Genomic DNA, 141,708 nt, shown 5'->3' with positions numbered 1-141,708 from the left:
GGCTTTGAAGCTCGAAGTTGAGCGTTCAGAATGTTTTCCTGTGTTCATTAAACTGCAAACCAAGGTCATTGGGAGTTAGTTTAGCGTCCCCGGGACTTTAAGTTATTCGCCAACTTCCCGGAAATCGAGCAAAAGTGGCACAAAATCCCAATGCGCGTTAGGCGGTCTCGGCTACTCTTTCAGTCTTGAAATTAAGGGGGGCTATATTTCGACCTATAAGCTCGAGACCGGGCGTGCGCTAATTTTACCTGTGTCCATTTCACTGACATCTTAGGCCATCAGGAGTTAGTTTAGAGTTCTTGGGACTGGAAAATATTTCCCAAATTCTGGCAGATCGAGCCAAAGTTGCTCAAAATCACGATGCGCGTAAGGCGGTCTCGGCTACTCTTTCAGTCTGAAAATGAAGTGGGGCTATATTTCGGCCGACAAGCTCAACACCGAGCGTGCGCTCCTTTTGCCTGTGTACATATCACTGAAAGCTAAGTTCATCAGGAGTTAGCATAGAGTCCTCGGGACTGGAAAATATTTCCCGAATTCCGGCAAATCGAGCCAAAGATGCTTAAAATCACGATGCGCGTAAGGCGGTCTCGGCTACTCGTTTACTCCGAAAATGAAGTGGGGCTATATTTCGGTTCTACAAGCTCGACACCGAGCGTGCTCTCCTTTTACCTGTGTCCATTTCACTAAGAACTAAGTCCATCAGGAGATAGTTTAGAGTCCTCGAGACTGGAAGCTATCCTCCAAGTTTCGGCAAATTGAGCCATACTTTCTTAAAATTACGATAAGCGTACGGCAGTTTCGTTTACTCTTTCAGTCTTAAAATGAACTGGGGCTACATTTCGGCCTAGAAGCTCGACACCGAGCGTGCGCTCCTGTTACCTGTGACCATTTGACTGAAAACTAAGGCCATCAAGAGTTAGGGTAGAGTCCCCGGGACTGGAAAACATCCCCCAAGTTTTGGCAGATCGAGCCATAGTGGCTAAAAATTTCGATGCGCTTAAGGCGGTTTCGTGTACACTTTCAGTCTTAAAATAAAGTGGGGCTATATTTCGGCCTACAACCTGGAAACCTAGCGTGCGCCCCTTTTACCTGTGTCCGTTTCACTAAAAACCAAGACATTCAGGAGTTAGTTTAGAGCTTGCGGGAGTGGAAAATATCCCCCAAGTCCCAGGAAATCAAGCCGAAGTTCGACAAAATTACCATGCGCGTAAGGCGGTCCCGGCTACTCTTTCAGTCTTAAAGTGAAGTGGGGCTATATTTCGGCCGAGAAGCTCGGAAGTGAACGTTCAAAGAGTTTGGCTGTGTCCATTTCACTGAAAACCAAGGCCATCAGGAATTAGTTTAGAGTACCCGGCACTGGGAATTATCTCCCAAGCTCCGGGAAATCGAGCCGAAGTAGCCCAAAATCACGATGCGCGTAAGGCGGTCTCGGCTAGTCTTTCAGTCTTAAAGTGAAGTAGGGCTATGCCTCGGCCCAGAAGCTCAAAAGTGAGCGTTCAAAAAGTTGCGCTGTGTCCATTTCACTCCAGAGCAAGGCCATCAGGAGTTACTTTAGAGTCCGCGGGACTGGAAAATATCCCCCAAGTTCCGGGAAATCGAGCCGAAGTTGGTCAACACTACGATGGACGTAAGGCGGTCTCGGCTACTCTTTCACTCTGAAAGTGAAGTGGGGCAATATTTCGGCCCAGAAGCTCGAAACTGAGTGTTTAAAAAGTTTTGCTGTGTCCATTTCACTGCAAAACAAGGCCATCACGACTTAGTTTAGCGTCCAAAGGACTGGAAATAGTCCCCAAGTTACGGGAAATCCACCCGAAGTTAGTCAAAATCACGATGCGCTTAAGGGGGTCTCGGCCACTCTTTCAGTCTTAAGGTAAAGTGGGCTTAGATTTAACTCCAGAAGCTCGAAAGTAAGGCTTCAAAAATTTTTGTCTCTATTTCACTCACATCTTAGACAATCAGGAGTGAGTTTAGAGACTTTGGGACTGGAAAATATCTCCCAAGTTTCGCCAGATCAAGCCGAAGATCTTCAAATTCACAATGCGTGTAAGGCGCTCCCGCCTACTCTTTCAGTCTTAAAAAGAAGTAGGGCTATATTTCGGCCAGCAAGCTCGAAAGTGCGCGTTCAAAAAGTTTTGCTGTGTCCATTTAACTGCAAACTAAGGCCATCGGAAGTTAGTCTAGCTTCCCCGGGAATTGAAAATATTCGCCAACTTCCTGGAAATCGAGCCGAAGTTGTTCAAAATTACGATGCGTGTAAGGCGGTCTCGGCTACTCTTTCAGTCTTAAAGTGAAGTAGGGCTATATTTCGGCCGAGAAGCTGGAAAGTGAGCGTTCAAAAAAATGTGCTGTGTCCATTTCACTGCAAACCAAGGCCATCAGCAGTTAGTTTAGAGTCCCCGGGACTGGAATATATCCCCGAAGTTCCGGGAAATCGAACGGAGGTTTCTCAAAATCACGATGGGCCTAAGACGGTCTCGGCTACTCTTTCAGTCTTAAAATAAAGTGGGGCTATATTTCGGCCCAGAAGCTCGAAAGTGACCCTTTAAAAAGTTACGCTTTGTGCATCTTACTGCAAACCAAGGCCATCAGGAGTTAGTTTAAGGTCCCCCGGACTGGAAAATATCCCCCAAGTTGCGGGGAATCGAGCTGAACTTGGTCAAAATCACGATGCTCGTAAGGCGGTCTCGGCTACTATTTCAGTCTTAAAGTGAAATACGGTTGTATTTCGGCCCAGAATCTCGAAACTGAGCGTTCAAAAAGTTTTCCTGCTTCCATTTCACTGGTAACCAAGGCCATCAGGCGTTAGTTTAGAGTTCCCGGGACTTGAAAATATCGCCAAAATTCTAGAAAATCGAGCGGAAGTTGCTCAAAATGACGATGCGGGTAAGGCGGTCTCGCCTACTCTTTCAGTCTTAAGGTGAAGTGGGGCTATATTTCATCCCAGAAGCTCGAAAATAAGCGTTCAAAAAGTGTTACTGTGCTCATTTCACTGCAAACCAAGGCCATCAGGAGTTAGTTTAGACTCCTCGGGACTGGAAAATATCGCCCAAGTTCGGGGAAATCGAGCCGAATTTTGTCAAAATCACGATGCGCGTTAGGCGGTCTAGGCTACTCTTTCATTCTTAAAGTGAACTGGGCCTATATTTCGGCCCAGAAGCTAGAAAGTGAAAGTTCAAAAAGTTTTGCTGTGTCCATTTCACCGCAAACCAAGCCACATCAGCAGATTGTTTACAGTGTCCGGGACATCAAAATATCCCCCAAGTTCCGGGAAGTCGAGCCGAAGTTTCTCAAAATCGCGATGCGCGTAAAGCAGTCTCGGCTACTCTTTTAGTCTTAAAGTGACGTGGCTGTATATTTCGGCCCAGAAGCTCGAAAGTGAGCGTTCAAAAACTTTTGCTCTCTCAATTTAACTGAAAACCAAGGCCATCATGAGTTAGTTTAGAGTCCACGGGACTGGAAAATATCCCTTAAGTTCTGGCAACTCAAGCCGAAGTTGGTCAAAATCACGATGCGTCTAAGGCCGTCTCGGCTACTCTTTCAGTCTTAAAGTGAAGTGGGGCTATATTTCGACCCAGAATTTCGAAAGTAAGCGTTCAAAAAAATTTGCTGTGTCCATTTCACTGCAGACCAAGGCCATCAGGGGTTAGTTTAGAGTCCTTGGAACTTGAATATATCCCCGAAGTTTCGGGAAATCGAGCCGAAGTTGGTCAAAATCACGATGCGCGTAAGACGGTCTCGGCTACTCTTTCAGTCTTAAACTGAAGTGGGGCTATATTTCGGCTCAGAAGCCCGAAGGGGAGCGTTGAAAAAGTTTTGCTCTCTCCATTTCAATGCAAACCAAGGCAATCAGGAGTTAGTTTAGAGTGCCCAGTACCGCAAAATATTCCCCATTTCCCGGGAAATCGAGCCAAAGTTGGTCAAAATCACGATGCGCGTAAGGCGGTCGCGGCTATCCTTTCATTCTTAAAGTGAACTCGGGTTATATTTGGTCCCAGAAGCTCGAAAGTGAAAGTTCAAAAAGTTTTGCTGTGTCCATTTCACCGCGAACCAAGCCACATCAGGAGATAGTTTACAGTCTCCGGGACATCAAAATATCCCCCAAGTTCCGGGAAATCGAGCCGAAGTTTGTCAAAATCACGATGCGCGTAAAGCAGTCTCGGCTACTCTTTCATTCTTAAAGTGACGTGGCTGTATATTTCGGCCCACAAGCTCGAAAGTGAGCGTTCAAAAAGGTATGCTGTGCCCATTTCACTTCAAAGCAAGGCCCTCAGGAAGTAGTTTACAGTGCCCGGAACTGGAAAATATCCCCCAAGTTCCGCGAAATCGGGACGAAGTTGGTCAAAAATAACGATTCGCGTAAGGCGGTCTCGGCTACTCTTTCAGTCTTAAAGTGAAGTAGGGCTATATTTCGGTCCAGACGCTCGAAAGTGAGCGTTCAAAAAGTTTTCCTCTCTGAATTTCACTGAAAAACAAGGCCATCATGAGCTAGTTTAGAGTCCCCGGGACTAGAAAATATCTTTTAAGTTCTGGCAACTAAAGCCGAAGTTGGTCGAAATCACGATGCGCCTAAGGCGGCCTCGGCTACTCTTTCAGTCTTAAAGTGAAGTGGGGCTCTATTTCGGCCCAGAAGCTCCAAAGTGAGCGCTGCAAAAAATTTGCTGTGTCCATTTCACTGCAAACCAAGGCTATCAGGAGTTAGTTTAGAGTCCCCGGGACTGCAATATAATTCCTAATTTCCGGAAAATCGAGAAGACGTTGGTCAAAATCACGATGCGCGCAAGACGGTCTTGGCTAGTCTTTCAGTCTTAAAGTGAAGTGGGGCTATATTTAGGCCCAGAAGCTCAAAAGTGAGCGTTCAAAAAGTTTTGCTGTGTCAATTTCAATGCAAACGAAGGCCATCAGGGGTTACTTAAGAGTCTTCGGGACTGGAAAATATCCCCCAAGTTCAGGGAAATTTAGCCGAAGTTGGTCAAAATCACGGTGCGCGTTAGGCGGTCTCGCTTACTGTTTCAGTCTTAAAGTGAAGTGAGGCTTTATTCCCGCCCAGGAGCTTGAAAGTGAGCGTTGAAAAAGTTTCCCTGTGTTTATTTCACTGCAAAACAAAGCCATCAGGAGCTAGTTTAGAGTCCCCGGGACTGGAAAATATCCCCAACTTCCGGGAAATCGAGGCGAAGTTGGTCAAAATCACGATTTGCGTAAGGTAGTCTCGGCTACTCTTTCAGCCTTAAAGTGAAGTGGGGCTCTCTTTCGGGCCAGAAGCACGAAAGTGAGCGTTCAAAAATTTTCCTGTGTTCATTTCACTGCAAACCAAGGCCATCAGGAGTTAGTTTAGCGTCCCCTGGACAAGAAAATATGCCCCAAGGTCCGGGAAATTGAGCCGAGGTTGGTGAAAATCACGATGCCCCTAAAGTAGTCTCGGCTACTCTTTCTGTCTTAAACTGAAGTGGGGCTATATTTCGGGCCAGAAGCCCGAAAGTGAACGTTCAAAAAGTTTTGCTGTGTCCATTTCACTGCAAACCAAGGCCATCAGGGGTTAGTTTAGAGTCCTAGGGACTGAAAAGTATCCCCCAAGTTCCGGTAAATCGAGCCGAAATTGGTCAAAGTCACGATGTGCGTAAGGTCGTCTCGGCTACTCTTTCAGTCTTAAAGTGAAGTGGGGCAATATTTCGGCCCAGAAGTTTGAAAGTGAGTGTTTAAAAAGTTTTGCTCTGTCACTTTCAGTGCAAACCAAGGCCATCAGAAGTTAGTTTAGAGTCCCCGGGACTGAAGAATATCCCCCAAGTGCCGGGAAATCGAGCCGAAGCTGATCAAATTCATGATCCGCGTAACGTGGTCTCGGCTACTGTGTCAGTCCTAAAGTGAAGTGTGGCTATATTTCGGCCCACAAGGTAGAAAGTGAGCGTTCAAAAAGTTTTGTTGTGTCCATTTTACTTCAAAACAAGGCCATCAGGACTTAGTTTAGCGTTCAAGGGACTGCAAAATATCCCCCAAGTTCCGGGAAATCCATTCGAAGTTCGTCAAAATTACGATGCGCGTAAGGCGGTCTCGTCTACTCTATCAGTCTTAAAGTAAAGTGGGGCTATATTTCTGCCCAGAAGCTCCAAAGTTGTGCTCTGTCCATTTCACTGAAAACCAAGGGCATCAGGAGTTTCTTTAGAGTTGCTTTGACTGGAATATATCCCCCAAGTTTCGGGAAATGAACGCGAAATTGGTCAAAATCTCGATTCGCTCAAGACGGTCTCGCCTACTCTTTCAGTCTTAAAGTAAAATGGGGCTCTATTTCGGCCCAGAGGCTCGAGAGTGAGCGTTCAAAAACTTTCGCTGTGTCCATTTCACTGCAAACCAAGACAAGCAGGAGTTAGTTGAGAGTCCCCGGGACTGGAAAATATCCCCCAAGTTCCGGGAAATCAACCCGAAGTTTGTCAAAATCACGATGCGCGTAAGGCGGTCTTGGCTACTCTTTCAGTGTTAAAGTAATGGGGGGCTATATTTTGGCCCAGAAGCTCAAAATTGAGCATTCAAAAAGTTTTGCTGGGTCCATTTTACTGCAAACCAAGGCCATCAGGAATTAGTTTAGAGTCCTCACAACTGGAATATATCCCCTTAGTTCCGCAAATCGAGCCGAAGTTGCTCAAAATCACGATGCACGTAAGGCGGTCTCGGCTACTGTTTCAGTCTTAAAGTGAAGTATGGCTATATTTCGGCCACAAGCTCGACAGTGAGCGTTCAAAAAGCTTTGCTGTGTCCATTTCACTGCAAAACAAGGCCATCGGCACCTAATTTAGCGTCCAAGGGACTGCAAAATATCCCCCAAGTTTCGAGAAATAAACGCGAAATTGGTCAAAATCATGATTCGTTCAAGACGGTCTCGCCTACTCTTTCAGTCTTAAAGTAAAATGGGGCTCTATTTCGGCACAGAAGCTCGAGAGTGAGCGTTCAAAAACTTTCGCTGTGTCCATTTCACTGCAAACCAAGACAAGCAGGAGTTAGCTGAGAGTCCCCGGGACTGGAAAATATCCCCCAAGTTCCGGGAAATCAACCCGAAGTTTGTCAAAATCACGATGCGCGTAAGGCGGTCTCTGCTACTCTTTAAGTTGTAAGCGATATGGGACTATATTTCGGCCTAGACGCTCAAAAAGCTTTGCTGTGTCCATTTCACTGCAAAAAAAGGCCATCGGCACCTAGTTTAGCGTCCAAGGGACTGGAAAATATCCCCCAAGTTCCGGGAAATCCACCCGAAGTTTGTCAAAATCACGATGTGCGTTAGGCGGTCTCGGCTACTTTTTCAGTATTAAAGTAAAGTGGGCTATATTTTGGCCCAGAAGCTTGAAGGTGAGCGTTCAAAAAGTTTTGCTGTCTCCATTTCACTGCAAAGCATCGAGAGTTAGTTTAGAGTCCCTGGGACTGGAAAGTTTCCCCCAAGTTCCGGAATATCGACCCGAAGTTGGTCAAAATCACGATGCGCGCAGGCCGGTCTCGGCTACTCTTTAAGTCGTAAGTGATGTGGGACTATATTTCGGCCTAGAAGCTCGCAAGTGTGCGTTAAAAAACTCGTGCTGTGTGAATTTCACTGCAAACCATGGACATCAGGAGTTAGTTTAGAGTCCCCGGAACTGGAAAATCTTCCCCAAGTTCCAGGAAAGCGAGCAGAAGTTGATCAAAATCACGATGCGCGTAACGCGGTCTCGGCTACTGTTTCAGTCTTAAAGTGAAATGTGGCTATATTTAGGTCCACAAGCTCGAATGTGAGCGTTCAAAAAGTTTTCCTGTGTCCATTTCACTGCAAACCAAGGCCATCAGGAGTTAGTATAGAGTCCCCGGGACTGGAAAATATTCTCCAAGTTCCAGGAAATGGCGCCGAAGTTGATGAAAATTACGATGCGCGTAACGGGCTCTCGGCTATTCTTTCAGTCTTAAATTTAAGTAGGGCTATATTTCGGCCCTGAAGCTCGAAGGTGAGCGTTCAGAATGTTTTGCTGTGTTCATTAAACGGCAAACCAAGGTCATTGGGAGTTAGTTTAGCGTCCCCGGGACTTTAAATTATTCGCCAGCTTCCGGGAAATCGAGCAAAAGTGGCACAAAATCACGATGCGCGTAAGGCGGTCTCGGCTACTCTTTCAGTCTTAAAATTAAGGGGGGCTATATTTCGACCTAGAAGCTCGAGACCGTGCGTGCGCTAATTTTACCTGTGTCCATTTCACTGACATCTTAGGCCATCAGGAGTTGGTTTAGAGTTCTTGGGACTGGAAAATATTTCCCAAATTCTGGCAGATCGAGCCAAAGTTGCTCAAAATCACGATGCGCGTAAGGCGGTCTCGGCTACTCTTTCAGTCTTAAAATGCAGTGGGGCTATATTTCGGCCGACAAGCTCAACACCGAGCGTGCGCTCCTTTTGCCTGTGTACATATCACTGAAAACTAAGTTCATCAGGAGTTAGCATAGAGTCCTCGGGACTGGAAAATATTCCCCGAATTCCGGCAAATCGAGCCAAAGATGCTTAAAATCACGATGCGCGTAAGGCGGTCTCGGCTACTCGTTTACTCCGAAAATGAAGTGGGGCTATATCTCGGTTCTACAAGCTCGACACCGAGCGTGCTCTCCTTTTACCTGTGTCCATTTCACTAAGAACTAAGTCCATCAAGAGTTAGAATCCTCGAGACTGGAAGCTATCCTCCAAGTTTCGGCAAATTGAGCCATACTTTCTTAAAATAACGATAAGCGTACGGCAGTTTCGTTTACTCTTTCAGTCTTAAAATGAACTGGGGCTACATTTCGGCCTAGAAGCTCGACACCGAGCGTGCGCTCCTGTTACCTGGGACTATTTGACTGAAAACTAAGGCCATCAAGAGTTAGGGTAGAGTCCCCGGGACTGGAAAATATCCCCCAAGTTTTGGCAGATCGAGCCATAGTGGCTAAAAATTTCGATGCGCTTAAGGCGGTTTCGTGTACACTTTCAGTCTTAAAATAAAGTTGGGCTATATTGCGGCCTACAACCTGGAAACCTAGCGTGCGCCCCTTTTACCTGTGTCCATTTCACTAAAAAACAAGGCATTCAGGAGTTAGTTTAGAGCTTCCTGGACTGGAAAATATCCCCCAAGTCCCAGGAAATCAAGCCGAAGTTCGACAAAATTACCATGCGCGTAAGGCGGTCCCGGCCACTCTTTCAGTCTTAAAGTGAAGTGGGGCTATATTTCGGCCCAGAAGCTCGAAAGTGAACGTTCAAAGAGTTTGGCTGTGTCCATTTCACTGAAAACCAAGGCCATCAGGAATTAGTTTAGAGTGCCCGGGACTGGGAATTATCTCCCAAGTTCCGGGAAATCGAGCCGAAGTAGCCCAAAATCACGATGCGCGTAAGGCGGTCTCTGCTAGTCTTTCAGTCTTAAAGTGAAGTAGGGCTATGCCTCGGCCCAGAAGCTCAATCGTGAGCGTTCAAAAAGTTGTGCTGTGTCCATTTCACTGCAAACCAAGGCAATCAGGAGTTAGTTTAGAGTCCCCGGTACCGGAAAATATCTCCCATTCCCCGGGAAAGCGAGCCAAAGTTGGTCAAAATCACGATGCGTGTAAGGCGGTCCCGGTTACTCTTTCATTCTTAAAGTGAACTGGGGCAATATTTCCGTGAAAGTGAGCGTTCAAAAAGTTTTCCTGCGTCCATTTCACTGCAAACGAAGGCCATCAGGAGTTAGTTTAGAGTTCCCGGGAGTTGAAAATATGGCCAAAATTCTAGAAAATCGAGCGGAAGTTGCTCAAAATCACGATGCGCGTAAGGCGGTCTCGCCTACTCTTTCATTCTTAAAGTGAAGTGGGGCTATATTTCATCCCAGAAGCTCGAAAATAAGCCTTCAAAAAGTGTTACTGTGTTCATATCACTCCAAACCAAGGCTATCAGGAGTTAGTTTAGAGTCCCCGGGACTGCAATATATTTCCCAATTTCCGGAAAATGGAGAAGGCGTTGGTCAAAATCACGATGCGCGCAAGAAGGTCTTGGCTAGTCTGTCAGTCTTAAAGTGAAGTGGGGCTATATTTCGGCCCAGAAGCTCAAAAGTGAGCGTTCAAAAAGTTTTGCTGTATCCATTTTAATGCAAACGAAGGCCATCAGGGGTTACTTAAGAGTCTTCGGGACTGGAAAATATCCCCCAAGTTCAGGGAAATTTAGCCGAAGTTGGTCAAAATCACGGTGCGCGTTAGGCGGTCTCGCTTACTGTTTCAGTCTTGAAGTGAAGTGAGGCTTTATTGCTTCCCAGGAGCTTGAAAGTGAGCGTTGAAAAAGTTTCCCTGTGTTTATTTCACTGCAAACCAAAAACATCAGGAGCTAGTTTAGAGTCCCCGGGACTGGAAAATATCCGCCAACTTCCGGGAAATCGAGGCGAAGTTGGTCAAAATCACGATTTGCGTAAGGTAGTCTCGGCTACTCTTTCAGTCTTAAAGTGAAGTGGGGCTATATTTCGGGCCAGAAGCCCGAAAGTCAGCGTTCAAAAAGTTTTGCTGTGTTCATTTCACTGCAAACCAAGGCCATCAGGAGTTAGTTTAGCGTCCCCGGGACAAGAAAATACGCCCCAAGGTCCGGGAAATTGAGGCGAAGTTGGTCAAAATCACGATGCCCCTAAAGTAGTCTCGGCTACTCTTTCTGTCTTAAAGTGAAGTGGGGCTATATTTCGGGCCAGAAGCCCGAAAGTGAGCGTTCAAAAAGTTTTGCTGTGTTCTTTGACTGAAAAACAAGGCCATCACGAGTTAGTTTAGCGTCCCTGGGACTGGAAAATATTGCCCAAGTTCCGGTAAATCGAGCTGAAGTTGGTCAAAATCACGATGATCCCAAAGCGGTCTCGGCTACCCTTTCAGTCTTAAAGTGAAGTGGGGCTATATTTCTGTCCAGAAGCTCGAAAGTGAGCGTTCAAAAAGTTTTGCTGTGTGCATTTCACTGCAAACCAAAGCTATCAAAAGTTAGTTTATGGTACCCGGGACTGGAAATATTCCCCAAGTTCCAGGAAAGCGAGCCGAAGTTGATCAAAATCACGATGCGCGAAATGCGGTCTCGGCTACTGTTTCAGTGTAAAGTAGAGAGTGGCTATATTTCGGCCCACAAGCTCGAAAGTGAGCGTTCAAAAAGTTTTGCTCTGTCCATTTCAATGCAAAGCAAGGCGATCAGGAGTTAGCTTAGAGTCCCCGATACTGGAAAATATCCCACAAGTTCCGAGAAATCGATCCGAAAATGGTCAAAATCACGATGCGCGTAAGGCGATCTCGGCTACTCTTTCAGTCTTAAAGTGAAGTGGGGCTATATTTCGGCCCAGAAGCTCCAAAGTGGGCGTTCAAAAAGTTATGCTCTGCGCATTTCAGTGAAAACCAAGGACATCCGGAGTTAGTTTAGAGTCCCCCGGACTGGAAAATATCCCAAAAGTTGCGTGAAATCGAGCTGAACTTGGTCTAACTCACGATGTGCGTGAGGCGGTCACGGCTACTATTTCAGTCTGAAAGTGAAGTGGGATTCTATTTCGGCCCAGAAGCTACAAAGAGAGTGTTCAAAAAGCTTTCCTTTGTCTATTTCACTGAAAACCAAGGCCATCAGGAGTTAGTTTACAGCCCGCGGAAATGGAATATATCCCCCAAGTTCCTGGAAACCGACCCGAAGTTGGTCAAAATCACGATTTGCGCAAGACGGTCTCGGCTACTCTTTCAGTCTTAAAGTAAAGTGGGGCTATATTTCGGTCCAGAAGCTCGAGAGTGAGCGTTCAAAAAGTTTCGCTGTGTCCATTTCACTGAAAACCAAGACAATCAAGAGTTAGTTTAGAGTCCCCGGGACTGGAAAATATCCCCCAAGTTCCACCAAATCGAGCCGAAGTTGGTCAAAATCACGCTGCACTTAAGGTGGAGTCGGCTACTCCTTCAGTCTTAAAGTGAAGTGGGGCTCTATTTCGGCCCACAAGCTCAAAGCTCAAAAAAATTACTGTCTATTTAACTGCAAACCAAGGCTATCAGGAGTTAGTTTACAGTCCCCGGGAGTGGAATGTATTTCCCAAGACCCGGAAAATCGAGAAGACGTTGGTCAAAATCACGATGCGCGTAAGACCTTCTCGGCTACTCTTTCAGTCTTAAAGTTAAGTGGGGTTATATTTCGGCCCAGAAGCTCAAAAGTGAGCGTTCAAAAAGTTTTGCTGTATCCATTTCAATGCAAACCAAGGCCATCAGGGGTTACTTAAGAGTCCTCGGGACTGGAAAATATCCCCCAAGTTCCGGTAAATCGAGCCGAAGTTGGTCAAAATCACGATGTGCGTAAGGTGGTCTCGGCTACTCTTTCAGTCTTAAAGTGAAGTGGGGCTATATTTCGGCCCAGAAGCTCGAAAGTGAGTGTTTAAAAAGTTTTGCTCTGTCACTCTCAGTGCAAACCAAGGCCATCAGAAGTTAGTTTAGAGTCCCTGGGACTGGAGAATATCCCCCAAGTCCCGGGAATTGGAGCCGAAGTTGATCAAATTCATGATGCGCGTAACCTGGTCTCGGCTACTGTGTCAGTCCTAAAGTGAAGTGTGGCTATATTTCGGCCCACAAGCTAGAAAGTGAGCGTTCAAAAAGTTTTGTTCCGCGAAATTCATTCGAAGTTCGTCAAAATTACGATGCGCGTAAGGCGGTCTCATCTACTCTTTCAGTCTTAAAGTAAAGTGGGGCTATATTTCTGCCCAGAAGCTCCAAAGTTGTCCTCTGTCCATTTCACTGAAAACCAAGGCCATCAGGAGTTACTTTAGAGTCCCTTTGACTGGAATATATCCCCCAAGTTTGGGGAAATAAACGCGAAATTGGTCAAAATCACGATTCGCTCAAGACGGTCTCGCCTACTCTTTCAGTCTTAAAGTAAAATGGGGCTCTATTTCGGCCCAGAAGCTCGAGAGTGAGCGTTCAAAAACTTTCGCTGTGTCAATTTCACTGCAAACCAAGACAAGCAGGAGTTAGTTGAGAGTCCCCGGGACTGGAAAATATCCCCCAAGTTCCGGGAAATCAACCCGAAGTTTGTCAAAATCACGATGCGCGTAAGGTGGTCTCGGCTACTCTTTCAGTGTTAAAGTAATGGGGGGCTATATTTTGGCCCAGAAGCTCGAAAGTGAGCGTTCAAAAAGTTTCGCTGGGTTCATTTTACTGCAAACGAAGGCCATCAGGTATTAGTTTAGAGTCCTCAGAACTGGAATATATCCCCTTAGTTCCGCCAAATCGAGCCGAAGTTGCTCAAAATCTCGATGCACGTAAGGCGGTCTCGGCTACTCTTTCAGTCTTCAAGTGAAGTGGGGTTCTATTTCGGTCCAGAAGCTCGAAAGTATGCGTTCAAAAACTTTTTCTGTTTCTGTTTCACTGCAAACCAAGACCAGCACGAGTTAGTTTAGAGTCCCCGGGACTGGAAAATATTTCGCAAGTTCCGGGAAATCGAGCCGAAGTTGATCAAAATCACGATGCGCGAAACGTGGTCTCGGCTACTGTTTCAGTCTTAAAGTGAAGTATGGCTATATTTCGGCCCACAACCTCGAAAGTGAGCGTTCAAAAACGTTTGCTGTGTCCATTTCACTGCAAAACAAGGCCATCGACACCTAGTTTAGCGTCCAAGGGACTGGAAATTATCCCCCAAGTTCCGGAATATCGACCCGAAGTTGGTCAATATCGCGAGGCGCGCACGCCGGTCTCGGCTACTCTTTAAGTCGTAAGTGATGTGGGACTATATTTTGGCCTAGAAGCTCGAAAGTGTGCGTTCAAAAACTTGTGCTGTGTGAATTTCACTGCAAACCATGGCCATCAGGAATTAGTTTAGACTCCTCGGGACTGGAAAATATCGCACAAGTTCGGGGAAATCGAGCCCAAGTTTGTCAAAATCACGATGCGCCTAAGGCGGTGTCAGCTACTCTTTCATTTTTAAAGTGAACTGGGCCTATATTTCGGCCCAGAAGCTAGAAAGTGAAAGTTCAAAAAGTTTTGCTGTGTCCATTTCACCGCAAACCAAGCCACATCAGCAGATTGTTTACAGTGTCCGGGACATCAAAATATCCCCCAAGTCCCGGGAAATCGAGCCGAAGTTTGTGAAAATCACGATGCGCGTAAAGCAGTCTCGGCTACTCTTTGAGTGTTAAAGTGACGTGGCTGTATATTTCGGCCCAGAAGCTCGAAAGTGAGCGTTCAAAAAGTTATGCTGTGCCCATTTCACTGCAAAGCAAGGCCCTCAGGAAGTAGTTTACAGTGCCCGGAACTGGAAAATATGCCCCAAGTTCCGCGAAATCGAGACGAAGTTGGTCAAAATAACGATTCGCGTAAGGCGGTCTCGGCTACTATTTCAGGGTTAAAGTGAAGTGGGCTTCTATTTAAGCCCACAAGCTAGAAGGTGAGTGTTAAAAAAGTTCTGCTCTGTCCATTTCTCCGAAAACCAAGGCCATAAGGAGTTAATTTAGAGCTCGCGGGACTCGAATATATCCGCCAAGCTCCGGGAAATCCACCCGAAGTTGGTCAAAATCACAATTCGCGCAAGAAGGTTTCGGCTACTCTTTCAGTCTTAAAGTAAAGTGGGCTATATTTCGGGCCAGAAGCTCGAAAGTGAGCGTTCAAAAAGTTTGGCTGTGTCTATTTCAATGGAAACCAAGACGATCAGGAGTTAGTTTAGAGTCTCCGGGACTGGAAAATATCCCCCAAATTCCGGGAAATCGAGCCGAAGTTGGTCAAAATCACGATGCGAGCAAGGTGGTGTCTGCTATTCTTTCATTCTTAAAGTGAAGCTGGGCTATATTTTAGGCCAGAAGCTCGAGGATAAGCGTTAAAAAAGTTTTGCTGTGTCCATTTCACTGCAAACCAAGGCCATCAGGAATAAGTTTAGAGTCCAGAGAACTGGAAAACATTCCCTAATTTACGGCAAATAGAGCCGAACTTAGTCAAAATCACGGTGCGCGTAAGGCGGACTCGGTTCATCTTTCACTCTTCAAGTGTAGTGGGGCTATATTTCGGCCTAGAAGCTCCAAACTTTGCTTTCAAAAAGTTTGGCTGTTTCAATTTCATTGCAAAACAAGGCCATCCGGACTTAGTTTAGAATCTTCCGGACTAGAAAATATCCCCCAAGTCCCGCGAAATCAAGCCGAAGATGGTCAAAATCACGATGCGCGTAAGGCGGTCTCGGCTACTCTTTAAGTCTTAAAGTGAAGTGGGGCTATGTTTCGGCCCAAAAGCTCGAAAGGAAGCGTTCAAAAAGTTTTCCTGTGTCCATTTCACTGCAAACCCAGGCCATCAGGAGTTAGTTTAGAGTCCCCGGGACTGGAATATATATCCCAAGTTCCGGGAAATCGAGCCAAATTTGGTCAAAATCACCATGCGCGTAAGCCGGTCTCGGCTACTCTTTCAGTCTTAAAGTAAAGTTGGGCTATATTTTGTTCCAGAAACTCACAAGTGAGCGTTTAAAAAGTTCTGCTAAGTCCACTTCACTGCAAACCACGACAATGAGGAGTTAGTTTAGAAATCCCGGGACTGGAAAATATCCGCCAACTTCCGGGAAATCGAGCCGAAGTTGGTCAAAATCAGGATTTGCTTAAGGTAGTCTCGGTTACTCTTTCAGTCTAAAAGTGAAGTGGGGCTATATTTCGGGCCAGAAGCCCGAAAGTGAACGTTCAAAAAGTTTTGCTGTGTTCATTCCACTGCAAACCAAGGCCATCAGGAGTTAGTTTAGCGTCCGCGGGACAAGAAAATATGTCCCAAGGTCCGGGAAATTGAGGCGAGGTTGGTCAAAATCACCATGCCCCTAAAGTGGTCTCGGCTACTCTTTCTGTCTTAAAGTGAAGTGGGGCTATATTTCGGCCCAGAAGCTCGAAAGTGAGTGTTTAAAAAGTTTTGCTCTGTCACTTTCAATGCAAACCAAGGCCATCAGGAGTTAGTTTAGAGTCCCTGGGACTGGAGAATATCCCCCAAGTCCCGGGAATTGGAGCCGAAGTTGATCAAATTCATGATGCGCGTAACGTGGTCTCGGCTACTGTGTCAGTCCTAAAGTGAAGTGTGGCTATATTTCGGCCCACAAGCTAGAAAGTGAGCGTTCAAAAAGTTTTGTTGTGTCCATTTTACTTCAAAACAAGGCCATCAGGACTTAGTTTAGCATCCCAGGGACTGCAAAATATCCCCCAAGTTCCGGGAAATCCATTCGAAGTTCGTCAAAATTATGATGCGCGTAAGGCGGTCTCATCTACTCTTTTAGTCTTAAAGTAAAGTGGTGCTATATTTGTGCCCAGAAGCTCCAAAGTTGTGCTCTGTCCATTTCACTGAAAACCAAGGCCATCTGGAGTTACTTTAGAGTCCCTTTGACTGGAATATATCCCCCAAGTTTCGGGAAATAAACGCGAAATTGGTCAAAATCACGATTCGCTCAAGACGGTCTCGCCTACTCTTTCAGTCTTCGCTGTGCCCATTTCACTGCAAACCAAGACAAGCAGGAGTTAGTTGAGAGTCCCCGGGACTAGAAAATATCCCCCATGTTCCGGGAAATCAACCCGAAGTTTGTCAAAATCACGATGCGCGTAAGGCGGTCTCGGCTACTCTTTCAGTGTTAAAGTAATGGGGGGCTATATTTTGGCCCATAAGCTCGAAATTGAGCGTTCAAAAAGTTTTGCTGGGTTCATTTTACTGCAAACGAAGGCCATCAGGTATTAGTTTAGAGTCCTCAAAACTGGAATATATCCCCTTAGTTCCGCCAAATCGAGCCGAAGTTGCTCAAAATCACGATGCACGGAAGCCGGTCTCGGCTACTCTTTCAGTCTTCAAGTGAAGTGGGGTTCTATTTCGGTCCAGAAGCTCGAAAGTATGCGTTCAAAAACTTTTTCTGTTCCCGTTTCACTGCAAACCAAGACCAGCACGAGTTAGTTTAGAGTTCCCGGGACTGGAAAATATTTCGCAAGTTCCGGGAAATCGAGCCGAAGTTGATCAAAATCACGATGCGCGAAACGTGGTCTCGGCTACTGTTTCAGTCTTAAAGTGAAGTATGGCTATATTTCGGCCCACAAGCTGGAAAGTGAGCGTTCAAAAAGCTTTGCTGTGTCCATTTCACTGCAAAACAAGGCCATCGGCACCTAGTTTAGCGTCCAAGGGACTGGAAAATATCCCCCAAGTTCCGGGAAATCCACCCGAAGGGTGTCAAAATCACGACGCGCGTAAGGCGGTCTCGGCTACTTTTTCAGTATTAAAGTAAGGAGGGCTATATTTCGGCCCAGAAGCTCTAAGGTGAACGTTCAAAAAGTTTTGCTGTCTCCATTTCACTGCAAACCAAGGCCATCAACAGTTAGTTTAGAGTCCCTGGGACTGGAAAGTATCCCCCAAGTTCCGGAATATCGACCCGAAGTTGGTCAAAATCACGATGCGCGCACGCCGGTCTCGGCTACTCTTTAAGTCGTAAGTGATGTGGGACCATATTTCGGCCTAGAAGCTGGAAAGTGTGCGTTCAAAAACTTGTGCTGTGTGAATTTCACTACAAACTATGGCCATCAGGAGTTAGTTTAGGGTCCCAGGGACTGGAAAATATTCCCCAAGTTCCAGGAAAGCGAGCAGAAGTTGATCAAAATCACGATGCGCGTAACGCGGTCTCGGCTACTGTTTCAGTCTTAAAGTGAAGTGTGGCTATATTTAGGCCCACAAGCTCGAAAGTGAGCGTTCAAAAAATTTTGCTGTGTCCATTTCACTGCAAACCAAGGCAATCAGGAGTTAGTTTAGAGTCCCCGGGACTGGAAAATATTCTCCAAGTTCCAGGAAATGGCGCCAAAGTTGATGAAAATTACGATGCGCGTAACGGGCTCTCTGCTATTCTTTCAGTCTTAAATTTAAGTAGGGCTATATTTCGGCCCTGAAGCTCGAAGGTGAGCGTTCAGAAAGTTTTGCTGTGTTCATTAAACTGCAAACCCAAGTCATCGGGAGTTAGTTCAGCGTCCTCGGGACTTGAAATTATTCGCCAACTTCCGGAAAATCGAGCAAAAGTGGCCCAAAATCACGATGCGCGTAAGGCGGTCTCGGCTACTCTTTCAGTCTTAAAATTAAGGGCGGCTATATTTCGACCTAGAAGCTTGAGACGGGGCGTGCGCTAATTTTACCTGTGTCCATTTCACTGACATCTTAGGCCATCAGGAGTTAGTTTAGAGTCCTTGCGACTGGAAAATATTTCCCAAACTCTGGCAGATCGAGCCAAAGTTGTTCAAAATCACGATGCGCGTAAGGCGGTCTCGGCTACTCTTTCAGTCTTAAAATGAAGTGGGGCTATATTTCGGCCGACAAGCTCAACACCGAGCGTGCGCTCCTTTTGCATGTGTTCATATCACTGAAAACTAAGTTCATCAGGAGTTAGCATAGAGTCCTCGGGACTGGAAAATATTTCCCGAATTCCGGCAAATCGAGCCAAAGATGCTCAAAATCACGATGCGCGTAAGGCGGTCTCGGCTACTCGTTTACTACGAAAATGAAGTGGGGCTATATTTCGGTTCTACAAGCTCGACACCGAGCGTGCTCTCCTTTTACCTGTGTCCATTTCACTAAGAACTAAGTCCATCAGGAGATAGTTTAGAGTCCTCGAGACTGGAAGCTATCCTCCAAGTTTCGGCAAATTGAGCCATACTTTCTTAAAATTACGATAAGCCTACGGCAGTTTCGTTCACTCTTTCAGTCTTAAAATGAACTGGGGCTACATTTCGGCCTAGAAGCTCGACACCGAGCGTGCGCTCCTGTTACCTGGGACCATTTGACTGAAAACTAAGGCCATCAAGAGTTAGGGTAGAGTCCCCGGGACTGGAAAATATCCCCCAAGTTTTGGCAGATCGAGCCATAGTGGCTAAAAATTTCGATGCGCTTAAGGCGGTTTCGTGTACACTTTCAGTCTTAAAATAAAGTTGGGCTATATTTCGGCCTACAACCTGGAAACCTATCGTGCGCCCCTTTTACCTGTGTCCATTTCACTAAAGAACAAGGCATTCAAGAGTTAGTTTAGAGCTTCCGGGAGTGGAAAATATCCCCCAAGTCCCAGGAAATCAAGCCGAAGTTCGACAAAATTACCATGCGCGTAAGGCGGTCCCGGCTACTCTTTCAGTCTTAAAGTGAAGTGGGGCTATATTTCGGCCCAGAAGCTCGGAAGTGAACGTTCAAAGAGTTTGGCTGTGTCCATTTCACTGAAAACCAAGGCCATCAGGAATTAGTTTAGAGTGCCCGGGACTGGGAATTATCTCTCAAGTTCGGGGAAATCGAGCCGAAGTAGCCCAAAATCACGATGCGCGTAAGGCGGTCTCGGCTAGTCTTTCAGTCTTAAAGTGAAGTAGGGCTATGCTTCGGCCCAGAAGCTCAAAAGTGCGCGTTCAAAAAGTTGTGCTGTGTCCATTTCACTGCAAACCAAGGCAATCAGGAGTTAGTTTAGAGTCCCCGGTACCGGAAAATATCTCCCATTTCTCGGGAAATCGAGCCAAAGTTGGTCAAAATCACGATGCGCGTAAGGCGGTCCCGGTTACTCTTTCATTCTTAAAGTGAACTGGGGGAATATTTCCGCCCAGAAGCTGGAAAGTGAGCGTTCAAAAAGTTGTGCTGTGTCCATTTCACTCCAGAGCAAGGCCATCAGGAGTTACTTTAGAGTCCGCGGGACTGGAAAATATCCCCCAAGTTCTGGGAAATCGAGCCGAAGTTGGTCAAAATTACAATGGGCGTAAGGCGGTCTCGGCTACTCTTTCATTCTTAAAGTGAAGTGGAGCTGTATTTCGGCGCAAAAGCTGAAAAGTGAGCGTTCAAAAAGTTTTGCTGTGTCCATTTTACTGCAGACCAAGGACGTCGGGGGTCAGTTTAGAGTCCGCGGGACTGGAAAATATCCCCCAAGTTCCGGGAAATTTAACCGAAGTTGGTCAAAATCACGACGCGCGTACGGCTGTCTCGGCTACTCTTTCAGTCTTAAAGTGAAATGGGCAATATTTCGGCCCAGAAGCTCGAAACTGAGTGTTTAAAAAGTTTTGCTGTGTCCATTTGACTGCAAAAGAAGGCCATCACGACTTAGTTTAGCGTCCAAGGAACTGGAAATATCCCCCAAGTTACGGGAAATCCACCCGAAGTTAGTCAAAATCACGATGCGCTTAAGGGGGTCTCGGCTACTCTTTAAGTCTTAAGGTAAAGTGGGCTTAGATTTAACTCCAGAAGCTCGAAAGTAAGGGTTCAAAAATTTTTGTCTCTATTTCACTCACATCTTAGACAATCACGAGTGAGTTTAGAGACTTTGGGACTGGAAAATATCTCCCAAGTTTCGCCAGATCGAGCCGAAGATCCTCAAAATCACAATGCGTGTAAGGCGCTCCCGCCTACTCTTTCAGTCTTAAAAAAAAGTAGGGCTATATTTCGGCCAGCAAGCTCGAAAGTGCGCGTTCAAAAAGTGTTCCTGTGTCCATTTCACTGGAAACCAAGGCCATCAGGAGCTAGTTTAGAGTCCCCGGGACTGGAAAATATCTCCCTATTTGCGGGAAATCCAGCCGAAGTATCCCAAAATCACGATGCGCGTAAGGCGGTCTCCGCTACTCTTTCAGTCTTAAAGTTAAGTGGGGCTATATTTCGACCCATAAGCTCGAAAGTGAGCGTTCAAAAAGTTTTGCTGTGTCCCTTTAACTGCAAACTAAGGCCATCGGAAGTTAGTTTAGCTTCCCCGGGAATTGAAAATATTCGCCAACTTCCGGGAAATCGAGCCGAAGTTGGTCAAAATTACGATGCGCGTAAGGCGGTCTCGGCTACTCTTTCAGTCTTAAAGTGAAGTAGGGCTATATTTCGGCTGAGAAGCTGGAAAGTGAGCGTTCAAAAAAATGTGCTGTGTCCATTTCACTGCAAACCAAGGCCATCAGCAGTTAGTTTAGAGTCCCCGGGACTGGAATATATCCCCGATGTTCCGGGAAATCGAACGGAAGTTGGTCAAAATCACGATACGCGTAAGACGGTCTCGGCTACTCTTTCAGTCTTAAAGTAAAGTGGGGCTATATTTCGGCCCAAAAGCTCGAAAGTGACCCTTTAAAAATTACGCTTTGTGCATTTAACTGCAAACCAAGGCCACCAGGAGTTAGTTTAAAGTCCCCCGGACTGGAAAATATCCCCCAAGTTCCGGGAAATCGAGCTGAACTTGGTCAAAATCACGATGCGCGTAAGGCGGTCTCGCCTACTCTTTCAGTCTTAAAGTGAAGTGGGGCTATATTTCATCCCAGAAGCTCGAAAATAAGCGTTCAAAAAGTTATGCTGTGCCCATTTCACTGCAAAGCAAGGCCCTCAGGAAGTAGTTTACAGTGCCCGGAACTGGAAAATATCCCCTGTTAGTGTGTTCATTTCACTGCAAACCAAGGCCATCATGAGTTAGTCTAGACTCCTCGGGACTGGAAAATATCGCCCAAGTTCGGGGAAATCGAGCCGAATTTTGTCAAAATCACGATGCGCGTAAGGCGGTCTCAGCTACTTTTTCATTCTTAAAGTGAACCGGGGCTATATTTCGGCCGAGAAGCTCGAAAGTGAGCGTTCAAAAAGTTATGCTGTGCCCATTTCACTGCAAAGCAAGGCCCTCAGGAAGTAGTTTACAGTGCCCGGAACTGGAAAATATCCCTCAAGTTCCGCGAAATCGAGACGAAGTTGGTCAAAATAACGATTCGCGTAAGGCGGTCTCGGCTACTCTTTCAGTCTTAAAGTGAAGTAGGGCTATATTTCGGTCTAGAAGCTCAAAAGCGAGCGTTCAAAAAGTTTTGCTGTGTCCATTTTACTGCAGACCAAGGACGTCGGGAGTCAGTTTAGAGTCCCCCGGACTGAAAAATATCCCCCAAGTTCCGGGAAATCGAGCTGAAGTTGGTCAAAATCAGGATGCCTGTAAGGCGGTCTCCGCTACTCTTTCAGTCTTAAAGTGAAGTGGGGCTATATTGCGGCCCAGAAGCTGCAAAGTGATTGTTAAAAAAGTTATGCTCTGTGCATTTCACTGCAAACCAAGGCCATCAGGAGTTAGTTTAGAGTCCTCCGCACTGGAAAATATCCCCCAAGTTCCGGGAAATCGAGCTGAACTTGGTCAAAAGCACAAAGCGGTTAAGGCGGTTTTGGCTACTATTTCAGGGTTAAACTAAAGAGGGCTTCTATTTAAGCCCACAAGCTAGAATGTGAGTGTTAAAAAAGTTCTGCTCTTTCCATTTTTCCGAAAACCAAGGCCATAAGGGGTTAATTTAGAGCTCGCGGGACTCGAATATATCCGCCAAGCTCCGGGAAATCGACCCGAATTTGGTCAAAATCACGATTCGCGATAGACGGTTTCGGCTACTCTTTCAGTCTTAAAGTGAAGTGGGCTATATTTCGAACCAGAAGCTCGAAAGTGAGCGTTCAAAAAGTTTCGCTGTGTCCATTTCAATGCAAACCAAGACGATCAGGAGTTAGTTTAGAGTCTCCGGGACTGGAAAATATCCCCCAAATTCCGGGAAATCGAGCCGAAGTTGGTCAAAATCACGATGCGCGCAAGGCGGTCTCAGCTACTCTTTCTGTCTTAAAGTGAGGTTGGGGTATATTTTAGGCCAGAAGCTCGAAGATAAGCGTTCAAAAGGTTTTGCTGTGTCCATTTCACTGCAAACCAAGGCAATTAGGAATAAGTTTAGAGTCCACAGAACTGGAAAATATTCCCTAAGTTCCGGCCAATCCAGCCGAAGTCGGTCAAAATCACGATGCGCGTAAGGCGGATCGGCTCATCTTTCACTCCTGAAGTGACCTGGGGCTATATTTCGGCCCAGAAGCTCGAAACTCTGCTTTCAAAAACTTTGGCTGTTTTAATTTCACAGCAAAACAAGGTCATCAGGACTTAGTTTATAGTCCCCGGGACTAGAAAATATCCCCCAAGTCCCGCGAAATCAAGCCGAAGATGGTCAAAATCACGATGCGCGTAAGGCGGTCTCGGCTACTCTTTAAGTCTTAAAGTGAAGTGGGGCTATGTTTCGGCCCAGAAGCTCGAAAGGAAGCGTTCAAAAAGTTTTTCTGTGTCCATTTCACTGCAAACCCAGGCCATCAGGAGTTCGTTTAGAGTCCCCGGGACTGGAATATATCCCCCAAGTTCCGGGAAATCGAGCCAAATTTGGTCAAAATCACCATGCGCGTAAGCCGGTCTCGGCTACTCTATCAGTCTTACAGTAAAGTTGGGCTATATTTTGTTCCAGAAACTCACAAGTGAGCGTTTAAAAAGTTCTGCTAAGTCCACTTCACTGCAAATCAGGACAATGAGGAGTTAGTTTAGAAATCCCGGGACTGGAAAATATCCTCGAAGTTGCGGGAAATCGAGCCGAAGGTGGTGAAAATCACGATGCGCGAAAGGCGTTCTTTGCTACTCTTTCCGTCTTAAGTTAGTTTAGAGTCCTCGGGACTGTAAAATATCAACCAAAATCCGGCAAATCAACCAAAGTTGCTGAAAGTCACGATGTGCGTAAGAGTTTATGGTACTCTTACCGTTTTAAATTAAAGTGGGGCTATATTTCGGCCTAGAAGCTCCACACCTAGCGTCCGCTTCGTTTACCTCTGTCCTTTTCACTTAATAATACGGCAATCAGGAGTTAGTTTAGAGTCCCCCGGGACTGAAAAATATCCCCCTAGTCCCCGCAAATCCAGGCAAAGATGCTCAAAAATCACCATTCGCGTAAGGCGGTATCGGCTACTCTTTTAGTCTTAAAACGAAGTGGGGCTATATTTCGGCCCAGAAGGTCTAAAGTGAGTGTTTAAAAAGGTTTTGCTGTTCTAATTTCACTGCAAACCAAAGCCATCAGGAATTAGTTAAGAGACCCAGGGAGTGGAAAATATCCCCCAAAATTCCGGGAAAGCTAGCCGAAGTTGGTCAAAATCACCATGTGCGCAAGGCCGTCTCGGCTAATCTTTCAGTCTTAAAGTGAAGTGGGGCTATATTTCTGCCCAGAAGCTCGAAAGTGACCGTTCAAAAGGCCTTCCTGTGTCAATTTCACTGCAAACAAAGGCGAGCAGAAGTTAGGTTAGAGTCCCAGGGACTGGAAAATATCCTGTAAGTGCGGGAAAATGGGGACAAAGGTTGTCAAGATGAAGATACGCGTAAGGCCGTCTCGGCTATTCGTTCAGTCTTAAAGTGAAGTGAGGCTCTACTTCGGCCCAGAAGGTCCAAAGTGAGCGTTCAAAAAAGTGCTTTGTCCATTTCACTGCAAACCAAGGCAATCAGGAGATAGTTTAGAGTCCCCGAGACTTGAATATATCCCCTAAGTTCCGGGAAATCGAGCCAAAGTTTGTCAAACTCACGATGCGCGTAAGACGGACGCGGCTACTCTTTCAATCTTAAAGTAGAGTGGGGCTATATTTCGCCCCAGAAGCTCGAAGGTGAGCGTTCAAAATGTTTTCCTCTGTCCATTTCAATACAAACCAAGGCGATCAGGGGGTAGTTTAGAATCCTCGGGACTGGAAAATACCCCCCAAGTTCCTAGAAATCGACCCGAAGTTGGTCAAAATCACGATGCGCGTAAGACGGTCTCGGCTACTCTTTCAGGCTTAAAGTGAAGTGGGGCTATATTCGGCTCAGAAGCTTGAAGGTGAGCGTTTAAAATGTTTTGCTCTGTCCATTTCAATGCAAACCAAGGCGATCGGGAGTTTGTTTACAGTCCCTGGGACTGAAAAATATCCCACAAGTTCCGGAAAATTGAGCCAAAGTTGCTCAAAATCACGATGAGCGTAAGGCCGTTTCGTCTATTTTTTCAGTCTTAAAATGAAGTGGGGCTATATTTCGACCTAGAAGCTCGGCACCGAGCGTGCGCTAATTTAATCTGTGTCGATTTCACTGAAAACTAAGGCAATCAGGAGTTAGTTTAGAGCTCCCAAAGCGGGAAACTATCCCCCAAGTTCCGGGAAATCGAGCCATAGAGGCTCAAAATCACGATGCGCGTAAGGCGGTCTCGTCTACTCTTTCAGCCTTAAAATGAAATGGGCTATATTTCGGCCCAAAGGCTCGAAAGTGAGCGTTCAAAAAGTTTTCCTGTGTCCATTTCACTGCAAACCAAGGCCAAGAGGAAATACGTTAGAGTCCCCTGGACTGTAAAATATCCCCCAAGTTCCGGGAAATCAAGCGGAAGTTGGTCAAAATCACGTTGCGCGCAAGGCGGTCTCGGCTACTCTTTCAGTTTTAAAGTGAAGTGGGGCTATATTTCGACCCAGCAGCTCGAAAGTGAGCGTTCAAAAAGTTTTCCTGTGTCCATTGCTCGGCCAACCAAGGCAATAAGGAGTTAGTTTAGAGTCGCCGGGACTGGAAAATATCCCCCCAGTTCCGGGAAATGGAGCCGAACTTGCTCAAAATCACGATGCGCTTAAGACGGTCTCGGCTACTCTTTAAGTCTTAAAATGAAGTGGGGCTATTTGTTGGCCCAGAAGCTTTAAAGTGAGCGTTGAAAAACTTTTACCGTTTCCATTTTACTGGAAACCAAGGGAATCAGCAGTTAGTTTAAAGTTCCCGGGTCTGGAAAATATCCCCCAAGTTCCGGAAAATCGAGGCGTAGTTTGTCAAAATCCCGATTCGCATAAGGCGGTCTCGGCTACTCTTTCAGTCTTAAAGTGAAGTGGGGCTAAACTTTGGGGCCCAGAAGCTGGAAAGTCAGCGTTCAAAAAGTTTTGCTGTGTCCATTTTACTGCAAACCAAGGCCAGCAGGAGTTACTTTAGAGTCCTCAGAACTGGAATATATCCCCTAAGTTCCGGCAAATCGAGCCGAAGTTGCTCAAAATCAGAATGCGCGTAAGTCGGTCTCGGCTACTCTTTCAGTCTTCAAGTGAAGTGGGGCTCTATTTCGGTCCAGAACCTCGAAAGTGTGCGTTCAAAAACTTGTGCTGTGTAAAGGTCACTGCAAACCATGGCCATCAGGAGTTAGTTTAGAGTCGCCGGGACTGGAAAATATTCCCCAAGTTCCGCGAAATCGAGAAGAAGTTGATCAAAATCACGATGCGCGTAACGCGGTCACGGCTACTGTTTCAGTCTTAAGGTGAAGTGTGGCTGTATTTCGGCCCACAAGCTCGAAAGTGAGCGTTCAAAAAGTTTTGCTGTGTCCATTTCACTGAACACAGAGGCCACCAGGCGTTAGTTTAGAGTACACGGAAGTAGAAAATATCCCCCCAGTTCCGGGAAATCGAGCCCAAGTTGGTCAATATCACGATGCGCGCAAGGTGGTCCCGGCTACTCTTTCAGTCTTAAAGTGAAGTTGCGCTATATTTCGGCCCAGAGGCTCGAAAGTGCGCATTTGAAAAGTTTTGCTGTGTCCATTTCACTGCAGAGAAGGGCCATCAGGAGTTAGTTTAGAGCCCTTGAGACTAGAAAATATTTGCCAAGTTCCGCCAGATCGAGCCGAAGTTGGTCAAAGTCACGATGCGCGTAAGGCGCTCTCGGTTAGTCTTTCAATCTTAAAGAGAAGTTGGGCTATAGTTCGGCGAAGAAGCCCGAAAGTGCGCGTTCAAAAAGTTTTGCTCTGTCCCTTTCACTGGAAACCAAGGCCTTCAGGAGTTAGTTTAGAGTCCCCGGGACTGGAAAATATTCTCCAAGTTCCAGGAAATCGCGCCGAAGTTGATCAAAATCACCATGCGCATAACGGGCTCTTGGTTATTCTTTCAGTCTTAAATTTAAGTAGGGCTATATTTCGGCCCTGAAGCTCGAAGGTGAGCGTTCAGAATGTTTTGCTGTGTTCATTAAATTGGAAACCAAGGTCATCGAGAGTTAGTTTAGCGTCCCCGGGACTTTAAATTATTCGCCAACTTCCGGGAAATCGAGCAAAAGTGGCCCAAAATCACGATGCGCGTAAGGCGGTCTCGGCTACTCTTTCAGTCTTAAAATTAAGGGGGGCTATATTTCGACCTAGAAGCTCGAGACCCGGTGTGCGCTAATTTTACCCGTGTCCATTTCACTGACATCTTAGGCCATCAGGTGTTAGTTTAGAGTCCTTGGGACTGAAAAATATTTCCCAAATTCTGGCAGGTCGAGCAAAAGTTGCTCAAAATCACGATGCGCGTAAGGCGGTCTCGGCTACTCTTTCAGTCTTAAAATGAAGTGGGGCTATATTTCGGCCGAGAAGCTCGACACCGAGCGTGCGCTCCTTTTGCCTGTGTACATATCACTGAAAACTAAGTTCATCATGAGTTAGCATAGTGTCCTCGGGACTGGAAAATATTCCCCGAATTCCGGCAAATCCAGCCAACGATGCTCAAAATCAAGATGCGAGTGAGGCGGTCTCGGCTACTCTTTCACTCTGAAAATGAAGTGGGGCCATATTTCGGTTCTACAAGCTTGACACCGAGCGTGCTGTCCTTTTGCCTGTGTCCTTTTCACTAAGAACTAAGTCCATCAGGAGATAGTTTAGAGTCCTCGAGACTGGAAACTATCCTGCAAGTTTCGGCAAATTGAGCCATAGTTTCTTAAAATTACGATAAGCGTACGGCAGTTTCGTTTACTCTTTCAGTGTTAAAATGAAGTGGGGCTTTATTTCGACCTAGAAGCTCGACAGGGAGCGTGCGCTCCTGTTACCTGTGACCTTTTTACTGAAAACTAAGGTTATCAGGAGTTAGCTTAGAGTCCCCGGGACTGGAAAATATCCCCCAAGTTTTGGCAGATCGAGCCATAGTGGCTAAAAATTTGCATGCGCTTAAGGCGGTTTCGTCTACCCTTTCAGTCTTAAAATAAAGTGGGGCTACATTTCGGCCTACAACCTGGAAACCTAGCGTGCGCTCCTTTTACCTGTATCCATTTCACTGAAAACCAAGGCAATCAGGAGTTAGTTTAGAGCTTCCGGGACTGGAAAATATCCCCCAAATCCCGAGAAATCAAGCCGAAGTTGGACAAATTTACCATGCGCGTAAGGCGGTCTCGCTACTCTTTCAGTCTTAAAGTGAAGTGGGGCTATATTTCGGCCCAGAAGCTCGAAAGTGAACGTTCAAAAAGTTTGGCAGTGTCCATTTCAATGAAAACCATGGCCATCAGGAATTAGTTTAGAGTGCCCGGGACTGGGAATTATTTCCCAAGTTCCGGGAAATCGAGCCGAAGTAACCCAAAATCACGATGCGCGTAATTCAATCTCAGCTACTCTTTCAGTCTTAAAGTGAAGTAGGGCTATGCTTCGGCCAAGAAGCTCGAAAGTGAGCGTTCAAAAAGTTATCCTGTGTCCATTTCACTGGAAACCAAAGCGATCAGCAGTTAGTTTAGAGTCCCCGGAACTGGAAAATATCCCGCAAGTTCCGCGAAATCGAGACGAAGTTGGTCAAAATCACGATGCGCGTAAGGCGGTCTCGGCTACTCTTTCAGTCTTAAAGTAAAGTAGGGCTATATTTCGGTCCAGAAGCTCGAAAGTGAGCGTTCAAAAAGTTTTGCTCTCTCAATTTAGCTGAAAACTAAGGCCATCGTGAGTTAGTTTAGAGTCCCCAGGACTTAAAAATATCTCTTAAGTTCCGGAAACTCGAGCCGAAGTTGGTCAAAATCACGATGCGCCTAAGGCGGTCTCGGCTACTCTTGCAGTTTTAAAGTGAAGTGGGGCTATTATTTTCCCGAGAATTTCGAAAGTATGCGTTCAAAAAAATTGGCTGTGTCCATTTCACTGCAAACCAAGGCCATCAGGAATTACTTTATAGTCCTTGGGACTGGAATATATCCCCGAAGTTTCGGGAAATCTAGCCGAAGTTGGTCAAAACCACGATGCGCGTAAGACGGTCTCGGCTACTCTTTCAGTCTCAAAGTGAAGTGGGGCTATATTTCGGCTCAGAAGCATCGAAGGGGAGCGTTCAAAAAGTTTTGCTCTCTCCATTTCAATGCAAACCAAGGCCATCAGGGGTTACTTTAGAGTCCCCGGGAATGGAAAATATCCCCCAAGTTCTGGGAAATTTAGCCAAAATTGGTCAAAATCACGACGCGCGTACGGCGGTCTCGGCTACTATTTCAATCTTAAAGTGAAGTGGGGCAATATTTCGGCCCAGAAGCTCGAAACTGAGTGTTTAAAAAGTTTTGCTGCGTCAATTTCACTGCAAACCAAGGGCATTAGGAGTTAGTTTAGAGACCCAGGGAGAGGAAAATATCCCCTAAATTCCGGGAAATTTAGCCTAAGTTTGACAAAATCACCAGGGCGTAAGGCGGTCGTGGCTAATCTTTTAGTCTTAAAGTGAAGTGGGGCTATATTTCGCCCCAGAAGCTCGAAAGTGAGCGTTCAAAAAGTTTTCCCTTGTCAAGTTGACTTCAAACCATGGTGCTCAGGAGTTAGTTTAGGGTCCCCCGGACTGGAAAATATCCCCCAAGTTCCGGGAAATCGAGCTGAACTTGGTCAAAATCACGATGTCTTTAAGGCAGTCTCGGCTTTTCTTTCAGTCTTCAAGTGAAGTGGGGCTATATTTTGCCGCAGAAGCTCAAATATGAGCGTTGAAAAAGGTTTGCTGTGTCCATTTCATTGCAAACCAAGGCCATCAGGAATTAGTTTAGAGTCCACAGAACTGGAAAATATTCCCTAAGTTCCAGCTAATCGAGCCGAAGTTGGTCAAAATCACGATGCGCGTAAGGCGGACTGGGCTAATCTTTCACTCTTCAAGTGAAGTGGGGCTATATTTCGGCCCAGAGGCTTGAAACTCTGCTTTCAAAAACTTTTGCTGTTTCAATGTCACTGCAAAACAAGGTCATCAGGACTTAGTTTAAAGTCCCCGGGACTAGAAAATATCCCCCAAGTCCCGGGAAATCAAACCGAAGATGGTCAAAATCACGATGCGCGTAAAGCGGTCTCGGCAACTCTTTAAGTCTTAAAGTGAAGTGGGGTTATATTTCGGCCCAGAAGGTCCAAAGTGAGCGTTCAAAAAGTTTTGCTGTGTCCATTTCACTGCAAAGCAAGGCCATCAGGAGTTAGTTTAGAGTCCCCGGGACTGGAAAATATCCCCCAGGTTCCGGAAAATCAAGCCAAAGTTGGTCAAAATCACGATGCGCGTAAGACGGTCTCGGCTACTCTTTCAGGCTTAAAGTGAAGTGGGGTTATATTCGGCTCAGAAGCTTGAAGGTGAGCGTTTAAAATGTTTTGCTCTGTCCATTTCAATGCAAACCAAGGCGATCGGGAGTTAGTTTACAGTCCCCGGGACTGAAAAATATCCCACAAGTTCCGGCATATTGAGCCAAAGTTGCTCAAAATCACGATGCGCGTAAGGCCGTTTCGTCTATTTTTCAGTCTTAAAATGAAGTGGGGCTATATTTCGACCTAGAAGCTCGGCACCGAGCGTGCGCTAATTTAATCTGTGTCGATTTCACTGAAAACTAAGGCAATCAGGAGTTAGTTTAGAGCTCCTAAAGCTGGAACCTATCCCCAAATTCCGGGAAATCGAGCCATAGAGGCTCAAAATCACGATGCGCGTAAGGCGGTCTCGTCTACTCTTTCAGCCTTAAAATGAAATGGGCTATATTTCGGCCCAAAGGCTCGAAAGTGAGCGTTCAAAAAGTTTTCCTGTGTCCATTTCACTGCAAACCAAGACCAAGAGGAAATACGTTAGAGTCCCCGGGACTGTAAAATATCCCCCAAGTTCCCGGAAATCAAGCGGAAGTTGGTCAAAATCACGTTGCGCGCAAGGCGGTCTCGGCTACTCTTTCAGTTTTAAAGTGAAGTGGGGCTATATTTCGACCCAGCAGCTCGAAAGTGAGCGTTCAAAAAGTTTTCCTGTGTCCATTGCTCGGCCAACCAAGGCAATCAGGAGTTAGTTTAGAGTCCCCGGGACTGGAAAATATCCCCCAGTTCCGGGAAATGGAGCCGAACTTGGTCAAAATCACGATGCGCTTAAGACGGTCTCGGCTACTCTTGAAGTCTTAAAGTGAAGTGGGGGTATGTGTTGGCCCAGGAGCTTTAAAGTGAGCGTTGAAAAAGTTTTGCCGTTTCCATTTTACTGCAAACCAAGGCAATCAAGAATTAGTTTAAAGTTCCCGGGTCTGGAAAATATGCCCCAAGTTACGGGCAATCGAGGCGTAGTTTGTCAAAATCACGATTCGCATAAGGCGGTCTCGGCTACTCTTTCAGTCTTAAAGTGAAGTGTGGCTATATTTTGGCCCAGAAGCTCGCACAAGAGCGTTTAAAAAGTTTTCCTGTGTCCATTTCACTGCAAAGCAAGGCCATCGGACTTAGTTTAGAGTCCCCGGGACTGGAAAATATCCCCCAAGTTTCCGAAAATCGAGCTTAAGTTAGTCAAAATGACAATGCGCATAAGGCGGCCTCGGCTTCTTCTTCAATCTTAAAATGAAGTTGGGCTAAACTTTTGGGCCCAGAAGCTGGAAAGTCAGCGTTCAAAAACTTTCGCTGTGTCCATTTCACTCCAAACCAAAACAAGCAGGAGTTAGTTTAGAGTTCCTGGGACTGGAAAATATCCCCCAAGTTCCGGGAAATCAACCCGAAGTTTATCAAAATCACCATGCGCGTAAGGCGGTCTCGGCTACCCTTTTAGTGTTAAAGTACAGTGGGGCTATATTTTGGCCCAGAAGCTCGAAATTCAGCGTTCAAAAAGTTTCGCTGTGTTCATTTTACTGCAAACCAAGGCCAGCAGGAGTTACTTTAGAGTCCTCAGAACTGGAATATATCCCCTAAGTTCCGGCAAATCGAGCCGAAGTTGCTCAAAATCAGGATGCGCGTAAGTCGGTCTCGGCTACTCTTTCAGTCTTCAAGTGAAGTGGGGCTCTATTTCGGTCCAGAACCTCGAAAGTGTGCGTTCAAAAACTTGTGCTGTGTAAATTTCACTTCAAACCATGGCTATCAGGAGTTAGTTTAGAGTCCCCGGGACTGGAAAATATTCCTCAAGTTCCGGGAAATCGAGCAGAAGTTGATCAAAATCACGATGCGCGTAACGCGGTCTTGGCTACTGTTTCAGTCTTAAGGTGAAGTGTGGCTGTATTTCGGCCCACAAGCTCGAAAGTGAGCGTTCAAAAAGTTTTGCTGTGTCCATTTCACTGCAAACCAAGGCCACCAGGCGTTAGTTTAGAGTACGCGGAAGTAGGAAATATCCCCCCAGTTCCGGGAAATCGAGCCCAAGTTGGTCAAAATCACGATGCGCGCAAGGCGGTCCCGGCTACTCTTTCAGTCTTAAAGTGAAGTTGCGCTATATTTCGGCCCAGAGGCTCGAAAGTGCGCATTCGAAAAGTTTTGCTGTGTCCATTTCACTGCAAAGCAAGGCCATCAGGAGTTAGTTTAGAGCCCTTGGGACTAGAAAATATTTGCCAAGTTCCGCCAGATCGAGCCGAAGTTGGTCAAAGTCACGATGCGCGTAAGGCGCTCTCGGTTAGTCTTTCAGTCTTAAATTGAAGTTGGGCTATAGTTCGGCCAAGAAGCTCGTAAGAGCGCGTTCAAAAAGTTTTGCTCTGTCCCTTTCACTGGAAACCAAGGCCGTCAGGAGTTAGTTTAGAGTCCCCGGGACTGGAAAATATTCTCCAAGTTCCAGGAAATCGCGCCGAAGTTGATCAAAATCACCATGCGCGTAACGGGCTCTCCGCTATTCTTTCAGTGTTAAATTTAAGTAGGGCTATATTTCGGCCCTGAAGCTCGAAGGTGAGCGTTCAGAAAGTTTTGCTGTGTTCATTAAATTGGAAACCAAGGTCATCGGGAGTTAGTTTAGCATCCCCGGGACTTTAAATTATTCGCCAACTTCCGGGAAATCGTCCAAAAGTGGCCCAAAATCACGATGTGCGTAAGGCGGTCTCGGCTACTCTTTCAGTCTTAAAGTGAAGTTGCGCTATATTTCGGCCCAGAGGCTCGAAAGTGCGCATTCGAAAAGTTTTGCTGTGTCCATTTCACTGCAAAGCAAGGCCATCAGGAGTTAGTTTAGAGCCCTTGGGACTAGAAAATATTTGCCAAGTTCCGCCAGATCGAGCCGAAGTTGGTCAAAGTCACGATGCGCGTAAGGCGCTCTCGGTTAGTCTTTCAGTCTTAAATTGAAGTTGGGCTATAGTTCGGCCAAGAAGCTCGTAAGTGCGCGTTCAAAAAGTTTTGCTCTGTCCCTTTCACTGGAAACCAAGGCCGTCAGGAGTTAGTTTAGAGTCCCCGGGACTGGAAAATATTCTCCAAGTTCCAGGAAATCGCGCCGAAGTTGATCAAAATCACCATGCGCGTAACAGGCTCTCGGCTATTCTTTCAGTGTTAAATTTAAGTAGGGCTATATTTCCGCCCTTAAGCTCGAAGGTGAGCGTTCAGAATGTTTTGCTGTGTTCATTAAATTGGAAACCAAGGTCATCGAGAGTTAGTTTAGCGTCCCCGGGACTTTAAATTATTCGCCAACTTCCGGGAAATCGAGCAAAAGTGGCCCAAAATCACGATGCGCGTAAGGCGGTCTCGGTTAGTCTTTCAATCTTAAAGAGAAGTTGGGCTATAGTTCGGCCAAGAAGCTCGAAAGTGCGCGTTCAAAAAGTTTTGCTCTGTCCCTTTCACTGGAAACCAAGGCCGTCAGGAGTTAGTTTAGAGTTCCCGGGACTGGAAAATATTCTCCAAGTTCCAGGAAATCGCGCCGAAGTTGATCAAAATCACCATGCGCATAACGGGCTCTTGGCTATTCTTTCAGTCTTAAATTTAAGTAGGGCTATATTTCGGCCCTGAAGCTCGAAGGTGAGCGTTCAGAATGTTTTGCTGTGTTCATTAAATTGGAAACCAAGGTCATCCAGAGTTAGTTTAGTGTCCCCGGAACTTTAAATTATTCGCCAACTTCCGGGAAATCGAGCAAAAGTGGCCCAAAATCACGATGCGCGTAAGGCGGTCACGGTTAGTCTTTCAATCTTAAAGAGAAGTTGGGCTATAGTTTGGCCAAGAAGCTCGAAAGTGCGCGTTCAAAAAGTTTTGCTCTGTCCCTTTCACTGGAAACCAAGGCCGTCAGGAGTTAGTTTAGAGTCCCCGGGACTGGAAAATATTCTCCAAGTTGTAGGAAATCGCGCCGAAGTTGATCAAAATCACCATGCGCGGAACAGGTTCTCGGCTATTCTTTCAGTCTTAAATTTAAGTAGGGCTATATTTCCGCCCTTAAGCTCGAAGGTGAGCGTTCAGAATGTTTTGCTGTGTTCATTAAATTGGAAACCAAGGTCATCGAGAGTTAGTTTAGTGTCCCCGGGACTTTAAATTATTCGCCAACTTCCGGGAAATCGAGCAAAAGTGGCCCAAAATCACGATGCGCGTAAGGCGGTCTCGGTTAGTCTTTCAATCTTAAAGAGAAGTTGGGCTATAGTTCGGCCAAGAAGCTCGAAAGTGCGCGTTCAAAAAGTTTTGCTCTGTCCCTTTCACTGGAAACCAAGGCCGTCAGGAGTTAGTTTAGAGTTCCCGGGACTGGAAAATATTCTCCAAGTTCCAGGAAATCGCGCCGAAGTTGATCAAAATCACCATGCGCATAACGGGCTCTTGGCTATTCTTTCAGTCTTAAATTTAAGTAGGGCTATATTTCGGCCCTGAAGCTCGAAGGTGAGCGTTCAGAATGTTTTGCTGTGTTCATTAAATTGGAAACCAAGGTCATCGAGAGTTAGTTTAGCGTCCCTGGGACTTTAAATTATTCGCCAACTTCCGGGAAATCGAGCAAAAGTGGCCCAAAATCACGATGCGCGTAAGGCGGTCTCGGCTACTCTTTGAGTCTTAATTTTAAGGGGGGCTATATTTCGACCTAGAAGCTCGAGACCGGGCGTGCGCTAATTTTACCCGTGTCCATTTCACTGACATCTTAGGCCATCAGGTGTTAGTTTAGAGTCCTTGGGACTGGAAAATATTTCCCAAATTCTGGCAGATCGAGCCAAAGTTCCTCAAAATCACGATGCGCGTAAGGCGGTCTCGGCTACTCTTTCAGTCTTAAAATGAAGTGGGGCTATATTTCGGCCGAGAAGCTCGGATCCGAGCGTGCGCTCCTTTTGCCTGTGTACATATCACTGAAAACTAAGTTCATCATGAGTTAGCATAGTGTCCTCGGGACTGGAAAATATTCCCCGAATTCCGGCAAATCGAGCCAAAGATGCTCAAAATCAAGATGCGAGTAAGGCGGTGTCGGCTACTCTTTCACTCTGAAAATGAAGTGGGGCCATATTTGGGTTCTACAAGCTTGACACCGAGCGTGCGGTCCTTTTGCCTGTGTCCTTTTCACTAAGAACTAAGTCCATCGGGAGATAGTTTAGAGTCCTCGAGACAGGAATCTATCCTCCAAGTTTCGGCAAATTGAGCTATAGTTTCTTAAAACTACGATAAGCGTACAGCAGTTTCGTTTACTCTTTCAGTCTTAAAGTGAAGTGGGCTTTATTTCGACCTAGAAGCTCGACAGGGAGCGTGCGCTCCTGCTACCTGTGACCATTTTACTGAAAACTAAGGTTATCAATAGTTAGCTTAGAGTCCCCGGGACTGGAAAGTATCCGTCAAGTTTAGGCAGATCGAGCCATAGTGGCTAAAAATTTCGATGCGATTAAGGCGGTTTCGTCTACCCTTTCAGTCTTAAAATAAAGTGGGGCTACATTTCGGCCTACAACTTGGAAACCTAGCGTGCGCTCCGTTTACCTGTGTCCATTTCACTGAAAACCAAGGCAATCAGGGGTTAGTTTGGAGCTTCCGGGACTGGAAAATATCCCCCAAAGCCCGAGAAATCAAGCCGAAGTTGGACAAATTTACCATGCGTGTAAGGCGTCTCGCCTACTCTTTCAGTCTTAAAGTGAAGTGGGGCTATATTTCGGCCCAGAAGCTCGAAAGTGAACGTTCCAAAAGTTTGGCTGTGTCCATTTGACTGCAAACCAAGGCCATCAGGAATTAGTTTAGAGTCCCCTGGACTGGAATATATCCCCGAAGTTCGGGGAAATCGAACGGAAGTTTGTCAAAATCACGATGCGCGTAAGACGTTCTCGGCTACTCTTTCAGTCTTAAAGTAAAGTGGGGCTATATTTCGGCCCAGAAGCTCGAAAGTGACCCTTTAAAAAGTTACGCTTTGTGCATTTAACTGCAAACCAAGGCCATCAGGAGTTAGTTTAAAGTCCCCCGGACTGGAAAATATCCCCCAAGTTCCGGGAAATCGAGCTGAACTTGGTCAAAATCACGATGCTCGTAAGGCGGTCTCGGCTTCTATTTCACTCTTAAAGTGAATTACGGTTGTATTTCGGCCCAGAAGCTCGAAACTGAGCGTTCAAAATGTTTTCCTGCGTCCATTTCACTCCAAACCGAGGCCATCAGGGGTTAGGTTAGAGTCCCCGGGACTTGAAAATATCGCGAAAATTCTAGAAAATCGAGCGGAAGTTGCTCAAAATCACGATGCGCGTAAGGCGGTCTCGCCTACTCTTTCAGTCTTAAAGTGAAGTGGGGCTATATTTCGTCCAAGAAGCTCGAAAATAAGCCTTCAAAAAGTGTTACTGTGTTCATTTCACTGCAAACCAAGGCCATCAGGAGTTAGTTTAGACTCCTCGGGACTGGAAAATATCGCCCAAGTTCGGAGAAATCGAGCCAAATTTTGTCAAAATCACGATGCGCGTAAGGAGGTCTCGGCTACTCTTTCATTCTTAAAGTGAACTGGGGCTATATTTCGGTACAGAAGCTAGAAAGTGAAAGTTCTAAAAGTTTTCCTGTGTCCAATTCACCGCAAACCAAGCCACATCAGCAGATTGTTTACAATGTCCGAGACATCAAAATATCCCCCAAGTTCCGGGAAATCGAGCCGAAGTTTGTGAAAATTACGATGCGCGTATAGTAGTCTCGGCTACTCTTTTAGTCTTAAAGTGACGTGGCTGGATATTTCGGCCCACAAGCTCGAAAGTGAGCGTTCAAAAAGTTATGCTGTGGCCATCTCACTGCAAATCAAGGCCCTCAGGAAGTAGTTTACAGTGCCCGGAACTGGAAAATATCCCCCACGTTCCGCGAAATCGAGACGAAGTTGGTCAAAATAACGATTCGCGTAAGGCGGTCTCGGCTACTCTTTCAGTCTTAAAGTGAAGTAAGGCTATATTTCGGTCTAGAAACTCGAAAGTGAGCGTTCAAAAAGTTTTCCTCTCTCAATTTCACTGAAAACCAAGGCCATCATGAGTTAGTTTAGAGTCCCCGGGACTGGAAAATATCTTTTAAGTTCTGGCAACTCAAGCCGAAGTTGGTCAAAATCACGATGCGCCTAAGGCGGCCTCGGCTACTCTTTCAGTCTTAAAGAGAAGTGGGGCTCTATTTCGGCCCAGAAGCTCCAAAGTGAGTATTGTAAAAAAATTGCTGTGTCTATTTCACTGCAAACCAAGGCCATCAGGAGTTAGTTTAGAGTCCCCGGGACTGCAATATATTTCCCAAGTTCCGGAAAATCGAGAAGACGTTGGTCAAAATCACGATGCGCGCAAGACGGTCTTGGCTACTCTTTCAGTCTTAAAGTGAAGTGGGGCTATATTTCGGCCCAGAAGCTCAAAAGTGAGCATTCAAAAAGTTTTGCTGTATCCATTTCAATGCAAACGAAGGCCATCAGGGGTTACTTAAGAGTCTTCGGGACTGGAAAATATCCCCCGAGTTCAGGGAAAATTAGCCAAAGTGGGTCAAAATCACGGTGCGCGTTAGGTGGTCTCGCATACTGTTTCAGTCTTAAAGTGAAGTCAGGCTTTATTCCTGCCCAGGACCTTGAAAGTGAGCGTTCAAAAAGTTTCCCTGTGTTTATTTCACTGCAAACCAAAGCTATCAGGAGCTACTTTCGAGTCCCCGGGACTGGAAAATATCCCCCAACTTCCGGGAAATCGAGGCGAAGTTGGTCAAAATCACGATTTGCGTAAGGTAGTCTCGGCTACTCTTTCAGTCTTAAAGTGAAGTGGGGCTATATTTCGGGCCAGAAGCCCGAAAGTGAGCGTTCAAAAAGTTTTGCTGTGTTCATTTCACTGCAAACCAAGGCCATCAGGAGTTAGTTTAGCGTCCCCGGGACAAGAAAATATGCCCCAAGGTCCGGGAAATTGAGCCGAGGTTCGTCAAAATCACGATGCCCCCAAAGTGGTCTCGGCTACTCTTTCTGTCTTAAAGTGAAGTAGGGCTATATTTCGGGCGAGAAGCCCGAAAGTGAGCGTTCAAAAAGTTTTGCTGTGTCCATTTCAGTGCAAACCAAGGCCATCAGGAGTTAGTTTAGCGTCCCCGGGACAAGAAAATATGCCCCAAGGTACGGGAAATTGAGCCGAGGTTGGTCAAAATCACGATGCCCTTAAAGTGGTCTCGGCTACTCTTTCTGTCTTAAAGTGAAGTGGGGCTATATTTCGGCCCACAAGCTCGAAAGTGAGCGTTCAAAAAGTTTTGCTGTGTCCATTTCACTGCAAAACAAGGGTATCAGGACTTAGTTTAGCGTCCAAGGGACTGGAAAATGTTCCCCAAGTTCCGGGAGATCCACCCGAGGTTTGTGAAAATCACAATGCGCGTAAGGTGGTCTCGGTTACTCTTTCAGTCTTAAAGTAAAGTGGGGCTTTATTTCGGGCACGAAGCTCGAAGGTGAGCGTTCAAAAAGTCTTGCTCTGTCCATTTCACTGCAAACCAAGGCCATCAGAAGTTAGTTTAGAGTTCCTGGGACTGGAAAATATATCCCAAGTTCCGGAATATCGACCCGAAGTTTGTCAAACTCACGATGCGAGCAAGGCGGTCTCGGCTACTCTTTCAGTCTTAAGTGAAGTGGGGCTTTATTTCGGCCCAGAATCTCGAAAGTGTGCGTTCAAAAAATTGTGCTGTGTCCATTTCAATGAAAACCAAGGCCATCAGGAGTTAGTTTAGAGTCCCCGGGACTGGAAAATATCCCCCAAGTTCCGGGAATTGGAGCCGAAGTTGATCAAATTCATGATGCGTGTAACGTGGTCTCGGCTACTGTTTCAGTCTTAAAGTCAAGTGTGCCTATATTTCGGCCCACAAGCTAGAAAGTGAGCGTTCAAAAAGCTTTGCTGTGTGCATTTCAGTTCAAAACAAGGCCATCAGATCTTAGTTTCGCGTCCAAGGGACTGGAAAATATCCCCCAAGTTCCGGGAAATCCATTCGAAGTTCGTCAAAATTACGATATACGTAAGGCGGTTTCGGCTACTCTTTCAGTCTTAAAGTAAAGTCAGGCTATATTTCGGTCCAGAAGCTCGAAAGTGAGCGTTCAAAAAGTTTTGCTGTGTGCATTTCACTGCAAACCAAAGCTATCAAAAGCTAGTTTAGGGTCCCCGGGACTGGAAAATATTCCCCAAGCTCCGGGAAAGCGAGCCGAAGTTGATCAAAATCACGATGCGCGAAATGCGGTCTCGGCTACTGTTTCAGTCTTGAAGGAGAGTGTGGCTATATTTCGGCCCACAAGCTCGAAAGTGAGCGTTCAAAAAGTTTTGCTCTGTCCATTTCAATGCAAAGCAAGGTGATCAGGAGTTAGTTTAGAGTCCCCGGGACTGGAAAATATCCCACAAGTTCCGAGAAATCGATCCGAAAATGGTCAAAATCACGATGCGCGTAAGGCGATCTCGGCTACTCTTTCAGTCTTAAAGTGAAGTGGGGCTATATTTCGGCCCAGAAGCTCCAAAGTGGGCGTTCAAAAAGTTTTGCTGTGCGCATTTCCGTGGAAAGCAAGGCCATCCGGAGTTAGTTAAGAGTCCCCCGGACTGGAAAATATCCCAAAAGTTGCGTGAAATCGAGCTGAACTTGGTCTAACTCACGATGCGCGTGAGGCGGTCTCGGCTACTATTTCAGTCTGAAAGGGGAGTGGGATTCTATTTCGGCCCAGAAGCTACAAAGAGAGTGTTCAAAAAGCTTTCTTTTGTCCATTTCACTGAAAACCAAGGCCATAAGAAGTTAGTTTAGAGCCCGCGGAAATGGAATATATCCCGCAAGCTTCGGGAAACCGACCCGAAGTTGGTCAAAATCACGATTTGCGCAAGACGGTCTCGGCTACTCTTTCAGTCTTAAAGTAAAGTGGGGCTATATTTCGGTCCAGAAGCTCGAGAGTGAGCGTTCAAAAAGTTTCGCTGTGTCCATTTCACTGAAAACCAAGATAATGAGGAGTTAGTTTAGCGTGCCCGGCACTGGAAAATATCCCCCAAGTTCCGGCAAATCGAGCCGAAGTTGGGCAAAATCACGGTGCGGTTAACGCGGTGTCAGCTACTCCTTCAGTCTTAAAGTGAAGTGGGGCTCTATTTCGGCCCACAAGCTCAAACCTCAAAAAAAATTACTGTGTCTATTTCACTGCAAACCAAGGCTATCAGGAGTTAGTTTAGAGTCCCCGGGAGTGGAATGTATTTCCAAAGTTCCGGAAAATCGAGAAGACGTTGGTCAAAATCACGATGCGCGTAAGACGGTCTCGGCTACTCTTTCAGTCTTAAAGTGAAGTAGGGCTATATTTCGGCCCAGTAGTTAAAAAGTGAGCGATCAAAAAGTTTTGCTGTATCCATTTCAATGCAAACCAAGGCCATCAGGGGTTACTTAAGAGTCCTCGGGACTGGAAAATATCCCCGAAGTTCCGGTAAATCGAGCCGAAGTTGGTCAAAATCACGATGTGCGTAAGGTGGTCTCGGCTACTCTTTCAGTCTTAAAGTGAAGTGGGGCAATATTTCGGCCCAGAAGCTCGAAAGTGAGTGTTTAAAAAGTTTTGCTCTGTCACTTTCAGTGCAAACCAAGGCCATCAGAAGTTAGTTTAGAGTCCCCGGGACTGGAAAATATCCCCCAACTCCCGGGAAATCGAGCCGAAGTTGATCAAATTTATGATGCGCGTAACGTGGTCTCGGCTACTGTGTCAGTCCGAAAGTGAAGTGTGGCTATATTTCGGCCCACAAGCTAGAAAGTGATTGTTCAAAAAGTTTTGTTGTGTCCATTTTACTTCAAAACAAGGCCATCAGGACTTAGTTTAGCGTTCAAAGGACTGCAAAATATCCCCCAAGTTCCGGGAAATCTAATCGAAGTTCGTCAAAATTATGATGCGCGTAAGGCGGTCTCATCTACTCTTTCAGTCTTAAAGTAAAGTGGGGCTATATTTCTGCCCAGAAGCTCCAAAGTTGTGCTCTGTCCATTTCACTGAAAACCAAGGCCATCAGGAGTTACTTTAGAGTACTTTTGACTGGAATATATCCCCCAAGTTTCGGGAAATAAACGCGAAATTGGTCAAAATCACGATTCGCTCAAGACGGTCTCGCCTACTCTTTCGGTCTTAAAGTAAAATGGGGCTCTATTTCGGCCTAGAAGCTCAAGATTGAGCGTTCAAAAACTTTCGCTGTGTCCATTTCACTGCAAACCAAGACAAGCAGGAGTTAGTTGAGAGTCCCCGGGACTGGAAAATATGCCCCAAGTTCCGTGAAATCAACCCGAAGTTTGTCAAAATCACGATGCGCGTAAGGCGGTCTCTGCTACTCTCTCAGTGTTAAATTAATGGGAGGCTATATTTTGGCCCAGAAGCTCGAAATTGAGCGTTCAAAAAGTTTTGCTGGGTCCATTTTACTGCAAACCAAGGCCATCAGGAGTTAGTTTCGATTCCTCAGAACTGGAATATATCTCCCAAGTTTCGGGGAATAAACGCGAAATTGGTCAAAATCACGATTCGCCCAAGACGGTCTCGGCTACTCTTTCAGTCTTAAAGTAAAATGGGGCTCTATTTCGGCCCAGAAGCTCGAAAGTATGCGTTCAAAAACTTTTTCTGTTTCCGTTTCACTGCAAACCAAGACCAGCACGAGTTAGTTTAGAGTCCCCGGGACTGGAAATTATTTCGCAAATTCCGGGAAATCGAGCCGAAGTTGATCAAAATCACGATGCGCGAAACGTGGTCTCGGCTAATGTTTCAGTCTTAAAGTGAAGTATGGCTATATTTCGGCCCACAACCTCGAAACTGAGCGTTCAAAAAAGCTTTGCTGTGTCCATTTTACTGCAAAACAAGGCCATCGGCACCTAGTTTAGCGTCCAAGGGACTGGAAAATATCCCCCAAGTTGCGGGAAATCCACCCGAAGTTTGTCAAAATCACGATGCGCGTAACGCGGTCTCGGCTACTTTTTCAGTATTAAAGTAAAGTGGGCTATATTTCGGACCAAAAGCTTGAAGGTGAGCGTTCAAAAAGTTTTGCTGTCTCCATTTCACTGCAAACCAAGGCCATCAAGAGTTAGTTTAGAGTCCCTGGGACTGGAAAGTATCCCCCAAGTTCCGGAATATCGACCCGAAGTTGGTCAAAATCACGATGCGCGCACGCCGGTCTCGGCTACTCTTTAAGTCGTAAGTGATGTGGGACTATATTTCGGCCTAGAAGCTCGAAAGTGTGCGTCCAAAAACTTGTGCCGTGTGAATTTCACTGCAAACCATGCCCATCAGGAGTTAGGTTAGAGTCCCGGGGAGTGGAAAATATTCCCCAAGTTCCAGGAAAGCGAACAGAAGTTGATCAAAATCACGATGCGCGTAACGCGGTCTCGGCTACTGTTTCAGTCTTAAAGTGAAATGTGGCTATATTTATTCCTCCAGGCTCGAAAGTGAGCGTTCAAAAAGTTTTGCTGTGTCCATTTCACTGCAAACCAAGGCCATCAGGAGTTAGTATAGAGTCCCCGGGACTGGAAAATATTCTCCAAGTTCCAGGAAATGGCGCCGAAGTTGATGAAAATTGCGATGCGCGTAACGGGCTCTCGGCTATTCTTTCAGTCTTAAATTTAAGTAGGGCTATATTTTGGCACTGAAGCTCGAAGGTGAGCGTTCAGAATGTTTTCCTGTGTTCATTAAACTGCAAACCAAGGTCATCGCGAGTTAGTTTGGCATCCCCGAGACTTTAAATTATTCGCCAACTTCCGGGAAATCAAGCAAAAGTGGCCCAAAATCACGATGCACGTAAGGCGGTCTCGGCTACTCTTTTAGTCTTAAAATTAAGGGGGGCTATATTTTGACCTAGAAGCTCGAGACCGGGCGTGCGCTAATTTTACCTGTGTCCATTTCACTGACATCTTAGGCCATCAGGAGTTAGTTTAGAGTCCTCGGGACTGGAAAATACTTCCCAAATTCTGGCAGATCGAGCCAAAGTTGTTCAAAATCACGATGCGCGTAAGGCGGTCTCGGCTACTCGTTTACTCCGAAAATGAAGTGGGGCTATATTTCGGTTCTACAAGCGCGACACCAAGCGTGCTCTCCTTTTACCTGTGTCCATTTCACTAAGAACTAAGTCCATCAGGAGATAGTTTAGAGTCCTCGAGACTTGAAGCTATCCTCCATGTTTCGGCAAATTGAGCCATAGTTTCTTAAAATTACGATAAGCGTACGGCAGTTTCGTTTACTCTTTCAGTCTTAAAATGAACTGGGGCTACATTTCGGCCTAGAAGCTCGACAGGGAGCGTGCGCTCCTGTTACCAGTGACCATTTTACTGAAAACTAAGGCCATCAAGTGTTAGGGTAGAGTCCCCGGGACTGGAAAATATCCCCCACGTTTTGGCAGATCGAGCCATAGTGGCTAAAAATTTGGATGCGCTTAAGGCGGTTTCGTGTACGCTTTCAGTCTTAAAATAAAGTGGGGCTATCTTTCGGCCTACAACCTGGAAACCTAGCGTGCGCTCCTTTTACCTGTGGCCATTTCACTAGAAACCAAGGCATTCAGGAGTTTATTTAGAGTTTCCGGGACTGGAAAATATCCCCCAAGTCCCAGGAAATCAAGCCGAAGTTCGACAAAATTACCATGCGCGTAAGGCGCTCCCTGCTACTCTTTCAGTCTTAAAGTGAAGTGGGGTTATATTTCGGCCCAGAAGCTCCAAAGTGAACGTTGAAAAAGTTTGGCTGTGTCCATTTCACTGAAAACCAAGGCCATCAGGAATTACTTTGGAGTGCCCGGGACTGGGAATTATCTCCCAAGTTCCAGGAAATCGAGCCGAAGTAGCCCAAAATCACGATGCGCGTAAGGCGGTCTCTGCTAGTTTTTCAGTCTTAAAGTGAAGTAGGGCTATGCTTCGGCCCAGAAGCTCAAAAGTGAGCGTTCAAAAAGTTGTGCTGTGTCCATTTCACTGCAAGCCAAGAGAATCTGGAGTTAGTTTAGAGTCCTCGGTACCGAAAAATATCCCCCATTTCCCGGGAAATCGAGCCAAAGTTGGTCAAAATCACGATGCGCGTAAGGCGGTCCGGGTTACTCTTTCATTCTTAAAGTGAACTGGGGCAATATTTCCGCCCAGAAGCTCGAAAGTGAGCGTTCAAAGACTTGTGCTGTGTCCATTTCACTCCAGAGCAAGGCCATCAGGAGTTACTTTAGAGTCCGCGGGACTGGAAAATATCCCCCAAGTTCAGGGAAATCGAGCCGAAGTTGGTCAAAATTACGATGGGCGTAAGGCGGTGTCGGCTACTCTTTAACTCTTAAAGTGAAGTGGAGCTATATTTCAGCCCAGAAGCTCAAAAGTGAGGGTTCAAAAAGTTTTGCTGTGTCCATTTTACTGCAGACCAAGGACGTCGGGGGTCAGTTTAGAGTCCCCGGGACTGGAAAATAATCCCCAAGTTCCGGGAAATTTAACCGAAGTTGGTCAAAATCACGACGCGCGTACGGCGGTCTCGGCTACTCTTTCAGTCTTAAAGTGAAGGGGGGCCATATTTCGGCCCAGAAGCTCGAAACTGAGTGTTTAAAAAGTTTTGCTGTGTCCATTTCACTGCAAAAAAAGGCCATCACGACTTAGTTTAGCGTCCAAGGGACTGGAAATATCCCCCAAGTTACGGGAAATCCACCCGAAGTTAGTCAAAATCACGATGCGCTTAAGGGGGTCTCGGCTACTCTTTCAGTCTTAATGTAAAGTGGGCGTAGATTTAACTCCAGAAGCTCGAAAGTAAGGGTTCAAAAATTTTTGTCTCTATTTCAGTCACATCTTAGACAATCAGGAGTGAGTTTAGAGACTTTGGGACTGGAAAATATCTCCCAAGTTTCGCCAGATCGAGCCAAAGATCCTCAAAATCACAATGCGCGTAAGGCGCTCCCGCCTACTCTTTCAGTCTTAAAAAGAAGTAGGGCTATATTTCGGCCAGCAACCTCGAAAGTGCGCGTTGGAAAAGTGTTCCTGTGTCCATTTCACTAGAAACCAAGCCCATCAGCAGTTAGTTTAGAGTCCCCGGGACTGGAAAATATCCCCCTATTTCCGGGAAATCGAACGGAAGTTGGTCAAAATCACGATGCGCGTAAGACGGTCTCGGCTACTCTTTCAGTCCTAGAGTAAAGTAGGGCTATATTTCGGCCCAGAAGCTCGAAAGTGACCCTTCAAAAAGTTACGCTTTGTGCATTTAACTGCAAACCAAGGCCATCAGGAGTTTGTTTAGAGTCCCCCGGACTTGAAAATATCTTTTAAGTTCTGGCAACTCAAGCCGAAGTTGGTCAAAATCACGATGCGCCTAAGGCGGCCTCTGCTTCTCTTTCAGTCTTAAAGTGAAGTGGGGCTCTATTTCGGCCCAGAAGCTCCAAAGTGGGCGCTGCAAGAAAATTCCTGAGTCTATTTTACTTCAAACCAAGGCCATCAGGAGTTAGTTTAGAGTCCTCGGGACTGCAATATATTTCCCAAGTTCCAGAAAATCGAGAAGACGTTGGTCAAAATCACGATGCGCGCAAGACGGTCTTGGCTACTCTTTCAGTCTCAAAGTGAAGTGGGGCTATATTTCGGCCCAGAAGCTCAAAAGTGAGCGTTCAAAAAGTTTTGCTGTATCCATTTCAATGCAAACGAGGGCCATCAGGGGTTACTTAAGAGTCTTCGGGACTGGAAAATATCCCCCAAGTTCAGGGAAATTTAGCCGAAGTTGGTCAAAATCACGGTGCGCGTTAGGCGGTCTCGCTTACTGTTTCAGTCTTAAAGTGAAGTCAGGCTTTATTCCTGCCCAGGAGCTTGAAAGTGAGCGTTCAAAAAGTTTCCCTGTGTTTATTTCACTGCAAACCAAAGCCATCAGGAGCTACTTTCGAGTCCCCGGGACTGGAAAATATCCCCCAACTTCCGGGAAATCGAGGCGAAGTTGGTCAAAATCACGATTTGCGTAAGGTAGTCTCGGCTACTCTTTCAGTCTTAAAGTGAAGTGGGGCTATATTTCGGGCCAGAAGCCCGAAAGTGAGCGTTCAAAGATGTTGCTGTGTTCATTTCACTGCAAACCAAGGCCATCAGGAGTTAGTTTAGCGTCCCCGGGACAAGAAAATATGCCCCAAGGTCCGGAAAATTTAGCCGAGGTTGGTCACAATCACGTTGCTCCTAAACTGGTCTCGGCTACTCTTTCTGTCTTAAAGTAAAGTGGGGCTATATTTCGGGCCAGAAACCCGAAAGTGAGCGTTGAAAAAGTTTTGCTGTGTCCATTTCAGTGCAAACCAAGGCCATCAGGAGTTAGTTTAGAGTCCCCGGGACTGAAAAATATTGCCCAAGTTCCGGGGAATCGAACCGAAGTTGGTCAAAATCACGATGCGCGAAACGCGATCTCGGCTATTGTTTCAGTCTTAAAGTGAAGTGGGGCTATATTTCGGCCCAGAAGCTCGAAAGTGACCGTTTAAAAAGTTATGCTTTGTGCATTTAACTGCAAACAAAGGCCATCAGGAGTTAGTTTAAAGTCCCCCGGACTGGAAAATATCTCCCAAATTCGGGGAAATCGAGCCGAAGTTGGTCAAAATCACGATGCGCGCAAGGCGGTCTCAGCTATTCTTTCAGTGTAAAAGTGAAGTTGGGCTATATTTTAGGCCAGAAGCTCGAAGATAAGCGTTCAAAAAGTTTTGCTGTATCCATTTCACTGCAAACCAAGGCCATCAGGAATTAGTTTAGAGTCCTCAGAACTGGAATATATCCCCTAAGTTCCGGCAAATCGAGCCGAAGTTGCTCAAAATCAGGATGCGCGTCAGTCGGTCTCGGCTACTCTTTCAGTCTTCAAGTGAAGTGGGGCTCTATTTCGGTCCAGAACCTCGAAAGTGTGCGTTCAAAAACTTGTGCAGTGTAACGGTCACTGCAAACCATGGCCATCAGGAGTTAGTTTAGAGTCCCCGAGACTTGAAAATATTTCCCAAGTTCCGGGAAATCGAGCAGAAGTTGATCAAAATCACGATGCGCGTAACGCGGTCACGGTTATCCTTTCAGTCTTAAAGTGAAGTGTGGCTGTATTTCGGCCCACAAGCTCGAAAGTGAGCGTTCAAAAAGTTTTGCTGTGTGCATTTCACTGAACACCAAGGGCATCAGGCGTTAGTTTAGAGTACGCGGAAGTAGGAAATATCCCCCCATGTCCGGGAAATCGAGCCCAAGTTCGTCAAAATCACGATGCGCGTAAGGCGGTCCCGGCTACTCTTTCAGTCTTAAAGTGAAGTTGCGCTATATTTCGGCCCAGAGGCTCGAAAGTGCGCATTCGAAACGTTTTGCTGTGTCCATTTCACTGCAAAGCAAGGCCATCAGGAGTTAGTTTAGAGCCCTTGGGACTAGAAAATATTTCCCAAGTTCCGCCAGATCGAGCCGAAGTTGGTCAAAGTCACGATGCGCGTAAGGCGCTCTCGGTTAGTCTTTCAATCTTAAAGTGAAGTTGGGCTATAGTTCGGCGAAGAAGCTCGAAGGTGCGCGTTCAAAAAGTTTTGCTCTGTCCCTTTCACTGGAAACCAAGGCCATCAGGAGTTAGTTTAGAGTCCCCGAGACTGGAAAATATTCTCCAAATTCCAGCAAATCGCGCCGAAGTTAATCAAAATCACCATGCGCGTAACGGGCTCTGGGCTATTCTTTCAGTCTTAAATTTAAGTAGGGCTATATTTCGGCCATGAAGCTCGAAGGTGAGCGTTCAGAATGTTTTGCTGTGTTCATTAAATTGGAAACCAAGGTCATCGGGAGTTAGTTTATCGTCCCCGGGACTTTAAATTATTCGCCAACTTCCGGGAAATCGAGCAAAAGTGGCCCAAAATCACGATGCGCGTAAGGCGGTCTCGGCTACTCTTTCAGTCTTAAAATTAAAGGGGGCTACATTTCGACCTAGAAGCTCGAGACCGGGCCTGCGCTAATTTTGCCTGTGTACATATCACTGAAAACTAAGTTCATCATGAGTTAGCATAGAGTCCTTGGGACTGGAAAATATTTCCCAAATTCTGGCAGATCGAGCCAAAGTTGCTCAAAATCACGATGCGCGTAAGGCGGTGTCGGCTACTCTTCCAGTCTTAAAATGAAGTGGGGCTATATTTCGGCCGAGAAGCTCGACACCGAGCGTGCGCTCCTTTTGCCTGTGTACATATCACTGAAAACTAAGTTCATCGTGAGTTAGCATAGAGTCCTCGGGACTGGAAAATATTCCCCGAATTCCGGCAAATCGAGCCAAAGATGCGCAGAATCAAGATGCGAGTAAGGCGGTGTCGGTTACTCTTTCACTCTGAAAATGAAGTGGGGCCATATTTCGGTTCTACAAGCTTGACACCGAGCGTGCGCTCCGTTTGACTGTGTCCTTTTCACTAAGAACTAAGTCCATCAGGAGATAGTTTAGAGTCCTCGAGACTGGAAACTATCCTGCAAGTTTCGGCAAATTGAGCCATAGTTTCTTAAAATTACGATAAGCGTACGGCAGTTTCGTTTACTCTTTCAGTCTTAAAATGAATTGGGGCTTTATTTCGACCTAGAAGCTCGACAGGGAGCGTGCGCTCCTGTTACCTGTGACCATTTTACTGAAAACTAAGGTTATCAGGAGTTAGCTTAGAGTCCCCGGGACTGGAAAATATCCCCCAAGTTTTGGCAGATCGAGCCATAGTGGCTAAAAATTTCGATGCGCTTAAGGCGGTTTCGTCTACCCTTTCAGTATTAAAATAAAGTGGGGCTATATTTCGGCCTACAACCTGGAAACCTAGCGTGCGCTCCTTTTACCTGTGTCCATTTCACTGAAAACCAAGGCAATCAGGAGTAAGTTTAGAGCTTCCGGGACTGCAAAATATCCCCCAAAGCCCGAGAAATCAAGCCGAAGTTGGACAAATTTACCATGCGCGTAAGGCGGTCTCGGCTACTCTTTCAGTCTTAAAGTGAAGTGGGGCTATATTTCGGCCCAGAAGCTCGAAAGTGAACGTTGAAAAAGTTTGGCTGTGTCCATTTCACTGAAAACCAAGGCCATCAGGAATTAGTTTAGTGTTCCCGGGACTGGAATATATCCCCCAGGTTCCAGGAAATCGAGCCGAAGTTACTAAAAATCACGATTTGCCTAAGACAGACTCGGCTACTCTTACTCTTAAAAAGAAGTGGGGCTATATTTCGGCCCAGAAGCTCGAAGGTGAGCCTTCACAACGTTTTGCTCTGTTAGTTTCAATGCAAAGCAAGGCAATCAGGAGTTAGTTTAGAGTCCCCGGGACTGGAAAATATCCCCCAAGTTCCGGGATATCGATCCGAAGTTGGTCAAAATCACGATGCGCGAAACGCGATCTCGGCTATTGTTTCAGTCTTAAAGCGATTTTGGGGGCTATATTTCGGCCCAGAAGCTCGAAAGTGACCGTTTAAAAAGTTACTCTTCGTGCATTTAACTGCAAACAAAGGCCATCAGGAGTTAGTTTAAAGTCCCCCGGACTGGAAAATATCGGCCAAGCTCCGGGAAATCGAGCTGAAGTTGGTCAAAATCACGATGCCTGTAATGCGGTCTCCGCTACCCTTTCAGTCTTAAAGTGAAGTGGGGCTATATTTCGGCCCAGAAGCTGCAAAGTGATCGTTAAAAAAAGTTACGCTTCGTGCATTTTACTGCAAACTAAGGCATTCAGGAGTTAGTTTACAGTCCCCCGGACTGGAAAATATCCGCCAAGTTCCGGGAAATCGAGCTGAAGTTGGTCAAAATCACGATGCCTGTAAGGCGGTCTCCGCTACTCTTTCAGTCTTAAAGTGAAGTGGGGCTATATTTCGGCCCAGAAGCTGCAAAGTGATCGTTTAAAAAGTTATGCTCTGTGCATTTCACTCCAAACCAAGGCCATCAGGAGTTAGTTTAGAGTCCCCCGGACTGGAAAATATCCCCCAAGTTCCGGGAAATCGAGCTGAACTTGGTCAAAATCACGATGCGCGTAAGGCGGTCTCGGCTACTATTTCAGGGTTAAAGTGAAGTGGGCTTCTATTTAAGCCCACAAGCTAGAACGTGAGTGTTAAAAAAGTTCTGCTCTGTCCATTTCTCCGAAAAACAAGGCCATAGGGAGTTAATTTAGAGATCGCGGGACTCCAATATATCCGCCAAGCTCCGGGAAATCGACCCGAAGTTGCTCAAAATCACGATTCGCGCAAGACTTTTTCGGCTACTCTTTCAGTCTATAATCCGGGCCAGAAGCTCGAAAGTGAGCGTTCAAAAAGTTTCGCTGTGTCCATTTCAATGCAAACCAAGACAATCAAGAGTTAGTTTAGAGTCTCCGGGACTGGAAAATATCCCCCAAATTCCGGGAAATCGAGCCGAAATTGCTCAAAATCACGATGCGCGCAAGGCGGTCTCAGCTATTCTTTCAGTCTTATAGTGAAGTTGGGCTATATTTTAGGCCAGAAGTTCGAAGATAAGCGTTCAAAAGGTTTTGCTGTGTCCATTTCACTGCAAACCGAGGCCATCAGGAATAAGTTTAGAGTCCACAGAACTGGAAAATATTCCCTAATTTCCGGCAAATCGAGCCGAAGTTGGTCAAAATCACGATGCGCGTAAGGCGGACGCGGCTCATCTTTCACTCTTCAAGTGGTGGGGCTATATTTCGGCCTAGAAGCTCAAAACTTTGCTTTCAAAAAGTTTCGCTGTTTCAATTTCACTGCAAAACAAGGCCATCCAGACTTAGTTTAGAATCCCCGGGACAAGAAAATATTCCCCAAGTCCCGCGAAATCAAGCCGAAGATGGTCAAAATCACGATGCGCGTAAGGCGGTCTCGGCTACTCTTTAAGTCTTAAAGTGAAGTGGGGCTATGTTTCGGCCCACAAGCTCGACAGGAAGCGTTCAAAAAGTTTTGCTGTGTCCATTTCACTGCAAACCCAGGCCATCAGGAGTTAGTTTAGAGTCCCCGGGACTGGAATATATTCCCCAAGTTCCGGGAAATCGAGCCAAATTTGGTCAAAATCACCATGCGCGTAAGCCGGTCTCGGCTACTCTATCAGTCTTAAAGTCAAGTTGGGCTATATTTTGTTCCAGAAACTCACAAGTGAGCGTTTAAAAAGTTCTGCTAAGTCCACTTCACTGCAAACCACGACAATGAGGAGTTAGTTTAGAAATCCCGGGACTGGAAAATATCCTCGAAGTTGCGGGAAATCGAGCCGAAGTTGGTGAAAATCACGATGCGCGGAAGGCGTTCTTTGCTACTCTTTCCGTCTTAAAGTGAAGTGGGGCTATATTTCGGCCTAGAAGCTCGCCACCGAGCGAGCGCTCCTTTTATCTGTGTCCATTTTAGTAAAAATTAAGGCCATCAGAAGTTAGTTTAGAGTTCCCGGGACTGTAAAATATCAACCAAAATCCGGCAAATCAACCAAAGTTGCTGAAAATCACGATGTGCGTAAAAGTTTATGGTACTCTTACCGTTTTAAATTAATGTGAGGCTATATTTCGGCCTAGAAGCTCCACACCTAGCGTCTGCATCGTTTACCTCTGTCCTTTTCACTTAATAATACGGCAATCAGGAGTTAGTTTAGAGTCCCCGGGACTGAAAAATATCCCCCTAGTTCCCGCAAATCCAGCCAAAGATGCTCAAAAATCACCATTCGGTAAGACGGTCTCGGCTACTCTTTTAGTCTTAAAATGAAGTGGGGCTATATTTCGGCCTAGAAGCTCGACACCTAGCTTGCGCTTCTTTAACCTGTGTCCATTTCAGCAAAAAATAAAGACATCAGGGTTTAGTTTAGAGATTCCGGCACTGGAAAATATCCCCCAATTTCCGTAAAATCGGGCCGAACTTGATCAAAATCACGATGCGCGTAAGGCGGTCTCGGCTACTCTTTCAGTCTTGAAGTGAAGTGGGGCTACATTGCTGCCCAAGAGCTTGAAAGTGAGCGTTTGAAAAGTTTTGTTCTGTCTATTTCACTGCAAACGAAAGGCATCAGGAGTTAATTTAGAGTTTCCAGGAGTAGAAAATATCCCCCAACTTCCTGGCAATCGAGCCGAGGTTGGTTAAAATCACCATGCCCGTAAGGCGGTCTCGGCTACTCTTTCAGTCTTAAAGTGAAGTGGGGGAATATTTCGGCCCAGAAGCTCGAAACTGAGTGTTTAATAAGTTTTGGTGTGTCAATTTCACTGCAAACCAAAGCCATCAGGAATTGGCTTAGAGACCCAGGAAGTGGAAAATATCCCCCAAATTTCGGAAAATTTAGCCGAAGTTGGTCAAAATCACCATGTGCGTAAGGCGGTCTCGGCTAATCTTTCAGTCTTAAAGTGAAGTGGGGCTATATTTCTGCCCAGAAGCTCGAAAGTGACCGTTCAAAAGGTCTTCCTGTGTCAATTTCACTGCAAACAAAGGCAAGCAGAAGTTAGGTTAGAGTCCCAGGGACTGGAAAATATCCTGTAAGTGCGGGAAAATGGGGACAAAGGTTGTCAAAATGAAGATACGCGTAATGCAGTCTCGGCTATTCGTTCAGTCTTAAAGTGAAGTGAGGCTCTACTTCGGCCCAGAAGGTCCAAAGTGAGCGTTCAAAAAAAGTTGCTGTGTCCATTTCACTGCAAACCAAGGCAATCAGGAGATAGTTTAGAGTCCCTGAGACTTGAATATATCCCCTAAGTTCCGGGAAATCGAGCCAAAGTTTGTCAAACTCACGATGCGCGTAAGACGGACTCGGCTACTCTTTCAATCTTAAAGTAGAGTGGGGCTATATTTGGGCCCAGAAGCTCGAAGGTGAGCGTTCAAAATGTTTTCCTCTGTCCATTTCAATACAAGCCAAGGCGATCAGGGGTTAGTTTAGAGTCCTCGGGACTGGAGAATACCCCCCAAGTTCCTAGAAATCGATTCGAAGTTGGTCAAAATCACGATGCCCGTAAGGCGGTCTCGGCTACTCTTTGAGTCTTAAAGTGAAGTGTGGCTATATTTCGGCAAAGAAGGTCGAAAGTGAGCGTTGAAAAAGTTATGCTGTGGCCAATTCACTGCAAAGCAAGGCAATCAGGTGTTAGTTTAGAGTCCGCCGGATTTGAAAATATCCCCCAAGTTCCGGGAAATCGGGCCTAAGCTGGTCAAAATCACGATGCGCGTAAGGCGGTCTCGGCTACTCTTAAAGTCTTAAAGTGAAGTGGGGCTATATTTGGGCCCAGAAGCTCGAAGGTGAGCGTTCAAAATGTTTTCCTATGTCCATTTCAATGCAAACCAAGGCCATCAGGAGTTAGCTGAGAGTCCCCGGGACTAAAACAATATTCCCCAAGTTGCGGGAAATCGAGCCGAAGTTGGTCAAAATCACGATGCGCGTAAGGCGCTCTCGCTTACTCTTTCAGTCTTTAAGTGAAGTAGGGCTATATTTGGGCCAAGAAGCTCAAAAGTGAACGTTCAAAAAGTTTTGCTGTGTCCATTTCAATGCGAATAAAGGCCATCAGGAATTACTTTAGAGTCCGTGAGACTAAAAAATATTCCCCAAGTTCCGGGAACCCGAGCCGAAGTTGGTCAAAATCACGATATCTGTAAGGCGGTCTCGGCTATTCTTTCAGTCTTAAAGTGAAGTGGGGCTATATTTTGGCGCAGAAGCTCGAAGATGAGCGTTCAAAAAGTTTTGCTGTGTCCATTTCATTGCAAACCAAGGCCATCAGGAATAAGTTTAGAGTCCACAGAACTGGAAAATATTCCCTAAGTTCCGGTATATCGAGCCGCAGGTGGTCAAAATCACGATGCGCGTAAGGCGGACTAGGCTCATCTTTCACTCTTCAAGTGAAGGGGGGGTATATTTCGCGCCAGAAGCTCGAAACTCTGCTTTCAAAAACTTTTGCTGTTTCAATTTCACTGCAAAGCAAGGCCATCAGGAGTTAGTTTAGAGTCCGCTGGACTGGAAAATATCCCCCAAGTTCCGGAAAATCAAGCCAAAGTTGGTCAAAATCACGATGCGCGCAAGACGGTCTCGGCTACTCTTTCAGGCTTAAAGTGAAGTGGGGCTATATTCGGCTCAGAAGGTTGAAGGTGAGCGTTTAAAATGTTTTGCTCTGTCCATTTCAATGCAAACCAAGGCGATCGGGAGTGAGGTTAGAGTCCCTGGGACTGAAAAATATCCCACATTTCCGACAAATTGAGCCAAAGTTGCTCAAAATCACGATGCGCGTAAGGCCGCTTCGTCTATTTTTTCAGTCTTAAAATGAAGTGGGGCTTTATTTCGACCTACAAGATCGGCACCGAGCGTGCGCTAATTTAATCTGTGTCGCTTTCACTGAAAACTAAGGCAATCAGGAGTTAGTTTAGAGCTCCCAAAGCTGGAAACTATCCCCCAAGTTCCGGGAAATCGAGCCATAGAGGCTCAAAATCACGACGCGCGTAAGGCGGTCTCGTCTACTCTTTCAGCCTTAAAATGAAATGGGCTATATTTCGGCCCAAAGGCTCGAAAGTGAGCTTTCAAAAAGTTTTCCCGTGTCCATTGCTCGGCCAACCAAGGCAATCAGGAGTCAGTTTAGAGTCCCCGGGACTGGATAATATTCCCCCAGTTCCGGTAAATGGAGCCGAACTTGGTCAAAACCACGATGCGCTTAAGACGGTCTCGGCTACTCTTTAAGTCTTAAAGTGAAGTGGGGCTATGTGTTGGCCCAGAAGCTTTAAAGTGAGCGTTGAAAAAGTTTTGCCCTTTCCATTTTACTGGAAACCAAGGCAATCAGGAGTTAGTTTAAATTTCCCGGGTCTGGAAAATATCCCCCAAGTTCCGGGAAATCGAGGCTTAGTTTGTCAAAATCACGATTCGCATAAGGCGGTCTCGGCCACTCTCTCGGTCTTAAAGTGAAGTGTGGCTATATGTTGGCCCCGAAGCTCGCACAAGAGCGTTAAAAAAGTTTTCCTGTGTCCATTTCACTGCAAAGCAAGGCAATCAGGAGTTAGTTTAGAGTCCCTGGGACTGGAAAACATCCCCCAAGTTTCCGAAAATCGAGCTTAAGTTAGTCAAAATTGCGATGCGCGTAAGGCGGCCTCGGCTACTCTTTCAATCTTAAAATGAAGTGGGGCTAAACTTTTGGGCCCAGAAGCTGGAAAGTCAGCGTTCTAAAGGTTTTGCTCTTTCCATTTCACTCCAAACCAAGACAAGCAGGAGTTAGTTTAGAGTCCCCGGAACTGTAAAATATCCCCCAACTTCCGGGAAATCAACCCGAAGTTTGTCAAAATCACGATGCGCGTAAGGCGGTCTCGGCTACCCTTTTAGTGTTAAAGTAAAGTGGGGCTTAATTTTGGCGCAGAAGCTCGAAATTGAGCGTTCAAAAAGTTTTGCTGTGTCCATTTTACTGCAAACCAAGGCCATCAGGAATTAGTTTAGAGTCCTCAGAACTGGAATATATCCCCTAAGTTCCGGCAAATCGAGCCGAAGTTGCTCAAAATCAGGATGCGCGTCAGTCGGTCTCGGCTACTCTTTCAGTCTTCAAGTGAAGTGGGGCTCTATTTCGGTCCAGAACCTCGAAAGTGTGCGTTCAAAAAATTGTGCCGTGTAAATTTCACTGCAAAGCATGGCCATCAGGAGTTAATTTAGAGTCCCCGGGACTGGAAAATATTCCCCAAGTTCCGGGAAATCGAGCAGAAGTTGATCAAAATCACGATGCGCGTAACGCGGTCTCGGCTACTGTTTCAGTCTTAAAGTGAAGGATGGCTGTATTTCGGCCCACAAGCTCGAAATTGAGCGTTCAAAAAGTTTTGCTTTGTCCATTTCACTGAACACCAAGGCCATCAGGCGTTAGTTTAGAGTACGCGGAAGTAGAAAATATCCCCCCATGTCCGGGAAATCGAGCCCAAGTTGGTGAAAATCACGATGCGCGCAAGGCGGTCCCGGCTACTCTTTCAGTCATAAAGTGAGGTTGCGCTATATTTCGGCCCAGAGGCTCGAAAGTGCGCATTCGAAACGTTTTGCTGTGTCCATTTCACTGCAAAGCAAGGCCATCAGGTGTTAGTTTAGAGCCCTTGTGACTAGAAAATATTTCCCAAGTTCCTCCAGATCGAGCTGAAGTTGGTGAAAGTCACGATGCGCGTAAGGCGCTCTCGGTTAGTCTTTCAGTCTTAAAGTGAAGTGGGGCTATAGTTCGGCCAAGAAGCTCGAAAGTGCGCGTTCAAAAAGTTTTCCTCTGTCCCTTTCACTGGAAACCGAGGCCGTCAGGAGTTAGTTTAGAGTCTCCGGGACTGGAAAATATTCTCCAAGTTCCAGGAAATCGCGCCGAAGTTGATCAAAATCACCATGCGCGTAACGGGCTCTCGGCTTTTGTTTCAGTCTTAAATTTAAGTAGTGCTATATTTCGGCCCTGAAGCTCGAAGGTGAGCGTTCAGAATGTTTTGCTGTGTTCATTAAATTGGAAACCAAGGTCATCGGGAGTTAGTTTAGCGTCCCCGGGACTTTAAATTATTCGCCAACTTCCGGGAAATCGAGCAAAAGTGGCCCAAAATCACGATGCACGTAAGGCGGTCTCGGCTACTCTTTCAGTCTTAAAATTAACGGGGGCCATATTTCGAGCTAGAAGCTCGAGACCGGGCGTGCGCTAATTTTACCTGTGTCCATTTCACTGACATCTTAGGCGATCAGGTGTTAGTTTAGAGTCCTTGGGACTGGAAAATATTCCGCAAATTCTGGCAGATCGAGCCAAAGTTGCTCAAAATCATGATGCGCGTAAGGCGGTCTCGGCTACTCTTTCAGTCTTAAAATGAAGTGGGGCTATATTTCGGCCGAGAAGCTCGACACCGAGCGTGCGTTCCTTTTGCCTGTGTACATATCACTGAAAGCGAAGTTCATCATGAGTTAGCATAGAGTCCTCGGGACTGGAAAATATTCCCCGAATTCCGGCAAATCGAGCCAAAGATGCTCAGAATCAAGATGCGAGTAAGGCGGTGTCGGCTACTCTTTCACTCTGAAAATGAAGTTGAGCCATACTTCGGTTCTACAAGCTTGACACCGAGCGTGCGCTCCTTTTGGCTGTGTCCTTTTCACTAAGAACTAAGTCCATCAGGAGATAGTTTAGAGTCCTCGAGACTGGAAACTATCCTGCAAGTTTCGGCAAATTGAGCCATAGTTTCTTAAAATTACGATAAGCGTACGGCAGTTTCGTTTACTCTTTCAGTCTTAAAATGAATTGGGGCTTTATTTCGACCTAGAAGCTCGACAGGGAGCGTGCGCTCCTGTTACCTGTGACCATTTTACTGAAAACTAAGGTTATCAGGAGTTAGCTTAGAGTCCCCAGGACTGGAAAATATCCCCCAAGTTTTGGCAGATCGAGCCATAGTGGCTAAAAATTTCGATGCGCTTAAGGCGGTTTCGTCTACCCTTTCAGTCTTAAAATAAAGTGGGCCTACATTTCGGCCTACAACCTGGAAACCTAGCGTGCGCTCCTTTTACCTGTGTCCATTTCACTGAAAACCCAGGCAATCAGGAGTTAGTTTAGAACTTCCGGGACTGGAAAATATCTATTCCCCCAAAGCCCGAGAAATCAAGCCGAAGTTGGACAAATTTACCATGCGCGTAAGGCGGTCTCGGCTACTCTTTCAGTCTTAAGGTGAAGTCAAGCTATATTTCGGCCCAGAAGCTCGAAAGTGAACGTTGAAAAAGTCTGGCTGTGTCCATTTCACTGAAAACCAAGTCCTTCAGGAATTAGTTTAGAGTGCCCGGGACTGGGAATTATTTCCCAAGTTCCGGGAAATCGAGCCGAAGTAACCCAAAATCACGATGCGCGTAAGGCAATCTCAGCTACTCTTTCAGTCTTAAAGTGAAGTAGGGCTATATTTCGGTCCAGAAGCTCGAAAGTCAGCGTTCAAAAAGTTTTGCTCTCTCAATTTAACTGAAAACCAAGGCAATCGTGAGTTAGGTTAGAGTCCCCGGGACTGAAAAATATCCCTTAAGTTCCGGAAACTCGAGCCGAAGTTGGTCAAAATCACGATGCGCCTAAGGCGGTCTCGGCTAGTCTTTCAGTTTTAAAGTTAAGTGGAGTTATATTTCTCCCCAGAATTTCGAAAGGGTGCGTTCAAAAAAATTGGCTGTGTCCATTTCACTGCAAACCAAGGATATCAGGAATTACTTTAGAGTCCTTGGGACTGGAATATATCCCCAAAGTTCCGGGAAATCTAGCCGAAGTTGGTCAAAACCAAGATGCGCGTAAGACGGTCTCGGCTACTCTTTCAGTCTTAAAGTGAAGTGGGGCTATATTTCGGCTCAGAAGCCTGGAAGGGGAGCGTTCAAAAACTTTTGCTCTCTCCATTTCAATGCAAACCAAGGCAATCAGGAGTTACTTTAGAGTCCCCGGTACCGGAAAATATTCCCCATTTCCCGGGAAATCGAGCCAAAGTTGGTCACAATGACGATAAGCGTAAGTCGGTCTCGGCTACTCTTTCATTCTTAAAGTGAACTGGGGCAATATTTCCGCCCAGAAGCTTGAAAGTGAGCGTTCTGAAAGTTTTCCTGTGTCCATTTCACTCCAAAGCAAGCCCATCAGGAGTTACTTTAGAGTCCGCGGGATTGTAAAATATCCCCCAAGTTCCGGGAAATCGAGCCGAAGTTGGCGAAAATTACGATGCGCGTAAGCCGATCTCGGCTACTCTTTATATCTTAAAGTAAAGTGGAGCTATATTTCGGCCCAAGAGCTCGAAAGTGAGCGTTCAAAGAGTTTTGCTGTGTCCATTTTACTGCAGACCAAGGACGTCGGGGGCCAGTTTAGAGTCCCGGGGAATGGAAAATATCCCGCAAGTTCCGGGAAATTTAGCCAAAGTTGGTCAAAATCACGACGCGCGTACGGCGGTCTCGGCTACTCTTTCAGTCTTAAAATAAAGTGGGGCAATATTTCGGCCCAGAAGCTCGAAACTGAGTGTTTAAAAAGTTTTGCTGTGTCAATTTCACTGCCAACGAAGACGATCAGGAGTTAGTTTAGAGTCTCCGGGACTGGAAAATATCCCCCAAATTCCGGGAAATCGAGCCGAAGTTGGTCAAAACCACGATGCGCGCAAGGTGGTCTCAGCTATTCTTTCAGTCTTAAAGTGAAGTTGGGCTATATTTTAGGCCAGAGCTCGAAGATAAGCGTTGAAAAAGTTTTGCTGTGTCCATTTCACTGCAAACCGAGGCCATCAGGAATAAGTTTAGAGTCCACAGAACTGGAAAATATTCCCTAATTTCCGGCAAATCGAGCCGAAGTTGGTTAAAATCACGATGCGCGTAAGGCGGACTCGGCTCATCTTTCACTCTTCAATTGAAGTGGGGCTATATTTCGGCCTAGAAGCTCGAAATTTTGCTTTCAAAAAGTTTGGCTGTTTCAATTTCACTGCAAAACAAGGCCATCCAGACTTAGTTTAGAATCCCCGGGACTAGAAAATATCCCCCAAGTCCCGCGACATCAAGCCGCAAGATGGTCAAAATCAAAATGCGCGTGATGGGATCTCGGCAACTTTTTCAGTCTTGAAGTGAAGTGGGGCTACATTGCTGCCCAAGACCTTGAAAGTGAGCGTTTAAAAAGTTTTGCTCTGTCTATTTCACTGCAAACAAAGGCCATCAGGAGTTAATTTAGAGTTTCCGGGAGTAGAAAATATCCCCCAACTTCCTGGCAAACGAGCCGAGGTTGGTTAAAATCACCATGCCCGTAAGGCGGTCTCGGCTACTCTTTCAGTCTTAAAGTGAAGTGGTGCAATATTTCGGCCCAGAAGCTCTAAAGTGAGTGTTTAAAAAGGTTTTGCTGTGTCAATTTCCCTGCAGACCAAAGTCATCAGGAATTAGTTTAGAGACCCAGGGAGTGGAAAATATCCCTCAAATTTCGGGAAATTTAGCCGAAGTTGGTCAAAATCACCATGTGCGCAAGGCGGTCTCGGCTAATCTTTCAGTCTTAAAGTGAAGTGGGGCTATATTTCTGCCCAGAAGCTCGAAAGTGACCGTTCAAAAGGTCTTCCTGTGTCAATTTCACTGCAAACAAAGGCAAGCAGAAGTTAGGTTAGAGTCCCAGGGACTGGAAAATATCCTGTAAGTGCGGGAAAATGGGGACAAAGGTTGTCAAAATGAAGATACGCGTAAGGCCGTCTCGGCTATTCGTTCAGTCTTAAAGTGAAGTGAGGCTCTACTTCGGCCCAGAAGGTCCAAAGTGAGCGTTCAAAAAAAATTGCTGTGTCCATTTCACTGCAAACCAAGGCAATCAGGAGATAGTTTAGAGTCCCCGAGACTTGAATATATCCCCTAAGTTCCGGGAAATCGAGCCAAAGTTTCTCAAACTCATGATGTGCGTAAGATGGACTCGGCTACTCTTTCAATCTTAAAGTAGAGTCGGGCTATATTTGGGCCCAGAAGCTCGAAGGTGAGCGTTCAAAATGTTTTCCTCTGTCCATTTCAATACAAGCCAAGGCGATCAGGGGTTAGTTTAGAGTCCTCGGGACTGGAAAATACCCCCCAAGTTCCTAGAAATCGATCCGAAGCTGGTCAAAACCACGATGCGCGTAAGGCGGTCTCGGCTACCCTTTGAGTCTTAAAGTGAAGTGTGGCTATATTTCGGCAAAGAAGATCGAAAGTGAGCGTTGAAAAAGTTATGCTGTGCCCAATTCACTGGAAAGGAAGGTAAGCAGGTGTTAGTTTAGAGTCCACCGGATTTGAAAATATCCCCCAAATTCCGGGAAATCGAGCCTAACCTGGTCAAAATCACGATGCGCGTAAGGCGGTCTCGGCTACTCTTAAAGTCTTAAAGTGAAGTGGGGCTATATTTGGGCCCAGAAGCTCGAAGGTGAGCGCTCAAAATGTTTTCCTATGTCCATTTCAATGCAAACCAAGGCCATCAGGAGTTAGTTGAGAGTCCCCGGGACTAAAAAAATATTCCCCAAGTTGCGGGAAATCGAGCCGAAGTTGGTCAAAATCACGATGCACGTAAGGCGCTCTCGCTTACTCTTTCAGTCTTTAAGGGAAGTAGGGCTATATTTGGGCCAAGAAGCTCGAAAGTGAACGTTCAAAAACTTTTGCTGTGTCCATTTCAATGCGAACCAAGGCCATCAGGAGTTACTTTAGAGTCCGCGGGACTAAACAATATTCCCCAAGTTACGGGAAACCGAGCCGAAGTTGGTGAAAATCACGATGCGCGTAAGACGGTCTCGGCTACTCTTTCTGGCTTAAACTGAAGTGGGGCTATATTCGGCTCAGAAGCTTGAAGGTGAGCGTTTAAAATGTTTTGTTCTGTCCATTTCAATGCAAACCAAGGTGATCGGGAGTTAGTTTACAGTCCCTGGGACTGAAAAATATCCCAGAAGTTCCGACAAATTGAGCCAAAGTTGCTAAAAATCACGATCCGCGTAAGGCCGTTGCGCCTATTTTTCAGTCTTAAAATGAAGTGGGGCTATATTTCGACCTAGAAGCTCTGCACCGAGCGTGCGCTAATGTAATCTGTGTCGATTTCACTGAAAACTAAGGCAATCAGAAGTTAGTTTAGAGCTCCCAAAGCTGGAAACTATTCCCCAAGTTCCGGGAAATCGAGCCATAGAGGCTCAAAATCACGATGCGCGTAAGGCGGTCTCGTCTACTCTTTCAGCCTTAAAATGAAATGGGCTATATTTCGGCCCAAAGGCTCGAAAGTGAGCTTTCAAAAAGTTTTCCTGTGTCCATTTCACTGCAAACCAAGGCCAAGAGGAAATACGTTAGAGTCCCCGGGACTGTAAAATATCCCCCAAGTTCCGGGAAATCAAGCGGAAGTTGGTCAAAATCACGTTGCGCGCAAGGCGGTCTCGGCTACTCTTTCAGTTTTAAAGTGAAGTGGGGCTATATTTCGACCCAGCAGCTCGAAAGTGAGCGTTCAAAAAGTTTTCCTGTGTCCATGCTCGGCCAACCAAGGCAATCAGGAGTTAGTTTTAGAGTCCCCGGGACTGGAAAATATCCCCCCAGTTCCGGGAAATGGAGCCGAACTTGGTCAAAATCACGATGCGCTTAAGACGATCTCGGCTACTCTTTAAGTCTTAAAGCGAAGTGGGGCTATGTGTTGGCCCAGAAGCTTTAAAGTGAGCGTTGAAAAAGTTTTGCCGTTTCCATTTTACTGCAAAGCAAGGCAATCAGGAGTTAGTTTAAACTTCCCGGGTATAGAAAATATCCCCCAAGTTCCGGGAAATCGAGGCCTAGTTTGCCAAAATCACGATTCGCATAAGGCGGTCTCGACTACCCTTTCAGTCTTAAAATTAAGTGGGGCTAAACTTTTGGGCCCAGAAGCTGGAAAGTCAGCGTTCAAAAAGTTTTGCTGTTTCCATTTCACCCCAAACCAAGACAAGCAGGAGTTAGTTTAGAGTCCCCGGGACTGGAAAATATCCCCCAACTTCCGGGAAATCAACCCGAAGTTTGTCAAAATCACGATGCGCGTAAGGCGGTCTCGGCTACCCTTTTAGTGTTAAAGTAAAGTGGGGCTATATTTTGGCCCAGAAGCTCGAAATTGAGCGTTCAAAAAGTTTTGCTGTGTCTATTTTACTGCAAACCAAGGCCATCAGGAATTAGCTTAGAGTCCTCAGAACTGGAATATATCCACTAAGTTCCGGCAAATCGAGCCGAAGTTGCTCAAAATCAGGATGCGCGTAAGTCGGTCTCGGCTACTCTTTCAGTCTTCAATTGAAGTGGGGCTCTATTTCGGTCCAGAACCTCGAAAGTGTGCGTTCAAAAACTTGTGCTGTGTAACTTTCACTGCAAAGCATGGCCATCAGGAGTTAATTTAGAGTCCCCGGGACTGGAAAATATTCCCCAAGTTCCGGGAAATCAAGCAGAAGTTGATCAAAATCACGATGCGCGTTACGCGGTCTCGGCTACTGTTTCAGTCTTAAAGTGAAGTGTGGCTGTATTTCGGCCCACAAGCTCGAAAGTGAGCGTTCAGAAAGTTTTGCTGTGTCCATTTCACTTAGCAACAAGGCCATCAGGCGTTAGTTTCGCGTACGCGGAAGTAGAAAATATCCCCCAAGTTCCGGGAAATCCAGCCCAAGTTGGTCAAAATTACGATGCGCGTAAGCCGGTCTCGGCTATTCTTTCAATCTTAAAGTAAAGTGGAGCTATATTTCGGCCCAGAAGCTCGAAAGTAAGCGTTCAAAAAGTTTTGCTGTGTCCATTTTACTGCAGACCAAGGACGTCGGGGGCCAGTTAAGAGTCCCGGGGTATGGAAAATATCCCCCAAGTTCCTCCAGATCGAGCCGAAGTTGGTCAAAGTCACGACGCGCGTACGGCGTTCTCGGCTACTCTTTCAGTCTTAAAGTGAAGTGGGGCAATATTTCGGCCCAGATGCTCGAAACTGAGTGTTTAAAAAGTTTTGCTGTCTCAAGTTCACTGGAAACCAAGGCCATCAAGAGTTAGTATAGAGACCCAGGGAGTGGAAAATATCCCCCAAATTCCGGCAAATTTAGCCGATGTTTGTCAAAATCACCAGGGCGTAAGGCGGTCTTGGCTAATCTTTCAGTCTTAAAGTGAAGTGGGGCTATATTTCGCGCCAGAAGCTCCAAAGTGAGCGTTCAAAAAGTTTTCCTGTCTCAATTTTACCTCGAACCAAAGCCATCAAGAGTTAGTTTAGAGTCCCAAAGACTGGAAAATATCCCGTAAGTGCCGAAAAATCGAGACAAAGTTTGGCAAAATAAATAAGCGCGTAAGGCCGTCTCGGCTACTCTTTTAGTGTTAAAATAAAGTGGGGCTCTATTTCGGCCCAGAAGCTCCAAAGTAAGGGTTCAAAAAAATTTGCTGTGTCCATTTCACTGGAAACCGCGGCCATCAGGAGTTAGTTTTGTGTTCCCTGGACTGGAATATATCCCCCAGGTTCCAGGAAATCGAGCCGAAGTTACTCAAAATCACGATTTGCGTAAGACAGACCCGGCTACTCTTACTCTTAAAAAGAAGTGGGGCTATATTTCGGCCCAGAAGCTCGAAAGTGAGCGTTCAAAAAGTTTTCCCTTTGTCAATTTCACTTCGAACCAAAGCCATCAAGAGTTAGTTTAGAGTCCCAGGCACTGGAAAATATCCCGTAAGTGCCGAAAAATCGAGACAAAGTTTGGCAAAATAAATGAGCGCGTAAGGCCGTCTCGGCTACTCTTTTAGTGTTAAAATAAAGTGGGGCTCTATTTCGGCCCAGAAGCTCCAAAGTAAGGGTTCAAAAAAATTTGCTGTGTCCGTTTCACTGGAAACCGCGGCCATCAGGAGTTAGTTTTGTGTTCCCTGGACTGGAATATATCCCCCAGGTTCCAGGAAATCGAGCCGAAGTTACTCAAAATCACGATTTGCGTAAGACAGACCCGGCTACTCTTACTCTTAAAAAGAAGTGGGGCTATATTTCGGCCCAGAAGCTCGAAGGTGAGTCTTCACAATGTTTTGCTCTGTCAGTTTCAATGCAAAACAAGGCGATCAGGAATAGTTTAGAGTTCTCGGGACTGGAAAATATCCCCCAAGTTCCGGGATATCGATCCGAAGTTGGTCAAAATCACGATGGGCGAAACGCGATGTCGCCTATTGTTTCAGGCTTAAAGTGAAGTGGGGCTATATTTCGGCCCAGAAGCTCGAAAGTGACCGTTTAAAAAGTTACGCTTTGTGCATTTAACTGCAAACAAAGGCCATCAGGAGTTAGTTTAAAGTCCCCGGGACTGGAAAATATCCCCCAAGTTCCGGGAAATCTAGGTGAAGTTGGTCAAAATCAGGATGCCTGTAAGGCACTCTCCGCTACTCTTTCAGTCTTAAAGTAAAGTGGGCTATATTTCGGGCCAGAAGCTCGAAAGTGAGCGTTCAAAAAGTTTCGCTGTGTCCATTTCAAAGCAAACCAAGACGATCAGGAGTTAGTTTAGAGTCTCCGGGACTGGAAAATATCACCCAAATTCCGGGAAATCGAGCCCAAGTTGGTCAAAATCACGATGCGCGCAAGGCGGTCCCGGCTACTCTTTCAGTCTTAAGGGGAAGTTGCGCTATATTGTGGCCCAGAGGCTTGAAAGTGCGCATTCGAAAAGTTTTGCTGTGGCCATTTCACTGCAAAGCAAGGCCATCAGGAGTTAGTCTAGAGCCCTCGGGACTAGAAAATATTTCCCAAGTTCCGCCAGATCGAGCCGAAGTTGGTCAAAGTCACGATGCGCGTAAGGCGCTCTCGGTTAGTCTTTCAGTCTTAAAGTGAAGTGGGGCTATAGTTCGACCAAGAAGCTCGAAAGTGCGCGTTCAAAAAGTTTTGCTCTGTCCCTTTCACTGGAAACCAAGGCCGTCAGGAGTTAGTTTAGAGTCTCCGGGACTGGAAAATATTCTCCAAGTTCCAGAAAATCGCGCCGAAGTTGATGAAAACAACGATGCGCGGAACGGGCTCTCGGCTATTCTTTCAGTCTTAAATTTAAGTAGGGCTATATTTCGGCCATGAAGCTCGAAGGTGAGCGTTCAGAATGTTTTGCTGTGTTCATTAAACTGCAAACCAAGGTCATCGCGAGTTAGTTTGGCATCCCCGGGACTTTAAATTTTTCGCCAGCTTCCGGGAAATCGAGCAAAAGTGGCCCAAAATCACGATGCGCGTAAGGCGGTCTCGGCTACTCTTTCAGTCTTAAAATTAAGGGGGGCTATATTTCGACCTAGAAGCTCGAGACCGGTTGTGCGCTAACTTTACCTGTGTCCATTTCACTGACATCTTAGGCCATCAGGAGTTAGTTTAGAGTCCTTGGGACTGGAAAATATTTCCCAAATTCTGGCAGATCGAGCCAAAGTTGCTCAAAATCACGATGCGCGTAAGGCGGTCTCGGCTACTCGTTTACTCCGAAAATGAAGTGGGGCCATATTTCGGTTCTACAAGCTCGACACCGAGCGTGCTCTCCTTTTACCTGTGTCCATTTCACTAAGAACTAAGTCCATCAGGAGATAGTTTAGAATCCTGGAGATTGGAAGCTATCCTCCAAGTTTCGGCAAATTGAGCCATACTTTCTTAAAATTAGGATAAGCGTACGGCAGTTTCGTTTACTCTTTCAGTCTTAAAATGAACTGGGGCTACATTTCGGCCTAGAAGCTCGACACCGAGCGTGCGCTCCTGTTACCTGTGACCATTTTACTGAAAACTAAGGCCATCAAGAGTTAGGGTAGAGTCCCCGGGACTGGAAAATATCCCCCAAGTTTTGGCAGATCGAGCCATAGTGGCTAAAAATTTCGATGCGCTTAAGGCGGTTTCGTGTACACTTTCAGTCTTAAAATAAATTGGGGCTATATTTCGGCCTACAACCTGGAAACCTAGCGTGCGCCCCTTTTACCTGTGTCCATTTCACAAAAAACGAAGGCCTTCAGGAGTTAGTTTAGAGCTCCGGGACTGGAAAACGCCCCCCAGGTCCCAGGAAATCAAGCCGAAGTTCGACAAAATTACCATGCGCGTAAAGCGGTCCCGGCTACTCTTTCAGTCTCAAAGTGAAGTGGGGCTATATTTCGGCCCAGAAGCTCGAAAGTGAACATTCAAAAAGTTTGGCTGTGTCCACTTCACTGAAAACCAAGGCCATCAGGAATTAGTTTAGAGTGCCCGGGACTGGGAATTATCTCCCAAGTTCCGGGAAATCGAGCCGAAGTAGCCCAAAATCACGATGCGCGTAAGGCGGTATCGGCTAGTCTGTCAGTCTTAAACTGACGTAGGGCTATGCTTCGGCCCAGAAGCTCAAAAGCGAGCGTTCAAAAAGTTGAGCTGTGTCCATTTCACTGCAAACCAAGGCAATCAGGAGTTAGTTTAGAATCCCCGGTACCGGAAAATATCTCCCATTTCCCGGGAAATCGAGCCAAAGTTGGTCAAAATCACGTTGCGCGTAAGGCGTTCCCGGTTACTCTTTCATTCTTAAACTGAACTGTGGCAATATTTCCGCCCAGAAGCTCGAAAGTGAGCGTTCAGAAAGTTTTGCTGTGTCCATTTCACTCCAAAGCAAGGCCATCAGGAGTTAGTTTAGAGTCCGCGGGACTGGAAAATATCCCCCAAGTTCTGGGAAATCGAGCAGAAGTTGGTCAAAATTACGATGGGCGTAAGGCGGTCTAGGCTACTCTTTCACTCTTAAAGTGAAGTGGAGCTATATTTCGGCCCAGAGGCTCGAAAGTAAGCGTTCAAAAAGTTTTGCTGTGTCCATTTTACTGCAGACCAAGGACGTCGGGGATCAGTTTAGAGTCTCCGGGACTGGAAAATGTCCCCCAAGTTCCGGGAAATTTGACCGAAGTTGGTCAAAACCACGACGCGCGTACGGCGTTCTCGGCTACTCTTTCAGTCTTAAAGTGAAGTGGGGCAATATTTCGGCCCAGAAGCTCGAAACTGAGTGTTTAAAAAGCTTTGCTGTGTCCATTTCACTCCAAAACAAGGCCATCACGACTTAGTTTAGCGTCCACGAAACGGGAAATATCCCCCAAGTTACGGGAAATCCACCCGAAGTTAGTCAAAATCACGATGCGCTTAAGGGGGTCTCGGCTACTCTTTCAGTCTTAAGGTAAAGTGGGCTTAGATTTAACTCCAGAAGCTCGAAAGTAAGGGTTCAAAAATTTCTGTGTCTATTTCACCCGAATCTTAGACAATTAGGAGTGAGTTTAGAGACTTTGGGACTGGAAAATATCTCCCAAGTTTCGCCAGATCGAGCCGAAGATCCTCAAAATCACAATGCGCGTAAGGCGCTCCCGCCTACACTTTCAGTCTTAAAAAGAAGTAGAGGTATATTTCGGCCAGCAAGCTCGAAAGTGCGCGTTCAAAAAGTGTTCCTGTGTCCACTTCCCTGGAAACCAAGGCCATGAGGAGTTAGTTTAGAGTCCCCGGGACTGGAAAATATCCCCCTATTTCCGGGAAATCGAGCCGAAGTATCCCAAAGTTACGATGCGCGTAAGGCGGTCTCGGCTACTCTTTCAGTCTTAAAGTTAAGTGGGGCTATATTTCGACCCATAAGCTCGAAAGTGAGCTTTCAAAAAGTTTTGCTGTGTCCATTTAACTGCAAACTAAGGCCACGGAAGTTAGTTTATCTTCCCCGGGAATTGAAAATATTCGCCAACTTCGGGGAAATCGAGCCGAAGTTTGTCAAAATTACGATGCGCGTAAGGCGGTTTCGGCTACTCTTTCAGTCTTAAAGTGAAGTAGGGCCACATTTCGGCCGAGAAGCTAGAAAGTGAGCGTTCAAAAAAATGTGCTGTGTGCATTTCACTGCAAACAAAGGCCATCAGCAGTAAGTTTGGAGTCCGGGGACTGGAATATATCCCCGAAGTTCCGGGAAATCGAACGGAAGTTGGTCAAAATCACGATGCCTGTAAGACGGTCTCGGCTACTCTTTCAGTCTTAAAGTAAAGTGGGGCTATATTTCGGCCCAGAAGCTCGAAAGTGACCCTTTAAAAAGTTACGCTTTGTGCATTTAACTGCAAACCAAGGCCATCAGGAGTTAGTTTAAAGTCCCCCGGACTGGAAAATATCCCCCAAGTTCCGGGAAATCGAGCTGAACTTAGTCAAAATGACGATGCTCGTAAGGCGGTCTCGGCTACTATTTCAGTCTTAAAGTGAATTACGGTTGTATTTCGGCGCAGAAGCTCGAAAGTGTGCGTTCAAAAAGTTTTCCTGCGTCCTTTTCACTGCAAACCAAGGCTATCAGGAGTTAGCTTAGAGTCCCCGGGACTTGAAAATATCGCAAAAATTCTAGAAAATCGAGCGGAAGTTGCTCAAAATCACGATGCGCGTAAGGCGGTCTCGCCTACTCTTTCAGTCTTAAAGTGAAGTGGGGCTATATTTCATCCCAGAAGCTCGAAAATAAGCGTTAAAAAAGTGTTACTGTGTTCATTTCACTACAAACTAAGGCCATCAGGAGTTAGTTTAGACTCCTCGGGACTGGAAAATATCGCCCAAGTTCGGGGAAATCGAGCCGAATTTTGTCAAAATCACGATGCGCGTAAGGCGGTCTCGGCTACTCTTTCATTCTTTAAGTGAACTGGGGCTATATTTCGGCCGAGAAGCTAGAAAGTGAAAGTTCAAAAAGTTTTGCTGTGTTCATTTAACTGCAAACCAAGGCCATCAGGAGTTAGTTTAGACTCCTCGGGACGGGAAAATATCTCCCAAGTTCGGGGAAATCGAGCCGAATTTTGTCAAAATCACGATGCTCGTAAGGCGGTCTCGGCTACTCTTTCATTCTTATAGTGAACTGGGGCTATATTTCGGCCGAGAAGCTAGAAAGTGAAAGTTCAAAAAGTTTTGCTGTGTTCATTTAACTGCAAACCAAGGCCATCAGGAGTTAGTTTAGACTCCTCGGGACGGGAAAATATCTCCCAAGTTCGGGGAAATCGATCCCAAGTTTGTCAAAATCACGATGCTCGTAAGGCGGTCTCGGCTACTCTTTCATTCTTATAGTGAACTGGGGCTATATTTCGGCCGAGAAGCTAGAAAGTGAAAGTTCAAAAAGTTTTGCTGTGTTCATTTAACTGCAAACCAAGGCCATCAGGAGTTAGTTTAGACTCCTCGGGACGGGAAAATATCTCCCAAGTTCGGGGAAATCGAGCCGAATTTTGTCAAAATCACGATGCTCGTAAGGCGGTCTCGGGTACTCTTTCATTCTTATAGTGAACTGGGGCTATATTTCGGCCGAGAAGCTAGAAAGTGAAAGTTCAAAAAGTTTTGCTGTGTCCATTTCACCGCAAACCAAGCCACATCAGCAGATTGTTTACAGTGTCCGGGACATCCAAATATCCCCCAAGTCCCGGGAAATCGATCCCAAGTTTGTCAAAATCACGATGCGCGTAAAGCAGTCTCGGCTACTCTTTTAGTCTTAACGTGACGTGGCTGTATATTTCGGCCCAGAAGCTCGAAAGTGAGCGTTCAAAAAGTTCTGCTCTCTCAATTTAACTGAAAACCAAGGCTATCATGAGTTAGTTTAGAGTCCACGGGACTGGAAAATATCCCTTAAGTTTTGGCAACTCAAGCCGAAGTTGGTCAAAATCACGATGCGTCTAAGGCGGTCTCGCCTACTATTTCAGTCTTAAAGTAAAGTGGCTCTATATTTCGGCCCGGAATTTCGATAGGAAGCGTTCAAAAAAATTTGCTGTGTCCATTTCACTGGAGACCAAGGCCATCAGGGGTTAGTTTAGAGTCCTTGGGACTTGAATATATCCCCGAAGTCTCGGGAAATCGAGCCGAAGTTTGTCAAAATCACGATGCGCGTAAGACGGTCTCGGCTACTCTTTCAGTCTTAAACTGAAGTGGGGCTATATTTCGGCTCAGAAGCCCGAAGGGGAGTGTTTAAAAAGTTTTGCTCTCTCCATTTCAATGCAAACCAAGGCCATCAGGAGTTACTTTAGTGTCCCCGGTACCGGAAAATATCCCCCATTTCCCGGGAAATCGAGTCAAAGTTGGTCAAAATCACGATGCGCGTAAGGCGGTCTCGGCTATTCTTTCATTCTTAAAGTGAACTCGGGCTATATTTCGGCCCAGAAGCTCGAAAGTGAAAGCTCAAAAAGTTTTCCTGTGTCCATTTCACCGCGAACCAAGCCACATCAAGATATAGTTTACAGTCTCCGGGACATCAAAATATCCCCCAAGTTCCGGGAAATCGAGCCGAAGTTTGTCAAAATCACGATGCGCGTAAAACAGGCTAAGCTAGTCTTTTAGTCTTAAAGTGACGTGGCTGTATATTTCGGCCCAGAAGCTCGAAAGTGAGCGTTCAAAAAGTTATGCTGTGCCCAGTTCACTGCAAAACAAGGCCCTCAGGTAGTAGTTTACAGTCCCCGGAACTGGAAAATATCCCCCAAGTTCCGCGAAATCGAGACGAAGTTGGTCAAAATAACGATTCGCGTAAGGCGGTCTCGGCTACTCTTTCAGTCTTAAAGTGAAGTAGGGCTATATTACGGTCCAGAAGCTCGAAAGTGAGCGTTCAAAAAGTATTCCTCTCTGAATTTCACTGTAAACCAAGGCCATCATGAGTTAGTTTAGAGTCCCCGGGACTGGAAAATATCTTTTAAGTTCTGGCAACTCAAGCCGAAGTTGGTCAAAATCACGATGCGCCTAAGGCGACCTCGGCTACTCCTTCAGTCTTAAAGTAAAGTGGGGCTATATTTCGGCCCAGAAGCTCCAAAGTGAGTACTGCAAAAAATTTGCCGTGTCCATTTCACTGCAAACCAAGGCCAGCAGGAGTTAGTTTAGAGTCCCCGGGACTGCAATATATTTCCAAAGTTCCGGAAAATCGAGAAGACGTTGGTCAAAATCACGATGCGCGCAAGACGGTCTTGGCTAGTCTTTCAGTCTTAAAGTAAAGTGGGGCTATATTTCGGCACAGAAGCTCCAAAGTGAGCTTCAAAGAGTTTTACTGTATCCATTTCAATGCAAACGAAGACCATCAGGGGTTACTTAAGAGTCTTCGGGACTGGAAAATATCCCCCAAGTTCAGGGAAATTTAGCCGAAGTTGGTCAAAATCACGGTGCACGTTAGGCGGTGTCGCTTACTGTTTCAGTCTTAAAGTGAAGTCAGGCTTTATTCCTGCCCAGGAGCTTGAAAGTGAGCGTTCAAAAAGTTTCCCTGTGTTTATTTCACTGCAAACCAAAGCCATCAGGAGCTACTTTCGAGTCCCCGGGACTGGAAAATATCCCCCAACTTCCGGGAAATCGAGGCGAAGTTGGTCAAAATCACGATTTGCGTAAGGTAGTCTCGGCTACTCTTTCAGTCTTAAAGTGAAGTGGGGCTATATTTCGGGCCAGAAGCCCGAAAGTGAGCGTTCAAAAAGTTTTGCTCTGTTCATTTCACTGCAAACCACGGCCATCAGGAGTTAGTTTAGCGTCCCCGGGAAAAGAAAACATGCCCCAAGGTCCGGGAAATTGAGCCCAGGTTGGTCAAAATCACGATGCCTTTAAAGTGGTCTCGGCTACTCTTTCTGTCTTAAAGTGAAGTGGGGCTATATTTCGGCCCAGAAGCCCGAAAGTGAGCTGTGTTCTTTGACTGAAAAACAAGGCCATCACGAGTTAGTTTAGCGTACCTGGGAGTGAAAAATATTGCCCAAGTTCCGGTAAATCAAATCGAAGTTGATCAAAATCACGATGCTCCCAGAGCTGTCTCGGCTACTGTTCCAGTCTTAAAGTGAACTGGGGCTATATTTCTGTCCAGAAGCTCGAAAGTGAGCGTTCAAAAAGTTTTGCTGTGTGCATTTCACTGCAAACCAAAGAGATCAAAAGTTAGTTTCGAGTTCCCGGGACTGGAAAATATTCCCCAAGCTCCGGGAAAGCGAGCCGAAGTTGATCAAAATCACGATGCGCGAAATACGGTCTCGGCTACTGTTTCAGTTTTATAGTAAAGTGTGGCTATATTTCGGCCCACAAGCTTGAAAGTGAGCGTTCAAAAAGTTTTGCTGTGTCCATTTCACTGCAAAACAAGGCCATCAGGACTTAGTTTAGCGTCCAAGGGACTGGAAAATATACCCCAAGTTCCGGGAAATCCATTCGAAGTTCGTCAAAATTACGATATACAAAAGGCGGTTTCGGCTACTCTTTCAGTCTTAAAGTAAAGTCGGGCTATATTTCTGGCCAGAAGCTCCAAAGTTGTGCTCTGTCCATTTCACTGAAGACCAAGGCCATCAGGAGCTACTTTAGATTCCCCTTGACTGGAATATATCCGCCAAGTTTCGGGAATTGGACGCGAAATTGGTCAAAATCACGATTCGCTCAAGACGGTCTCGCTACTCTTTCAGTCTTAAAGTAAAATGAGGCTCTATTTCGGCCCACACGCTTAAAAGTGAGGGTTCAAAAACTTTCGCTGTGTCCATTTCACTGCAAAACAAGACAAGCAGGAGTTAGTTTAGAGTCCCCGGGACTGGAAAATATCCCCCAACTTCCGAGAAATCAACCCGAAGTTTGTCAAAATCACCATGCGCGTAATGCGGTCTCGGCTACCCTTTTAGTGTTAAAGTAAAGTGGGGCTATATTTTGCCCAGAAGCTCGAAATTGAGCGATCAGGTGTTAGTTTAGAGTCTTTGGGACTGGAAAATATTTCCCAAATTCTGGCAGATCGAGCCAAAGTTGCTCGAAATCACGATGCACGTAAGGCGGTCTCGGCTACTCTTTCAGTCTTAAAATGAAGTGGGGCTATATTTCGGCCGAGAAGCTCGACACCGAGCGTGCGCTCCTCTTGCCTGTGTACATATCACTGAAAACTAAGTTCATCATGAGTTACCATAGAGTCCTCGGGACTGGAAAATATTCCCCGAATTCCGGCAAATCGAGCCAAAGATGCTCAAAATCAAAATGCGAGTAAGGCGGTCTCGGCTACTCTTTCACTCTGAAAATGAAGTGGGGCCATATTTCGGTTCTACAAGCTTGACACCGAGCGTGCGCTCCTTTTGCCTGTGTCCTTTTCACTAAGAACTTAGTCCATCAGGAGATAGTTTAAAGTCCTCGAGACTGGAAACTATCCTCCAAGTTTCGGCAAATTGAGCCATAGTTTCTTAAAATTACGATAAGCGTACGGCAGTTTCGTTTACTCTTTCAGTCTTAAAATGAAGTGGGGCTTTATTTCGACCTAGAAGCTCGACAGGGAACGTGCGCTCCTTTTACCTGTGTCCATTTCACTGAAAACCAAGGCAATCAGGAGTTAGTTTGGAGCTTCCGGGACTGGAAAATATCCCCCAAACCTCGAGAAATCAAGCCGAAGTTGGACAAATTTACCATGCGCGTAAGGCGGTCTCGGCTACTCTTTCAGTCTTAAAGTCAAGTGGGGCTATATTTCGGCCCAGAACCTCGAAAGTGAACGTTCAAAAAGCTTGGCTGTGTCCATTTCACTGAAAACCAAGGGCATCAGGAATTAGTTTCGAGTGCCCGGGACTGGGAATTATTTCCCAACTTCTGGGAAATCGAGCCGAAGTAACCCAATAGCACGATGCGCGTAAGGCAATCTCAGGTACTCTTTCAGTCTTAAAGTGAAGTAGGGCTATGCTTCGGCCCAGAAGCTCCAAAGTGAGCGTTCAAAAAGTTTTGCCCTCTCAATTTAACTCAAAACCAAGGCCATCATGAGTTAGTTTAGAGTGCCCGGGACTGAAAAATATTCTTTAAGTTCCGGAAACTCGAGCCGAAGTTGGTCAAAATCACGATGCGCCTAAGGCGGTCTCGGCTACTCTTTCAGTTTTAAAGTGAAGTGGGGCTATATTTCTCCCCAGAATTTCGAAAGTATGCGTTCAAAAAAATTGGCTGTGTCCATTTCACTGCAAACCAAGGAAATCAGGCATTACTTTAGAGTCCTTGGGACTGGAATATATCCCCGAAGTTTCGGGAAATCTAGCCGAAGTTGGTCAAAACCACGATGCGCGTAAGACGGTCTCGGCTACTCTTTCAGTCTTAAAGTGAGGTGGGGCTATATTTCGGCTCAGAAGCTGGGAGGGGAGCGTTCAAAACGTTTTGCTCTCTCCATTTCAATGCAAACCAAGGCAATCAGGAGTTACTTTAGAGTCCCCGGTACCGGAAAATATCCCCCATTTCCCGGAAAATCGAGCCAAAGTTGGTCACAATCATGATAAGCGTTAGGCGGTCTCGGCTACTCTTTCATTCTTAAAGTGAACTGGGGCAATATTTCCGCCCAGAAGCTTGAAAGTGAGCGTTCAGCAAGTTTTGCTGTGTCCATTTCACTCCAAAGCAAGGCCATCAGGAGTTACTTTAGAGTCCTCGGCTACTCTTACTCTTAAAAAGAAGTGGGGCTATATTTCGGCCCAGAAGGTCGAATGTGAGTCTTCACAACGTTTTGCTCTGTCAGTTTCAATGCAAAGCAAGGCGATGAGGAGTTAGTTTAGAGTCCCCGGGACTGGAAAATATCCCCCAAGTTCCGGGATATCGATCCGAAGTTGGTCAAAATCACGATGCGCGAAACGTGATCTCGGCTATTGTTTCAGTCTTAAAGTGATTTTGGGGGCTATATTTCGGCCCAGAAGCTCGAAAGTGACCGTTTAAAAAGTTACGCTTTGTGCATTTAACTGCAAACAAAGGCCATCAGGAGTTAGTTTAAAGTCCCCCGCACTGGAAAATATCGGCCAAGTTCCGGGAAATCGAGCTGAAGTTGGTCAAAATCAGGATGCCTGTAAGGCGGTCTCCGCTACTCTTTCAGTCTTAAAGTGAAGTGGGGCTATATTTCGGCCCAGAAGCTGCAAAGTGATCCTTTAAAAAGTTATGCTCTGTGCATTTCAATGCAAACCAAGGCCATCAGGAGTTAGTTTAGAGTCCCCCGGACTGGAAAATATCCCCCAAGTTCCGAAAAATCGAGCTGAACTTGGTCAAAATCACGATGCGCGTAAGGCGGTCTCGGCTACTATTTCAGGGTTAAAGTGAAGTGGGCTTCTATTTAAGCCCACAAGCTAGAAGGTGAGTGTTCAAAAAGTTCTGCTCTGTCCATTTCTCCGAAAACCAAGGCCATAAGGAGTTAATTTAGAGCTCGCGGGACTCGAATATATCCGCCAAGCTCCGGGAAATCGACCCGAAGTTGGTCAAAATCACGATTCGCGCAAGACGGTTTCGGCTACTCTTTCAGTCTTAAGGTAAAGTGGGCTATATTTCGGGCAAGAAGCTCGAAAGTGAGCGTTCAAAAAGTTTGGCTGTGTCCATTTCAATGCAAACCAAGACCATCGGGAGTTAGTTTAGAGTCTCCGGGACTGGAAAATATCCCCCAAATTCCGGGAAATCGAGCCGAAGTTGGTCAAAATCACGATGCGCGCAAGGCGGTCTCAGCTATTCTTTCAGTCTTTAAAGTGAAGTTAGGCTATATTTTAGGCCACAACCTCGAAGATAAGCGTTCAAAAAGTTTTGCTGTGTCCATTTCACTGCAAACCAAGGCCATCAGGAATAAGTTTAGAGTCCACAGAACTCGAAAATATTCCCTAATTGCCGGCAAATTGAGCCGAAGTTGGTCAAAATCACGATGCGCGTAAGGCGGACTCGGCTCATCTTTCACTCTTCAAGTGAAGTGGGGCTATATTTCGGCCTAGAAGCTCGAAACTTTGCTTTCAAAAAGTTTGGCTGTTTATATTTCACCGCAAAACAAGGCCATCCGGACTTAGTTTAGAATCCCCGGGACTAGAAAATATCCCCCAAGTCCCGCGAAATCAAGCCGAAGATGGTCAAAATCACGATGCGCGTAAGGCGGTCTCGGCTACTATTTAAGTGAAGTGGGGCTATGTTTCGGCCCACAGGCTGGAAAAGAAGCGTTCAAAAAGTTTTGCTGTGTCCATTTCACTGCAAACCCCGGGAGTCCCCGGGACTGGAATATATTCCCCAAGTTCCGGGAAATCGAGCCAAATTTGGTCAAAATCACCATGCGCGTAAGCCGGTCTCGGCTACTCTATCAGTCTTAAAGTCAAGTTGGGCTATATTTTGTTCCAGAAACTAACAAGTGAGCGTTTAAAAAGTTCTGCTAAGTCCACTTTACAGCAAAGCACTTCAATGAGGAGTTAGTTTAGAAATCCCTGGACTGGAAAATATCCTCGAAGTTGCGGGAAATCGAGCCGAAGTTGGTGAAAATCACGATGCGCGGAAGGCGTTTTTTGCTACTCTTTCCGTCTTAAAGTGAAGTGGGGCTATATTTCGGCCTAGAAGCTCGACACCGAGCGAGCGCTCCTTTTATCTGTGTCCATTTTAGTAAAAATTAAGGCCATCAGAAGTTAGTTTAGAGTCCCCGGGACTGTAAAATATCAACCAAAATCCGGCAAATCAACCAAAGTTGCTGAAAATCACGATGTGCGTAAGAGTTTATGGTACTCTTACCGTTTTAAATTAAAGTGGGGCTATATTTCAGCCTAGAAGCCCCACACCTAGCGTCCGCTTCGTTTACCTCTGTCCTTTTCACTTAATAATACGGCAATCGGGAGTTAGTTTAGAGTCCCCGGGACTGAAAAATATCCCCCTAGTTCCCGCAAATCCAGCCAAAGATGCTCAAAAATCACCATTGGCGTAAGGCGGTCTTGCCTACTCTTGCAGTTTTAAAGTAAAATGAGGCTATATTTCGGCCCAGAAGCTCGAGAGTGAGCGTTCAAAAAGTTTCGCTCTGTTCATTTCACTGGAAACCAAGACAAGCAGGAGTTAGTTGAGAGTCCCCGGGACTGGAAAATACCCCCCAAGTTCCGGGAAATCAATCCGAAGTTTGTCAAAATCACGATGCGCGTAAGGCGGTCTGGGCTACTCTCCCAGTGTTAAAGTAATCGCGGGCTATATTTTGGCCCAGAAGCTCGAAATTGATCAATCAAAAAGTTTTCCTGGGTCGATTTTACTGCAAACCAAGGCCATCAGGAATTAGTTTAGAGTCCTCAGAACTGGAATATATCCCCTTAGTTCCGGTAAATCGAGCCGAAGTTGCTCAAAATCACGATGCACGTAAGTCGGTCTCGGCTACTCTTTCAGTCTTCAAGTGAAGTGCGGTTCTATTTCGGGCCGGAAGCTCGAAAGTATGCGTTCAAAAACTTTTTCTGTTTCCGTTTCACTGCAAACCAAGACCAGCACGAGTTAGTTTAGAGTCCCCGGGACTGGAAAATATTTCGCAAGTTCCGGGAAATCGAGCCGAAGGTTGTCAAAATCACGATGAGCGCACGCCGGTCTCGGCTACTCTTTAAGTCGTAAGTGATGTGGGACTATATTTCGGCCTAGAAGCTCGAAAGTGTGCGTTCAAAAACTTGTGCTGTGTGAATTTCACTGCAAACCATGGCAATCAGGAGTTAGTTTAGAGTCCCCGGGACTGGAAAATATTTCCCAAGTTCCAGGAAAGCGAGCAGATGTTGATCAAAAGCACGATGCGCGTAACGCGGTCTCGGCTACTGTTTCAGTCTTAAAGTGAAGTGTGGCTATATTTAGGCCCACTAGCTCGAATATGAGCGTTCAAAAAGTTTGCTGTGTCCATTTCACTGTAAACCAAGGCCATCAGGAGTTAGTTTAGAGTCCCCGGGACTGGAAATTATTTCCAAAGTTCCAGGAAAGCGAGCAGAAGTTGATCAAAATCACGATGCGCGTAACGCGGTCTCGGCTACTGTCTCAGTCTTAAAGTGAGGTGTGGCTATATTTAGGCCCACAAGCTCGAATGTGACCGTTCAAAAAGTTTTGCTGTGTCCTCTTCACTCCAAACCAAGGCCACCAGGAGTTAGTTTAGAGTCCCCGGGACTGGAAAATATTCTCCAAGTTCCAGGAAATCGCGCCGAAGTTGATGAAAATTACGATGCCCGTAACGGGCTCTCGGCTATTCTTTCAGTCCTAAATTTAAGGAGGGCTATATTTCGGGCCTGAAGTTGGAAGGTGAGCGTTCAGAATGTTTTGCTGTGTTCATTAAACTGCAAACCAAGGTCATCGAGAGCTAGTTTAGCGTCCCCGGGACTTTAAATTATTCGCCAACTTCCGGGAAATAGAGTAAAAGTGGCCCAAAATCACGATGCGCGTAAGGCGGTCTCGGCTACTCTTTCAGTCTTAAAATTAAGGAGGGCTATATTTCGACCTAGAAGCTCGAGACCGCGCGTGCGCTAATTTTACCTGTGTCCATTTCACTGACATCTTAGGCGATCAGGTGTTAGTTTAGAGTCCTTGGGACTGGAAAATATTTCCTAAATTCTGGCAGATCGAGCCAAAGTTGCTCAAAATCACGATGCGCGTAAGGCGGTCTCGGCTACTCTTTCAGTCTTAAAATGAAGTGGGGCTATATTTCGGCCGAGAAGCTCGACACCGAGCGTGAGCTCCTTTTGCCTGTGTACATATCACTGAAAACTAAGTTCATCATGAGTTAGCATAGAGTCCTCGGGACTGGAAAATATTCCCCGAATTCCGGCAAATCGAGCCAAAGATGCTCAAAATCACGATGCGCGTAAGGCGGTCTCGGCTACTCGTTTACTCCGAAAATGAAGTGGGGCTATATTTCGGTTTTAGAAGCTCGACACCGAGCGTGCTCTCCTTTTACCTGTGTCCTTTTCACTAAGAACTAAGTCCATCAGGAGATAGTTTAGAGTCCTCGAGACTGGAAGCTATCCTCCAAGTTTCGGCAAATTGAGCCATACTTTCTTAAAATTAGGATAAGCGTACGGCAGTTTCGTTTACTCTTTCAGTCTTAAAATGAACTGAAGCTACATTTCGGCCTAGAAGCTCGACACCGAGCGTGCGCTCCTGTTACCTGTGACCATTTTACTGAAAACTAAGGCCATCAAGAGTTAGCGTAGAGTCCCCGGGACTGGAAAATATCCCCCAAGTTTTGGCAGATCGAGCCATAGTGGCTAAAAATTTCGATGCGCTGAAGGCGGTTTCGTGCACCCTTTCAGTCTTAAAATAAAGTGGGGCTATATTTCGGCCTTCAACCTGGAAACCTAGCGTGCGCCCCTTTTACCTGTGTCCATTTCACCAAAAACGAAGGCCTTCAGGAGTTAGTTTAGAGCTTCCGGTACTGGAAAACGTCCCCCAATTCCCAGGAAATCAAGCCGAAGTTCGACAAACTTACCATGCGCGTAAGGCGGTCCCGGCTACTCTTCCAGTCTTAAAGTGAAGTGGAGCTATATTTCGGCCCACAAGCTCGAAAGTGAACGTTCAAAAAGGTTGGCTGTGTCCATTTCACTGAAAACCAAGGCCATCAGGAATTAGTTTAGAGTGCCCGGGACTGGGAATTATCTCCCAAGTTCCGGGAAATCGAGCCGAAGTAGCCCAAAATCACGATGCGCGTAAGGCGGTTTCGGCTACTCTTTCAGTCTTAAAGTGAAGTAGGGCTATGCTTCGGCCCAGAAGCTCAAAAGTGAGCGTTCAAAAAGTTGTGCCGTGTCCATTTCACTGCAAAGCCAGGCAATCAGGGGTTAGTTTAGAGTCCCCGGTACCGCAAAATATCTCCCATTTCCCGGGAAATCGAGCCAAAGTTGGTCAAAATTACGATGGGCGTAAGGCGGTCTCGGCTACTCTTCCACTCTTAAAGTGAAGTGGAGCTATATTTCGGCAAAGAATATCGAAAGTGAGCGTTGATAAAGTTATGCTGTGTCCAATTCACTGCAAAGCAAGGCAATCAGGTGTTAGTTTAGAGTCCGCCGGATTTGAAAATATCCCTCAAGTTCCGGGAAATCGAGCCTAAGCTGGTGAAAATCACGATGCGCGTAAGGCGGTCTCGGCTACTGTTAAAGTCTTAAAGTGAAGTGGGGCTATATTTGGGCCCAGAAGCTCGAAGGTGAGCGTTCAAAATGTTTTCCTATGTCCATTTCAATGCGAACCAAGGCCATCAGGAGTTAGTTTAGAGTCCCCGGGACTAAAAAAATATCCCCCAAGTTGCGGGAAATCGAGCCGAGGTATGTCAAAATCACGATGCGCGTAAGGCGCTCTCGCTTACTCTTTCAGTCTTTAAGTGAAGTGGGGCTACATTTGGGCCAAGAAGCTCGAAAGTGAACGTTCAAAAAGTTTTGCTGTTTCCATTTCAATGCGAACTAAGGCCATCAGGAGTTACTTTAGAGTCCGCGGGACTAAAAAATATTTCCCAAGTTCCGGGAAACCGAGCCGAAGTTGGTTAAAATCACGATGCGCGTAAGGCGAGTCGGCTACTCTTTTAGTCTTAAAGTACACTGGCGCTATATCTCGTCCCAGAAGCTCGAAAATGAGCGTTCAAAAAGCCTTGCTGTGTCCAGTTTACTGCAGACAGAGGACGTCGGGGGTCAGTTTAGAGTCCCCGGGAAATGGAAAATATCCCCGAAGTTCCGGGAAATTTAGCCGAAGCTGGTCAAAATCAGGACGCGCGTACGCGGTCTCGGCTATTTTTTCAGTCTTACAGTGAAGTGGGGCAATATTTTGCCCCAGAAGCTCTAAAGTTTTGCTGTGTCAATTTCACTGCAAACCAAGGCCATCAGGAGTTAGTTTAGAGACCCAGGGAGTGGAAAATATCCCCCAAATTCCGGCAAATTGAGCCGAAGTTTGTCAAAATCACCATGGGCGTAAGACGGTCTTGGCTATTCTTTCAGTCTTAAAGTGAAGTGGGGCTATATTTCGCCCCAGAAGCTCGAAAGTGAGCGTTCAAAAAGTTTTCCCTTGTCAAGTTCACTTCAAACCAAGGTGATCAGGAGTTAGTTTAGGGTCCCCAGGACTGGAAAATATCCCCCAAGTTCCGAGATATCGATCCGAAGTTGGTCAAAATCACGATTCGCGAAACGCGGGTCGGCTGTTGTTGCAGTCTAAAAGTGAAGTGGGGCTATATTTCAGCCCAGAAGCTCGAAAGTGACCGTTTAAAAAGTTACGCTTCGTGCCTTTAACTGCAAAAAAAGGCCATCACGAGTTATAGCTAAATCCCCCGGAGTGGAAAATATCCCCCAAATTCCCGGAAGTCGAGCTGAACTTGGTCAAAATCACAATGTCTGTAAGGCGGTGTCGGCCATTCTTTCAGTCTTCAAGTGAAGTGGGGCTATATTTTGGCGCAGAAGCTCGAAGATGAGCGTTCAAAAAGTTTATCTGTGTCCATTTCACTGCAAACCAAGGCCATCAGGAATTAGTTTAGAGTCCACAGAACTGGAAAATATTCCCTAAGTTGCGGCCAATCGAGCCGAAGTTGGTCAAAATCACGATGCGCGTAAGGCGGACTCGGCTCATCTTTCACTCCTCAAGTGAAGTGGGGCTATATTTCGGCCCAGAAGCTCGAAACTCTGCTTTCAAAAACTTTTGCTGTTTCAATTTCACTGCAGAAAAAACTCATCAGGACTTAGTTTATAGTCCCCGGGACTAGAAAACATCCCCCAAGTCCCGGGAAATCAAGCCTCAGATGGTCAAAATCACGATGCGCGTAAAGCGGTATCGGCCACTCTTTAAGTCATAAAGTGAAGTGGGGTTATATTTCGGCCCAGAAGGTCCAAAGTGAGCGTTCAAAAAATTTTGCTGTGTCCATTTCACTGCAAAGCAAGGCCATCAGGAGTTAGTTTAGAGTCCCCGGGACTGGAAAATATCCCCCAAGTTCCGGAAAATCAAGCCAAACTAAAGTTGGTCAAAATCACGATGCGCGTATGACGGTCGCTGCTACTCTTTCAGGGTTAAAGTGAACTGGGGCTACATTCGGTTCAGAAGCTTGAAGGTGAGCGTTTAAAATGTTTTGCTCTGTCCATTTCAATGCAAACCTAGGCGATCGGGACTTAGTTTAAAGTCCGCGGGACTGAAAAATATCCCACAAGTTCCGGCAAATTGAGCCAAAGTTGCTCAAAATCACGATGCGGGTAAGGCCGTCTATTTTTTCAGTCTTAAAATGAAGTGGGGCTATATTTCGACCTAGAAGCTCGGCACCGAGCGTGCGCTAATTTAATCTGTGTCGATTTCACTGAAAACTAAGGCAATCAGCAGTTAGTTTAGAGCTCCCAAAGCTGGAAACTATCCGCCAAGTTCCGGGAAATCGAGCCATAGAGACTAAAAATCACGATGCGCGTAAGGCGGTCTCGTCTACTCTTTCAGCCTTAAAATGAAATGGGCTATATTTCGGCCCGAAGGCTCGAAAGTGAGCGTTCAAAACGTTTTCCTGTGTCCATTTCACTGCAAACCAAGGCCAAGAGGAAATACGTTAGAGTCCCCAGGACTGTAAAATATCCTCCAAGTTCATGGAAATCAAGCGGAAATTGGTCAAAATCATGTTGCGCGCAAGGCGGTCTCGGCTACTCTTTCAGTTTTAAAGTGAAGTGGGGCTATATTTCGACCCAGCAGCTCGAAAGTGAGCGTTCAAAAAGTTATCCTGTGTCCATTGCTCGGCCAACCAAGGCAATCAGGAGTTAGTTTCGGGTCCCCGGGATTGGAAAATATCCCCCGAGTTTGGGGAAATGGAGCCGAACTTGGTCAAAATCACGATGCGCTTAAGACGGACTCGGCTACTCTTTAAGTCTTAAAGTGAAGTGGAGCTATGTGTTGGCCCAGAAGCTTTAAAGTCAGCGTTGAAAAAGCTTTGCCGTTTCCATTTTACTGCAAACCAAGGCAATCAGGAGTTAGTTTAAAGTTCGCGCGTCCGGAAAATATCCCCCAAGTTCCGGGAAATCGAGGTGTAGTTTGTCAAAATCACGATTCGCATAAGGCGGTCTCGGCTACTCTTTCAGTTTTAAAGTGAAGTGTGGCTATATTTTGAACCAGAAGCTCGCACAAGAGCGTTAAAAAAGTTTTCCTGTGTCCATTTCACTGCAAAGCAAGGCCATCAGGAGTTAGTTTAGAGTCCCCGGGACTGGAAAATATCCCCAAGTTTCCGAAAATCGACCTTAAGTTAGTCAAAATGACGATGCGCGTAAGGCGGCCTCGGATACTCTTTCAATCTTAAAATGAAGTGGGGCTAAACTTTCGGGCCCAGAAGCTGGAAAGTCACCGTTCAAAAAGTTTTGCTGTTTCCATTTCACTCCAAACCAAGACAAGCAGGAGTTAGTTTAGAGTCCCCGGGACTGGAAAATATGCCCCAAGTTCCGGGAAATCAACCCGAAGTTTGTCAAAATCGCCACGCGCGTAAGGCGGTCTCGGCTACCCTTTTAGTGTTAAAGTAAAGTGGGGCTATATTTTGGCCCAGAAGCTCGAAATTAAGCGTTCAAAAAGTTTTGCTGTGTCCATTTTACTGCAAAGCAAGGCAATCAGGAATTAGTTTAGAGTCCTCAGAACTGGAATATATCCCCTAAGTTCCGGCAAATCGAGCCGAAGTTGCTCAAAATCAGGATGCGCGTAAGTCGGTCTCGGCTACTCTTTGAGTCTTCAAGTGAAGTGGGGCTCTATTTCGGTCCAGAAGCTCGAAAGTGTGCGTTCAAAAACTTGTGCTCTGTAAATTTCACTGCAAACCATGGCCATGAGGAGTTAGTTTAGAATCCCCGAGACTGGAAAATATTCGCCAATTTCCGGGAAATCGAGCAGAAGTTGATCAAAATCACGATGCGCGTAAGGCGGTCTCGGCTACTGTTTCAGTCTTAAAGTGAAGTGTGGCTGTATTTCGGCCCACAAGCTCGAAAGTGAGCGTTCAAAAAGTTTTGCTGTGTCCATTTCACTGCAAACCAAGGCCATCAGGCGTTAGTTTAGAGTACGCGGAAGTAGAAAATATCCCCCCAGTTCCGGGAAATCGAGCCCAAGTTGGTCAAAATCACGATGCGCGCAAGGCGGTCTCGGCTTCTCTTTCAGTCTTAAAGTGAAGTTGCGCTATATTTCGGCCCAGAGGCTCGAAAGTGCGCATTCGAAAAGTTTTGCTGTGTCCATTTCACTGCAAAGCAAGGCCATCAGGAGTTAGTTTAGAGCCCTTGGGACTAGAAAATATTTGCCAAGTTCCGCCAGATCGAGCCGAAGTTGGTCAAAGTCACGATGCGCGTAAGGCGCTCTCGGTTAGTCTTTCAGTCTTAAAGTGAAGTTGGGCTATTGTTCGGCCAAGAAGCTCGAAAGTGCGCGTTCAAAAAGTTTTGCTCTGTCCCTTTCACTGGAAACCAAGGTCGTCAGGAGTTAGTTTAGAGTCCCCGGGACTGGAAAATATTCTCCAAGTTCCAGGAAATCGCGCCGAAGTTGATCAAAATCACCATGCGCGTAACGGGCTCTCGGCTATTCTTTCAGTCTTAAATTTAAGTAGGTCTATATTTCGGCCCTGAAGCTCGAAGGTGAGCGTTCAGAATGTTTTGCTGTGTTCATTAAGTTAAAAAACAAGGTCATCGGGAGTTAGTTTAGCGTCCCCGGGACTTTAAATTATTCGCCAACTTCCGGGAAATCGAGCAAAAGTGGCCCAAAATCACGATGCGCGTAAGGCGGTCTCGGCTACTCTTTCAGTCTTAAAATTAAGGAGGGCTATATTTCGACCTAGAAGCTCGAGACCGGGCGTGCGGTAATTTTACTTGTGTCCATTTCACTGACATCTTAGGCGATCACGTGTTTAGAGTCCTTGGGATTGGAAAATATTTCCCAAATTCTGGCTGATCGAGCCAAAGTTGCTCAAAATCACGATGCGCGTAAGGCGGTCTCGGCTACTCTTTCAGTCTTAAAATGAAGTGGGGCTATATTTCGGCCGAGAAGCTCGACACCGAGCGTGCGCTCCTTTTGCCTGTGTACATATCACTGAAAACTAAGTTCATCGTGAGTTAGCATAGAGTCCTCGGGACCGGAAAATATTCCCCGAATTCCGGCAAATCGAGCCAAAGATGCTCAAAATCAAAATGCGAGTAAGGCGGTCTCGGCTACTCTTTCACTCTGAAAATAAAGTGGGGCCATATTTCGGTTCTACAAGCTTGACACCGAGCGTGCGCTCCTTTTGCCTGTGTCCTTTTCACTAAGAACTAAGTCCATCAGGAGATAGTTTAGAGTCCTCGAGACTGGAAACTATCCTGCAAGTTTCGGCAAATTGAGCCATAGTTTCTTAAAATTACGATAAGCGTACGGCAGTTTCGTTTACTCTTTCAGTCTTAAAATGAACTGGGGCTTTATTTCGACCTAGAAGCTCGACAGGGAGCGTGCGCTCCTGTTACCTGTGACCATTTTACTGAAAACTAAGGTTATCAGGAGTTAGCTTAGAGTCCCCGGGACTGGAAAATATCCCCCAAGTTTTAGCAGGTCGAGCCATAGTGGCTAAAAATTTCGATGCGCTTAAGGCGGTTTCGTCTACCCTTTCAGTCTTAAAATAAAGTGGGGCTACATTTCGGCCTACAACCTGGAAACCTAGCGTGCGCTCCTTTTACCTGTGTCCATTTCACTGAAAACCAAGGCAATCAGGAGTTAGTTTAGAGCTTCCGGGACTGGAAAATATCCCCCAAACACCGAGAGATCAAGCCGAAGTTGGACAAATTTACCATGCATAAGGCGGTCTCGGCTACTCTTTCAGTCTTAAAGTGAAGTGGGGCTATATTTTGGCGCAGAAGCTCGAAAGTGAACGTTCAAAAAGTTTGGCTGTGTCCATTTCACTGAAAACCAAGGCCATCAGGAATTAGTTTAGAGTGCCCGGGACTGGGAATTATTTCCCAAGTTCCGGGAAATCGAGCCGAAGTCACCCAAAATCACGATGCGCGTGAGGCAATCTCAGCTACTCTTTCAGTCTTAAAGTGAAGTAGAGCTATGCTTCGGCCCAGAAGCTCGAAAGTGAGCGTTGAAAAAGTTATCCTGTGTCCATTTCACTGCAAACCAAAACCATCAGGAGTTAGTTTAGAGTCCCCGGAACTGGAAAATATCCCCCAAGTTCCGCGAAATCGAGACGAAGTTGGTCAAAATCACGATGCGCGTAAGGCGGTCTCGGCTACTCTTTCAGTCTTAAAGTAAAGTAGGGCTATATTTCGGTCCAGAAGCTCGAAAGTGAGCGTTCAAAAAGTTAACCTGTGTTCATTTCACTGGAAACCAAAGCCATCAGGAGTTAGTTTAGGGTCCCCGGAACTTGAAAATATCCCCCAAGTTCCGCGAAATCGAGACCAAGTTGGTCAAAATCACCATGCGCGTAAGGCGGTCTCGGCTACTCCTTCAGTCTTAAAGTAAAGTAGGGCTATATTTCGGTCCACAAGCTCGAAAGTGAGCGTTCAAAAAGTTTTGCTCTCTCAATTTAACTGAAAACCAAGGCCATCGTGAGTTAGTTTAGGGTCCCCGGGACTGAAAAATATCCCTTAAGTTCCGGAAACTCGAGCCGAAGTTGATCAAAATCACGATGCGCCTAAGGCGGTCTCGGCTACTCTTTCAGTTTTAAAATGAAGTGGGGCTATATTTCTCCCCAGAATTTCAAAAGTATGCGTTCAAAAAAAATTGGCTGTGTCCATTTCACTGCAAACCAAGGCCACCAGGAATTACTTTAGAGTCCTTGTGACTGGAATATATCCTCGAAGTTTCGGGAAATCTAGCCGAAGTTGGTGAAAACCACGATGCGCGTAAGACGGTCTCGGCTACTCTTTCAGTCTTAAAGTGAAGTGGGGCTATATTTCGGTTCAGAAGCTCGAAGGGGAGCGTTCAAAAAGTTTTGCTCTCTCCATTTCAATGCAAACCAAGGCAATCAGGAGTTACTTTAGAGTCCCCGCTACCGCAAAATATCCCCCATTTCCCGGGAAATCGAGCCAAAGTTGGTCACAATAACGATGCGCGTAAGCCGGTCTCGGATACTCTTTCAATCTTAAAGTAAAGTTGAGCTATATTTCGGCCCAGAAGCTCGATAGTGAGCGTTCAAAAAGTTTTGCTGTGTCCATTTTACTGCAGACCAAGGACGTCGGGGGCCAGTTTAGAGTCCCCGGGAATGGAAAATATCCCCGAAGTTCCGGGAAATTTACCCAAAGTTTGTCAAAATCACTACGCGCGTACGGCGGTCTCGGCTACATTTTAAGTGTTAAAGTGAAGTGGGGTTATATTTCGGCCCAGAAGGTAAAAAGTGAGCGTTGAAAAAGTTTTGCTGTGTCAATTTCACTACAAACCAAGGCGATCAGGAGTTAGTTTAGAGACCCAGGGAATGGAAAATATCCCCCAAATTCCGGGAAATTGAGCCGAAGTTTGTCAAAATCACCATGTGCGTAAGACGGTCTCTGCTAATCTTTCAGTCTTAAAGTGAAGTGGGGCTATATTTCGCCCCAGAAGCTCGAAAGTGAGCGTTCAAAAAGTTTTCCCTTTGTCAATTTCACTTCGAACCAAAGCCATCAAGAGTTAGTTTAGAGTCCCAGGCACTGGAAAATATCCCGTAAGTGCCGAAAAATCGAGACAAAGTTTGGCAAAATAAATAAGCGCGTAAGGCCGTCTCGGCTACTCTTCTAGTGTTAAAATAAAGTGGGGCTCTATTTCGGCCCAGAAGCTCCAAAGTAAGGGTTCAAAAAATTTGCTGTGTCGATTTCACTGGAAACCAAGGCCATTAGGAGTTAGTTTAGTGTTCCCGGGACTGGAATATATCCCCCAGGTTCCGGGAAATCGAGCCGAAGTTAGTCAAAATGACGATTTACGTAAGACAGACTCGGCTACTCTTACTCTTAAAAAGAAGTGGGGCTATATTTCGGCCCAGAAGCTCGAATGTGAGTCTTCACAACGTTTTGCTCTGTCAGTTTCAATGCAAAGCAAGGCGATCAGGAGTTCGTTTAGAGTCCCCGGGACTGGACAATATCCCCCAAGTTCCGGGATATCGATCCGAAGTTGGTCAAAATCACGATGCGCGAAACGCGATCTCGGCTATTGTTTCAGTTTTAGTGTGAAGTGGGGCTATATTTCGGCCCAGAAGCTGCAAAGTGAGAGTTATAAAAGTTATGCTCTGCGCATTTCAGTGCAAACCAACGCCATCAGGAGTTAGTTTAGAGTCCCCCGGACTGGAAAATATCCCCCAAGTTCCGGGAAATCGAGCTGAGCTTGGTCTAAATAACGATGCGCGTAACGCGGTCTCGGCTACTATTTCAGGGTTAAATTGAAGTGGGCTTCTATTTAAGCCCACAAGCTAGAAGGTAAGTGTTCAAAAAGTTCTGCTCTGTCCATTTCTCCGAAAACCAAGGCCATAAGGAGTTAATTTAGAGCTCGCGGGACTCGAATATATTCGCCAAGCTCCGGGAAATCAACCCGAAGTTGGTCAAAATCACGATTCGCGCAAGACCCTTTCGGCTACTCTTTCAGTCTTAAAGTAAAGTGGGGCTATATTTCGGGCCAGAAGCTCGAAAGTGAGCGTTCAAATAGTTTAGCTGTGTCTATTTCAATGGAAACCCAGACTATCAGGAGTTAGTTTAGAGTCTCCGGGACTGGAAATTATCCCCCAAATTCCGGGAAATCGAGGCGAAGTTGGTCAAAATCACGATGCGCGCAAGGCGGTTTCAGCTATTCTTTCGGTCTTAAAGTGAAGTTGGGCTATATTTTAGGCCAGAAGCTCGAAGATAAGCGTTCAAAAAGTTTTGTTGTGTCTATTTCAATGCAAACCGAGGCCATCAGGAGTTAGTTTAGAGTCCCCGGGACTAAAAAAATATGCCCCAAGTTCCGGGAAACCGAGCCGAAGTTGGTTAAAATCACGATGCGCGTAAGGCGGGCTCGGCTACTCTTTTAGTCTTAAAGTAAAGTGGGGCTATATCTCGTCCCAGAAGCTCGAAAATCAGCGTTCAAAAAGCCTTGCTGTGTCCAGTTTACTGCAGACCAAGGACGTCGGGGGTCAGTTTAGAGTCCCCGGGAATGGAAAATATCCCCGAAGTTCCGGGAAATTTAGCCGAAGTTGGTCAAAATCACGACGCGCGTACGCGGTCTCGGCTACTCTTTCAGTCTTAATGTGAAGTGGGGCAATATTTCGCCCCAGAAGCTCGAAACTGAGTGTTCAAAAAGTTTTGCTGTGTCAATTTCACTGCAGACCAAGGCCATCAGGAGTTAGTATAGAGACCCAGGGAGTGGAAAATATCCCCCAAATTCCGGCAAATTTAGCCTAAGTTTGTCATAATCTCCATTGGCGTAAGACGGTCTTGGCTAATCTTTCAGTATTAACGTGAAGTGCGTCTATATTTCGCCCCAGAAGCTCGAAAGTGAGCGTTCAAAAAGTTTTCCCTTGTCAAGTTCACTTCAAACCAAGGTGATCAGGAGTTAGTTTAGGGTCCCCAGGACTGGAAAACATCCCCCAAGTTCCCGGATATCGATCCGAAGTTGGTCAAAATCACGATTCGCGAAACGCGGGTCGGCTGTTGTTGCAGTCTAAAAGTGAAGTGGGGCTATATTTCAGCCCAGAAGCTCGAAAGTGAGCGTTTAAAAAGTTACGCTTTCTGCATTTAACTGCAAAAAAAGGCCATCAGGAGTTATTTTAAAGTCCCCCGGACTGGAAAATATCCCCCACGTTCCGGGAAATCGAGCTTAACTTGGTCAAAATCACGATGTCTGTAAGGCGGTCTCGGCTATTCTTTCAGGCTTAAAGTGAAGTGGGGCTGTTTTCGGCTCAGAAGCTTGAAGGTGAGCGTTTAAAATGTTTTGCTCTGTCCATTTCAATGGAAACCAAGGCGATCGGGAGTTAGTTTACAGTCCCTGGAACTGAAAAATATCCCACAAGTTCCGGCAAATTGAGCCAAAGTTGCTCAAAATCACGATGCGCGTAAGGTCGTCTCGTCTATTTTTCCAGTCTTAAAATGAAGTGGGGCTATATTTCGACCTAGAAGCTCGGCACCGAGCGTGCGCTAATTTAATCTGTGTCGATTTCACTGAAAACTAAGGCAATCAGCAGTTAGTTTAGAGCTCCCAAAGCTGGAAACTATCCACCAAATTACGGGAAATCGAGCCATAGAGGCTCAAAATCACGATGCGCCCAAGGCGGTCTCGTCTACTCCTTCAGCCTTAAAATGAAATGGGCTATATTTCGGCCCAAAGGCTCGAAAGTGAGCGTTCAAAACGTTTTCCTGTGTCCATTTCACTGCAAACCAAGGCCAAGAGGAAATACGTTAGAGTCCCCGGGACTGTAAAATATCCCCCAAGTTTCGGGAAATCAAGCGGAAGTTGGTCAAAATCATGTTGCGCGGAAAACGGTCTCCGCTACTCTTTCAGTTTTAAAGTGAAGTGGGGCTATATTTCGCCCCAGAAGCTCGAAAGTGAGCGTTCAAAAAGTTATCCTGTGTCCATTGCTCGGCCAACCAAGGCAATCAGGAGTTAGTTTAGAGTCCCAAAGACTGGAAAATATCCCGTAAGTTCCGAAAAATCGAGACAAAGTCTGCCAAAATAAATAAGCGCGTAAGGCCGTCTCGGCTACTCTTTTAGTGTTAAAATAAAGTGGGGCTCTATTTCGGCCCAGAAGCTCCAAAGTAAGGGCTCAAAAAAATTTGCTGTGTCCATTTCACTGGAAACCAAGGCCATCAGGAGTTAGTTTAGTGTTCCCGGGACTGGAATATATCCCCAGGTTCCGGGAAATCGAGCCGAAGTTAGTCAAAATGACGATTTACGTAAGACAGACTCGGCTACTCTTACTCTTAAAAAGAAGTGGGGCTATATTTCGGCCCAGAAGCTTGAAGGTGAGTCTTCACAACGTTTTGCTCTGTCAGTTTCAATGCAAAGCAAGGCGATCAGGAGTTAGTTTAGAGTCCCCGGGACTGGAAAATATCCCCCAAGTTCCAGGATATCGATCCGAAGTTGGTCAAAATCACGATGCGCGAAACGCGATCTCGGCTATTGTTTCAGTTTTAGTGTGAAGTGGGGCTATATTTCGGCCCAGAAGCTCGAAAGTGACCGTTTAAAAAGTTACGCTTTGTGCATTTTACTGAAAACAAAGGCCATCAGGAGTTAGTTTATAGTCCCCGGGACTGGAAAATATCCACCAAGTTCCGGGAAATCGAGCTGAAGTTGGTCAAAATCAGGATGCCTGTAAGGCACTCTCCGCTACTCTTTCAGTCTTAAAGTGAAGTGGGGCTATATTTCGGCCCAGAAGCTACAAAGTGATCGTTAAAAAAGTTATGCTCTGTGCATTTCACTGCAAACCAAGGCCATCAGGAGTTAGTTTAGAGTCCCCCGGACTGGAAAATATCCCTCAAGTTCCGGGAAATCGAGCTGAACTTGGTCAAAATCACGATGCGCGTAAGGCGGTCTCGGCTACTATTTCAGGGTTAAAGTGAGGTGGGCTTCTATTTAAGCCCACAAGCTAGAAGGTGAGTGTTCAAAAAGTTCTGCTCTGTCCATTTCTCCGAAAACCAAGGCCATAAGGAGTTAATTTAGAGCTCGCGGGACTCGAATATATCCGCCAAGCTCCGGGAAATCAACCCGAAGTTGGTCAAAATCACAATTCGCGCAAGAAGGTTTCGGCTACTCTTTCAGTCTTAAAGTAAAGTGGGCTATATTTCGGGCCAGAAGCTCGAAAGTGAGCGTTCAAAAAGTTTGGCTGTGTGTATTTCAATGGAAACCAAGACGATCAGGAGTTAGTTTAGAGTCTCCGGGACTGGAAAATATCCCCCAAATTCCGGGAAATCGAGCCGAAGTTGGTCAAAATCACGATGCGAGCAAGGTGGTGTCTGCTATTCTTTCATTCTTAAAGTGAAGCTGGGCTATATTTTAGGCCAGAAGCTCGAGGATAAGCGTTAAAAAAGTTTTGCTGTGTCCATTTCACTGCAAACCAAGGCCATCAGGAATAAGTTTAGAGTCCAGAGAACTGGAAAACATTCCCTAATTTACGGCAAATAGAGCCGAACTTAGTCAAAATCACGGTGCGCGTAAGGCGGACTCGGCTCATCTTTCACTCTTCAAGTGTAGTGGGGCTATATTTCGGCCTAGAAGCTCCAAACTTTGCTTTCAAAAAGTTTGGCTGTTTCAATTTCATTGCAAAACAAGGCCATCCGGACTTAGTTTAGAATCTTCCGGACTAGAAAATATCCCCCAAGTCCCGCGAAATCAAGCCGAAGATGGTCAAAATCACGATGCGCGTAAGGCGGTCTCGGCTACTCTTTAAGTCTTAAAGTGAAGTGGGGCTATGTTTCGGCCCAAAAGCTCGAAAGGAAGCGTTCAAAAAGTTTTCCTGTGTCCATTTCACTGCAAACCCAGGCCATCAGGAGTTAGTTTAGAGTCCCCGGGACTGGAATATATATCCCAAGTTCCGGGAAATCGAGCCAAATTTGGTCAAAATCACCATGCGCGTAAGCCGGTCTCGGCTACTCTTTCAGTCTTAAAGTAAAGTTGGGCTATATTTTGTTCCAGAAACTCACAAGTGAGCGTTTAAAAAGTTCTGCTAAGTCCACTTCACTGCAAACCACGACAATGAGGAGTTAGTTTAGAAATCCCGGGACTGGAAAATATCCTCGAAGTTACGGGAAATCGAGCCGAAGTTGGTGAAAATCACGATGCGCGGAAGGCGTTCTTTGCTACTCTTTCCGTCTTAAAGTGAAGTGGGGCTATATTTCGGCCTAGAAGCTCGACACCGAGCGAGCGCTCCTTTTATCTGTGTCCATTTTAGTAAAAATTAAGGCCATCAGAAGTTAGTTTAGAGTCCCCGGGACTGTAAAATATCAACCAAAATCTGGCAAATCAACCAAAGTTGCTGAAAATCACGATGTGCGTAAGAGTTTATGGTACTCTTACCGTTTTAAATTAAAGTGGGGCTATATTTCGGCCTAGAAGCTCCACACCTAGCGTCCGCTTCGTTTACCTCTGTCCTTTTCACTTAATAATACGGCAATCAGGAGTTAGTTTAGAGTCCCTGGGACTGAAAAATATCCCCCTAGTCCCCGCAAATCCAGCCAAAGATGCTCAAAAATCACCATTATTATCAATATACGCGGCCAAATTGAAAACCGCCCTCTTGAAAACACGCGCTTTGCGGGCCGCAAATGACTCCTAGCGGACCGTTAATGTATTAACGGCCCTGCAGCTGATTGGTTCTCGGTTCATCATCCGATGAATAGTAAGCAATCAGGCTACGTTTATTGACGCGCGAAAACCATTCAGGTGCGAACAGCTTGCGTAGTGAACGTTTGCCGTTTGGAAATTTCATTTTAAAATGGAAGAACTGCCAAATTTTCAGCTTTTTTCTAGTCAAAACTCGGACTTAGACAACGAGCAACTGGATGAGATTGAGCAAAAAGCTCAAGCGAAAAACACCAAGAGAGCAACGGAGTGGGGAGTAAAAAAGTTCGAGAAATGGTGTGAGAAAAAAAAAATTACAGTGGATCTCAAAACAGTAAGTGCAACGGACTTGAGTGAAATTCTGCGAACGTTCTTCGCTGAAGTGAAAACAGAGAAAGGCCAAGCATTAACTCCAAGTACATTGACTGGAATTAGAGCGGCCATTCATCGCCATCTAACCTGTGCTCCACTCAGCCGAAACATAAACATTTTGCAAGACAGCGAATTTAGGTCTGCCAACAAAATGTTTGAAGCGAAGGCCAAGCTATTTACGAAAGAAAACAATGCGAAACCAAAACACAAATCATCCATTCAGTCAGGAGACATGCAGAAATTGAATTGATACTTCATGGAAGGGCAGAACACGGACGGCGTTTGGAAAGATGCGGAGAAGTTAGTTGAGTTTATTTGGTTTTCGTTGTGTTTTCATTTTGCTCGCCGCGGCAGAGAGGGATGGCGGGAGCTTACAAGGCAGTCATTTGAAATAAAAACTGATGACACTGGAGCCCGTTACATCACCGAAAAACTTACTGAAAAACTAAAAATTACCAAGGAGGCGCTAAACAGTCTGAGCAGTCATACTCGGATGTTCGTATGTACAAAACTTCAACTGCACTTGATCCAGTGGCTGCGTTTGAATTTTACCTCGGCAAGACTCATCCCGACTGTCAGGCACTGTTTCAGACTCCAAGCAAAGCTACCACCAAGAATGTAAACTTTGCAAGCACTCGACACTGGTACAGAAATGAGCCTCTGGAAAAAAATACTATCAGCAAGATGATGGAAAGGATTTCCATCAAAGCAGAGTTATCGGAGCGGTACACGAATCACTGCATTCGTGCATCGACTGTCACTTCTTTGTTCCAGCGCGGTGTGGACGCAAGGAAAATCTGTGCAATCACAAAGCACAAAGATGAACGGAGCCTTTCCCACTACATCAGCGAGACAACAAGTGCACAAAAAAGAGAGTGTTCAAAGATTTTAAGTGACACAATTCAGCCACAACTCGCTGTTCAGCAAGAAGCTTCAGGAATCACAAGGCAAAATGTCGCGGGCCCGTCAACCGGTCCTAGCTCAAACTTAAACCCACAGTCTCTTCTCCAAAACCAATTTATTTCCTTGGCACAGCCGTACCAAAATTGCACCCAACATATTCAGATTGGAACAATGAACATTTATCACGGAAAGTATGAAGAACCGTCGCCATCAACCCGCAAACGCCGCCGAATAATCGAGAGCGATGATAGCGACTAAAAGCTGTAACTTATTTGATGAAATTAGCAAAGACAGTCTGAGTCCATTGCCTGTGAACGGGAAGACTATCATTTTTTTAAATGTAAACTGTCTTTTTGCTAATCATTGTTACCAATCTTTTTAAAAGTAGATTATATTTGACATTTTATTGTAAACAAAAAGGAATTTTATTTGGTTCTTGTTTAGCTGTTCGTATTGTAGCAACAACTTTCCATACCATAGTTTCATGCTACATCTCTGTTAAACATTTTTTTCTTATTAAATAAATTTGTACGATTTGGCCTTCTGTATTGATAATAATGATAATCGCATGACTTTTGTCGGTCATATAGTTTATTTGTGTCCCTCGTAGCATCATTTGCGCCCTTGCGCTTCGCGCTCGGGCGCAAATGATGCTACTCGGGCCACAAATAAACTATATGCCCTCCAAAAGTCATGTGATTGTCCTATTCCCGTAAGGCGGTCTCGGCTACTCTTTTAGTCTTAAAATGAAGTGAGGCTATATTTCGGCCTAGAAGCTCGACACCTAGCTTGCGCTTCTTTAACCTGTGTCCATTTCAGCAAAAAATAAAGACATCAGGGTTTAGTTTAGATTTTCCGGCACTGGAAAATATCCCCCAATTTCCGGAAAATCGAGCCGAAGTTGATCAAAATCACGATGCACGTAAGGCGGTCTCGGCTACTCTTTCAGTCTTGAAGTGGAGTGGGGCTACATTGCTGCCCAAGAGCTTGAAAGTGAGCGTTTAAAAAGTTTTGCTCTGTCTATTTCACTGCAAACGAAGGCCATCAGGAGTTAATTTAGAGTTTCCGGGAGTAGAAAATATCCCCCAACTTCCTGGCAATCGAGCCGAGGTTGGTTAAAATAACCATGCCCGTAAGGCGGTCTCGGCTACTCTTTCAGTCTTAAAGTGAAGTGGGGCAATATTTCGGCCCAGAAGCTCTAAAGTGAGTGTTTAAAAAGTTTTTGCTGTGTCAATTTCACTGCCAACCAAAGCCATCAGGAATTAGTTTAGAGACCCAGGCAGTGGAAAATATCCCCCAAATTTCGGGAAATTTAGCCGAAGTTGGTCAAAATCACCATGTGCGTAAGGCGGTCTCGGCTAATCTTTCAGTCTTAAAGTGAAGTGCGGCTATATTTCTGCCCAGAAGCTCGAAAGTGACCGTTCAACAGCTCTTCCTGTGTCAATTTCACTGCAAACAAAGGCGAGCAGAAGTTAGGTTAGAGTCCCAGGCACTGGAAAATATCCTGTAAGTGCTGGAAAATGGGGACAAAGGTTGTCAGAATGAACATACGCGTAAGGCCGTCTCGGCTATTCGTTCAGTCTTAAAGTGAAGTGAGGCTCTACTTCGGCCCAGAAGGTCCAAAGTGAGGGTTCAAAAAAATTGCTGTGTCCATTTCACTGCAAACCAAGGCAATCAGGAGATAGTTTAGAGTCCCCGAGACTTGAATATATCCCCTAAGTTCCGGGAAATCGAGCCAAAGTTTGTCAAACTCACGATGCGCGTAAGACGGACTCGGCTACTCTTTCAATCTTAAAGTAGAGTGGGGTTATATTTGGGCCAGAAGCTCGAAGGTGAGCGTTCAAAATGTTTTCCTCTGTCCATTTCAATACAAACCAAGGCGATCAGGGGTTAGTTTAGAGTCCTCGGGACTGGAAAATACCCCCCAAGTTCCTAGAAATCGATCCGAAGTTGGTCAAAATCACGATGCGCGTAAGGCGGTCTCGGCTACTCTTTCACTCTTAAAGTGAAGTGTGGCTATATTTCGGCAAAGAAGGTCCAAGTGAGCGTTGAAAAAGTTATGCTGTGCCCAATTCACTCCAAAGCAAGGCAATCAGGTGTTAGTTTAGAGTCCGCCGGATTTGAAAATATCGCCCAAGTTCCGGGAAATCGAGCCTGAGCTGGTCAAAATCACGATGCGCGTAAGGCGGTCTCGGCTACTCTTTCACTCTTAAAGTGAAGTGTGGCTATATTTCGGCAAAGAAGGTCCAAGTGAGCGTTGAAAAAGTTATGCTGTGCCCAATTCACTCCAAAGCAAGGCAATCAGGTGTTAGTTTAGAGTCCGCCGGATTTGAAAATATCGCCCAAGTTCCGGGAAATCGAGCCTGAGCTGGTCAAAATCACGATGCGCGTAAGGCGGTCTCGGCTACTCTTAAAGTCTTAAAGTGAAGTGGGGCTATATTTGGGCCCAGAAGCTCGAAGGTGAGCGTTCAAAATGTTTTCCTATGTCCATTTCAATGCAAACGAAGGCCAGCAGGAGTTAGTTTAGAGTCCCCGGGACTAAAAAAATATCCCCCAAGTTGCGGGAAATCGAGCCGAAGTTGGTCAAAATCACGATGCGCGTAAGGCGCTCTCGCTTACTCTTTCAGTCTTTAAGTGAAGTGGGGCTACATTTGGGCAAGGAAGCTCGAAAGTGAACGTTCAAAAAGTTTTGCGGTGTCCATTTCAATGCGGAGCAAGGCCATCAGGAGTTACTTTAAAGTCCGTGGGACTAAAAAATATTTCCCAAGTTCCGGGAAACCGAGCCGAAGTTGGTCAAAATCACAATGCGCGTAAGGCGGGCTCGGCTACTCTTTTAGTCTTAAAGTAAAGTGGGGCTATATCTCGTCCCAGAAGCTCGAAAATGAGCGTTCGGAAAGCCTTGCTGTGTCCAGTTTACTGCAGACCAAGGACGTCGGGGGTCAGTTTAGAGTCCCCGGGAATGGAAAAGATCCCCCAAGTTCCGGGAAATTTAGCCGAAGTTGGTCAAAATCACGACGCGCGTACGCGGTCTCGGCTACTCTTTCAGTCTTAAAGTGAAGTGGGGCAATATTCCGCCCCAGAAGCTCGAAACTCAGTGTTTAGAAAGTTTTGCTGTGTCAATTTCACTGCAAACCAAGGCGTTCAGGAGTTAGTATAGAGACCCAGAAAGTGGAAAATATCCCCCAAATTCCGGGAAATTTAGCCTAAGTTTGTCAAAATCACCATGGGCGTAAGACGGTCTTGGCTAATCTTTCAGTCTTAAAGTGAAGTGGAGCTATATTTCGCCCCAGAAGCTCGAAAGTGTGCGTTCAAAAAGTTTTCCCTTGCCAAGTTCACTTCAAACCAAGGTGATTAGGAGTTAGTTGAGGGTCCCCAGGACTGGAAAATATCCCCCAAGTTCCGGGATATCGATCCGAAATTGGTCAAAATCACGATTTGCGAAACGCGGGTCGGCTATTATTGCAGTTTTAAATTGAAGTGGGGCTATATTTCAACCCCCGGAAGCTTGAAAGTGAGCGTTTAAAAAGTTACGCTTCGTGCAGTTAACTGCAAAAAAAGGCCATCAGGAGTTATTTTAAAGTCCCCCGGACTGGAAAATATCCCCCAAGTTCCGGGAAATCGAGCTGAACTTGGTCAAAATCACGATGTCTGTAAGGCGGTCTCGGCTATTCTTTCAGTCTTCAAGTGAAGTGGGGCTATATTTTGGCGCAGAAGCTCGAAGATGAGCGTTCAAAAAGTTTTGCTGTGTCCATTTCATTGCAAACCAAGGCCATCAGGAATTAGTTTAGAGTCCACAGAACTGGAAAATATTCCCTAAGTTGCGGCCAATCGAGCCGAAGTTGGTCTAAATCACGATGCGCGTAAGGCGGTCTCGGCTCATCTTTCACTCCTCAAGTGAACTGGGGCTATATTTCGGCCCAGAAGCTCGAAACTCTGCTTTCAAAAACTTTTGCTGTTTCAATTTCACTGCAAAACAAGGTCATCAGGACTTAGTTTAAAGTCCCGGGGACTAGAAAATATCCCCCAAGTCCCGGGAAATCAAGCCGAAGATGGTCAAAATCACGATGCGCGTAAAGCGGTCTCGGCAACTCTTTAAGTCTTGAAGTGAAGTGGGGTTATATTTCGGCCCAGAAGGTCCAAAGTAGGCGTTCAAAAAGTTTTGCTGTGTCCATTTCACTGCAAAGCAAGGCCATCAGGAGTTAGTTTAGAGTACGCAGAAGTAGAAAATATCCCCCTAGTTCCGGGAAATCGAGCCCAAGTTGGTCAAAATCACGATGCGCGCAAGCCGGTCCCGGCTGCTCTTTCAATCTGAAAGTGAAGTTGCGCTATATTTCGGCCCAGAGACTCGAAAGTGCGCATTCGAAAAGTTTTGCTGTGTCCATTTCACTGCAAAGCAAGGCCATCAGGAGTTAGTTTAGAGCGCTTGGGACTAGAAAATATTTCCCAAGTACCGCCAGATCGAGCCGAAGTTGGTCAAAGTCACCATGCGCGTAAGGCGCTCTCGGTTAGTCTTTCAGTCTTAAAGTGAAGTTGGGCTATAGTTCGGCGAAGAAGCTCGAAAGTGCGCGTTCAAAGAGTTTTGCTCTGTCCCTTTCACTGGAAACCAAGGCCGTCAGGAGTTAGTTTAGAGTCCCCGGGACTGGAAAATATTCTCCAAGTTCCAGGAAATCGCGCCGAAGTTGATCAAAATCACCATGCGCGTAACGGGCTCTCCGCTATTCTTTCAGTCTTAAATTTAGGTAGGGCTATATTTCGGCCGTGAAGCTCGAAGGTGAGCGTTCAGAATGTTTTGCTGTGTTCATTAGATTGGAAAACAAGGTCATCGGGAGTTAGTTTAGCGTCCCCAGGACTTTAAATTATTCGCCAACTTCCGGGAAATCGAGCAAAAGTGGCCCAAAATCACGATGTGCGGAAGGCGGTCTCGGCTACTCTTTCAGTCTTAAAATTAAGGGGGGCTATATTTCGACCTAGAAGCTCGAGACCGGGCGTGCGCTAATTTTACCTGTGCCCATTTCACTGACATCGTAGGCGATCAGGTGTTAGTTTAGAGTCCTTGGGACTGGAAAATATTCCCCAAATTCTGGCAGATCGAGCCAAAGTTGCTCAAAATCACCATGCGCGTAAGGCGATCTCGGCTACTCTTTCAGTCTTAAAATGAAGTGGGGCTATATTTCGGCCGAGAAGCTCGACACCGAGCGTGCGCTCCTTTTTCCTGTGTACATATCACTGAAAACTAAGTTCATCATGAGTTAGCATAGAGTCCTCGGGACTGGAAAATATTTCCCGAATTCTGGAAAAACGAGCCAAAAATGCTCAAAATCAAGATGCGAGTAAGGCGGTCTCGGCTACTCTTTCACTCTGAAAATAAAGTGGGGCCATATTTCGGTTCTACAAGCTTGATACCGAGCGTGCGCTCCTTTTGCCTGTGTCGTTTTCACTAAAAACTAAGTCCATCAGGAGATAGTTTAGAGTCCTCGAGACTGGAAACTATCCTCCAAGTTTCGGCAAATTGAGCCATAGTTTCTTAAAATTAGGATAAGCGTACGGTAGTTTCGTTTACTCATTCAGTCTTAAAACGAAGTGGGACTTTATTTCGACCTCGAAGCTCGACAGGGAGCGTGCGCTCCTGTTACCTGTGACCATTTTACTGAAAACTAAGGTTATAAGGAGTTAGCTTAGAGTCCCCGGGACTGGAAAATATCCCCCAAACCCCGAGAAATCAAGCCGAAGTTGGACAAATTTACCATGCGCGTAAGGCGGTCTCGGCTACTCTTTCAGTCTTAAAGTGAAGTCGGGCTATATTTCGGCCCAGAAGCTCGAAGGTGAACGTTCAAAAAGTTTGGCTGTGTCCATTTCACTGAAAACTAAGGCCATCAGAAACTAGTTTAGAGTGCCCGGGACTGGGAATTATCTCCCAAGTTCCGGGAAATCGAGTCAAAGTAACCCAAAATCACGATGCGCGTAAAGCAATGTCAGCTACTCTTTCAGTCTTTAAGTGAAGTAGGGCTATGCTTCGGCCCAGAAGTTCGAAAGTGAGCGTTCAAAAAGTTATCCTGTGTCCATTTCAATGCAAACCAAAGCCATCAGGAGTTAGTTTAGAGTCCCCGGAACTGGAAAATATCCCCCAAGTTCCGCGAAATCGAGACCAAGTTGGTCAAAATCACCATGCGCGTAAGGCGGTCTCGGCTACTCTTTCAGTCTTAAAGTGAAGTGGGGCTATATTTCTGTCCAGAAGCTCGAAAGTAAGCGTTCAAAAAGTTTTGCTCTCTCAATTTAACTGAAAACCAAGGCCATCGTGAGTTAGTTTAGAGTCCCCGGGACTGAAAAATATCCCTTAAGTTCCGGAAACTCGAGCCGAAGTCGGTCAAAATCACGATGCGCCTAAGGCGGTCTCGGCTACTCTTTCAGTTTTAAAGTGAAGTGGGGCTATATTTCTCAGAAGAATTTCGAAAGTATGCGTTGAAAAAAATTGGCTGTGTCCATTTCACTGCAAACCAAGGCCATCAGGAATTACTTTAGAGTCCTTGGGACTGGAATATATCCCCGAAGTTTCGGGAAATCTAGCCGAAGCTGGTCAAAACCACGATGCGCGTAAGACGGTCTCGGCTACTCTTTTAGTCTTAAAGTGAAGTGGGGCTATATTTCGGCTCAGAAGCTCGAAGGGGAGCGTTCAAAAAGTTTTGCTCTCTCCATTTCAATGCAAACGAAGGCAATCAGGAGTTACTTTAGAGTCCCAGGGAGTGGAAAATATCCCCCATTTCTCGGGAAATCGAGCCAAAGTTGGTCACAATCAGGATAAGCGTAAGGCGGTCTCGGCTACTCTTTCAGTCTTAAAGTGAACTGGGGCAATATTTCGGCCAAGAAGCTCGAAACTGAGTGTTTAAAAAGTTTTGCTGTCTCAATTTCACTGCAAACCAAGGCCATCAGGAGTTAGTTTAGAGACCCAGGAAGTGGAAAAGATTGCCCAAATTCCGGGAAATTTAGCCGAAGTTTGTCAAAATGACCAGGCCGTAAGGCGGTCTTGGCTAATCTTTCAGTCTTAAAGTGAAGTGGGGCTATATTTCGCCCCAGAAGTTCGAAAGTGAGCGCTCAAAAAGTTTTCCTGTGTCAATTTCACTTCGAACCAAAGCCATCAAGAGTTAGTTTAGAGTCCCAGGGACTGGAAAATATCCCGTAAGTGCCGAAAAATCGAGACAAAGTTTGGCAAAATAAATAAGCGCGTAAGGCCGTCTCGGCTACTCTTTTAGTGTTAAAATAAAGTGGGGCTCTATTTCGGCCCAGAAGCTCCAAAGTAAGGGTTCAAAAAAATTTGCTGTGTCCATTTCACTAAAAACCAAGGCCATCAGGAGTTAGTTTAGTGTTCCCGGGACTGGAATTTATCACCCAGGTTCCGGGAAATCGAGCTGAAGTTAGTCGAAATCACAATTTGCGTAAGACAGACTCGGCTACTCTTACTCTTAAAAAGAAGTGGGGCTATATTTCGGCCCAGAAGCTCGAAGGTGAGTCTTCACAACGTTTTGCTCTGTCAGTTTCAATGCAAAGCAAGGCGATCAGGAGTTAGTTTAGAGTCCCCGGGACTGGAAAATATCCCCCAAGTTCCGGGATATCGATCGGAAGTTGGTCAAAATCACCATGCGCGAAACGCGATCTCGGCTATTGTTTGAGTCTTAAAGTGAAGTGGGGCTATATTTCGGCCCAGAAGCTCGAAAGTGACCGTTTAAAAAGTTACGCTTTGTGCATTTAACTGCAAACAAAGGCCATCAGGAGTTAGTTTAGAGTGGCCCGGACTGGAAAATATCCGCCAAGTTCCGGGAAATCGAGCTGAAGTTGGTCAAAATCAGGATGCCTGTAAGGCGGTCTCCGCTACTCTTTCAGTCTTAAAGTGAAGTGGGGCTATATTTCGGCCCAGAAGCTGCAAAGTGATCGTTAAAAAAGTTATGCGCTGTGCATTTCACTGCAAACCAAGGCCATAAGGAGTTAGTTAAGAGTTACCCGGACTGGAAAATATCCCCCAAGTTCCGGGAAATCGAGCTGAACTTGGTCAAAATCACGATGCGCGTAAGGCGGTCTCGGCTACTATTTCAGGGTTAAAGTGAAGTGAGCTTCTATTTAAGCACACAAGCTAGAAGGTGAGTGTTAAATAAGTTCTGCTCTGTCCATTTCTCCGAAAACCAAGGGTATAAGGAGTTAATTTAGAGCTCGCGGGACTCGAATATATCCGCCAAGCTCCGGGAAATCGACCCGAAGTTGGTCAAAATCACGATGCGCGCAAGGCGGTCTCAGCTATTCTTTCAGTCTTAGAGTGAAGTTGGGCTATATTTTAGGCCAGAAGCTCGAAGATAAGCGTTCAAAAAGTTTTGCTGTGTGCATTTCACTGCAAACCAAGGCCATCAGGAATAAGTTTAGAGTCCACAGAACTGGAAAATAATCCCTAATTTCCGGCAAATAGAGCCGAAGTTGGTCAAAATCACGATGCGCGTAAGGCGGACTCGGCTCATCTTTCACTCTTCAAGTGAAGTGGGGCTCTCAAAAAGTTTGGCTGTTTCAATTTCACTGCAAAACAAGGCCATCCGGACTTAGTTTAGAATCCCCGGGACTAGAAAATATCCCCCAAGTCCCGCGAAATCAAGCCGAAGATGGTCAAAATCACGATGCGCGTAAGGGGGTCTCGGCTACTCTTTAAGTCTTAAAGTGAAGTGGGGCTATGTTTCTGCCCGGAAGCTCGAAAGGAAGCGTTCAAAAAGTTTTGCTGTGTCCATTTCACTGCAAACCCAGGCCATCAGGAGTTAGTTTAGAGTCCCCGGGACTGGAATATATCCCCCAAGTTCCGGGAAATCGAGCCAAATTTGGTCAAAATCACCATGCGCGTAAGTCGGTCTCGGCTACTCTATCAGTCTTAAAGTAAAGTTGGGCTATTTATTTTTCCAGAAACTCATAAGTGAGCGTTTAAAAAGTTCTGCTAAGTCCACTTCACTGCAAACCACGACAATGAGGAGTTAGTTTAGAAATCCCGGGACTGGAAAATATCCTCGAAGTTGCGGGAAATCGAGCCGAAGTTGGTGAAAATCACGATGCGCGGAAGGCGTTCTTTGCTACTCTTTCCGTCTTAAAGTGAAGTGGGGCTATATTTAGGCCTAGAAGCTCGACACTTAGCTTGCGCTTCTTTAACCTGTGTCCATTTCAGCAAAAAATAAAGACATCAGGGTTTAGTTTAGATTTTCCGGCACTGGAAAATATCCCCCAATTTCCGGAAAATCGAGCCGAAGTTGATCAAAATCACGATGCGCGTTAGGCGGTCTCGCCTACTCTTTCAGTCTTGAAGTGAAGTGGGGCTACATTGCTGCCCAAGAGCTTGAAAGTGAGCGTTTAAAAAGTTTTGCTCTGTCTATTTCACTGCAAACGAAGGCCATCAGGAGTTAATTTAGAGTTTCCGGGAGTAGAAAATATCCCCCAACTTCCTGCAAATCGAGCCGAGGTTGGTGAAAATCACGATGCGCGTAGGGCGCTCTCGCTTACTCTTTTAGTCTTTAAGTGAAGTGGGGCTATATTTGGGACAAGAAGCTCGAAAGTGAACGTTCAAAAACTTTTGCTGTGTCCATTTCAATGCGGAGCAAGGCCATCAGGAGTTACTTTAGAGTCCGCGGGACTACAAAATATTCCCCAAGTTCCGGGAAACCGAGCCGAAGTTGGTCAAAATCACGATGCGCGTAAGGCGGGCTCGGCTACTCCTTTAGTCTTAAAGTAAAGTGGGGCTATATCTCGTCCCAGAAGCTCGAAAATCAGCGTTCAAAAAGCCTTGCTGTGTCCAGTTTACTGCAGACCAAGGACGTCGGGGGTCAGTTTAGAGTCCCCGGGAATGGAAAATATCCCCGAAGTTCCGGGAAATTTAGCCGAAGTTGGTCAAAATCACGACGCGCGTACGCGGTCTGGGCCACTCTTTCAGTCTTAAAGTGAAGTGGGGCAATATTTCGGCCCAGAAGCTCGAAACTGAGTGTTTAAAAAGTTTTGCTGTGTCAATTTCACTGCAAACCAAGGCCATCAGGAGTTAGTATAGAGACCCAGGGAGTGGAAAATATCCCCCAAATTCCGGCAAATTTAGCCTAAGTTTGTCAAAGTCACCATGGGCGTAAGATGGTCTCTAATGGGCGTAAGATGGTCGCTAATCTTTCAGTCTTAAAGTGAAGTGGGGCTATATTTCGCCCCAGAAGCTCGAAAGTGAGCGTTCAAAAAGTTTTCCCTTGTCAAGTTCACTTCAAACCAAGGTGATCAGGAGTTAGTTTAGGGTCCCCAGGACTGGAAAATCTCCCCCAACTTCCGGGATATCGATCCGAAGTTGGTCAAAATCACGATTCGCGAAACGCGGGTCGGCTATTATTGCAGTCTTAAAGTGAAGTGGGGCTATATTTCAGCCCAGAAGCTCGAAAGTGACCGTTTGAAAAGTTACGCTTTAAGGCCATCAGGAGTTATTTTAAAGTCCCCCGGACTGGAAAATATTCCCCAAGTTCCGGGAAATCAAGCTGAACTTGGTCAAAATCACCATGTCTGTAAGGCGGTCTCGGCTATTCTTTCAGTCTTCAAGTGAAGTGGGGCTATATTTTGGCGCAGAAGCTCGAAGATGAGCGTTCAAAAAGTTTTGCTGTGTCCATTTCATTGCAAACCAAGGCCATCAGGAAATAGTTTAGAGTCCACAGAACTGGAAAATATTCCCTAAGTTCCGGCCAATCGAGCCGAAGTTGGTCAAAATCACGATGCGCGTAAGGCGGTCTCGGCTCATCTTTCACTCCTGAAGTCAAGTTGGGCTATATTTCGGCCCAGAAGCTCGAAACTCTGCTTTCAAAAACTTTTGCTGTTTCAATTTCACTGCAAAACAAGGTCATCAGGACTTAGTTTAAAGTTCCCGGGACTAGAAAATATCCCCCAAGTTCCGGGAAATCAAGTCGAAGGTGGTCAAAATCACGATACGCGTAAAGCGGTCTCGGCAACTCTTTAAGTCTTAAAGTGAAGTGGGGTTATATTTCGGTCCAGAAGGTCCAAAGTGAGCGTTCAAAAGGTTTTGCTGTGTCCATTTCACTGCAAAGCAAGGCCATCAGGAGTTAGTTTAGAGTCCCCGGGACTGGAAAATATCCCGCAAGTTCCGGAAAATCAAGCCAAAGTTGGTCAAAATGACGATGCGCGTAAGACGCTCTCGCATACTCTTTCAGGCTTAAAGTGAAGTGGGGCCATATTCGGCTCAGAAGCTTGAAGGTGAGCGTTTAAAATGCTTTGCTCTTTCCATTTCAATGCAAACCAAGGCGATCGGGAGTTAGTTTACAGTCCCTGGGACTGAAAAATATCCCACAAGTTCCGGCAAATATAGCCAAAGTTGCTCAAAATCACGATGCGCGTAAGGCCGTTTCGTCTATTTTTTCAGTCTTAAAATGAAGTGGGGCTATATTTCGACCTAGAAGCTCGGCACAGAGCGTGCGCTAATTTAATCTCTGTCGATTTCACTGAAAACTAAGGCAATCAGCAGTTAGTTTAGAGCTCCCAAAGCTGGAAACTATCCACCAAATTACGGGATATCGAGCCATAGAGGCTCAAAATCACGATGCGTGTAAGGCGGTCTCGTCTACTCATTCAGCCTTAAAATGAAATGGGCTATATTTCGGCCCAAAGGCTCGAAAGTGAGCGTTCAAAAAGTTTTGCTGTGTCCATTTCACTGCAAACCAAGGCCAAGAGGAAATACGTTAGAGTCCCCGGGACTGTAAAATATCCCCCAAGTTACCGGAAATCAATCGGAAGTTGGTCAAAATCACGTTGCGCGAAAGGCGGTCTCGGCTACTCTTTCAGTTTTAAAGTGAAGTGGGGCTATATTTCGACCCAGCAGCTCGAAAGTGAGCGTTCAAAAACTTTTCCTGTGTCCATTGCTCGGCCAACAAAGGCAATCAGGAGTTCGTTTAGAGTCCCCGCGACTGAAAAATATCCCCCCAGTTCCGGGAAATGGCGCCGAACTTGCTCAAAATCACGATGCGCTTAAGACGGTCTCGGCTACTCTTTAAGTCTTAAAGTGAAGTGGGGCTATGTGTTGGCCCAGAAGCTTTAAAGTGAGCGTTGAAAAAGTTTTGCCGTTTCCATTTTACTGCAAACCAAGGCAATCAGGAGTTAGTTTAAGGCTGCTGGTTCTGGAAAATATCCCCCAAGTTCCGGGAAATCGAGGCGTAGTTTGTCAAAATCACGATTCGCATAAGGCGGTCTCGGCTACTCTTTCAGTCTTAAAGTGAAGTGTGGCTATATTTTGGCCCAGAAGCTCGCACAAGAGCGTTAAAAAAGTTTTCCTGTGTCCATTTCACTGCAAAGCAAGGCCATCAGGAGTTAGTTTAGAGTCCCCTGGACTGGAAAATATCTTCCAAGTTTCCGAAAATCGAGCTTAAGTTAGTCAAAATTACGATGCGCGTAAGGCGGCCTCGGCTACTCTTTCAATCTTAAAATGAAGTGGGCCTAAACTTTTGCGCCCAGAAGCTGGAAAGTCAGCCTTCGAAAAGTTTTGCTGTTTCCATTTCACTCCAAACCAAGACAAGCAGGAGTTAGTTTAGAGTCCCCGGGACTGGAAAATATCCCCCAAGTTCCGGGAAATCAATCCGAACTTTGTCAAAATCACCATGCGCGTAAGGCGGTCTCGGCTACCCTTTTGGTGTTAAAGTAAAGTGGGGCTATATTTTGGCCCAGAAGCTCGAAATTCAGCGTTCAAAAAGTTTTGCTGTGTCCATTTTACTGCAAACCAAGGCAATCAGGAATGAGTTTAGAGTCCTCAGAACTGGAATATATCCCCTAAGTTCCGGCAAATCGAGCGGAAGTTGCTCAAAATCAGGATGCGCGTAAGTCGGTCTCGGCTACTCTTTGAGTCTTCAAGTGAAGTGGGGCTCTATTTCGGTCCAGAACCTCGAAAGTGTGCGTTCAAAAACTTGTGCTGTGTAAATTTCAATGCAAACCATGACCATCAGGAGTTAATGTAGAGTCCCCGGGACTGGAAAATATTCCCCAAGTTCCGGGAAATCGAGCAGAAGTTGGTCAAAATCACGATGCGCGTAACGCGGTCTCGGCTACTGTTTCAGTCTTAAAGTGAAGTGTGGCTGTATTTCGGCCCACAAGCTCGAAAGTGAGCGTTCAAAAAGTTTTCCTGTGTCCATTTCATTTAACACCAAGGCCATCAGGCGTTAGTTTAGAGTACGCGGAAGTAGAAAATATCCCCCCATGTCCGGGAAATCGAGCCCAAGTTCGTCAAAATCAGGATGCGCGCAAGGCGGTCCCGGCTACTCTTTCAGTCTTAAAGTGAAGTTGCGCTATATTTCGGCCCAGAGGCTCGAAAGTGCGCATTCGAAAAGTTTTGCTGTGTCCATTTCACTGCAAAGCAAGGCCATCAGGAGTTAGTTTAGAGCGCTTGGGACTAGAAAATATTTCCCAAGTTCCGCCAGATCGAGCCGAAGTTGGTCAAAGTCACGATGCGCGTAAGGCGCTCTCGGTTAGTCTTTCAGTCTTAAAGTGAAGTTGGGCTATAGTTCGGCCAAGAAGCTCGAAAGTGCGCGTTCAAAAAGTTTTGCTCTGTCCCTTTCAGTGGAAACCAAGGCCGTCAGGATTTAGTTTAGACTCCTCGGGACTGGAAAATATTCTCCAAGTTCCAGGAAATCGCGCCGAAGTTGATCAAAATCACCATGCGGGTACCGGGCTCTCGGCTATTCTTACAGTCTTAAATTTAAGTAGGGCTATATTTCGGCCCTGAAGCTCCAAGGTGAGCGTTCAGAATGTTTTGCTGTGTTCATTAGATTGGAAACCAAGGTCATCGGGAGTTAGTTTAGCGACCCCGGGACTTTAAATTATTCGCCAACTTCCGGGAAATCGTCCAAAAGTGGCCCAAAATCACGATGTGCGTAAGGCGGTCTCGGCTACTCTTTCAGTCTTAAAATTAAGGGGGGCTATATTTCGACCTAGAAGTTCGAGACCGGAAGTGCGCTAATTTTACCTGTGTCCATTTCACTGACATCTTAGGCGATCAGGTGTTAGTTTAGAGTCCTTGGGACTGGAAAATATTTCCCAAATTCTGGCAGATCGAGCCAAAGTTGCTCAAAATCACGATGCGCGTAAGGCGGTCTCGGCTACTCTTTCACTCTGAAAATGAAGTGGGGCCATATTTCGGTTCTACAAGCTTGACACCGAGCGTGCGCTCCTTTTGCCTGTGTCCTTTTCACTAAGAACTAAGTCCATCAGGAGATAGTTTAGAGTCCTCGAGACTGGAAACTATCCTCCAAGTTTCGGCAAATTGAGCCATAGTTTCTTAAAATTACGATAAGCGTACGGCAGTTTCGTTTACTCTTTCAGTCTTAAAATGAAGTGGGGCTTTATTTCGACCTAGAAGCTCGATAGGGAGCGTGCGCTCCTGTTACCTGTGACCATTTTACTGAAAACTAAGGTTATCAGGAGTTAGCTTAGAGTCCCCGGGACTGGAAAATATCCCCCAAGTTTTCGCAGGTCGAGCCATAGTGGCTAAAAATCTCGATGCGCTTAAGGCGGTTTCGTCTACCCTTTCAGTCTTAAAATAAAGTGGGGCTACATTTCGGCCTACAACCTGGAAACCTAGCGTGGGCTTCTTTTACTGTGTCCATTTCACTGAAAACCAAGGCAATCAGCAGTTAGTTTAGAGTTCCCGGAACTGGAAAATATCCCCCAAGTTCCGCGAAATCGAGACGAAGTTGGTCAAAATCACGATGCGCGTAAGGCAATCTCAGCTACTCTTTCAGTCTTAAAGTGAAGTAGGGCTATATTTCGGTCCAGAAGCTCGAAAGTCAGCGTTCAAAAAGTTTTGCTCTCTCAATTTAACTGAAAACCAAGGCCATCGTGAGTTAGTTTAGAGTCCCCGGGACTGAAAAATATCCCTTAAGTTCCGGAAACTCGAGCCGAAGTTGGTCAAAATCACGATGCGCCTAAGGCGGTCTCGGCTGCTCTTTCAGTTTCAAAGTGAAGTGGGGCTATATTTCTCCCCAGAATTTCGAAAGTATGCGTTCAAAAAAATTGGCTGTGTCCATTTCACTGCAAACCAAGGCCATCAGGAATTACTTTAGAGTCCTTGGGACTGGAATATATACCCAAAGTTTCGGGAAATCTAGCCGAAGTTGGTCAAAACGACGATACGCGTAAGACGGTCTGGGGTACTCTTTCAGCCTTAAAGTGCAGTGGGGCTATATTTCGGCTCAGAAGCTCGAAGGGGAGCGTTCAAAAAGTTTTGCTCTCTCCATTTCAATGCAAACCAAGGCAATGAGGAGTTACTTTAGAGTCCCCGCTAGCGGAAAATATTCCTCATTTCCCGGGAAATCAAGCCAAAGGTTGTCAAAATCACGATAAGCGTAAGGCGGTCTCGGCTACTCTTTCATTCTTAAAGTGAACTGGGGCAATATTTCCGCCCAGAAGCTTGAAAGTGAGCGTTCAGAAAGTTTTGGTGTGTCCATTTTACTACAGACCAAGGACGTCGGCGGCCAGTTGAGAGTCCCCGGGAATGGAAAATATCCCCCAAGTTGCGGGAAGTTTAGCCAAAGTTGGTCAAAATCACGACGCGCGTACGGCGGTCTCGGCTAATTTTTTCAGTCTTAAAGTGAAGTGGGGCAATATTTCGGCCCAGAAGCTCGAAACTGAGTGTTTAAAAAGTTTTGCTTTGTTAATTTCACTGCAAACCAAGGCCATCAGGAGTTAGTATAGAGACCCAGGGAGTGGAAAATATCCCCCAAATTCCGGCAAATTTAGCCGAAGTTTGTCAAAATCACCAGGGCGTAAGGCGGTCTTGGCTAATCTTTCACTCTTAAAGTGAAGTGGGGCTATATTTCGCCCCAGAAGCTCGAAAGTGAGCGTTCAAAAAGTTTTCCTGTGTCAATTTCACTTCGAACCAAAGCCATCAAGAGTTAGTTTAGAGTCCCAGGCACTGGAAAATATCCCGTAAGTGCCGAAAAATCGAGACAAAGTTTGGCAAAATAAATAAGCGCGTAAGGCCGTCTCGGCTACTCTTTTAGTGTTAAAATAAAGTGGGGCTCTATTTCGGCCCAGAAGCTCCAAAGTAAGGGTTCCAAAACATTTGCTGTGTCAATTTCACTGGAAACCAAGGCAATCAGGAGTTAGTTTAGTGTTCCCGGGACTGGAATATATACCCCAGGTTCCGGGAAATCGAGCGGAAGTTAGTCAAAATCACGATTTGCGTAAGACAGACTCGGCTACTCTTACTCTTAAAAAGAAGTGGGGCTATATTTCGGCCCAGAAGCTCGAAGGTGTGTCTTCACAACGTTTTGCTCTGTCAGTTTCAATGCAAAGCAAGGCGATGAGGAGTTAGTTTAGAGTCCCCGGGACTGGAAAATATCCCCCAAGTTCCGGGATATCGAGCTGAACTTGGTCAAAATCACGATGCGCGAAACGCGATCTCGGGTATTGTTTCAGTCTTAAAGTGAAGTGGGGCTATATTTCGGCCCAGAAGCTGCAAAGTGATCGTTAAAAAAGGTTATGCTCTGTCCATTTCTCCGAAAACCAAGGCCATAAGGAGTTAATTTACAGCTCGCGGGACTCGAATATATCAGCCAAGCTCCGGGAAATCGACCCGAAGTTGGTCAAAATCACGATTCGCGCAAGACGGTTTCGGCTACTCTTTCAGTCTTAAAGTAAAGTGCGCCATGTTTCGGGCCAGAAGGTCGAAAGTGAGCGTTCAAAAAGTTTCGCTGTGTCCATTTCAATGCAAACCAAGACGATCAGGAGTTAGTTTAGAGTCTCCGGGACTGGAAAATATCCCCCAAAATTCCGGGAAATCGAGCCGAAGTTGGTCAAAATCACTATGCGCGCAAGGCGGTCTCAGCTATTCTTTCAGTCTTAGAGTGAAGTTGCGCTATATTTTAGGCCAGAAGCTCGAAGATAAGCGTTCAAAAAGTTTTGCTGTGTGCATTTCACTGCAAACCAAGGCCATCAGGAATAAGTTTAGAGTCCGCAGAACTGGAAAATAATCCCTAATTTCCGGCAAATAGAGCCGAACTTGGTCAAAATCACGATGCGCGTAAGGCGGACTCGGCTCATCTTTCACTCTTCAAGTGAAGTGGGGCTCTCAAAAAGTTTGGCTGTTTCAATTTCATTGCAAAACAAGGCCATCCGGACTTAGTTTAGAATCCCCGGGACTAGAAAATATCCCCCAAGTCCCGCGAAATCAAGCCGAAGATGGTCAAAATCACGATGCGCGTAAGGGGGTCTCGGCTACTCTTTAAGTCTTAAAGTGAAGTGGGGCTATGTTTCTGCCCAGAAGCTCGAAAGGAAGGGTTCAAAAAGTTTTCCTGTGTTCATTTCAGTGCAAACCCAGGCCATCAGGAGTTAGTTTAGAGTCCCCGGGACTGGAATATATCCCCCAAGTTCCGGGAAATCGAGCCAAATTTGGTCAAAATCACCATGCGCGTAAGCCGGTCTCGGCTACTCTATCAGTCTTAAAGTAAAGTTGGGCTATATTTTGTTCCAGAAACTCCCAAGTGAGCGTTTAACAAGTTCTGCTAAGTCCACTTCACTGCAAACAACGCCAATGAGGAGTTAGTTTAGAAATCCCGGGACTGGAAAATATCCTCGAAGTTGCGGGAAATCGAGCCGAAGTTGATGAAAATCACGATGTGCGTAAGAGTTTATGGTACTCTTACCGTTTTAAATTAAAGTGGGGCTATATTTCGGCCTAGAAGCTCCAAACCTAGCGTCCGCTTCGGTTACCTCTGTCCTTTTCACTTAATAGTACGGCAATCAGGAGTTAGTTTGGAGTCCCCGGGACTGAAAAATATCCCCCTAGTCCCCGCAAATCCAGTCAAAGATGCTCAAAAATCACCATTCGCGTAAGGCGGTCTCAGCTACTCTTTTAGTCTTAAAATGAAGTGGGGCTATATTTCGGCCTAGAATCTCGACACCTAGCTTGCACTTCTTTAACCTGTGTCCATTTCAGCAAAAAAAAAACATCAGGGTTTAGCTTAGAGATTCAGGCACTGGAAAATATCCCCCAATTTCCGGAAAATCGAGCCGAAGTTGATCAAAATCACGCTGCGCGTAAGACGCTCTCGCCTACTCTTTCAGGCTTAAAGTGAAGTGGGGCCATATTCGGCTCAGAAGCTTGAAGGTGAGCGTTTAAAATGTTTTGCTCTGCCCATTTCAATGCAAACCAAGGCGATTGGGAGTTAGTTTACAGTCCCTGGGACTGAAAAATATCCCACAAGTTCCGGCAAATTGAGCCAAAGTTGCTCAAAATCACGATGCGCGTAAGGCCGTTTCGTCTATTTTTTCAGTCTTAAAATGAAGTGGGGCTATATTTCGACCTAGAAGCTCGGCACCGAGCGTGCGCTAATTTAATCTGTGTCGATTTCACTAAAAACTAAGGCAATCAGCAGTTAGTTTAGAGCTCCGAAAGCTGGAAACTATCCCCCAAGTTCCGGGGAATCGAGCCATAGAGGCTCAAAATCACGATGCGCGTAAGGCGGTCTCGTCTACTCATTCAGCCTTAAAATGAAATGGGCTATATTTCGGCCCAAAGGCTCGAAAGTGAGCGTTCAAAGAGTTTTGCTGTGTCCATTTCACTGCAAACCAGGGCCAAGAGGAAATACGTTAGAGTCCCCGGGACTCTAAAATATCCCCCAAGTTCCCGGAAATCAATCGGAAGTTGGTCAAAATCACGTTGCGCGAAAGGCGGTCTCGGCTACTCTTTCAGTTTTAAAGTGAAGTGGGGCTATATTTCGACCCAGCAGCTCGAAAGTGAGCGTTCAAAAAGTTTTCTCGTGTCCATTGCTCGGCCAACCAAGGCAATCAGGAGTTAGTTTAGAGTCCCCGGGACTGGAAAATATCCCCCCAGTTCCGGGAAATGGAGCCGAACTTGCTCAAAATCACGATGCTCTTAAGAATGGTTGACTGTTAGGATCCAGAAACGCCGGTCAACGACCCATTTGGCAAATCGCTCATATTTTGCCCAAAGATACCCTTCGGTGACCTAATTCTAAAAATCATATTATAAGGTTCCAGCGAATTTTTATTTTTCAGAAATTCGCGAAAATTTGAAAGCGCGGTCAAAGTGCGGTTTTTGGTGTAATAAAATGACCGAAATAAGGTGCGAGGACGAAGCGCTGCTTAAGTCTTAAAATAAATTAAATTGACTTCAAACTTCACACAAATGTGGAACAACCACTCTAATTTATTCCTCGTTTTAAACTAATCTCAGATATGTTGATATAGTGGTTTTCCAAACCATTTTAAAAACACCTATGAAGCGTGTGAAAAATAACGGCAAAATATAGGTCATGTTTAACAGCATAAAAATGCATCTGGTACCTTACTTTCCGATTATTTTACTTTACAGCCTTAAAATATCATTATTAAACATATACCATGCCAAGTTTCATGCTCGAACTCGCAGTATTTCCCTTTGAGAGAAACGAAAATCTATGTCAATGTGTTGGGCGCAAATAACACAACAATTATACAAGAACAATAGACAAATCAATTTCAAAAGCGAAAGTAAAAGGTTATCATTAATTAGAATCCCGTCAATTCGCTGCTATCAGTAGAAACATAATGTCCACTGCATAAAAACTGTTTTTAGACGTTTTCGAACCATTGCGCGTTAACTTTGTTTAATTTCCTGTCCGCCGTCATGTCTAGTTTGTCATCGCGTGTATTTCCTTAATGTAACCAATACTGTGAATGGTTCTCATACCAAACGCACAGAGGTTTCCTGGAACCTCGATGTTTTCGATTCACCAAAACGCTTTAAGTTCGTTAAGACACAATAATGGGTCAACTTGGAATGCTGTTTAGCATTAAGGACGTTAAAGGACTGTAAATTAATCGAGTTGAAATATCTTGAGGCAAATCAAAATCGCACCCTTATTCTAATTGCTAAACAGCCGATCTCCGTTCAAGTTCAAGAAGTCGAGAGGTTAATTCGGCAATGTATCACCGGTACAACAACAAAATCAAACCGAGGTCATCAAAAGTGTAAGTTTAAAAGTGTAGTGGCAAGTTCGAAGTAAATTTCGCCTATATAAATTGGAAACAAGAAGTGAAACGATCTGACCCGAAACAAATAAAACGAAATATTAATACGACTAATTTAATCCGAAAATGTTGCAGAAAACATACCTAAAAGCCGTCGATTCCACTCAATACCACTCCACATTGCCTTACAGAGACCAAGCTTTCTGCTGTAAGAATCAGGGCCTCATGAATCTGTTTTTATTATATCGGCAACCATGCTGCGTGGCTGATATTCGAGACTCAGTAAGAGTTGTCACACAACCGTACGAGCAGCCCAGTCACGCTTTCACTGCTTTCGCGCAAATGTTCAACATTTCGCAATTGCAAGTTTAAAGTAGTGACAGTAGATTGAAATGCGCTTTTTAAAGCTTTCCTATCCAGGAGCAATTATTTCTTGTTCTTGAATGACTTTTAGTTGTAGCTACAGTCTGGGAGGGGGGGGGGGTACTCCCGGAAATTTCGAATATCTGTATGCCGTGGAAGATTAAGTGGTCTCTGGCTCTTAACGCCAACACTGAAACACCCGATGATTCTCGAAGTATCACAGGAATCACTAAGCAAAATAATTTTGAGTTTAGCTCCGCTGAGTCAGATACCTGTTGGCGCGCATATTGCATTGACCGTGGACAGGTGGAAAAACAGTTAAACCGGAAAAGCCTGTTGCACATTGTAATTCAGCGTTGTCCAACACGCAATCGGTCTGGTTGTAATGCTAATCGTATTTGATAGAATCTCAAGTTTTCTTTCGACACATACTCACGTACTGGGGTGGTGACATACTACTAGATGGGCGTGGTCGGGAGCCACGAGTCAAGTCAGTCAACTCGCAAAGCTCAACCGAGAAGAGTGATAGTGAACCACTGGTGGAAGGACTGCAGATTGTCCCTACGCCTTACCCTAATAGGCCTCTGTGTTATTCTAATGAACTGATGCTGTTACAATGATACTATTTAGCTTTGTGAACATGCTAGTGGTCAGGGGTTTCTTTTGCAATTTAGTCAGACACCGTTCTTTGGTTATTTCTGCTGGAAGCCTCGTTCTCTGAAAGAGACTTCAGGTCATTTTATAAAGAGGTACGAACACTGCGACCTCAACATCAGTGCCAGTATCAACGGGTGTGACCGAGGAAGCGTCTGCTGATGTTTCCATGGATAGTCACCATGCACGACAGGGTGTATTAATGCCTTCAAGGCAGCTGCATTCGTGTCTTTCATAGGCTGTCTACTTTAGAGAGGCACTTGTCACTGGAGAAATGTACTTCGTCCCTGGAGAGACATTCCCTTATGGACTTAGCGAAAATGTGCTACAAACCCTGCTTGGAGCAAGCGTTGGCGCTTAACTCAAAGCCACAGTAGGTCACCAAGAAGTCTTTGTTGCTTTAAAAGGGGGTTGGGCTCTGATGGCAGTCAATGACAAGCAGCAATCGTATCTCATGGCAAAATCCCGCGTTGGTCAAACGACAGGCCGAAAGCTTGACGCCGAAATGGTGGCGTGGGAGATGCGCAGAGCCCGGGACCCTTATAATATTCGTCTTTTTCAGGTGCTAGTTTTTCTCTCACAAAGTGACGCTCTGCGGCAAAGTGATCCTGATGAGATGCATGTTCAGGCATCTGAAGAGGAGAGCAAACCCTCAGGTAAAGGAAGTTGTAGAAATAGTTCAGCTCCAGCATCCTTTGGTATACGACCAGCAAGACCCCCGTGCCTTGGCGATGGAGGGTGGCCTAAAGAACGTGAAACTGCCTATGCTACGGTGCGGGTGCAAAGACATGGGATTAGATATACCTCTCCCATTCGTGCGCGGAATAGCTCCATACTCAGCGCTTGTGAAGTATTTTACTAACAACTGCACTTGCCGGAAGTAATCTTAAGAACTGTCGATGTTCGACTTCTTCGGTATTGAGCAAACATCTCTTGCCGGGGGGAGGGGAGGATCGTCAAATTTTTGTAGAGAGGGAGAGGGAGTAGAGGAGGGAGATCCTTTAGAGGAAAAACTAACGGCCGAATCGTCTCAACCTCGTTCCCAGCGAGTTTGGGAACGAGAGGGTGGTAAGATGAGAGACTCTGGGAACGAGGTTGGAATCGTCACGCTTTCCAAATTCGCTGCAGCAATTAATTTGCCTTTATCAACTTAGAAACAGATGATCTTAGGTACTTTTTTCCGACACTGCGCGCAGGCGCAGCGCAACAGTGCCTTAACAAACTAATCACTCTAGAACATCTGAAAACATAGATCTCGCAAACAGCTTACTTTCCTTAAAATAGTTTTTCACAAAGAACTACTTATTAATGATTCTTTTATACTGCAAAAGAAAACCTTTACCATTACCATGTTCATAGAGCTAAATAGTATCATTGTAACAGCATCAGTTCATTAGAATAACACAGAGGCCTATTAGGGTAAGGCGTAGGGACAATCTGCAGTCCTTCCACCAGTGGTTCACTATCACTCTTCTCGGTTGAGCTTTGCGAGTTGACTGACTTGACTCGTGGCTCCCGACCACGCCCATCTAGTAGTATGTCACCACCCCAGTACGTGAGTATGTGTCGAAAGAAAACTTGAGATTCTATCAAATACGATTAGCATTACAACCAGACCGATTGCGTGTTGGACAACGCTGAATTACAATGTGCAACAGGCTTTTCCGGTTTAACTGTTTTTCCACCTGTCCACGGTCAATGCAATATGCGCGCCAACAGGTATCTGACTCAGCGGAGCTAAACTCAAAATTATTTTGCTTAGTGATTCCTGTGATACTTCGAGAATCCTCGGGTGTTTCAGTGTTGGCGTTAAGAGCCAGAGACCACTTAATCTTCCACGGGATACAGATATTCGAAATTTCCGGGAGTACCCCCCCCCTCCCAGACTGTAGCTACAACTAAAAGCCATTCAAGAACAAGAAATAATTGCTCCTGGATAGGAAAGCTTTAAAAAGCGCATTTCAATCTACTGTCACTACTTTAAACTTGCAATTGCGAAATGTTGAACATTTGCGCGAAAGCAGTGAAAGCGTGACTGGGCTGCTCGTACGGTTGTGTGACAACTCTTACTGAGTCTCGAATATCAGCCACGCAGCATGGTTGCCGATATAATAAAAACAGATTCATGAGGCCCTGATTCTTACAGCAGAAAGCTTGGTCTCTGTAAGGCAATGTGGAGTGGTATTGAGTGGAATCGACGGCTTTTAGGTATGTTTTCTGCAACATTTTCGGATTAAATTAGTCGTATTAATATTTCGTTTTATTTGTTTCGGGTCAGATCGTTTCACTTCTTGTTTCCAATTTATATAGGCGAAATTTACTTCGAACTTGCCACTACACTTTTAAACTTACACTTTTGATGACCTCGGTTTGATTTTGTTGTTGTACCGGTGATACATTGCCGAATTAAGAGCATGTCCACCAGAGGACCAGGCAGAGGTGATACATGCCATCTCACCGATTTCAGTGAAACTTGGCCAGATTGAAGGGCATACCCAATAACTCAAAAAGCCAAAACGGTTTCAAAATTGCAATTTTCCGGGGGGAGTTACACCACCCCCCCTACTTTTTTCACATAAATTTCCTTAAATACTACACTAAATGAGGGTAAAAGTAGGGGGCTCTTAAACCTGAGCAATTCATCCAATTCAATTGTGGCTATACATGAGTGTAGATTAGTCCTACGTGAGTTATGTACGGGAGTTTCATGTAATTTGATTGATTACCTGTCAATCAATGTAAGCTAATAACTACCCATGTAAAATCGCATAGCAAAGTATGGTGATTTTGAGGCCAAGTATCTCCTGTGGCCAAGTCCCTCCCAAAGAGATATCTATACCACGGTTCAGTTCCACCTTTGGTCTGTACGAATTATCAAAAAAATTTTTGGGACCTGCCATTTTTTGTTCGCAGATCGAGCTCAAACCCTGCACATCTTGCACAAGATTTTAGTTTAATGACTGACATCGTAAAAGTTCTTGCATAAACCGCACCCGTAGATTAGCCATAACCCCAAGATGGAAGCTCAAACATTGAAAAGCAACATAAAGACAATAAAGTTTGAAGTTCCAGTGAAGTTCTAATTGGTATAAAAACAAAGACAACCAAGTGCGGTTTCAGAACACTGATACAGCGGCTGTTGCGAGCCTTCAAATGCATTTAAAGGTCTTTAGATAACAAATTTTCAGTTGTTATACCTTCTCGTCTTCCTAATTCACTCTTCGTAAACTTGAGATTTTCTCTTGATAACATGATCGCTTCGCCGGAACACTCCATGACATTAAACTTCGTACACCATATCGAAACGATACGAATTAGTGCTTAGTAGCCAAGCTTTGAAATGTGGAGAGGAGTCTGGGCTTCACAACGCGTAATAGAGGGGCTACGACAAAACACTGACCCCTGGTCAACTGACCCCCTACTTACCCCCCTTACCGACCCCCTCTAAAATTCACTGGAAATAACAATTAAAGAAAAATATACATTAAGGCCGACTTACCCAAGGAAAAAATTATTTTTCAATACCGCACAGTGTTATTACGCATACATAACGTGTATGAGCCGAGCGATAATTTTCACGTGTGTTATATCGTTTGCACGTTCACTGAGAGACTTGAGAACATCACAGCATAAAACGAAAAAAAATGTTAGCATTTCCCCAAAACATTTGCGTTTCTGACGGGCAAAAAAATTGATTGAAAGGGGGAAATAAATTACTATTCCTACTGTAAACATTTCCACTGATGCGCCGAGGTTTCTTGCTTTGTTTACTTTTTGGCGCAAAGATAATTATCTGGCGTCACGAAATATCCCTGTTCATGTTTCACCGAGGTTTTTGAATACTAAGTTCAAGAACAATTTCATGACCCTGAACTTGGAAAAAGAAATTAACCCGACATTCCCTGAAAAAAATTCAGAAAACTATTACTCCAATAAGCCGAGACAGAAAATTACGGACATTCATAGTTACTGTCCATTTTCAGTTTAAATAAAACACTTCCTCGCCTTGTTTATTTCAAAGTACCTTTCCTTTTTCTTTTTAACAGCATTTCTTAACGACTATTATTAAATATATTTTTGTGAAATTGTTCTTGAACTTATTGTTTAAAAACTTCAGCGAAACATGAACTGTGATGTTTCGTGCGCCAAATAATTACGTCTACACTGAGAAGTAAACAACTTTGTCTGCGATTGTAACTGGGACCTTGGCACAACAAAGTCATTTTCTTCGTGACCTTTACGTTGTGAAAACAATGTCTAATCTTTCCTGTCCCTTTGCCTCGTACTGTGACTCTCACTGCGATATTTCATCCCAAGGAAACGAGCTTCTTCCTCTGAGCTCTTGCTAGAGATATAAGTGCTCATCTTCGACAAATCTCTGTATCCCAAACAAGTGTCTCTTCCCGGCTGAGAAAGAACTAATTTTTGCACGCGTGGGGTTGTTTGATGAAGGCGGCCGTGACTTCACAATTTGTCCAAAACACCGGGATCAGTTAGGCGTCAAGTTCACGGCCTCGATAAAATGTCAGATCCACTCCATGGAAATCGTAAGGGTAAGAGGGAGAGGGGTGTTAACCTGCGAATGTCAAAGGAAATCAAGAATAAATGGAATGTTGTTGTCCCCATTGGAGCAGGTAAACTGCTTTGTCGCTTTATCTTCGAATCCAGCTAAAGTGCGAATTCCTACCTTGATTTGTTTTCAAGAATTATAAGCTCGATTACCAGTGGGTGTTCGAGAAAGCGGAGAAAATCTGGCCTTACAAATAAATGATGTCATATTCCATGAACACAGGTATTTCTAGAATTTGTCGTGGGAAACATCAAGCTGCCATGAAATTCGTAGCAAATGCTTCACCGCCCCAGGAGCAGAGAGAGGAACAAAGTTCAGCAGACCTACCCATGGAGAAGGCTGACAGCACCATTGTTGACCACAAGCGCACGTGCGATTCTTGTTACCACCGGAAGAACCATCAAGTGAGGTATTACACATGTGTACTCAGTTATCTATTAGTTTGTTATGGTAACACAAAAGTATTTTATACGTAGATACGGTTCCAAGAGATTTCCGAGTCGATTTTTGAAAGGAGAGTTTTCAAGAGGCAGATGAGGAATACATGCCTTTGGTTACACAGCTCATTAACTGCAGAAGAGATGAGTATATGCCCAATTAGCGTTAAAATATTTAATATTTGAGAATTATAATGCACTGTTGATCCTTTTTGATAAAATTATTAGCATTGTAAATAATTATCATTATTAGTTCTTCTAGTTTAGCTGCGACTGCTGTCACTTTTACAGCAACATTTATCCATTGGATTATCCAACTACTCGTCTGTGTGAAGTTTTTCTCCTGCTGTAGTCGTTCAAAGATCTTGATAGTACGTAGTATCCCACTAAAGTAAATAGGTGTCCTCTTGTGTGTTGTGATGCCCGGATTCCTCTCCACATTTCAAAGCTTGGCTACTAAGCACTAATTCGTATCGTTTCGATATGGTGTACGAAGTTTAATGTCATGGAGTGTTCCGGCGAAGCGATCATGTTATCAAGAGAAAATCTCAAGTCTACGAAGAGTGAATTAGGAGGACGAGAAGGTATAACAAGTAAAAATTTGTTATCTAAAGACCTTTAAATGCATTTGAAGGCTCGCAACAGCCGCTATATCAGTGTTCTGAAACCGCACTTGGTTGTCTTTGTTTTTATACCAATTAGAACTTCACTGGAACTTCAAACTTTATTGTCTTTACGTTGCTTTTCAATATTTGAGCTTCCATCTTGGGGTTATGGCTAATCTACGGGTGCGGTTTATGCAAGAACTTTTACGATGTCAGTCATTAAACTAAAATCTTGTGCAAGATGTGCAGGGTTTGAGCTCGATCTGCGAACAAAAAATGGCAGGTCCCAAAAATTTTTTTGATAATTCGTACAGACCAAAGGTGGAACTGAACCGTGGTATAGATATCTCTTTGGGAGGGACTTGGCCACAGGAGATACTTGGCCTCAAAATCACCATACTTTGCTATGCGATTTTACATGGGTAGTTATTAGCTTACATTGATTGACAGGTAATCAATCAAATTACATGAAACTCCCGTACATAACTCACGTAGGACTAATCTACACTCATGTATAGCCACAATTGAATTGGATGAATTGCTCAGGTTTAAGAGCCCCCTACTTTTACCCTCATTTAGTGTAGTATTTAAGGAAATTTATGTGAAAAAAGTAGGGGGGGTGGTGTAACTCCCCCCGGAAAATTGCAATTTTGAAACCGTTTTGGCTTTTTGAGTTATTGGGTATGCCCTTCAGTCTGGCCAAGTTTCACTGAAATCGGTGAGATGGCATGTATCACCTCTGCCTGGTCCTCTGGTGGACATGCTCTTAACCTCTCGACTTCTTGAACTTGAACGGAGATCGGCTGTTTAGCAATTAGAATAAGGGTGCGATTTTGATTTGCCTCAAGATATTTCAACTCGATTAATTTACAGTCCTTTAACGTCCTTAATGCTAAACAGCATTCCAAGTTGACCCATTATTGTGTCTTAACGAACTTAAAGCGTTTTGGTGAATCGAAAACATCGAGGTTCCAGGAAACCTCTGTGCGTTTGGTATGAGAACCATTCACAGTGTTGTTTACATTAAGGAAATACACGCGATGACAAACTAGACATGACGGCGGGCAGGAAATTAAACAAAGTTAACGCGCAATGGTTCGAAAACGTCTAAAAACAGTTTTTATGCAGTGGACATTATGTTTCTACTGATAGCAGCGAATTGACGGGATTCTAATTAATGATAACCTTTTACTTTCGCTTTTGAAATTGATTTGTCTATTGTTCTTGTATAATTGTTGTGTTATTTGCGCCCAACACATTGACATAGATTTTCGTTTCTCTCAAAGGGAAATACTGCGAGTTCGAGCATAAAACTTGGCATGGTATATGTTTAATAATGATATTTTAAGGCTGTAAAGTAAAATAATCGGAAAGTGAGGTACCAGATGCATTTTTATGCTGTTAAACATGACCTATATTTTGCCGTTATTTTTCACACGCTTCATAGGTGTTTTTAAAATGGTTCGGAAAACCACTATATCAACATATCTGAGATTAGTTTAAAACGAGGAATAAATTAGAGTGGTTGTTCCACATTTGTGTGAAGTTTGAAGTCAATTTAATTTATTTTAAGACTTTAGCATCGCTTCGTCCTCGCACCTTATTTCGGTCATTTTATTACACCAAAAACCGCACTTTGACCGCGCTTTCAAATTTTCGCGAATTTCTGAAAAATAAAAATTCGCTGGAACCTTATAATATGATTTTTAGAATTAGGTCACCGAAGGGTATCTTTGGGCAAAATATGAGCGATTTGCCAAATGGGTCGTTGACCGGCGTTTCTCGATCCTAACCGTCAGCCATTCTTAAGACGGTCTCGGCTACTCTTTAAGTCTTAAAGTGAAGTGGGGCTATGTGTTGGCCCAGAAGCTTTAAAGTCAGCGTTGAAAAAGTTTTGGCGTTTCCATTTTACTGCAAACCAAGGCAATCAGGAGTTAGTTTAAAGTTCCCGGGTCTGGAAAATATCCCCCAAGTTCCGGGAAATCGAGGCGTAGTTTGTCAAAATCACGATTCGCATAAGGCGGTCTCGGCTACTCTTTCAGTCTTAAAGTGAAGTGTGGCTATATTTTGGCACAGAAGCTCGCACAAGAGCGTTAAAAAAGTTTTCCTGTGTCCATTTCACTGCAAAGCAAGGCAACCAGGAGTTAGTTTAGAGTCCCCGGGACTGGAAAATATCCCCCAAGTTTCCGAAAATCGAGCTTAAGTTAGTCAAAATTACGATGCGCGTAAGGCGGCCTCGGCTACTCTTTCAATCTTAAAATGAAGTGGGGCTAAACTTTTGGGCCCAGAAGCTGGAAAGTCAGCGTTCAAAAAATTTTCCTGTTTCCATTTCACTCCAAACCAAGACAAGCAGGAGTTAGTTTAGAGTCCCCGGGACTGGAAAATATCCCCCAAGTTCCGGGAAATCAACCCGAGGTTTGTCAAAATCATGATGCGCGTAAGGCGGTCTCGGCTACCCTTTTGGTGTTAAAGTAAAGCGGGGCTATATTTTGGCCCAGAAGCTCGAAATTCAGCGTTCAAAAAGTTTTGCTGTGTCCATTTTACTGCAAACGAAGGCAATCAGGAATGAGTTTAGAGTCCTCAGAACTGGCATATATCCCCTAAGTTCCGGCAAATCGAGCGGAAGTTGCCCAAAATCAGGATGCGCGTAAGTCGGTCTCGGCTACTCTTTGAGTCTTCAAGTGAAGTGGGGCTCTATTTCGGTCCAGAAGCTCGAAAGTGTGCGTTCAAAAACTTGTGCTGTGTAAATTTCACTGCAAACCATGGCCATCAGGAGTTAGTTTAGAGTCCCCGGGACTGGAAAATATTCCCCAAGTTCCGGGAAATCGAGCAGAAGTTGATCAAAATCACGATGCGCGTAACGCGGTCTCGGCTACTGTTTCAGTCTTAAAGTGAAGTGTGGCTGTATTTCGGCCCACAAGCTCGAAAGTGAGCGTTCAAAAAGTTTTGCTGTGTCCATTTCACTGCAAACCAAGGCCATCAGGCGTTAGTTTAGAGTACGCGGAAGTAGAAAATATCCCCCCAGTTCCGGGAAATCGAGCCCAAGTTGGTCAAAATCACGATGCGCGAGGGGGAGTCCCGGCTACGCTTTCAGTCTTAAAGTGAAGTTGCGCTATATTTCGGCCCAGAGGCTCGAAAGTGCGCATTCGAAAAGTTTTGCTGTATCCATTTCACTGCAAAGGAAGGCCATCAGGAGTTATTTTAGAGCCCTTGGGACTAGAAAATATTTGCCAAGTTCCGCCAGATCGAGCCGAAGTTGGTCAAAGTCACGATGCGCGTAAGGCGCTCTCGGTTAGTTTTTCAGTCTTAAAGTGAAGTTGGGCTGTAGTTCGGCCAAGAAGCTCGAAAGTGCGCGTTCAAAAAGTTTTGCTCTGTCCCTTTCACTGGAAACCAAGGCCGTCAGGAGTTAGTTTAGAGTCCCCGGGACTGGAAAATATTCTCCAAGTTCCAGGAAATCGCGCCGAAGTTGATCAAAATCACCATCCGCGTAACGGGCTCTCGGCTATTCTTTCAGTCTTAAGTTTGAGTAGGGCTATATTTCGGCCCTGAAGCTCGAAGGTGAGCGTTCAGAATGTTTTGCTGTGTTCATTAAATTGGAAACCAAGGTCATCGGGAGTTAGTTTAGCGTCCCCGGGACTTTAAATTATTCGCCAACTTCCGGGAAATCGAGCAAAAGTGGCCCAAAATCACGATGCGCGTAAGGCGGTCTCGGCTACTCTTTCAGTCTTAAAATTAAGGGGGGCTATATTTCGACCTAGAAGCTCGAGACCGGGCGTGCGCTAATTTTACCTGTGTCCATTTCACTGACATCTTAGGCGATCAGGTGTTAGTTTAGAGTCCTTGGGACTGGAAAATATTTCCCAAATTCTGGCAGATCGAGCCAAAGTTGCTCAAAATCACGATGCGCGTAAGGCGGTCTCGGCTACTCTTTCAGTCTTAAAATGAAGTGGGGCTATATTTCGGCCGAGAAGCTCGACACCGAGCGTGCGCTCCTTTTGCCTGTGTACATATCACTGAAAACTAAGTTCATCATGATTTAGCATAGAGTCCTCGGGACTGGAAAATATTCCCCGAATTCCGGCAAATCGAGCCAAAGATGCTCAAAATCAAGATGCGAGTAAGGCGGTGTCGTGTGAAGTGAAGTGAAGTGAAGTGGGGATATATTTCGGCCCAGAAGCTCAAAAGTGACCGTTTAAAAAGTTACGCTTTGTGCATTTAACTGCAAACAAAGGCCATCAGGAGTTAGTTTAAAGTCCCCCGGACTGGAAAATATCCGCCAAGTTCCGGGAAATCGAGCTGAAGTTGGTCAAAATCAGGATGCCTGTAAGGCGGTCTCCGCTACTCTTTCAGTCTTAAAGTGAAGTGGGGCTATATTTCGGCCCAGAAGCTGCAAAGTGATCGTTAAAAAAGTTATGCTCTGTGCATTTCACTGCAAACCAAGGCCATCAGGAGTTAGTTTAGAGTCCCCAGGACTGGAAAATATCCCCTAAGTTCCGGAAATCGAGCTGAACTTGGTCAAAATCACGATGCGTGTAAGGCGGTCTCGGCTACTATTTCAGCGTTAAAGTGAAGTGGGCTGCTATTTAAGCCCACAAGCTAGAAGCTGAGTGTTCAAAAAGTTCTGCTCTGTCCATTTCTCCGAAAACCAAGGCCATAAGGAGTTAATTTAGAGCTCGCGGGACTCGAATATATCCGCCAAGCTCCGAGAAATCGAGCCGAAGTTGGTCAAAATCACGATTCGCGCAAGACGGTTTCGGCTACTCTTTCAGTCTTAAAGTAAAGTGGGCTATATTTCGTGCCAGAAGCTCGAAAGTGAGCGTTCAAAAAGTTTCGCTGTGTCCATTTCAATGCAAACCAAGACGATCAGGAGTTAGTTTAGAGTCTCCGGGACTGGAAAATATCCCCCCAATTCCGGGAAATCGAGCCGAAGTTGGTCAAAATCACGATGCGCGCAAGGCGGTCTCAGCTATTCTTTCAGTCTCTAAAGGGAAGTTGGGCTATATTTTAGGCCAGAAGCTCGAAGACAAGCGTTCAAAAAGTTTTGCTGTGTCCATTTCACTGCAAACCAAGGTCATCAGGAATAAGTTTAGAGTCAAGAGAACTGGAAAATATTCCCTAATTTCCGGCAAATCGAGCCGAACTTGGTCAAAATTACGATGCGCGTAAGGCGGACTCGACTCATTTTTCACTCTTCAAGTGAAGTGGGGCTATATTTCGGCCTAGAAGCTCGAAACTTTGCTTTCAAAAAGTTTGGCTGTTTCAATTTCACTGCAAAACAAGGCCATCCGGACTTAGTTTAGAATCCCCCGGACTAGAAAATATCCCCCAAGTGCCGCGAAATCAAGCCGAAGATGGTCAAAATCACGATGCGCGTAAGGCGGTCTCGGCTACTCCTTAAGTCTTACAGTGAAGTTGGGCTATGTTTCGGCCCAGAAGCTCGAAAGGAAGCGTTCAAAAAGTTTTCCTGTGTCCATTTCACTGTAAACCCAGGCCATGAGGAGTTAGTTTAGAGTCCCTGGGACTGGAATATATCCCCCAAGTTCCGGGAAATGAAGCCTAATTCTGTCAAAATCACCATGCGCGTAAGCCGGTCTCGGCTACTCTATCAGTCTTAAAGTAAAGTTGGGCTATATTTTGTTCCAGAAACTCACAAGTGAGCGTTTAAAAAGTTCTGCTAAGTCCTCTTCACTGCAAACCACGACAATGAGGAGTTAGTTTAGAAATCCCGGGACTGGAAAATATCCTCGAAGTTGCGGGAAATCGAGCCGAAGTTGGTGAAAATCACGATGCGCGGAAGGCGTTCTATGCTACTCTTTCCGTCTTAAAGTGAAGTGGGGCTATATTTCGGCCGAGAAGCTCGATACCGAGCGAGCGCTCCTTTTATCTGTGGCCATTTTAGTAAAAATTAAGGCCATCAGAAGTTAGTTTAGAGTCCCCGGGACTGTAAAATATCAACCAAACTCCGGCAAATCAACCAAAGTTGCTGAAAATCACGATGTACGTAAGAGTTTATGGTACTCTTACCGTTTTAAATTAAAGTGGGGCTATATTTCGGCCTAGAAGCTCCAAACCTAGCGTCCGCATCGTTTACCTCTGTCCTTTTCACTTAATAATACGGCAATCAGGAGTTAGTCTAGAGTCCCCGGGACTGTAAAATATCCCCCTAGTCCCCGCAAATCCAGCCAAAGATGCTCAAAAATCACCATTCGCGTAAGGCGGTCTCGGCTACTCTTTTAGTCTTAAAATGAAGTGGCGCTATATTTCGGCCTAGAAGCTCGACACTTAGCTTGCGCTTCTTTAACCTGTGTCCATTTCAGCAAAAAATAAAGACATCAGGGTTTAGTTTAGAGATTCGGGCACCGGAAAATATCCCCCAATTTCCGGAAAATCGAGCCGAAGTTGAACAAAATCACGATGCGCGTAAGGCGGTCTCGGCTACTCTTTCAGTCTTGAAGTGAAGTGGGGCTACATTGCTGCCCAAGAGCTTGAAAGTGAGCGTTTAAAAAGTTTTGCTCTGTCTATTTCACTGCAAACAAAGGCCATCAGGAGTTAATTTAGAGTTTCCGGGAGTAGAAAATTTCCCCCAACTTCCTGGCAATCGAGCCGAGGTTGGTTAAAATCACCATGCCCGTAAGGCGGTCTCGGCTACTCTTTCAGTCTTAAAGTGAAGTGGGGCTATATTTTTGCCCAGAAGCTCGAAAGTGACCGTTCAAAAGGTCTTCCTGTGTCAATTTCACTGCAAACAAAGGCGAGCAGAAGTTAGGTTAGAGTCCCAGGCACTGGAAAATATCCTGTAAGTGCGGGATAATGGGGACAAAGGTTGTTAAAATGAAGATACGCGGAAGGCCGTCTCGGCTATTCGTTCAGTCTTAAAGTGAAGTGAGGCTCTACTTCGGCCCTGAACGTCCAAAGTGAGCGCTCAAAAAAAAAACTGCTGTGTCAGTTTCACTGCAAACCAAGGCAATCAGGAGATAGTTTAGAGTCCCCGAGACTTGAATATATCCCGTAAGTTCCGGGAAATCGAGCCAAAGTTTGTCAAACTCTGGATGCGCATAAGACGGACTCGGCTACTCTTTCAATCTTAAAGTAGAGTGGGGTTATATTTGGGCCCAGAAGCTCGAAGGTGAGCGTTCAAAATGTTTTCCTCTGTCCATTTCAATACAAACCAAGGCGATCAGGGGTTAGTTTAGAGTCCTGGGGACTGGAAAATACCCCCGAAGTTCCTAGAAATCGATCCGAAGTTGATCAAAATCACGATGCGCGTAAGGCGGTCTCGGCTACTCTTTCAGTCTTAAAGTGAAGTGTGGCTATATTTCGGCAAAGAAGGTCGACAGTGAGCGTTGAAAAAGTTATGCTGTGCCCAATTCACTGCAAAGCAAGGCAATTAGGTGTTAGTTTAGAGTCCGCTGGATTTGAAAATATCCCCCAAGTTCCGGGAAATCGAGCCTAAGCTGGTCAAAATCACGATATGCGTAACGCGGTCTCGGCTACTCTTAAAGTCTTAAAGTGAAGTGGGGCTATATTTGGGCCCAGAAGCTCGAAGGTGAGCGTTCAAAAAGTTTTGCTGTGTCCATTTCATTGCAAACCAAGGCCATCAGGAATTAGTTTAGAGTCCACAGAACTGGAAAATATTCTCTAAGTTCCGGCCAATCGAGCCGAAGTTGGTCAAAGTCACGATGCGCGTAAGGCGGACTCGGCTCATCTTTCACTCCTCAAGTGAAGTGGGGCTATATTTCGGCCCAGAAGCTCGAAACTCTGCTTTCAAAAACTTTTGCTGTTTCAACTTCACTGCAAAACAAGGTCATCAGGACTTAGTTTATAGTCCCCGGGACTAGAAAATATCCCCCAAGTCCCGGGAAATCAAGCCGAAGATGGTCAAAATCACGATGCGCGTAAAGCGGTCTCGGCAACTCTTTAAGTCTTAAGGTGAAGTGGGGTTATATTTCGGCCCAGAAGGTCCAAAGTGAGCGTTCAAAAAGTTTTGCTGTGTCCATTTCACTGCAAAGCAAGGCCATCAGGAGTTAGTTTAGAGTCCCCGGGACTGGAAAATATCCCCCAAGTTCCGGAAAATCAAGCCAAAGTTGGTCAAAATTACGATGCGCGTAAGGCGGCCTCGGCTACTCTTTCAATCTTAAAATGAAGTGGGGCTAAACTTTTGGGCCCAGAAGCTGGGAAGTCAGCGTTCAAAAAGTTTTCCTGTTTCCATTTCACTCCAAACCAAGACAAGCAGGAGTTAGTTTAGAGTCCCCGGGACTGGAAAATATCCCCCAAGTTCCGGGAAATCAACCCGAAGTTTGTCAAAATCACCATGCGCGTAAGGCGGTCTCGGCTACCCTTTTAGTGTTAAAGTAAAGTGGGGCTATATTTTGGCCCAGAAGCTGGAAATTCAGCGTTCAAAAAGTTTTGCTGTGTCCATTTTACTGCAAACCAAGGCCATCAGTAATTAGTTTAGAATCCTCAGAAGTGGAATATATCCCCTAAGTTCCGGCAAATCGAGCCGAAGTTGCTCAAAATCAGGATGCGCGTAAGTCGGTCTCGGCTACTCTTTCAGTCTTCAAGTGAAGTGGGGCTCTATTTCGGTCCAGAACCTCGAAAGTGTGCGTTTAAAAACTTGTGCTGTGTAAATTTCACTGGAAACCATGGCCATCAGGAGTTGGTGTAGAGTCCCCGGGACTGGAAAATATTCCCCAAGTTCCGGGAAATCGAGCAGAAGTTGATCAAAATCACGATGCGCGTAACGCGGTCTCGGCTACTGTTTCAGTCTTAAAGTGAAGTGTGGCTGTATTTCGGCGCGCAAGCTCGAAAGTGAGCGTTCAAAAAGTTTTGCTGTGTCCATTTCACTGCAAACCAAGGCCATCAGGCGTTAGTTTAGAGTACGCGGAAGTAGAAAATATCCCCCCAGTTCCGGGAAATCGAGCCCAAGTTGGTCAAAATCACGATGCGCGAGGGGCAGTCCCGGCTACGCTTTCAGTCTTAAAGTGAAGTTGCGCTATATTTCGGCCCAGAGGCTCGAAAGTGCGCATTCGAAAAGTTTTGCTGTGTCCATTTCACTGCAAAGCAAGGCCGTCAGGAGTTAGTTTAGTGTTTCCGGGACTGGATTATATCTCCCAGGTTCCGGGAAATCGCGCCGAAGTTAGTCAAAGTCACGATTTGCGTAAGACAGACTCGGCTACTCTTACTCTTAAAAAGAAGTGGGGCTATATTTCGGCAGAGAAGCTCGAAGGTGAGTCTTCACAACGTTTTGCTTTGTCAGTTTCAATGCAAAGCAAGGCGATCAGGAGTTAGTTTAGAGTCCCCGGGACTGGAGAATATCCCCCAAGTTCCGGGATATCGATCCGACGTTTGTCAAAATCACGATGCGCGAAACGGGATCTCGGGTATTGTTTCAGTCTTAAAGTGAAGTGGGGCTATATTTCGGCCCAGAAGCTCGAAAGTGACCGTTTAAAAAGTTAGGCTTTGCGCATTTAACTGCAAACAAAGGCCATCAGGAGTTAGTTTAAAGTCCCCCGGACTGGAAAATATCCGCCAAGTTCCGGGAAATCAAGCCGAAGTTGGTCAAAATCAGCATGCCTGTAAGGCAGTCTCCGCTACTCTTTTAGTCTTAAAGTGAAGTGGGGCTATATTTCGGCCCAGAAGCTGCAAAGTGATCGTTTAAAAAAGTTATGCTCTGTGCATTTCACTGCAAACCAAGGCCATCAGGAGTTAATTTAGAGTCCCCCGGACTGGAAAGTATCCCCCAAGTTCCGGGATATCGAGCTGAACTTGGTCAAAATCACGATGCGCGTAAGGCGGTCTCGGCTACTATTTCAGGGTTAAAGTGAATTGGGCTTCTATTTAAGCCCACAAGCTAGAAGATGAGTGTTAAAAAAGTTCTGCTCTGTCCATTTCTCCGAAAACCAAGGCCATAAGTAGTTTGTTTAGCGCTCGCAGGACTCGAATATATCCGCGAAGCTCGGAGAAATCGACCCGAAGTTGATCAAAATCACGATTCGCGCAAGACGGTTTCGGCTACTCTTTCAGTCTTAAAGTAAAGTGGGCTATATTTCGGGCCAAAAGCTCGAAAGTGAGCGTTCAAAAAGTTTGGCTGTGTCTATTTCAATGGAAACCAAGACGATCAGGAGTTAGTTTAGAGTCTCCGGGACTGAAAAATATCCCCCAAATTCCGGGTAATCAAGCCGAGGTTGGTCAAAATCACGATGCGCGCAAGGCGGTCTCAGCTATTCTTTCAGTTTTAAAGTGAAGTTCGGCTATATTTTAGGCCAGAAGCTCGAAGATAAGCGTTCAAAAAGTTTTGCTGTGTCCATTTCACTGCAAACCAAGGCCATCAGTAATTAGTTTAGAGACCCAGGGAGTGGAAAATATCCCCCAAATTCCGAGAAATGTAGCCGAACTTGGTCAAAATCACCATGTGCGTAAGGCGGTCTCGGCTAATCTTTCAGTCTTAAAGTGAAGTGGGGCTATATATCTGCCCAGAAGCTCGAAAGTGACCGTTCAAAAGGTCTTCCTGTGTCAATTTCACTGCGAACAAAGGCGAGCAGAAGTTAGGTTAGAGTCCCAGGCACTGGAAAATATCCTGTAAGTGCGGAAAAATGGGGACAAAGGTTGTCAAAATGAAGATATGCGTAATGCCGTCTCGGCTATTCGTTCGGTCTTAAAGTGAAGTGAGGCTCTACTTCGGCCCAGAACGTCCAAAGTAAGCGTTCAAAAAAAATTGATGTGTCCATTTTACTGCAAACCAAGGCAATCAGGAGATAGTTTAGTGTCCCCGAGACTTGGATATATCCCCTAAGTTCCGGGAAATCGAGCCAAAGTTTGTCAAACTCACGATGCGCGTAAGACGGACTCGGCTACTCTTTCAATCTTAAAGTAGAGTGGGGTTATATTTTGGCCCAGAAGCTCGAAGGTGAGCGTTCAAAATGTTTTCCTCTGTCCATTTCAATACAAACCAAGGCGGTCAGGAGTTCGTTTAGAGTTCTCGGGACTGGAAAATACCCCCCAAGTTCCTAGAAATCGATCCGAAGTTGGTCAAAGTCACGATGCGCGTAAGGCGGTCTCGGCTACTCTTTCAGTCTTAAATTGAAGTGTGGCTATATTTCGGCAAAGAAGGTCGAAAGTGAGCGTTGAAAAAGTTATGCTGTGTCCAATTCACTGCAAAGCAAGGTAATCAGGTGTTAGTTTAGAGGCCTCCGGATTTGAAAGTATCCCCCAAGTTCCGGGAAATCGAGCCTAAGCTGGTCAAAATCACGATGCGCGTAAGGCGGTCTCAACTACTCTTAAAGTCTTAAAGTGAAGTGGGGCTATATTTGGGCCCAGAAGCTCGAAGGTGAGCGTTCAAAATGATTTCCTATGTCCATTTCAATGCAAACCAATGCCCTCAGGAGTTAGTTTAAAGTCCCCGGGACTAAAAAAATATCCCCCAAGTTGCGGGAAATCGCGGCGAAGTTGGTCAAAATCACGATGCGCGTAAGGCGCTCTCGCTTACTCTTTCAGTCTTTAAGTGAAGTGGGGCTACATTTGGGCCAAGAAGCTCGAAAGTGAACGTTCAAAAAGTTTTGCTGTGTCTATTTCAATGCGAACCAAGGCCATCAGGAGTTACTTTAAAGTCCGCGGGACTAAAAAATATTCCCCAAGTTCCGGGAAACCGAGCCGAAGTTGGTCAAAATCACGATACGCGTAAGGCGGGCTCGGCTACTCTTTTAGTCTTAAAGTAAAGTGGGGCTATATCTCGTCCCGGAAGCTCGAAAATGAGCGTTCAAAAAGCCTTGCTGTGTCCAGTTTACTGCAGACCAAGGACGTCGGGGGTCAGTTTAGAGTCCCCGGGAATGGAAAATATCCCGCAAGTTCCGGGAAATTTAGACGAAGTTGGTCAAAATCACGACGCGCGTACGGCGGTCTCGGCTACTCTTTCAGTCTTAAAGTGAGGTGGGGCAATATTTCGCCCCAGAAGCTCGAAACTGAGTGTTTAAAAAGTTTTGCTGTGTCAATTTCACTGCAAACCAAGGCCATCAGGAGTTAGTATAGAGACCCAGGGAGTGGAAAATATCTCCCAAATTCCGGGAAATTTAGCCTAAGAGTGTCAAAATAACCATGGGCGTAAGACGTTCTTGGCTAATCTTTCAGTCTTAACGTGAAGTGGGGCTATATTTCGCCCCAGAAGCTCGAAAGTGAGCGTTCAAAAAGTTTTCCCTTGTCAAGTTCACTTCAAACCAAGGTAATCAGGAGTTAGTTTAGGGTCCCCAGGACTGGAAAATATCCCTCAAGTTCCGGGATATCGACCCGAAGTTGGTCAAAATCACGATTCGCGAAACGCGGGTCGGCTATTGTTGCAGTCTTAAAGTGAAGTGGGGCTATATTTCAGCCCAGAAGCTCGAAAGTGACCGTTTAAAAAGTTACGCTTCGTGCATTTAACTGCAAAAAAAGGCCATCAGGAGGTATTGTAAAGTCCCCCGGACTGGAAAATATCCCCCAAGTTCCGGGAAATCGAGCTGAACTTGGTCAAAATCACGATGTCTGTAAGGCGGTGTCGGCTATTCTTTCAGTCTTCAAGTGAAGTGGGGCTATATTTTGGCGCAGAAGCTCGAAGATGAGCGTTCAAAAAGTTTTGCTGTGTCCATTTCATTGCAAACCAAGGCAATCAGGAATTAGTTTAGAGTCCACAGAACTGGAAAATATTCCCTAAGTTCCGGCCAATCGAGCCGAAGTTGGTCAAAATCACGATGCGCGTAAGGCGGACTCGGCTCATCTTTCACTCCTCAAGTGAAGTGGGGCTATATTTCGGCCCAGAAGCTCGAAACTCTGCTTTCAAAAACTTTTGCTGTTTCAATTTCACTGCAAAACAAGGTCATCAGGACTTATTTTAAAGTCTGCGGGACTAGAAAATATCCCCCAAGTCCCGGGAAATCAAGCCGAAGATGGTCAAAATCACGATGCGCGTAAAGCGGTCTCGGCAACTCTTAAAGTCTTAAAGTGAAGTGAGGTTATATTTCGGACCAGAAGGTCCAAAGTGAGCGTTCAAAAAGTTTTGCTGTGTCCATTTCACTGCAAAGCAAGGCCATCAGGAGTTAGTTTAGAGTCCCCGGGACTGGAAAATATCCCCCAAGTTCCGGAAAATGAAGCCAAAGTTGGTCAAAATCAAGATGCGCGTAAGACAGTCTCGGCTACTCTTTCAGGCTTAAAGTGAAGTGGGGCTATATTCGGCTCAGAAGCTTGAAGGTGCGCGTTTAAAATGGTTTGTTCTGTTCATTTCAATGCAAACCAAAGCGATCGGGAGTTAGTTTACAGTCCCTGGGATTGAAAAATATCCCACAAGTTCCGGCAAATTGAGCCAAAGTTCCTCAAAATCACGATGCGCGTAAGGCCGTTTCGTCTATTTTTTCAGTCTTAAAATGAAGTGGGGCTATATTTCGACCTAGAAGCTCGGCACCGAGCGTGCGCTAATTTAATCTGTGTCGATTTCACTGAAAACTAAGGCAATCAGCAGTTAGTTTAGAGCTGCCAAAGCTGAAAACTATCCCCCAAGTTGCGGGAAATCGATCCATAGAGGCTCAAAATCACGATGCGCGTAAGGCGCTCTCGTCTACTCTTTCAGCCTTAAAATGAAATGGGCTATATTTCGGCCCAAAGGCTCGAAAGTGAGCGTTCAAAAAGTTTTCCTGTGTCCATTTCACTGCAAACCAAGACCAAGAGGAAATACGTTAGAGTCCCCGGGACTGTAAAATATCCCCCAAGTTCTGGGAAATCAAGCGGAAGTTTGTCAAAATCACGTTGCGCCCAAGGCGGTTTCGGCTACTCTTTTAATTTTAAACTGAAGTGGGGCTATATTTCGACCCAGCAGCTCGAAAGTGAGCGTTCAAAAAGTTTTCCTGTGTCCATTGCTCGGCCAACCAAGGCAATCAGGAGTTAGTTTAGAGTCCCCGGGACTGGAAAATATCCCCCCAGTTCCGGGAAATTGAGCCGAACTTCCTCAAAATCACGATGCGCTTAAGACGGTCTCGGCTACTCTTTAAGTCTTAAAGTGAAGTGGGGCTATGTGTTGGCCCAGAAGCTTTAAAGTCAGCGTTGAAAAAGTTTTGCCGTTTCCATTTTACTGCAAACCAAAGGAATCAGGAGTTAGTTTAAAGTTGCCGGGTCTGGAAAATATCCCCCAAGTTCCGGGAAATCGAGGCGTAGTTTGTCAAAATCACGATTCGCATAAGGCGGTCTCGGCTACTCTTTCAGTCTTAAAGTGAAGTGTGGCTATATTTTGGCCCAGAAGCTCGCACAAGAGCGTTAAAAAAGTTTTCCTGTGTCCATTTCACTGCAAAGCAAGGCAATCAGGAGTTAGTTTAGAGTCCCCGGGACTGGAAAATATCCCCTAAGTTTCCGAAAATCGAGCTTAAGTTAGTCAAAATTACGATGCGCGTAAGGCGGCCTCGGCTACTCTTTCAATCTTAAAATGAAGTGGGGCTAAACTTTTGGGCCCAGATGCTGGAAAGTCAGCGTTCAAAAAGTTTTGCTGTTTCCATTTCACTCCAAACCAAGACAAGCAGGAGTTAGTTTAGAGTCCCCGGGACTGGAAAATATCCCCCAAGTTCCGGGAAATCAACCCGAAGTTTGTCAAAATCACCATGCGCGTAAGGCGGTCTCGGCTACCCTTTTAGTGTTAAAGTAAAGTGGGGCTATATTTTGGGCCAGAAGCTGGAAATTCAGCGTTCAAAAAGTTTTGCTGTTTCCATTTCACTCCAAACCATGACAAGCAGGAGTTAGTTTAGAGTCCCCGGGATTGGAAAATATCCCTCAAGTTCCGGGAAATCAACCCGAAGTTTTTCAAAATCACCATGCGCGTAAGGCGGTCTCGGCTACCCTTTTAGTGTTAAAGTAAAGTGGGGCTATATTTTGGCCCAGAAGCTCGAAATTCAGCGTTCAAAAAGTTTTGCTGTGTCCATTTTACTGCAAACCAAGGCCATCAGGAATTAGTTTAGAGTCCTCAGAACTGGAATATATCCCCTAAGTTCCGGCAAATCGAGCCGAAGTTGCTCAAAATCAGGATGCGCGTCAGTGGGTCTCGGCTACTCTTTCAGTCTTCAAGTGAAGTGGGGCTCTATTTCGGTCCAGAACCTCGAAAGTGTGCGTTTAAAAACTTGTGCTGTGTAAATTTCACTGGAAACCATGGCCATCAGGCGTTAGTTTAGGATCCCCAGGACTGGAAAATATTCCCCAAGTTCCGGGAAATCGAGCAGAAGTTGATCAAAATCACGATGCGCGTAACGCGGTCTCGGCTACTGTTTCAGTCTTAAAGTTAAGTGTGGCTGTATTTCGGCCTAGAGGCTCGAAAGTGCGCATTCGAAAAGGTTTTGGTGTGTCCATTTCACTGCAAAGCAAGGCCATCAGGAGTTAGTTTAGAGCCCTTGGGACTAGAAGATATTTCCCAAGTTCCGCCAGATCGAGCCGAAGTTGGTCAAAGTCACGATGCGTGTAAGGCGCTCTCGGTTAGTCTTTCAGTCTTAAAGTGAAGAGTGGCTATAGTTCGGCCAAGAAGCTCGAAAGTGCGCGTTCAAAAAGTTTTGCTCTGTCCCTTTTACTGGAAACCAAGGCCGTCAGGAGTTAGTTTAGAGTACCCGCGAGTGAAAAATATTCTCCAAGTTCCAGGAAATCGCGCCGAAGTTGATCAAAATCACCATGCGCGTAACGGGCTCTCCGCTATTCTTTGAGTCTTAAATTTAAGTAGGGCTATATTTCGGCCCTGAAGCTCGAAGGTGAGCGTTCAGAATGTTTTGCTGTGTTCATTAAATTGGAAACCAAGGTCATCGGGAGTTAGTTTAGCGTCCCCGGGACTTTAAATTATTCGCCAACTTCCGGGAAATCGAGCAAAAGTGGCCCAAAATCACGATGCGCGTAAGGCGGTCCCGGCTACTCTTTCAGTCTTAAAATTAAGGGGGGCTATATTTCGACCTAGAAGCTCGAGACCGGGCGTGCGCTAGTTTTACCTGTGTCCATTTCACTGACATCTTAGGCGATCAGGTGTTAGTTTAAGGTCCTTGGGACTGGAAAATATTTTCCAAATTCTGGCAGATCGAGCCAAAGTTGCTCAAAATCACGATGCGGGTAAGGCGGTCTCGGCTACTCTTTCAGTCTTAAAATGAAGTGGGGCTATATTTCGGCCGAGAAGCTCGACACCGAGCGTGCGCTCCTTTTGCCTGTGTACATATCACTGAAAACTAAGTTCATCATGAGTTAGCATAGAGTCCTCGAAAATGGAAAATATTCCCCGAATTTTGTCAAATCGAGCCAAAGATGCTCAAAATCAAGATGCGAGTAAGGCGGTGTCGGCTACTCTTTCACTCTGAAAATGAAGTGGGGCCATATTTCGGTTCTACAAGCTTGACACCGAGCGTGCGCTCCTTTTTATGTGTCCTTTTCACTAAGAACTAAGTCCATCAGGAGATAGTTTAGAGTCCTCGAGACTGGAAACTATCCTCCAAGTTTCGACAAATTGAGCCATAGTTGCTTAAAATTACGATAAGCGTACGGCAGTTTCGTTTACTCTTTCAGTCTTAAAATGAAGTGGGGCTTTATTTCGACCTAGAAGCTCGACAGGGAGCGTGCACTCCTGTTACCTGTGACCATTTTACTGAAAACTAAGGTTATCAGGAGTTAGCTTAGAGTCCCCGGGACTGGAAAATATCCCCCAAGTTTTGGCAGATGGAGCCATAGTGGCTAAAAATTTCGATGCGCTTAAGGCGGTTTCGTCTACCCTTTGAGTCTTAAAATAAAGTGGGGCTACATTTCGGCCTACAACCTGGAAACCTACCGTGCGCTCCTTTTACTGTGTCCATTTCACTCAAAACCAAGGCAATCACGAGTTAGTTTAGAGCTTCCGGGACTGGAAAATATCCCCCAAAGCCCGAGAAATCAAGCCGAAGTTGGACAAATTTACCATGTGCGTAAGGCGGTCTCGGCTACTCTTTCAGTCTTAAAGTGAAGTGGGGCTATATTTCGGGCTAGAAGCTCGAAAGTGAACGTTGAAAAAGTTTGGCTGTGTCCATTTCACTGAAAACCAAGGCCATCAGGAATTAGTTTAGAGTGCCCTGGACTGGGAATTATTACCCAAGTTGCGGGAAATCGAGCCGAAGTAACCCAAAATCACGATGCGCGTAAGGCAATCTCAGCTACTCTTTCAGTCTTAAAGTCAAGTAGGGCTATGCTTCGGCCCAGAAGCTCGAAAGTGAGCGTTCAAAAAGTTATCCTGTGTCCATCTCACTGCAAAACAAAGCCATCAGGAGTTAGTTTAGAGTCCCCGGAAGTGGAAAATATCCCCCAAGTTCCGCGAAATGGAGACGAAGTTGGTCAAAATCACCATGCGCGTAAGGCGGTCTCGGCTACTCTTTGAGTCTTAAAGTCAAGTAGGGCTATATTTCGGTCCAGAAGCTCGAAAGTGAGCGTTCAAAACGTTTTGCTCTCTCAATTTAACTGAAAACCAAGGCCATCGTGAGTTAGTTTAGAGTCCCCGGGACTGAAAAATATCCCCTAAGTTCCGAAAACTCGAGCCGAAGTTGGTCAAAAGCACGATGCGCCTAAGACGGTCTCGGCTACTCTTGCAGTTTTAAAGTGAAGTGGGGCTATATTTCTCCCCAGAATTTCGAAAGTATGCGTTCAAAAATATTGGCTGTGTCCATTTCACTGCAAACCAAGGCAATCAGGAATTACTTTAGAGTCCTTGGGACTTGAATATATCCCCAAAGTTTCGGGAAATCTAGCCGAAGTTGGTCAAAACCACGATGCGCGTAAGTCGTTCTCGGTTACTCTTTCAGTCTTAAAGTGAAGTAGGGCTATATTTCGGCTCAGAAGCTCGAAGGAGAGCGTTCAAAAAGTTTTGCTCTCTCCATTTCAATGCAAACCAAGGCAATCAGGAGTTACTTTAGAGTCCCCGGTACCGGAAAATATCCCCCATTTCCCGGGAAATCGAGCCAAAGTTGGTCACAATCACGATAAGCGTAAGGCGGTCTCGGCTACTCTTTCATTCTTAAAGTGAACTAGGGCAATATTTCCGCCCAGAAGCTTGAAAGTGAGCGTTCAGAAGGTTTTGCTGTGTCCATTTCACTCCAAAGCAAGGCCATCAGGAGTTACGTTAGAGTCCGCGGAACTGTAAAATATCCCCAAGTTCCGGGAAATCCGGCCGAAGTTGGTCAAAATTACGATGCGCGTAAGCCGGTCTCGGCTACTCTTTCGATCTTAAAGTAAAGTGAAGCTATATTTCGGCCCAGAAGCTTGAAAGTGAGCGTTCAAAAAGTTTTGCTGTGTCCATTTTACTGCAGACCAAGGACGTCGGGGGCCAGTTTAGAGTCCCCGGGAATGGAAAATATCCCCCAAGTTCCGGGAAATTTAGCCAAAGTTGGTCAAAATCCCGACGCGCGTACGGCGGTCTCGGCTAATTTTTTCAGTCTTAAAGTGAAGTGGGGCAATATTTCGGGCCAGAAACTCGAAACTGAGTGTTTAAAATGTTTTGCTGTGTCAATTTCACTGCAAACCAAGGCCATCAGGAGTTAGTTTAGAGACCCAGGGAGTGGAAAATATCCCCCAAATTCCGGGAAATTTAGCCGAAGTTTGTCAAAATCACCAGGGCGTAAGGCGGTCTTGGCTATATCTCGCCCCAGAGGCTCGAAAGTGAGCGTTCAAAAAGTTTTCCTTCGTCAATTTCACTTGGAACCAAAGCCATCAAGAGTTAGTTTAGAGTCCCAGGGATTGGAAAATATTCCGTAAGTTTCGAAAAATCGAGACAAAGTTTGGCAAAATAAATAAGCGCGTAAGGCCGTCTCGGCTACTCTTTTAGTGTTAAAATAAAGTGGGGCTCTATTTCGGCCCAGAAGCTCCAAAGTAAGGGTTCAAAAAAATTTGCTGTGTCCATTTCACTGGAGACCAAAGCCATCAGGAGTTAGTATAGTGTTCCCGGGACTAGAATATATCCCCGAGGTTCCGGGAAATTGGGCCGAAGTTAGTCAAAATCACGATTTGCATAAGACAGACTTGGCTACTCTTACTCTTAAAAAGAAGTGGGTCTATATTTCTGCCCAGCAGCTCGAAGGTGAGTCTTCACAACGTTTTGCTCTGCCAGTTTCAATGCAAACCAAGGCGATCAGGAGTTAGTTAAGAGTCCCCTGGACTGGAAAATATCCCCCAAGTTCCGAGATATCGATCCGAAGTTGGTCAAAATAACGATGCGCGAAACTCGATCTCGGCTATTGTTTGAGTCTTAAAGTGAAGTGGGGCTATATTTCGGCCCAGAAGCTCGAAAGTGACCGTTTAAAAAGTTACGCTTTGTGCATTTAACTGCAAACAAAGGCCATCAGCAGTTAGTTTAAAGTCCCCCGGACTGGAAAATATCCGCCAAGTTCCAGAAAATCGAGCTGAACTTGGTCAAAATCACGATGCCTGTAAGGCAGTCACCGCTACTCTTTCAGTCTTCAAGTGAAGTGGGGCTATATTTCGGCCCAGAAGCTGCAAAGTGATCGTTAAAAAAGTTATGCTCTGTGCATTTCACTGCAAACCAAGGCCATCAGGAGTTAGTTTAGTGTCCCGCGGACTGGAAAATATCCCACAAGTTCCGGGAAATCGAGCTGAACTTGGTCAAAATCACGCTGGGCGCATGGCGGTTTCAGCTATTGTTTCAGTCTTAGAGTGAAGTTGGGCTATATTTTAGGCCAGAAGCTCGAAGATAAGCGTTCAAAAAGTTTTGCTGTGTCCATTTCATTGCAAACCAAGGCAATCAGGAATTAGTTTAGAGACCCAGGGAGGGGAAAATATCCCCGAAATTCCGGGAAATTTAGCCGAAGTTGGTCAAAATCACCATGTGCGTAAGGCGGTCTCGGCTAATCTTTCAGTCTTAAAGTGAAGTGGGGCAATATTTCGGCCCAGAAGCTCTAAAGTGAGTGTTTAAAAAGGTTTTGCTGTGTCAATTTCACTGCAAACCAAAGCCATCAGGAATTAGTTTAGAGACCCAGGCAGTGGAAAATATCCCCCAAATTCCGGGAAATTTAGCCGAAGTTGGTCAAAATCACCATGTGCGTAAGGTGGTCTCGGCTAATCTTTCAGTCTTAAAGTGAAGTGGGGCTATATTTCTGCCCAGAGGCTCGAAAGTGACCCTTCAAAAGGTCTTCCTGCAAACAAAGGCGAGCAGAGGCTAGGTTAGAGTCCAAGGCACTGGAAAATATCCTGTAAGTGAGGGAAAATGGGGACAAAGGTTGTCAAAATGAAGATACGCGGAAGGCCGTCTCGGCTATTCGTTCAGTCTTAAAGTGAAGTGAGGCTATACTTCGGCCTAGAAGGTCCAAAGTGAGCGTTCAAAAGAAATTGCTGTGTCCATTTCACTGCAAACCAAGGCAATCAGGAGATAGTTTAGAGTCCCCGAGACTTGAATATATCCCCTAAGTTCCGGGAAATCGAGCCAAAGTTTGTCAAACTCACGATGCGCGTAAGACGGACTCGGCTACTCTTTCAATCTTAAAGTAGAGTGGGGGCTATATTTCGGCCCAGAAGCTCGAAGGTGATCGTTCAAAAAGTTTTGCTGTGTCCATTTCACTGCAAAGCAAGGCTATCTGGAGTTAGTTTAGAGTCCCCGGGACTGGAAAATATCCCCCAAGTTCCGGAAAATCAAGCCAAACTTGGTCAAAATTACGATGCGCGTAAGACGCTCTCGGCTACTCTTTCAGGCTTAAAGTGAAGTGGGGCTATATTCGGCCCAAAAGCTTGAAGGTGAGCGTTTAAAATGTTTTGCTCTGTCCATTTCAATGCAAACCAAGGCGATCGGGAGTTAGTTTACAGTCCCTGGGACTGAAAAATATCCCACAAGTTCCGGGAAATTGAGCCAAAGTTGCTGAAAATCAC

The sequence above is a fragment of the Orbicella faveolata genome, unplaced genomic scaffold (assembly GCF_042242905.1).
Source record: "Orbicella faveolata isolate gen_17 unplaced genomic scaffold, um_ofav_v1 contig_1, whole genome shotgun sequence".
In the NCBI taxonomy this organism is placed as follows: domain Eukaryota; kingdom Metazoa; phylum Cnidaria; class Anthozoa; order Scleractinia; family Merulinidae; genus Orbicella; species Orbicella faveolata.
The sequence above is the reverse complement of the archived record's forward strand: the minus strand, read 5'-3'. Positions refer to the sequence as shown.